At 40.0% G+C, this 144,179-nt stretch overlaps 4 protein-coding genes across 5 annotated transcripts in view; 2 read left to right on the top strand and 2 right to left on the bottom strand.

The window, feature by feature from the left end:
• ecrg4a (ECRG4 augurin precursor a) overlaps positions 1–1,330 on the top strand; it is a 5,055-nt gene extending 3,725 nt beyond the window's left edge. Inside the window, exon 4 of the mRNA XM_085248916.1 lies at positions 742–1,330. Coding sequence (XP_085105042.1) covers positions 742–891 — 150 coding nt within the window. The 3' untranslated portion in view covers positions 892–1,330. The remainder of the gene's footprint in view (positions 1–741) is intronic.
• An 84-nt stretch (positions 1,331–1,414) lies between these two features.
• uxs1 (UDP-glucuronate decarboxylase 1) lies at positions 1,415–36,161 on the bottom strand. Its single transcript, XM_085248915.1, has 15 exons — positions 35,442–36,161; positions 34,822–34,849; positions 29,588–29,636; positions 24,954–24,997; positions 22,924–22,984; positions 17,876–18,056; positions 14,586–14,690; positions 13,596–13,655; positions 12,886–13,007; positions 8,315–8,434; positions 7,816–7,859; positions 4,964–5,024; positions 4,802–4,859; positions 3,161–3,264; positions 1,415–2,135 (listed from the first exon to the last, which is right to left on the bottom strand). Exons 1-15 carry the CDS (start codon positions 35,530–35,532, stop codon positions 2,004–2,006), a joined length of 1,260 nt encoding a protein of 419 aa, XP_085105041.1. The 5' UTR covers positions 35,533–36,161; the 3' UTR covers positions 1,415–2,003.
• Positions 36,162–41,244: 5,083 nt separating this feature from the next.
• Positions 41,245–78,033, top strand: tmtops2b (teleost multiple tissue opsin 2b). The gene is made up of 4 exons (XM_085250592.1): positions 41,245–42,013; positions 64,237–64,562; positions 70,044–70,277; positions 76,159–78,033. Exons 1-4 carry the CDS (start codon positions 41,647–41,649, stop codon positions 76,372–76,374), a joined length of 1,143 nt encoding a protein of 380 aa, XP_085106718.1. The 5' UTR covers positions 41,245–41,646; the 3' UTR covers positions 76,375–78,033.
• Positions 73,440–115,964, bottom strand: st6gal2a (ST6 beta-galactosamide alpha-2,6-sialyltranferase 2a). 2 transcript variants are annotated; one of them, XM_085250591.1, is made up of 8 exons: positions 115,735–115,964; positions 92,604–92,697; positions 89,660–89,716; positions 88,516–89,589; positions 83,126–83,223; positions 82,521–82,622; positions 79,505–79,679; positions 73,440–74,461 (listed from the first exon to the last, which is right to left on the bottom strand). In XM_085250591.1, the coding sequence occupies exons 4-8, from the start codon at positions 89,543–89,545 to the stop codon at positions 74,214–74,216; spliced, it is 1,653 nt and encodes a 550-aa protein (XP_085106717.1). In that variant the 5' UTR covers positions 89,546–89,589; positions 89,660–89,716; positions 92,604–92,697; positions 115,735–115,964; the 3' UTR covers positions 73,440–74,213. The 2 variants fall into 2 exon arrangements, with proteins under 2 accessions (XP_085106717.1, XP_085106716.1); XM_085250590.1 differs by lacking the exon at positions 92,604–92,697.
• Between the last annotated feature and the right edge of the window lie 28,215 nt (positions 115,965–144,179).

Here is a 144,179-nt window from a genome sequence, read left to right as displayed (position 1 = left end):
GAGAGGTCAACTTTAAGACTAACTTTATGTTATAGTAAAATACCATTACAACTATTCAGTAATGTCGGATTAGGCGAGTAAAACCAAGAGGAACACTTAAAAATAACTGTATGAGAGTAACACAAACACATACACAGAGAGTACAAAAAGTTGAGACCTTTCATTCATCTCATTTGTTTTTAAGACAAACATTTTCGGTTAAACACTGGTCTGATGGCTGAACGATGCTTGAAACATTCCTCAAAAGGCCAAATCATGAACAGATAAGTACAGGTGCAGGGCTGAACACGCGACAACATGAATTTCCTCTCTCTCACGCACAAGCAGAAACCCACTTACAGCGCCAGATTCAGCTTTCTTCCAGGTCAGCGGCTCTCGTGTAGAACTCACCGGGGACCCTAAGGAGCGAAGGGAACGCAGAAAAAGGAGAGCCGAGTGCACAAAGTAGCTCCCCGCTGCCATTTCTGACAGCATGTGTTTCACCCCGCTACAGCAGTATTTCTCCAACAGCGCCATGTTGACACCTTGTGCTAATGCCATTTGCTGTTGCTTCCTTTAAAAGGCCAAAGCTGTCATAGCATCGGCCTTTTCAGCGTTTGCCTTTCATGCAGGTCTGTTTGCCACAGCTATGCCTGCTGACAGTCTTGGTGGTCATCTTATCAGCACCCTGTGCGTCTGCTGGCTTCAGACTTCTATTGAGTTTATTAACAAGTGACATCCGTGGTGTTTTTGTCTCACCAGAGGCTGGAGGCCGACATGGCGTACTGGAGGGACCACGCGCGTGCCAACGACCCCGGCCGTCAGCACCACTATGATGAAAACGCTCCCATTGCCCCGCGAGATCCTTCTTCTTACAGACACGGCGCTAATGTTAACTACGACTACTATTAACCACAGACACGCACACATCTGGGTGCATATCAGTCCCATCAGAGTGTGGTACATTAAGCAGCATTCATTCCCAGGAGACATACCCTCACTCCAACTTTAAATTAGGTGTACTAAAAGGAATCATTTGCATTATGAGCAGATTTATGCACTCACTGCATTGAGAATACAAGCACCAAAGGTTTTGGATCTTTCAGTTAGTCGCCTTCTATCTCTTTAGTCTCACACCTGTTCAAGTACTTCACAGGTATTCTGTCTTTTGTGTAGTGTAGCCCCTTGAAAATCATCCTTTGACCCCCTTCTTTATATATTTCTCATGATAATTTTCTCTCTTTCTACATACTAATTCTAAAATAATTTTTATTCATAGACATCCACCTGCCCGACAACTACAGCTGGTTTCCTCTCTGCCTTTACCTGTAAATAAAGACGTAGCTCTGTACTTCTTTGGCTCTGCCATGTTTTTTTTCTTAAATCTGACTCAACAGTAGGTGAGTGTCTTTAACCATCAACATCAAACGCAAAGTATTGGAAATATTTTATTAAAATAGCATCTTCACCCGAAATAATTAATCAACAAACACGGAAGATGTTGTGAAAAGCAAATCTGTAACAGTCTTTCTAGGTTTATCCCAGCCCTGCGGTGCGCTGCATGGACAGCCAACAGGGTGCCGGCACGCCACTGATCGAAGGACAAAACATCCAGTGAAAAAAACCAAATTCAGACAGCTTGTTTCTACAGACAAAACACAAAGTAAACACAAAGCACAGATGCACAGTGCAAGCTATTTGCAGAATTCTCATGTCGGCGATTTAAATAGCAAAAGCATAAATTCACAAAAGAAAGTAGATTGAGGCAAGTTTCTTGCCTTCAGTTTGTTGCCTCTGATTCTGGCTCGTCTGTCACACAAGCTGCAGTAAGGCGGCCTTACTGACACTAAAATCGTAGGTCCAGTGCAGGCCAACAGTCTGTAAAATACGTTTTAAGAGTAGGATGTCTCTGCTTGTCAAAAAAAAAAAAGACTCCATTTCCCAGAGTGCAGCAATCAGTGTATTTCACAAAGCTGCACTTTAAGGAGTCTTAAGATCTTTGTGTTGAGGTGGAACAGTAAGGCTCAGTTGTGTCTGGGTCTTCCTTTCTTCATGCGGGCAGCTTTAGGTTTGGGGATGTACTGGTTGTTAGCCTGGTGCTCCAGCTCTCTGCTGAAGTACTGAATTGTTTTGTTTAAGCCTTCCTCCAGGGGCACCTGTCAACACAAGACAACACATCAAACGCTGACATACTACCAGGAGGAACAGGAGGTATTCGACACCTCGGAGTCGAATACCTTCCCTTAACCGATCATTTAGCATCTCACATCACTGACAGTCCGGCTAATACAGCCCCCTGTCATATATATTCACAGCCTGCACTTCTCTTTCCGAGTTAAGGTGTTGAATTCATAGGAATAATTGTAAATATTATGAAGTCACGGTGTGACTGGCCTTTGATGTTTTGGATGAATTCATTTATTTTTCCCTCAGGAGGTTAAAGAGGTAACAGTGAGATTGATACTGGATGATATTGAATGTAGCTATCATCTATAAGCTCTTTTTTTCCTGTTTCAAACTGTGCTGCCTTTAACTTTAATATTCCCTCCCTTCACCCCCAACCGGTTGCGACAGATGGCCGCCTCTCCCTGAGCCCAATTCTGCTGGAGGTTTCTTCCCGTTAAAGAGTTTTTCCTTCCCATTGTTACCTAGGTATGTGCTCATAGGGGGTTTTCTCTGATTTTTATGTATTATTGTGGGTCTTTACCTTACAATATCAAACACCTGGAGGTAGCTGTTGTTGTGTTTTGGCGATATATAAATAAAACTGAATTGAACTGAACATGCTAACTGAGACCTGTTAACTCTAGAGTCTGAAATGTGCCAAACTGATGGGAGGAATAGCTGCTTGGCTAAGCTCATCACTGATTTTTTCCCCGTGGCATAACTCCCCAAACTTCTGCTTTTATAAAGATTAGCAGCATCCAGCTGGTATTTACCCTGCTAATTCCTATCGACACAGTACTTTGTTTTCACAGGACTGCAAAGAGTTTCTTTTACACTTAATCGCAAGTCTATGTATAACAGTCTCATGTGTAAATAAACTTTAAATTGTGTAACATTTTTAACACTCAGCTCAGTCACTATTAAAAACTTCAGGACATCAAGTATACTGATGGTGGAAGACAGCATGTGTGCACTACAAATATCTCAGAATAATCTCGGCGTGCGTCACACGTACCACCGGTTCCCAGCCAAGCATCATCTTGGCTTTGCGGATGTCGGGTCTTCTCCTCTGTGGGTCATCCTGGGCCTCAGGAAGAAACTGGATCTGGCTTTGGCTCACTGCGTGTGTGTACATGGTAGTGTTTTAAAGGACAGCAGGGAGGAGGATGTTATTATTCTTCACAGAGCCAACTGAAGGGACTGTTTTACTTTTAGGGAACTACATTCAGTGCCAGGTTTGGCCCTGGCTGTTTACTATGAAAGTAAGTCAGAGACTGCAATATGATGTCACACTATAGTGACTGGTAATGTAAGACACTATACCAGTAAAACATACCAACCAAACAAACAAACATGCATCTCTTTGCAGAGACCACAAAGACAAAAAAAGAAATTCCACCTTAAATAACCCTTGACACCCCCGAGGTTACGCCTGGTTTTGATAGTGCTGGACCAATCACAACTATTCATTCAATACAGAGTGTGTTTCACATGATGACAAACATTTCACACTGTGGTCTGTTTTTCCATCACTCAGAGATTTGGTGGCTGCAACTGAGTTTACACTTTTCCAATATCATCAAAAAACTAAAATGAAACTTCTAGACTTATTTGTTTACCACTGCAAAACAATGAAACACCTCCTTCTTGGTGTTTCTGCAGTGCAGGACTTAGATTTAAATTTAAAGTGTGTACTTAAGGAGTCATCCCTCCTCCTATGTGAGAACTCGATAACACAAGCGTCTTTTTCACTCTGCTGGGCACCACAATTTACAAAATTTAATTTAAAATCCATAAACAGTTTACTGAGGTAATAAAGCAGACATCAACACTCCTTTTCACATTTTTTTAATATATCTATTTTCAACATATAGATAGATTTTTTTGGTGCCAACAAAGGAAATGCCCCCTGTTGGTCACAGGAAAGAGTGCAGGTTTAGGGCACTTCCACCTCACTATTCAGACCCCAAAGGTTCATCTTTTATCATACACTCTGTGGGCATAAGATGCTGCCAGACTTCCCAAGACACACTTTTAAACAAACCTTCCTTGCACGTATACACACGTTTAAAAAAAGAAAAGAAATCAGCAGGTATAACTCTCATGACTTATCGTTGTCTTAGAACTGCTCTGCAGACTGGAGCCTCTACTACCACAAATAAGTAACACTGAATGTTTCTCCCACTGAAAAACGCTACGTCCAGATGAACACTGAGTAACACTGATCAACACATGATATACACAACACTGTATCATCTGACATATTGTCACTTCTTTTGGTTATTTTGTCACATGAGGTCACTTTTTGCAGCCCATTTAAAGCTTGTGAACCTTCACCTGTCACCAATCCACTGGAATACACCTTACATCCATCAACTTATCACATTCTTGGATTCTGGTTATGACCGAGCAATCTTTCATGGTTCTCTGCCTCAGGCATGTTCTCATTAGCATACTTCATGCTGAGGCCCGCTGACATCCCCATTGCAGCTGACGCTATTTTGGTTGCATTTATGGTTAGCTGTGATTTGCTCCAAACAAGAAAGTGATCCTGCTTTTAAATGTCCTGCCGACTTCCTCCCTGTGAGGGCGACCTTATACCACCAGGATAAAACGATGACGAGGCATGAGCTGGTACAGGCCGCACAAGACTTACCAACAAGACTTTTAATGAGGCGAGCAAACTCCAATATAGTGTGCTCTTCTGGGTTTCCCTGAAAAACAAATTAATCCATTACATCAGAGTCAGCAAGTGTCAGACACACAGAATCAATTTGCCTTTCAATTTATGAAACGCAGCCACATATTATGAACTCACCAGATTGACTGGACTGCTGATGTTGCTGTTCATCAGCAAGACAAGGCCATTCACCAGATCACTGGAAAACACAGACAGGAGCACGCTCTATTTTTAATATGAAGGACACTTTATGAACATGCACAGATTTCTTTAATCAGAACACCGTGTATACGCCACGTGGCATCTATGCAAGTGTATCAGCATACCCTGACTGACACTTGTTTCACTCTCACTCTCCCTAACACACACACACACACACACACACACACACACACACACACACACACACACACACACACACACACACACACACACAGAGATAAGACTGTCCAACTCTGGAAAAGTTAATTTAGAATTTAGCAGGTTAACAATCTGATATCAAAAATAAACACAGGGACAGTTAAGGGAACTTAATTGTGATTTTTGTTTCTATTACATTTAATATTATGTTATATTTAATTAACTCTGATGGAGCAGCTGTGTGATGGCCGTATTCAGGATGTACCCTGCCTCTTAAACAGCTGAGCTGGATAAGCAGTTAAGAAAATCTACGATGAAATAGACAAAGCAGCATGTTTGAACCTCACCCCAGATCTCAACTTATTCTAACGAGATACACAAAGTTTATTTGTCCACTTCCCGAACTGAGGCACAATTCATACCAACAGCCAAAGAGGAGTCCTAGACCTGCGCCGGCAGAAACTTGATGTGAACTTCTTCACACCAATGAATCTTTTAGTGCTGCTCCCCAAATTGTTCATTATTTATTACATTATTTATAAATAATTCTGCAAATTTTCTTTATAACTTCAACCATATTTATTACGGCTTTTCACCCAATGTTTCTTCCTTTGAAAAATCTAAAACTTGAGTTCATTCCTTTTCTCATCATATTACTTTATTTATTGACACAGTTACCGTTTACATAAACACTTTATGGTACATTTGCTGTTAATTTCCAAGGATTTACTTTCACTTAGAAATCCAACTATTTGTTTTCCTTTTGATCGCTCACAAAGAAACTTCAATGCAAAATTGAATGCATGAATGAATGCTGTTTGTAAATTCTGTAAAAACTTTTAATAAAACATTTTAGAACTGAAATCATGAAATTCTCCAGTGTGCATCTTTAATTGCTTGGTGTGAAAGTTTAGATCTGATTAGCTTTAGGTGTTAGTTATGAAATACATTTTTTTCTGGAGGGTCAACTTCAAGAAAAGCTACCCAAAGACTGTTTACACAACACGAAAGTCATACAGGGCATCAGGTAAATGCTACGATCAGATACGAGAGCTTCAAATGCTCTGTGCCTCTGATCCCTGTTGCTCAGTCTGACGAAATGAAACCAGTAAATACTCTTTGAACTTACACCACGCTTCTTTACTTTATATTAAAATCTACAAAAGTGTAAAACTCTACCCACAAACATATCTTTCATACAGTTTAATGCCACCATGAACAAAAGCCTCACTCTGGTTTACATTGGCATATGTGTGTGTACAGAGACTGCTTAATATTTCATATTAAAAGTTATTTGTCATTATTCGTATTTTTTTGTTATAGTATTTGAAACAGGTGACACACAATACTGTGCAAAAGTCTTGAGCCACACCTCATTTCATTTATAAAGAAATGTTCAGTAAAGAATAACCAAATATAAATGGAAATAGAGTAGATAAGGTAAAAAAACAAAAAAAACAAAACAGGGTTTTTACATTACTAACAAGTCATAATATTTGGTATTAACTAATTAATTTAACATAGTCTAAACTCTCTTTGATGGCTTTCTTTAATTTCTTTATGTAGTCTTCAGGAATAGTTCTCCAGGCAGCTTCAAGGACATTCAAAGCTCTTCTTTGAATGTTGGCTGCCTTTTGCTCTGTTCTCCGCTTCAATAATGTTGAGGTTGGATCTTTGGGGAGGCTAATCCACGACTGACAGCCTTGGGCTACCCTGGCGAGATTTGAAAACGGGGTTTTCGTCTGAAAATGCTTTTACTGCATTATCAGTGTGTTTCGAGTCATGCTGAAAAATGAAGGTGTTGCCAATCAGCAGCTTTTTAGGTGGTATGAATGGTGTCTCAAAATCTGACTGTACTTCTCAGACTTCAAACACCACTGGCTGAAATGAGTCTCCACTGTGTTTTACAGATGGCTGTACACACTCACTGTTGACCTCTTCCAAACATACACAAGATTTACAGTGGCAACGATCGTGTGTCAGGCCTCTGCTAGACTTTTTCTGGTCTCTTAAAAACTTGACTTTCAGATACTGTTCGTTTGTTGTAGATAGTTTACTTTAGGCCTGCCACTTGACATATTTCGACAAGCAGTGTATTCGTAATATATTTGAGGAAACTGAATAAGTTTTCAGCTAAAAGCTCTTGTAAAAATACTATTTTATGAATGTCAAACTATGTTATCTTTATTATTATTTTTCGTAGACTCAACTAAAGAAATGCAAATTATGTGACCATAACAAAGTGCTTCAATATGCAATTTAAAATTATTTTTCTGCTAAGACACAGGATCATCCTTTGAATCAGGTGCCTTGTTATACATGATTGATTCATAGGTCAGTGCTGAGCGTCTTACTAAATAAAGCTGAAAATACAAGAACTGGACTGAAAACAAGTGAAAAAGCAACAAATGTCTAAAAAAAAAAACTTTGTATGATCTTCAGAAAGCCTTGAGAGTTATTGCTCAAGATTACTTCAAAAAATGGAAGGAAAGTTTGGCTCTTTGGAGCGAAAATAAAAATAAAAGGGGGTGTGGCTTAAGAGTTGTTTAAGATAATGAGACAATGGAGATCGATGAGAAAAATTGTGCATTTCAGGGATGAATATAATGGGTTTAATTTAGTAAACTTACCTTACATACTGAAAGGCTCTTGTCTGGGAGCCGGTACCGTAAACCTAGAAGAAGAAATAAAATAAACAGGCTATCCTTGAGTGATGAGCAAGCTGACATTGTAAAATGTCAAAGTCAAGGCCAAGGCTAGCATGTGTTACCCTGTGTAAATACCCTCAGAAGCAGAGTCCCCTTTGGACCTCTGGATGCATGTTATTCCCCTGCTCCCATTCCTTACATTTCTCTCTACTGCATCCATATTTGTTTTCAATGTAATGCTTTTAAACCACTTTTACGATGTCAAAGAAATTATGTTAAATAGGTCAGGATCTAGATTTGAAATAATAAAACCCCATCCTTTAATTTTCAGTTAAAGAAAATTATATGTAATATGAATATTAAACCATCTTCCATGTGGGACTAATCCAATGTGCTTTAAAATGATCCCGATGTGCCTCGATACTTGCAGCACATACAAATGAGGTGAAAGCCGAGCAAGTAAAAAACTTAAAATGCATACAGTGAGAGGTTCTCCTTGAAGAGCCTGAAGGATGAAGTTACTGACAACCCGTCCGTCGTTCATGTGCATACGGGAGCCGAACGTGTTGAAGATTCTTGCCACTCTCACCTCTACACCCTCCTGTAAGCAAAGGAGAACCGAGAACTTGTTAACTCTGAGGTGTCTGAATACTTTTTAAGGATCTCAATACTCAATCCTCACATACATAATCACCTCCACTTGTCAAAAATCAGTAAATAATCGAGGCCAAGTAGAGGATAGATACTCTGCTTGATCCCAGAGTGAGAAAGTTCTTCCTTATTTTAAATCCATGGACCTTCTTAAGTCACTCTCATGCACCACCACAAACTACTTCAGATGCTACGTGGAATCGTCTTTGGTCGTGTAATATGAATAAAAACATGAAAATTATGGAAATTGCTCTCTTGAAAATGTGGAACATGAAATTCAACAGGCACATCCTGCAAATATATTCAGTGTGGTGAGGATCAAGGACACAATGAGGACAACATGATGAAGAGGTCTCGAAAGGGCTGTGCGTGTGTGCTCATGTAACCCCGTCCCGTAAATAATGGTAAACTTCTACACACTCAGCAGGGTTACTTTTCCTCCACTACTCTCAGTCCATGCACCTCACCGAAGATGTTGGTGAAAACAGTCTAAGAGGAAATTAGTACACTTACGACAATAGACAATAAATAAGAACCATGAACAGAGTTGACAGGACTCTCAGGAATATGCCATTTTTAAGAAACGGTAGCCCTGGATATCTGTGATTCTATGTTCTGATCATGAGCCAGACTGACTAAATTTAAATTACTTGCAGCTACATTACCTGTGGGATACCTTTAGGAACACCACCCATAATATAACTTCTTGGATAAAAAGAAGAAAAAAATAAATATGAATAAATAAATATGAATAAATAAATATGAATCAAAGCACAGGATGCAATTTTAAAAACATAATAATTAGAGATTTATAAATATGTACCAATACGTGCCGAATTGCAGATGAAACACTGAATACTTGCCCCGTAGGATAAATCATTAGTGCCAGGATGAGGCTGTTCCACCATTAAACAGAGTGAAAAATGACTCCAGTGTACAGACGAAGAAGACTGACAAGTTCAGACAAAATACCTGGAACCTCTAAACTCTGACGTTGAAAAACCTGCAAATTAGCATTAAGCTAATGCGGTCTTAGACACACTGTGACTGCATAACTGCAAATATTGAAAGATCACTTAACCAGTGAACACAAAAGTCTTAATGTAAGCATTGGTATGCATGTAAGCTACAACTATATACATATACATCTATATAATCACCCTCTTCTATATAAATAAAAGAGTGTGATCAAAAAGTTCTGGGAATGGGGCCTATAAAAATGAAAAACACCTGATTTTAATTTGCCTAATCTCTGCAGATGAAAGAAAACATCAACTTGGGTTTCAAACTGACCTACATTTAGTAATGGATCATGACTGGTGTTAAGAGCTGGATCTCCAAGCTAAATCAAAGACACTTGAAAAGGTCAGAGTGTTCAAACCTAAAGGCGGTTCAAGCCCAGTGTCAAGCTGTTAATGCAGAGTTTTGTTTGGCCCCCTGAGGTGTCAGAGTAAGAAAATTCACAGAACTGTGCTGAGTGCCAGTGAGCCTGGAGACTATTTTCGGCACACCAACATAATTTTCTCTCTCAACCTGGACTGATCCAGATGAGACTCCATGCAAATTTGCCCACTTCATGAAAAAAGAAAATTTGATTAAGGGATTGCCATTTTTACACACCACAGGAGACCCAGCTTCAGGGGACATAGCTACATTTTTAGAGTGAACATAAAAAATATTAAAAAAAAAAAAAAAAAATCAGACGCACTGAAAAGAGCCTGAGGTGCATGACAACATGATGCTAAACAGGAAACCCGCCAAATCTAAATTCGGCACAGTTTTCCATGTTTAAAAGGTCCATTTCCAGAACCTTTTAATCCCCCACTCCTCATGTTTCATTCATATTTCATGCTGAACATTTTCTACAGGTTGTACACACTGCTTAGCCAGTCATACAAAACTGGCAGGTTTCTACCTTCAAAAATATTTCAAGTGAAGCTCCAGCTGAATAATTTTATTCACTTTCATATGTTGAAGCATAAATCTGATAATATTGGGGAGGAGGACATATTGCACTCCATCATTTCTAACAGTCTCCAACTTTTCAGCATGATTTCAGATACTAATGAAGAAACAGGAAGTTGTGCTCCACTACAGGCTGTACAGTAGTATACAGTACTGTGCAAAAGTCTTGAGTCACACCTCATTTCTTTATATTTTGCTTCCAGGAAGTCAGAGTTTTGTTTCATTTTTTTTTTTTTAATTGGTCTTGAGGTTTTGCAAAGTTTTTCTTTGGACACTGGCTGCTTTTTCACTCAATTTCAGTCCAGTTCTTGCACCTGACCATTTTCAGAGGAATTTCATCTGTTAACCCTTAACCAAGGCATGAAGCAGTGTTGTCTATACACAACAGAGTACTCAGCAAAGAAAAAAATCAAATTGTATGTTTAGCCACTTTGTTACTAACAGCATGTTGCCTAAACCACACAAGGTGTTTCCTAAAAAACTATTAGCTGAAAACTTATCTCAACATGGTGTGCAGTGTGCCCTTAAAAATTTGATGAAACTGGACAAATTGAGGACAAAAGAAGAAGTGACACGCCCCAAATATAGCTGCAACGGATTAAAAGAAATTCATGTCCTAATAAACTGGGGAAAAATTTGCATCTGTCCCTTCAGTTAATCTGTAAAGCTGTAAAGACACCAAGGATAACTGAGAGAAAATGCTGAGATTACACAAGAACTGGACTAAAAATCTGTGTTTCTGTGACAAATCCAGATTTTTAGGTTTTTATTCAAATCACTGTCAATATGTACCAGAGGTCGTGAGGAGCGAGGTACAACAGTGACACTTCCTTAGACTTCCAACAGTGAGTATCTAACATGGTGGAGACTCTGTCATTCTGCAATTCATCCAGTGGAGTTTAAGTTTTTATCACACCTGATGGAAGTATGAACGCAGGAAAGTTTGGATTTTAATCCAATATCATCTGGAAAGCTTCTGATTGGCTGGGGTTGTTTTTTTAAGCATCACAACGATCCCAAACACCCTGCTGCTGGAGTAAAAACATAGTTGGATAGAAAAATCAGCCAGTGGAGCACAATCATAGTCTGACCTCCCCAGAACCCAGACTCCAACATTACTGAAGTAGTGTGGGATCATTTTGGCAGAGAACTGAACCAAAGCCAGCCAACATCCAAAAAAGAGTGTTGAATGTCCTTAAAAAAAACTATTCTTCTAGAACATTCGAACTATTCCTGAAGACTACTTAAAGAAATTATCAGAAAATCTGCCTAAGAGAGTGTGTTAAAGAATAAATGTGGTCACACCAAATATTGACTTCCAAGTTTGTACAACTGTAAAAACTCTGTTTTTGCCCCATATATTTCCATGTATGGCTGCACGTTTCAATAAACTATTTCCCAATTTTCCTGACAAAAAACAAAGAAATGAGAAGTAGTTCAAGACTTGCACAGTACTGTCTTTATGTAAAACACATCAGGCACTTCCCATAAGGAAGTGGCTGTCTGTGCTTAATTTAAGAAACGTGTACTCCCTGCTGTTGAAAATCTGTGATGACACTTTAGCTTCTTTTTCTCCTCACAGGTATTACAATGTAACACAGTTATGCATATGATCATTAATATAACAACCAAGTAAAGAGACATTTTAAGCATAATTTCATATTGTCCAATCAAATAACTTGATTGGAAAAAACTGTTCTGTAATTTTTGTACACACGCACCCTTTAATATTTCTTTATGGCGACAGGCAGGTAAGACATGCCTTTTCATCTGCTGCATAACCCACATTCATCACTTTTTAAATGTTAATGAGTTTTGATTACATGACCGGGCAACAGATGTTATGTGCGATATTCTCGTCCCGCAGCATAAACAGCTGACATTTGATTCTGAAAGCCAGCCGTTTCCAAGAATTCTCTCAGTAAGTGCGAAAAAAAAAAAATGAGGCTCTGAGGGGGGCGCGGGTGACGAGGCAGATAAATAAATAACACCTGCCTGAAGGAAAGGCAAGAGAAGTCAATCATATCTGATCATCAAAGGCTGTTGTCAATCAAGTCAATACCAATCTGTCTTAACATAACTGAAATCATGAAGAGCTTTGCTGAATTTTTCATCATAAAACACAAGTCTCAACACAAGGTCGACATGCCTGATGGGAAGCTATCGCCTTAAAAACAGCCTCATAGCAAGACATGAAAAAAATATATTGCTAGAAACCTGTTTATCTTAGAAACCCTTTCACCACTTGCATGGATAGTTATTTCTAGTCCTCTCATCCAGAAAGTATTAAGTGTCTGTTTAAGTAGAAACATTCAATTATTGTACAGATTTTCATTTGTATTTAAATGTTTTTTAGACAATTGTAGGGTTTATTTTATAATAATTATCAAGAATAGATAATGTTATTGCACAGTAAATGTTAAATGATGAGGATACCTGCTTCATGTAGGCATAACACATAGTTTCCGCTACACGCTTCCCTTCATCGTAGCACGCTCGAGGACCGATCGGGTTCACGTGACCCCAGTAATCCTCATTTTGGGGGTGTACCTCTGGATCTGAAACAAAATTATTTCAGGAACAGATCAAGCAGTTTTCACATAATTTCAGCTCAGCTTTCTCCACACAGAAAAATTGCTTGTTCACTAGTGCACACACAGACACGTCCATGTCTGCCTAGAAGATACAGCTGCATTTTACCACTTAGATGATAAGATGAAACATTTGCAATAAATAATTAAGGCCTGTAAGAACAGGCTGAATGACATACCTTCATTAGCATTCAGGGTAAAGCTCTCATTTGCCATTTCTGAATCTCACAGTAAACATGGTACAATACTTCAGCCTCACAATAAGCACAAATTTTAAGAAATCATTTGGATTTTTTAAACCTCTTCATCAATTATGACTCTCAAAATCTGATTAACTGTAGTTGCCGTGTGTGAATGAATATAACAGCGCACACATACACATAAGCTAACACCCAGGTTTGTTCAATCTTGAGCTCTTGCTGTGATTGAAACCCAAACTGCGTTTTAGTGAAAGATGCAGGATGGATCATAGGAATGAGCAGTAAATAACATCAGGTGTGCGAAAGGCTCACAATGGCAGTGGAAAACAAAACCGGCTTCAGAAATCTTTCTTACCTCCATAAACCTCAGAGGTAGAAGCCAGCAGGAGTCTTGCGCCCACACGCTTGGCCAGGCCTAGGACACAAACAAAACAGTGTTATGGTAGGTTGAGCAGGTAACACTCTGAACCTCTGGGCAACCACTTTAGATCGTGAGGTGGCTGCACAAGTGATCTGGTGGGAGGCAACCTGTCTTCAAACAATGACAATACAACTGGAGAGTGTCTGGAATCATTCTCATAGAGCAGTACATTGGTCCTTTTTGTTATATTGGTATCCACGTATCATTTAATTTTCTGAGTTTGGGGATGACAAAGTTTCTTAGCCTTTTTAAAAATAATAATAATAGAATAGATTTCCATAACAATAACAAAGAGGACTCTTGACTTGTTCAACAATGGTTTCTATTATATAAATGTTTCATGGTGGCTCCTTCAAAAATGACAGGACTATTAAGGATATACCTGCTATTCTGACTCAGTATTTATTATCTGACCAGCAGGAAAATGAAAAGGAAAAGTTATTTGGTTCTCTCAGAGCTGTACCACTGATGGAGTTTCAAAATGCATTTTACATCTGAAAGCTTAATCACTATTGTTAGCACACACAAAAAGCCTCACCAGACTTCTCATGAAGGATCGAATAGGTCGCAGAATCATATATCCTTAAGTAATGAACCTAAGTTTGAATATTCTGACAGCACCCAGACAAAATAATATGACAGGCATTTTTTTCTGGAGCAGCTGGATAAAAAGCTGACAATTTAATGAGTGAGACTAATGGATCCTATTTCTTTCCCTTTACTTCTTCAGTCTGACTTGACAACAAAGACATTTTTTATACAGGTTTAACTGAAGACTGAAGAATATTTTACAATATTTTATTGTTAAACGGATGGAGAAATAAAAGAAAAAAAGGCTGCATCAATTCTGATTTACAGGCGATGCAATTAGTGAATCTTTTTAACCCTATCCTTGAGTTATCCTTGAGTACTGAGTTTACTTACCAAGCATGTTAAGTGTGCCAATGGTGTTGGTCTTCAGTGTTTTGATGGGATTGTACATGTAGTTAGGAGGAGAGGCTGGAGATGCCAGGTGATAGATCTGGTCCACTGTGAAGAGCAGGGGAAACAATAATCAATAAATCAATCCTGTTTTCATAAAATCTGTATATGAGGATTTTTTCCTTACTTTTAAAGCCTTTATTGATAATCAATTTAGGAAGCTTAGGCTTTAAAAGAGCAGGAGAGGAGACTAAACTCAAAAAGCAAAAAACTCCTACATCACTTTGTCCTTGAGTTATCGCATTCACAAACTTGGGTGTCTGTGGGTGACTACAATAGCCCTTTAACCTTTTACGGCTGAGAGGTAAAAAGCTGTAATAATGCAGCAGATTCAAGCTGAAGGGCTTAAGAGTAACAGATATATGTGCTATATCATATTAGAACAATGGACTACAAACAACTATCTATACTTTGGGAGCTGCAGGTAAGTCTGAACTCCAAATACAACAAGTTTTAGCTCTGAAGAAATGCTTGGTTTAAAACAGTACTACTGCAAACCAGAACAGTTGTTCTTTGAGGCTTTCAAGGTTGAGTTGCAAATCTATATGTGTCAAACATTTTAAATGGAAGAAAACTGATTTTTAAAAGCGTTTAGAACAATATAAATAACATACGTAATCAGAAATTAGTAGGTCATGTTATTTGAGTTATTTCTATTATTTTTACCCCAAACTGCAAACGGCCAATGGGTAAACCAATATGTGGGATACTTCCATATTCACTGAGTCCCCCATGGCTTTCCCGGGAATCTTTGATTATACAAAGGCTTTGAGAATAAACCCCAGAGTCAGAGTCCTAAAAGCTGCACATTGGTTTTAAATGGAAACTCCTGGCACCAAACTGTAGCAACCTTTTCCTCCTTTGGATCCATCATTTGTGTGGAGAGAACACCTTGTTCTCCATATCCTTTCTTTAACTACACTAATTCAAATGTGTCAAATTAAAACTTTTCATAAAATGACAATGATCCTCAAAGTTATTTAATAAGCAATAAAAAAAAAAAACTTGAAATGCATTATGTGTACTTAGTCTGATCTTTGTGGTTATCCTTGTAAGTAGTCCTTACTACCCTATAAGTCTTGAACAGGTACTTATCTGTCTCGTTCCCAGTCTCTAGCACTCCACAGCATTTTCCTGTTTTGTAGGCCACTCAAATCATTTCTTTTCAAGGCAAAGCCTATCAGCCACTGAAAGCGTGACCTCCTCTTCCATGCCTTACTTTCAAAGCTTATTCCATCCCATCACTCAGTATTTTTAAGTCCATTGCAGTACCTTGTGTTCCTCTCAAAATTCCAAAGACACTGACGTCAGATCAGACTATTGCAAGCAACAGGAGATCTCTTTTGCTGTGCACATTTATTTTTAGAATACATTTTCAAGACTGTATATTAGCAATAACATTAAATGTCAATCAGACACGTTTGGTTGATCTCTTCCATATGAAATGTGTTCATCATTAGCACTCTCCATGCGTATGGTACTTTAATGGGGAAATTTTTTCACACCAAACTGCAGTGATGTCTTTAAGACATTATCAGGCAGAAAAACCAATTGCTATGCTGGAACAAAATACTAAGTATGTCCTTTCTGCAGCAGACACGTTGGCTGCTATTACCTCAGCCGTCAATCCTCCCTGCCGTTAACAATCCCACCTCTGCCCATTCTCGTCCACCTATGTAGACATCAAGTCTAACAGAGTGTTAGGCTGCTTTTTACAGATGGTATACCAAAGCAAACAAACGATGTCAACACACTTGGATTGACTGAGAATATCAAGGCACTCAGCACCCTGGAACAATTCTAAGCATGTACTGGGAATTTAAAGATAGACTGGAAGAAAAAGTGATAAATAGAGAAACTCAAATACTCTGGCATCAAAACAGAAAACCAAAGCTTTTCCATCCTGACAGGCACCTACAGATCTTGACCACTCTGAGGAGTCAGATCGTGATAGAAAGTGCATCAAACATGCCGTACCGCTACTGATCACGCCAATCCGTGCAGATAGCTTCTATTGATAACTATTGATGGACGCTTTTGTTTTTGTATCCCATTTTCAATTCACATAACCCCTAAAATGCCATTCTTAAAAATAACCACATCCAGGAAATGCTAACCTGATAGTTTGTATATTTTTGTATGACACTACAAAGCATGAATGTTTTGAGTTACATAGGTTTAATTGAGCTTCTCCAGCATTAAACTTTTAAAATGTAAATGCAGTTAGAATTACAACACTGTCGGACGACCCTGTGATAAGTCATCACCGTGGACACCAAAGTACTGTATGTTTCTTAAAATTACTCTTTTTTTTTTTTTATCCTTTTGGGTGTTGGAGTGGTGTAACCTCTACTCAGAACAGCATTAAAGATGACCTATTTTTGTAGCTTCCAGCTCTACATTCTTATTCTGGGACTCCGGTAGAGTAGTTTTGCATGTCAACTGTTATACTGGCCCTCTGTGCAACACCATCAGTTTATGCTCCATCTGAAACAAGCCCTTTTAGCCCCCCTGTCTCTTTTGCCCTCCTCCATGCAAGCTGACTTTCTTATTTCTGGCTCGCTCAGGTTGGACTTCAGCCACCACCTAACTAAAAAACGAATTTAAAAACAACATGTTCCTCATTCTAAAGCTTCACATTTTGAGGCAAACACAGCCACTTCAATACTCTTTCCAACTGCAGGTAGAACCCGAACTTTTAGCATTTCTTAAAAAATAAACAACTTTACTGTCTAACAGAAAAAGCATTTTGTGATCAACCAGCAAAGCGTGCAGAGTTTTAATAAGCATGCTCATGATGTCCACGTCAAAGTGGGCATGAGCAGGTGGATGACTGTGTTAAAATCATGTTAAAATCCTAGCTTTTAGCTCAGGATGAAGTCTGAGTTTTTAACTTAGAGTGTAGATAAGCCTGCATCATCATTTGAATGCCTGGCTTCATCAAGCACTGTGCTACTTTATGCTGAAGACATAGAGCACTTATATCTCAGTGAGCTGTTCACAAGGCAGTGATGTAATATTCGTTTTCTAAGGGGTGTTATTCAATACGGCTTTAGTAAACAGAGCGTATTTTCTTATTTCAGATATACTGAGTGGAATCAAACACATTTGACTAAATGGAAAATAACTTGAGATAGCAGCATTGTGGATTATACCTCTTGTTTCAACCAACAGGCAGACAGTAGAAATAAGTAGAAAAGGTCATTACCTACCACTTTCACTTTTTCACTCACCTTCAATGTAGAGAGGCTCTACCACATCGTGATTGATGAGTTCAAAGTTTTCATGACCAATCCAGTGCTCCACGTTCCTCTTTCTTCCTGTGAAAAAGTTGTCCACCACAGTCACCTCATGGCCATCCATCATCAATTTGTCAGTCAGATGGGAACCCACAAAACCAGCTCCTCCAGTTATCTAATAGCAAACACACAGTGGTGGATATGTTTGCAATGTCAGGGTATGCGGAGTCTTCTTAAGTGTATATTACGTTACAAAGCAATGAAATGCAGCCTGTGAGCAAACAGTACCTTCAACATAGCATGCATGCAAATCCACAGCTGTATTACACTAGCTACAAGTGCTCCACCGTTTTAAAATACAATTAAACATGCTACGCAAGCCAGCAGGATTCATTATCTCCCATTAAATGAATATTGCCAGTCTTACACAAATCTGTGGAGAGGTTTTGTGCCATTGTTTCACAGATTATTGTGATATTGTATCATAATATAATAGGCTAATATTTTGTTGCTTTACTTTCTACTATTACCTCTTAACATCCACCAAACAAACAACTTAGGGGTTAGGGTTACTAGAAGACACTACAGGGAGTGCAGAATTATTAGGCAAATGAGTATTTTGTCCACATCATCCTCTTCATGCATGTTGTCTTACTCCAAGCTGTATAGGCTCGAAAGCCAACTACCAATGAAGCATATTAGGTGATGTGCATCTCTGTAATGAGAAGGGGTGTGGTCTAATGACATCAACACCCTATATCAGGTGTGCATAATTATTAGGCAACGTCCTTTCCTTTGGCAAAATGGGTCAAAAGAAGGACTTGACAGGCTCAGAAAAGTCAAAAATAATGAGATATCTTGCAGAGGGATGCAGCAGTCTCAAAATTGCAAAGCTTCTGAAGCGTGATCATCGAACAATCAAGCGTTTCATTCAAAATAGTCAACAGGGTCGCAAGAAGCGTGTGGAAAAACCAAGGCGCAAAATAACTGCCCATGAACTGAGAAAAGTCAAGCGTGCAGCTGCCAAGATGCCACTTGCCACCAGTTTGGCCATATTTCAGAGCTGCAACATCACTGGAGTGCCCAAAAGCACAAGGTGTGCAATACTCAGAGACATGGCCAAGGTAAGAAAGGCTGAAAGACGACCACCACTGAACAAGACACACAAGCTGAAACGTCAAGACTGGGCCAAGAAACATCTCAAGACTGATTTTTCTAAGGTTTTATGGACTGATGAAATGAGAGTGAGTCTTGATGGGCCAGATGGATGGGCCCGTGGCTGGATTGGTAAAGGGCAGAGAGCTCCAGTCTGACTCAGACGCCAGCAAGGTGGAGGTGGAGTACTGGTTTGGGCTGGTATCATCAAAGATGAGCTTGTGGGGCCTTTTCGGGTTGAGGATGGAGTCAAGCTCAACTCCCAGTCCTACTGCCAGTTTCTGGAAGACACCTTCTTCAAGTAGTGGTACAGGAAGAAGTCTGCATCCTTCCAGAAAAACATGATTTTCATGCAGGACAATGCTCCATCACACGCGTCCAAGTACTCCACAGCGTGGCTGGCAAGAAAGGGTATAAAAGAAGAAAAACTAATGACATGGCCACCTTGTTCACCTGATCTGAACCCCATTGAGAACCTGTGGTCCATCATCAAATGTGAGATTTACAAGGAGGGAAAACAGTACACCTCTCTGAACAGTGTCTGGGAGGCTGTGGTTGCTGCTGCATGCAATGTTGATGGTGAACAGATCAAAACACTGACAGAATCCATGGATGGCAGGCTTTTGAGTGTCCTTGCAAAGAAAGGTGGCTATATTGGTCGCTGATTTGTTTTTGTTTTGTTTTTGAATGTCAGAAATGTATATTTGTGAATGTGGAGATGTTATATTGGTTTCACTGGTAAAAATCAATAATTGAAATGGGTATATATTTGTTTTTTGTTAAGTTGCCTAATAATTATGCACAGTAATAGTCACCTGCACACACAGATATCCCCCTAAAATAGCTAAAACTAAAAACAAACTAAAAACTACTTCCAAAAACATTCAGCTTTGATATTAATGAGTTTTTTGGGTTCATTGAGAACATGGTTGTTGTTCAATAATAAAATTATTCCTCAAAAATACAACTTGCCTAATAATTCTGCACTCCCTGTAGAAGAAAAAACTAGAAGACGTTAACTTTAAAACCAAGTCGTTTGCATGCATTCCTGTGCAATCAATCAATAGTTGCGTATACAAACTTGAATATATATATATATAGTGCCATCCATAAATGTCACTCGTCACCCATATCCAGCTTTAATATAAAGGCACCCACCTCCATGTTTCACGGCCAACACTTTGCAGTTGCTGGTGTCCCCAAGCTGTTTAATCTCTTTCACTTTTTCCTTCTTACTCATAATACATAGAGGCTGATATCTTTCAGTGTGTTTCACACCTTGTATGCAGTCACTAAAGTAACTGCCGCACAGTTAATACTCGTGCGAAGTCAGACACACGATCATCCATTTTCCAACAGTACGCCTCTTAATCAATGCAGCATTTGTGTTTCAACTCATGTTCATTGCACTACTTATACTCTTGTGACCTCTTCAATCTTTATGAAAGCTTACTTTCTGTTTTTTATGCTTGCAGTGTCTTTCTAACCTTTCTAACACTTTATCTGCTAAATCATTAATGATTCTACTACACTGAATAAAATACTAAAGGGTTAACTTATTGATTCTTTACTCCACTCCAAGTATGGTCGTTTACTGCTGCTGCTGTCTATTATATCACACAAACAGTAATAGTATATAATTTTTACTTAGGAGTGGATCAGAATGGGAAGCCTCGGCTCCATCATTGATAGCTTTATGATTCCACTCTGCCCATAAACACTCAAGAGTTTCCACCTCAGGATAAGTGGGCTCAGAGTTAAGGGTTACATTCAGAGCTGGTCATTCATTTATAATGAAGACTATATTGTTGTTATCTACCTCACATTTTTATCAGATTGCACAGGGATATTCTCAGCAGGTTAACTGAATGCATGACCTGAATTATTGCCCGTTGTTGGAATAAGATGCATGTTGTGTTTCATTTTCTCATTACCAGTAGGCTCACATAATCCCTTAAAATGTTTATTTTGCACTGATGATATGTACATTTTTTAATTTGAAGTAACTATGCCATGTAGCCATGGCAGTAGACAATGCTTTGTATTCGTACATATTCATTTAGAAAATTAATGAAATTAAACTAATCTCAAATTTGGCCTCAATCTTGAGAAACTGGTTTTAGAACAACTGCTAGCGGTATTTAGTTACAACAGCAAGCTACACAGCACCAAAACTGCTTTTCTAAAGGTTACAAATAACTTATTCATGTCTTCAGACTTCAGACCAGGACAGACACATCTACGTCCTGGTGCTGCTTGACCTCAGTGCAGCTCCGACCAATATGGATTCAGTTGAACTGTTGATCACAATATAAACACATTTTTTTTATTTTAGTTTTGTGAAATCGTTTTTTGTCTGACTCACTTATTTTTATGTGTGTATGTCCAATCCAAGTATTTTGAGGCCACTGTTGTTAACATCTTTTATGTACAGTTACTAAAGTTACCAAATGGTTTTCATTGACCGTAAGAAAATAACAGAACTCTTCACTAACCCCCCCCCCCAACAAAAAAAAAACTGTGCCCACGTCACAACTTCCTGTTTGTTCCACTGCAGGATGGTGAGTAATTCAGAAGGTCCTTGGTTGCTACATTACTGCTCACAGTCTGACTCAAAGGAGGGCTAAAGAGCTAGATAATTAAGTACAGACTTCTTTTGAGAATATCTCGAGATGTTTCTGTGGTACACTGCCAACATTAATACTAGAGCTTATCCTTTTTTATCATATAAAGAATATAAAATTAAGCATAACGTAAAAATGAAAACTATGAATTAGCTTAAAGTTAATTTTTCATAATTGCTTGTGTGGTATCTGTATGTTTCAATGGTTTTCTGTCTGATGTTGTGTAGTTATAAATAAGCTGTATTTAGTTCGCACCATGTCACACAACACTACTGACCTTCTACTTCAGCACTAGGTCCAGCTCCACCCATTTGGCCCAATAGTGAGCACCACTTCAAGAATTAGGGTGGGCTATAGCTGCTGTAAAACTGCTATAAAGCAAGTGTTTTATAGGAAGCACTGATGGCCTTCGATCCAGGTCTGCTCTCTCAGACAGCACCTTAAGATTAGGGATGGGTACCGGTTCTGACATAAACGGTAGTAACCAGACTGAAAAGCAGCGCACATTTCGGTGCTTTTTTTTTTTTTTTTTTCCTGAGATGTCATACACTTTGGATTCTAGCCAATCATTTTACTTTTCCAAGGATAGTAGGCGGGCCCAGGTACACATGTTCTTTTAGAGCAGAGCTACAGATTAAAAGTGCCCAAGGCAAAGCGGTGAAAAGTCTGGCTGTACTTCACAGCAAAAGATGCAAACTCAGCAGCCTGCAACAAGTACTTTAAGGTGATACTGTCAAAGGAGGTAACACCTCGAATCTGATGAAACACCTGGCGACACATAGCGTTTTTTTAAAAGCCGAGAAATGCACCGTATTTGATAGCTTGCTGCAAGACCTCACACCAAGCACATCTACTGGGTGTGGTAGATCTCCATTAGCAAGTTAGCACAGATCGCCTCGTGCGTGGGGCTGGACGGTGCTTATCATTTTGCAGAAAAAAAGAGACTGCTAAAAATAAAAACATAAGAGGTTTTTGGACAAAGTTTGTGTTCTCCATTCTTTAAGCACCAGTAGAGCACCGTTTAAGCACCGGCACCATTTCAAAAGTACCGATTTGGCACCGGTATCGGATAAAACTTGAACGATACCCATCCCTACTTAAGATACACATTTCTGCAAGTTCTACTTCCCTCAGTTTGCTGTTAACATGGAGATAAGTCAGGCTTTGAGGAAAGCTTGTGCTTCTGTTGGCCGTTGCTTATGAAAGCTCAGGGTTATGTCATGGTTACTGAAAATACGATTTGCACTTGGATGTGTTACATACCAAAATTCTTTTACGATCCTTTTCTGACAGGAATTTCACCGGTGGGTATTTCTGAGAAAAACTGTAAGAGAGAACACAAAAACCTTTTGTAGAGAACATCTGGAGAAACAATCACATAAGCCCAAAGCAAAACAGAACAATCTAGGATCTTACTCTCAATCCAGGTCCTGTAATCTTATTAATAAACATCAATAAACTATATTTTATGGTTACCTTTGGTGTAGCTACAATTAAAAACAAAGATATAAGCTGGTTAATCATTTAGAGAAGTGTATTTATTTCAAGACTGCTTATGGGAATACAACACTGTTTCAAAAATAACCTCAACTTGATTATTAAAACTGGCCTTTAAATAACCACAACGCTGCACCACTAAGCCTGTGCTGTATGCATGATGAAACAAACGAACATTTTTCACAGAACATTCACATTTTTTGTGGAGGAATTATGCCCCACTCTTCTCCTTCAACAATGCTAAAGTTCATTGAGATTCGCTGGCATTCATTAATGCTCAACTCTTTGAAGGTCGCAGCAAAACATTTCAGTCAGGTTGAGTAAAGGACTTTGACCGGGCCATTGCAGCACCTTGATTCTTCTATTTTTTCATTTTAGCCTTTCTGTTGTAGATTTGCTGCTGTGCTCGGGATCACTTTAGTATCTCTGTAAATACAAGTCTGCGCATAAATTGTGTGTACGAACGTTTCACGCAAAATTCAGTGTTTAATCAATAATTTCACGTGTTTTACAAACACATTTTGTAGCACCTCTGACCAAACATATGAACAAATGAAGGCCTGGCTGTCGTAGGAAATTTTAAAATGAATGCGCTGCTACTACTCATAATAATTTTTACTATTGCCTTTTGGTTATTTATGGTTTTCCAAAACATCATGAACCAAAGAATATTTAGAATTACCATAAAAATCAAAAAGTATTCAATATTCCTTATCTATGACATCTTAAACAATCATATATTTCATTACAAAATTAGCTCACTCAAGGGGAAACAATATTCAGTACCTCCATTATTTTAGCTCAAGCTTTTATTCATTGATTTATTTAATTACTTTCTTTTAATACTGTTCACTCACAAGGAAACACTGTGAAAAGCAGCCCCTTTTTTTGGCTTGACAGCTAGTGTAAAGTGTTTGTGCTGATGTGCTGTGTTTGGGTTTTGTCAAACCTTACAGGCAAACATCTCCACTTTGAATTTACCAGAACGTCCACTCTTAGGAACACTGCAGCCTTTTAGTAACACACACCTGAATGCTCCATACCAGCAAACCCTGAGATCTTCTACTTTATAGAGGTGCTCACAGTTGCTGATGATCAAATAACTAAGGCCATTTGATTGGTGACACCTAATTGATATTTCCCCTCTTAAATCCTGTTAAAGCAGTAAGGGAGAACTGTTTTTCACAGGGCTTAGCTTTCAATGATCCACAGTCGCTCTTCAGGAGCACAAGGTAGATATAAAATGTGCTCCATTTAGAGGTTCTTGTTGCCCTCACACATGTTAAACTAGGGATAACGGGCTCATTTAAACACGTACCTTTGTATGTCAGTGTTATTAGCATTAAAGGTACTAAAGACAAATATGTATAATTAACACCTTCAAGCTGGATTACTGTACCCAGAGATGCTACCATAAAAACAATGCAAAATTAGGTTAATTAATTGATAGCCTGTGATGTAGAAATCTTCTTATCACAAGTAACAAATACCACCAGATGCAATTAATTAGCTGCTGTTGCATTCATTCTGTCTTCAACGTCTGTTAAAGAGAGATAAACCTTTTGAATAAGCACAGAATGTTAATCCATGTGCAAGTTATTCAGATGCAGCATTCTCAGTCTATAAGTGCCCTTTCAAATGAAAATTCAACAGTTTAAAGTAGGAAATGAAGGCATATATAACGCTGACCCTTAAACCTACTTATTAGTCCATTAAGCTTTCCTTCACACCGAGCTATGAGCAAATATTTTAAGATCTCAATGGAAACAAAAACAACAAAAAAACCAGATACAAACCTTTGTTCCAGGTCACGAATCTTTTCTTTGAGAGGAGCCACAACCTAAAGTGAGATAAAAAAGGGAGAAATGCATGAGCTGAATTAGCAATGCCCTTAAGTAAATAATAAATTAATCCTCCAGTGGTTCAATTTTACCACCGCAGCATGCTAATGTAAGTTTATCACTAAGTTCATGTTATTTTCATAACATTGATTTAGTCAAGAGATGAAATCATGTGTATTCCTTGCAAAACGTGCAAATTTTTATGTTTACTGAATATTCCTGTCCTTTAGACCCAAACTAGTCCTATACAATACAAACAATTCAAAAAGCATAGTGATCCCTATGGACATTTGAAAATATTTTTCCTTTGGTACAGACAATTCAAAAAAGAAATTACACAAATACAAAAAATGATTAGTGCACAAACTTACACTTTAGAGAATTACAGATTAAAGCAGCAAGAAATGATAGATATTCCCAGAGAGAATTGAGTCAGGGCTGATGGAAACATTTCACTGTAGTTGAAGAGAAATGTGAGTCGAATTTCAAGATTAAAAGGATGGAAAAAGGATGAACTTCACAGACAGCAACTTTGTCAAATGTATCGTATATCCAATGATTTATAATAACCAAATGCTATAAACACGCTCGCTGCGGATTGTTTTAATATAATTGCCTATTTCACTGCAGGATTCTTCTCAAAAAACCTGACCTGTCGAATGTCAGAAATAGATTTTTTTTATTTTAGTTTATATCTAACAATTTTAAAGGACAGAAAACCAACATGACTATATTAACACTGCCTGTTTTGTCTGACCAACACTCTGAACCAGCAATTACAACTTCACTGTATGCACTGAACTCGAGAGAAACCAGAACAAAACTAATTTATAGTACCGTTGCATTAAAAATAACTATTCAATGAAGTCTTTGCCTATTACTCAAAACTCCCTGCAGCTACCTGCAGTGACAGTGTTTTCTACAGGTATAACTATATGACTGAACTAGAATCTACCCCTTGCATTTCTATGCCAACCACTCAACCTGTGGTTTGCATCCATTTGTGTGTTTAAATAAATACATGGAGTAAAGACTTTCAAAGTATTTAATAGTTGGGAACCACAGACCTTTTAAAAGGTCAAAAGATATTTTTGGGGCATTTACCAATTGGAAGGTCAGTGGTTCAATTCCCAGCCCTTCCAGGCAGCACGTTAAAGTGTCCCTGAGCAAAATACTAAACCCTAAACTGTCCCTGATGAATCACAGAAGCTTGTGTGTGACAGTTAGAATCTGCTTAAAAGGCACAGAACAGAGTATGTGTGCTTATGTGGTCAGGTGAAATGGCATGTAGTCTAAAATGCAACAGCCCATATTATAAAATACCCTCACCTTATTGTTTTATCCCATTAACACTGGTTTGTAATATTACCATAAGAGCAAATAAATCCTCAAGTCATCAACAAAACCACGTGTTGTGTGATCACAGTGACCTTGGCCAATGGCAAAAAAAGAAATCTAATCAGCCGCACCAAATGTAATCAATTTCCCTCCATATGTTCCTGCAATATCATTCCCACGAATGGGCCAAACATGAGCTCACAGTGACATCTGATCGTCAAATAAAAAGTATTCACTTTTGACTTCAACTATGAAAAAAAAATCCCCTGCTTTCAAGAGCAGTCATGTTAATGAGAGTGTGACGGTTGGACGAAGGTACAGACGGACAAGCCAAAAAAAAAAAAAAAACGCAGCACCTCTGGGCACAGCTGTCGTGGCACTGAGGCATAAACAGGACTGAAGAGGTTTCAGGATGCACAAAGTGCAACAATCCTATTTTTAGCTAACAGGAGTAAAATCTCCTCACAATCTTTTATTGAATTCATTTAAGTGCTTTATGGCAGCAAGTCATTTCCCAGGTTCAGTGTATAAATAACAAGTCTGCTTGCACCTCATGTTATAATCACAGTGTGGATTTATACTTCAAACTTCAAACTGATTAAAAGGTTACCAGTAATATGATGGCTTTCACGGGATCGAAAACTCTAAGGTCAACATCATAACAGACTGCAATTATTTCAGTGACCATCTGCAATCTGTGAAAAGCACTCCCTTTTAGTCAGTGTTAAGGGAATTATAATTGCTTTTACGAAGCTGGCTTTAAACAGTGTGTGTCCTCGTGTGCATCAAATTCAGTTTCGATTCAATTTGCTGGATGGAGCCAACAAAAATGAACTCCAAATAACTGTTTTCCTGAATAAAAACACAGATTTACATTCAAAAACTCTGAGTGATACACAGCAACTGAAAATTTCAATGCATGCAATGCTACACCAGCTTTATCATGTGACTCTATGATTAGTTCATTACCAGCCCCCTGGAGAACTTCAGGACATGTTGAGGAGGTAATTTAGCCATTTGAATCAGCTGTGTTTGATCAAGGACACATCTAAAACCTGCAGGACACCAGCACTCGAGGCCTGGAGTTGCTCCCCCCTGGATTAATGTAAATCGACAAATCTTCATTAACGGATATGTTACAGCAGATTTGCAGACTATCAACCAAACAACAATTATTTTACCTCTAATAATCTTGCCCTGATCTAAGTAACTATTGTGTACCAGACTGTGTCACAAAGTGAATACTCACATTAAACCTTAATGTAAAAGTAACAAAAAAATAACAAAAACAACTTTTTTCTAAGAGTCAAAACTCAGGAAATGTTTCATTACTTTAACAAGAAACAAAGAGCATCTATCTAGCTTTTTTATACTGAAATAGTAAAGAAAACTCTATACACATACTGCACGCAATAACCACCAAGTTGAAATGGTAAGCGTTTAATTATTATTTTGACGGGGGGTTATAAGTTAGTGCAGTATATTTAAGACCAAAGTCAAAACCAACAACTCAACCATTAAAAAAAAAACCTTAAAAAAGCTTCTAGTCTTTATTTAACATTTTTTTCAGACCTGTCACAGAATGATGAGGCGTAGACAAATGTAAACAGCAAAAATTAGCTGGTGAGTGTTTTTTTGTTTTGGTCTGCAGACCTGACTCCACGCATCTACGATCCTATTTGTCACCACTTGTACAAATATTTAAATCCATTTTCACTTTATGAAAAATCCCCTGCAGTTGGTCACACTTAACTATCCACCTGTGCTGCCTGTTCTAAATCCTAGAATTAGGAGTCAGCTCACAATTTGTCGCTCGCCTGAGAATAATAATTTCCCTCGGCTACAGAGCTTATTGCGCAGTAACTGCTGCAGCTGTTACTGATGACGACACTGTTAATTCACTCAACAAGAAGCAACCCTGCTGTGCACTATTTGTAGATCTGTCCAAGGCTTTTGATACTGTCAGCAACAGTCTTGTCACAGAATTTGCTCTTTGTGGGTTTTGATGTTTAATGCCTTAACAGATTTGAAATATATCTCCCAGGATTACGTCTAACAATAGTTTCACCCAAGTCACAAGAGGGCAGATAAAGATGTGCATGCAGATTTACTACTATTTACTCTTTACCAAAATTCAATACTTCAGAAAATAATTTATGATTAATGTTTCCAGTCTTATGCATGTACTAAATTACATTCAACAAAAACTGCAGTTACATGCTCTTCTCCACATCATTTACATTGCTTGGGCGACCCTTCCAGCCTTATAGAAAAACTGTCCTCGAAAGATAACACTGAATATTTTAACTGTGGCTATCTGCAAAAGTGCTGCTGGACGAGATCATTATAGCACTTTTTATGGAGTTATATTGAAAGCTTTGATGATCCTTGCTGACAGAAGGCACCCTCATTTATATAACTTTATCACTTGCTCTAATAATAAAAAAAATAAATAAATAAAATTTAAAAAAAACAGGTCACAGAAAAACTAGAGCAAGAAACATAAACAATACAATCGTTGAACTAGGAACAGCTGGTTTCCAATAGCAATTTCCTGACAATAATTTGACAGCAAGCAGTACAAAAAGGCTGGAAAGTATGTGTCAATATATTATTCAGTCAACAGTTGTTCAGTTTTTAGCAGAGTATTGATAAGCTTCAAACAAAGAAATGTCATCCTAGAGGTTAAAAAACAAACAAACAAACAAAGAAAAAACCAACCATCCACTTTACTCTTAAATTCATGGTAATCTGTGAGTCAAGAAAAAAAAAGTGAGTCAAAAAACAAATAAAATTCTAAAGACTACGTTGAAAAGAAACTAACTGTGTTATAGGTCTTCCAAACTAAATAAAAAAATTCTAAACTTACAGTTTGGTAACAGAAAAAACTACAATACATGGTCAATGAAAAGTATATAAACAAATAATAAGAAAAGTGACTCCAACCATATGAAAAGCAGATTATTGAACAATTTTGACAAAAAGGTGACCTAATTTGGGGTGGTGGGTGTGTTTTTCAACAAAAAAACAAAACAAATCTCGGTCAGATTAATAAGGAAAGAAGTAAAAGCATGGATTGTCCCAACACGTACACCTTTGTGAGGGCGTATTCTAGTAAATTATTAATACAAATGTCAAATATGTCTGTGAAAAAGTGAAACAGTAGCTGATAACACAGAGCAGAGCTCCTTGGACCTGTGAATATAAAACAGATCAGTGTGGTGAGAACTGCTTTTTTGTTTCAAACTCACGTCTTCAATTTGTTGCTTGATCTTCATTTCTCCGATTTCTTGTATTGATCTATGAAGAGAGAGAGATACAAAGAAAAGGCCAAAGGACTTAATCAAGGACAAGGATATAACTACAAGTTTAAGCATGCTGTGACCTATAGGCAGCAACACACAACACATCACCTGTCTGTTCATTCAACCCTCTACATTCATTGTTTCTGCTTACTGTTAACTGATAGTGAAGCAGAACAGGGATGAGTGTTTCCGGCTAGCTCAAGAAGGTAATCAATTATAATAATGATTAAAAGGCAAGGGAAAAGTCCAGCTAAATGCAACTGATTAATACAATACAGAAATGTCTTACATGCTTTACCCAAATCACAGTAAATATTTTGTATAGCTTTATTTCATTACATGCACCTAAGTAGCTTAATGTTTTTATCAATTACCTTCTAAACTTAATTTGAATTTATTTGCATGTCTAGTAGTGACATGGCTTGTTTAACCCTTCATATTTACAGATCGACACAACAAACATTCAAATATTGATTTCAAATATTGCGATCAAATATATCGATGCATAAATAATCCCAGTGAGCCAAAAGCTCCGGCTTGAGACTGCTCTAAAAGCTCAGTTTCCAACATTTTTTCTACTTTTGCGTTGTGCTGATGTCAACTGAAGGGAAGTAGTATGCAAGTATTTTCTGTTTTGGTTGACACCACAACAACAGCCAAAAGGCAAAATGTTTGTTCTCACAACATCACAGATGACTAAACAACACAGCCCAATTTGAAGCCGGATTTTGGGCTAGGCTAATGCTCTCAGAGGGGGGAGTCCCATCTGTAAATTACACTGCTGAAGAGCCAGAACCGCTAGATGTAAATAACATTATATCAATGAAATGTTTGTCTTGTATGGATAATCAGATCAAACAGCTTATGACTATAGTCTGCTAGTAAGATTACAGAGAGCAGCTTTATAAGTCGTTTAAGCTGTTTTACAACAGCTAAAAAAAATGTATGTAGAAAAGCAGTTAAAAGCAACAATGAGAGAGATGCAACACAGTCACTATTTTATGCACTTCTATATTTCCTGAGTGCAGAAGGCTTCCACTTCTGTTTGCATTTCAGACCATTTCTCTCAGGTATCTTTTAACAGGAATACAAATATTTTTTTCTGAACAGCAAGCACAATCCAGGAATAAAATACAGAGCTGGAAGCGAGCATAGCTGACTTCAAAGTCAGCCAGCATACCCACCATCTTTGAACAGGATTAACACATCTTACTACGCGCTGCTTTTTCACCATCGCTACCACACTGCAGCTGTTTCATTACAATTCAATCTACTCCTGACAGCTAAGTCTCCTCAGAACGCCAGGAGTAGAATGCCTTTTTTATATTACTCCTTTTATTTCATATCATACAAGGCGGTAGATTCATAACCGTAAATTCCTGTTGTTGTGCAGCAATAAGCATCTGTCATTATGGAGTAATGACACATTGTAGACTGATCTCCACAGACACTTGTCAGGACTGGTTAATTAAACAGATAAAACAGCACAAAACAGAAGAGCAGAATGGTCGTCTTCATGAGACGCCCTACTTCTGGCAAAAAATGAGACATTATAGAGATGAGTAAACATTATGCCAGCATTCGGGAATGCTATCAATTCTGATTAGTGTTAAGTGCATCGTTGGAGACTTACATCGGCTATATTTTTTCCCACCCATTTGAAGTACAACAATTTGGCCACAACTACTAATACAAAAGCTTCCTCGGCATGTTTACAATTTGAAACAGAAAAAAGCTGGTATTTATGTTTATGAGTTTATTAAACACATCTACATAAATGTCTTGATGTCTCGCAGATTTTCTGCATTTTATGCTTCAAGCCCTTCATAGGGCTTGTTGAAATCAATCACATCTGTCAATAGCCTAATCACATTTAAAGTGTTGATAAAATTCTGGTGTGGCAAACCATGCAAAACATTGTACAGATAATCAAGTTAATGTGCCGAGTGAGGCTAATGTTAACAGTGCTACTGACAGCAGTCTTCTATCACTGAAGGTTAATTTTCACACAGCTGTGCAGCATGTGTTTACACATCAGTCCCATCGAGTGGTTACATGCCAGTTTACTCTGACTCAGTTTACATTCACCCATTCATTTTCTAAAACAACACAAAAGAAGGCTAGCTATACAACTTCCCATAACTGAGGGAGCACTGCTGACATCAGCGGAGACAAGGAAAAAAATCTAATTGTGTCTAAATGTGAATTCTCCTCACTTTAATTTGATCCAAATGGAAGAAAAGTATTAGTATTGAGTAGGGCTGCAACAAACGATTATTTTGATAGCTTACAGCTTGAAGTGTTTAAGGTATTTGCTAACTAAAAATAAAGACAAGATGATTGTTTATTAAACTTTTAATGAAATTTGCAGATGTCTCAGTGGAGTTTAATAAACTTGGCCGTCTGTTCTATGTAAAATATAACAGGACACTGGAGTAAATTCTCTACCATTTCACACTTCTGTTTAATCAGTTCTGTTTGACATTTATTCAGCTGTGTAAAAACGATAACTTTAATCTCAGCCAAACCAATTTACTGAGGAACAAATAAAACACTGAAAAAAGCCAAACAATAACATTTTTAAATTAGCTGACTTATATATCATGTTTAACCTGAGTAACGAAAGATCACGGGGGTTTGAAAATTATAGGCTGGGAGTCCGGTGTTCTCACCAGCTCTAGTAAGCCTTGAACCCCGGCTAGCTATCGAGCTGGTGGGTAACAGACGTCTCCGAAAACATTGGAGCGCTTTTGAAAATATGTGGTGTCTTGATAAACTGAGCAGATATTTGAAGTTTACACAGCTACATTCTCGCCTGAAAATATGTTAACAGTTTATTTTGTGAACCAGAAAGAATAAGAGTAATATTAAAACTAAGTAGCTGCCGCCATTGTTGGAAACTGGAATTGGCAAGGCCGCGTCACTGTAACGTAATTGGCCTACAAATGCGGCCTCCGAAGGATGGAGGTCACTGCTTCTTCTTATTCTTCGGGGGTTTAACGGCAGCTGGCATCCCTGGACATGCAGTGCTACCATCTTCTGATTCAGCCCGTTATTACACTCTTAAATCCTACTACTTATTCCTGCGTCTTTCGGGATCTTACAAAGCTTCAAACAACGCGTCGACTATTAAATTAGTCGTCGACGATTTTAATAGTCGACGTAATCGTGACTATTAGACTAATCGTGGCTGCCCTAGTATTGAGCTTTTCCCCACAGTAGCTACTCAAACTGAAAGAGTGTGTGTGTGTGTGTGTGTGTGTGTGTGTGTGTGTGTGTGTGTGTGTGTGTGTGTGTGTGTGTGTGTGTGTTTTTAAACACATTCATAGAGTACTTCATGCTGTGAACTTGAATGCTTTATATTCATTGGATCCACAACTACAACCATTTCAGAATCACTAATGTCTCTGGACTGCGGGTGGAAGTTAAGGCACCCACAAGGAGAACATGCAAACTCCACAGAAAGGCCTTGGCCAACAAGAAGAGTCAATCCAGACCATTTTTCCTGTAAGGCGACAGTGCTAACCACTGTACCGCCCAAGTATGGCAATTAACTAAGACCAAGCATAACTTTTATGAATGTTTATCATACTTTTCCGTTCTCATTCATTTTCTGTTTGCTAAACCGTGTATGCAGTATAAAATCCCCACTGACTGCTCTTAAACAGCTATTAATTTAATCTAAAACATTGCAATGATGACATTAACAAGCAAAATGCCAATCACTGCAGTGACTGTTGTGCACTTTTTCAGAGTCAGTAATAAACTATGGTGTAAAACAAAGGTTTCAATTAATAAAGCAGTTCTGCTTTATTAAGACAAAACATAAGGCTCCTATGGCTGTGTGAATATGGGAGAACAACAAGTTTCAATTTTACTTGGCTGATGTTTTTTGCTCTAATAACTATAATTAACAGTACACAAGTATTTTTTTTTATCTTTTCATTAATGGAAATTTCATTTTGTATATGTATAATAAAACACTGACCTTTTAATGGCTCTACACCTGCTGCAACAGGTTACAGATACTATTGTTCACTTTACCTCAAGTCTCAATGTAAATGCTTAAAGTTATTGTACTTTTGTACAAATATAATCAAACTAAAAATGAAAAGCAGTATGTTATAATTCATCTTGTGTTTTACATGTTTGTGACACTGTAGTGACACATCCAAAACCATTTTAGATGGCAATAATGCTACTGTATCTGTCTCAGGTTCTTTGAGCACTTTAAATAATGCTGACAGCTGAGTGGGTCATGTTGGAGCTAATGAGGACTGAACAACAGTTCAGTATCTCAGTATAGTTTCTCTCTGAAATTACATAAATGCACGAATAAAGGAAAAAGCAGATTGTTACCCTCTCAGATTACCCACTACTACATTACCATTATGAGACAGACAGAGTTGTCCTGGCCAGTAAATTAGTGACGCATTAGGTACAATACTATATTCACACACAGCACACGGGCAAATTGGTCATGGGTTAATCAGCTGCCATTCCCATTATGGAGGCTTGGGACCAGCACTATGAGTAAACCAGCTTTTGATCCCCAGACGCAGAGTTTGTGTCTCCTCTCGGCCTCAAACCAGGTTTACTTGTTAGTTAAGTTGGGCAGCAGCGACTGGTGGAAAAACTTGTAATGCACCTTGCAGTTATTGAGTCGACCATGAACTCCTCTGTATGCCAAAGTATTTTAAAGTCAAATATGAGACCATCTGCCTGACAGATAAAGCCTTGCTGAAACTGGGTGAAGCAGTTGGTCCATGAACCCTAGAACAGCACCAAATCGACAGCAGAATAACTTGGACATTAGGGTGGAGCAAGGGGTGTTGTGTTCCAACCACCCAGACAAAGTCCAGACCTAAACCTGAGTGAAATGCTTTATTGCAACCTTAAGAGAGCTTTGCATAAACAAATGCTCCCAGCCGTGAATGAAGTGAAGCAATGTCATAAAGAAGAGTGGGACCACAATTCCTTCACATTGATATGAGAGACTGATAAAGTCACACAGAAAGCCATTACTTCAATTGTTGCTGTTAAAGCTGGTTTTACAAGCTACTGAATCATGGGGTGTGTAGTGTACTCAGTTCTCCCAAAGGAATGCACAGAGTTCTGTGAAAACTCTCTTTTATATGATTATACATGATTTCAAGCAGAAGATAAATGAATTACTATACCTCATGTTGGTGTATGTTCCCCAAACAGCTAAAAGAGAGAAAGAGAACACATAATAATGGCATCATCATGAATGCAATACGAATAAACAGAGCAGTGCCACATTGAGGCAGCTAGACTTTCAATGATAAACACAAAAACCGCTGAAGACAAACAAGTAATGAAAACTGATCCAATTGTTTTTTCAACTACTGCTGTACAGTTTCACAAGTGGATCTGAAATCACTGAGCAATGAACTTACTATAGCAGTTAGTGTCATTATTAGAACTGTCACATTTTGACTGTGTCCAATCTCTGAACACTTGCAACAAATGTTTATTCTCAGTATTAATTAGCCTGCTCATTACTTTGTCAATTTTTCAGATTAATTCCTAAAATATCCTTTAAATTTCCCAAAGGCATTAGAAACAATTATATGAAATCAAAAACATCCAGAGGGGGCGACTTGTAGGCAGTCTACCCTTTGAAAGGTGCACTCTGGAGGACTAGAGGACTGGGGGGCTTGGCCACCCAACAGTTGGTTGTTGTCACACGAGTACAGTTTGTCATGAGTGAAAATAAACTGTAGAGATGGCAACTTGGCGACAAGAATAAAAGATTTTTTAAAAATCGTACGCTTACAGGCAATATAGGCGATCAAAGCGAGGGCAAAAAGCAGCTTCATGATTCTTCTGTTTAAGCTTGATATCATCCAGATGATCCGCTTCATCATCCGCTCAATGCAGCAGGACCAGGAAACAAGCGAACCGCACGTTCAGGTCCAGCTATAGCATTTTGTTTTACAGCGGTTCATGTCCTCGGTGTGTCTCGGTTTTACTGGGCGGACAGGCTGGCGATGGCACCACAAATTCACAGAAAGTGTAGCCTGGCGGGGCAGGCAAGGGACAGATGCTACGTCCTGCTACGTCAACACCGAGCGGGAGCAGTTTACGTGGCTAGCAGCGCACGCACAGGTAGCACACAAAAAGGTGGCAATCTAAACCGTGGAGTGTCAACGTTCACAACTACGCCTAAACTTATTCGCTGACCCCATTTATACCCACACGGAGAAGGCGGTCATATTAGCTGCAGTACATGGCTACTTCTTTCGTACGCGGATGTGACTATCACACAGCTTCAAACTACTGTAACGCATTGATAACACTACGGACAGTTAGCCGTTAGCTTCACATTAAGCTACGCCTGTATAACAAGATTCTAAACTAAATATAACTGTCATTGAAACAATAGCAGAAATAAGCCGTGGCTAACGTTCATATTCGAATAAGCACCGCGAGAATAAATAAGTCGCTAATTTTAACCCCACTGAAATGTCGAAGTTTGCTCCTCTCGCCTGGGCCAAGGAATAACAGATGAGCGACTGCTCGGTGCTCGATTAAGCAGCCTGATTTTCTTGCAGCCTCTGTGACGTTCGTGAAATGTTGTGTGTGTACATATATACAATTTTATTTTTTAATTTTAGACATATCTTCCCCAAATTGTTGTTATTTGTAGTATTTTTTTTAATTCCATTCTTTAAGAAGGCGTAGCTTTCAAGTTCCAAACTCATTTCTTTTCATAACACACAATGGCTCATTCATTGCGCTACTTTCCAGTCTGAAGTGAACCTTGTTGAGTTTCCCATTTAAACCACTGTATCCCATTTTCCGCTTACTTGTTCTTGTTTATATACTACTGGGCGTAGTGTACCTGGAATCGAGTATTTTAACCGATGCATGAAACCACACATTTATAGACATAGGTTTTAACGGCTGCCGTTTTCTTTGTGAGTAGTCATCTTCAAGTCAAGTCATCTTTATTTATATAGCACATTTAAAAGACATCAAGTGTCGGCCAAAGTGCTGAACAAAGGGAGAATATAATGAAAGAATGAAAGTAGAAAGAAAACATTTTAAAAAAGAATTGTAAGACATGTAAGAGTATATAGCATATAATGTACATGCAAATATGCACATACATATACAAAACTGTACACATTCACGCACAACTACACATATGTGAACATAACATATATGCACATACAACATCATCCAATAAGATAAGAGACCAAATAGACAGAATAAAAAAGGATATCAAAGAGACCCGAAAGCCTTGGAAAATAGGTAGGTCTTGAGATTCGATTTAAAGACTTCCAAGGATGAAGAGGATTTTATGAAGGGGAGAAGACTATTCCAGAGTCTCGGGGCAGCAATGGAGAAAGCCCTGTCACCTCTAGATTTGAGCTGGGAGCGTGGAACTGATAAAACCATCTGACTGGAGGAGCGCAGAGATCAAGTGGGTAAGTGCAGGCTAAGAAGATCTGAAATGGAACCTGGAGCCATTTATTACACAGCGTGCTGCGGGATAAGCCTGTTCTAACGTTTGAGTCTAAGGTTTATTTTTTAGCACCTGAGGCTCTTTTTTGCTTTTCTTCCGTAAATACTCTGCGTCTTCCACGTGATTCAGTTTATTTTGAAAAGTCTCAACAGGATCTTGAGCTTTATTGTGAAAGGTTGATGTGGAAAATAAACGAGCGGACACGCGGTGATTTTACCGTCGTTGTGATTAGGTGCCTGTCCATCTGTAGTGTGGTAATATTAAATATAAGAGAAAGGGAGAACTTTAAGAAATTAATATAGCCACTACAGTGACCATCAAAACGATGAAAAAATATTGCCATAAACAGTTTATTTTGCGACACCACGGAACAAACGATAATGTAAAATGAAACATAGACGTTTTTCGCAGCCCTAATACATACATATATATATATATATATATATATATATATATATATATATATATATATATATATATATATATATATATATATATATATATATATAAACACCCAGCACGCCCCTGCGGGCGGTTTATCCTTCAAGCTCGGGTCCTCTACCAGAGGCCTGGGAGCTTGAGGGTCCTGCGCAGTATCTTAGCTGTTCCCAGGACTGCGCTCTTCTGGACAGAGATCTCCGATGTTGTTCCCGGGATCTGCTGGAGCCACTCGCCTAGCTTGGGAGTCACCGCACCTAGTGTTCCGATCACGGGGACCACCGTTACCTTCACATATATATATATATATATATATATATATATATATATGGCATAAATTGTCTAGTCTGTGATATATCTTCATATCCCAACAGTTATTATTTTGATTTCCATTACCACTACAAAGAAGCTGACATTTGCTGTTTCAGATTAAATGTCTCATTATGAACAACAAAACACTGTCATTACTTATTTAATGAAAATTAAGCCAAAATGCTCCCCGTGCAGCTTTTTCGGTGTGGTTTCATCGGTCTCTCACATGATGAATTTTGTCTCACTCTTCTTTCCAGTGTTCCCTCAATTCTTTGTGGTTTGTGGGATTTCGTTTATCTACAGCTCTCCCAGCACAGCATTTCAGTCAAGTGGAAGTCTGGACTTTGGCTGGGTTATGGCAACATTGTAACATTGCTGCTGTTCTTGGGTTCATTGTCCTGATGCATGAAGAAGTTTCAACAAAACTTTAGCTGTCAGACAGATGGCTTCACATTTGACTCTAGAATACTATGTATACTGGTATGGAGAGGAGTTTATGGTCGACTCAAAGAGTACAAGGTGCCCAGGTCCTGTGGCTGCACACAAACCCAAATCAACCCCCCTCTACCACTGTGCTTCACATAAGATGTTTGTGATGATATGCTGTATATGGTTTTCTCCAAATGTGGTGCTGTGCTTTGTGTCCAGCTTCACTTTGGCCTTGTTTATCCAACAGACATTGTTCCAAAAATCTTGTGGTTTGCTCTTGTCTTGATTGTGCTTTCATGAGTCTCAGACCTATAGCTTTTGAGTTTTTTGCAGTTTCTCTGAATATTGCATGGTCTGACCTTAGGGTAAATTTGCTGAAAGGTCCAATCATAGCGTGATTGTGACATTGTCTTGAACATTTTCCTCTTGTTAATTCTCTTAAAAATTGTCTTCAAATTGTTTGGAAGCAACCTTATAACCTTTCCCATACTGATGAGGAAAAAAACAGTTGCGAGAAGGATTACTCTAAGATTACTGCTCCTTCCTTGGCATTGTGTTCACGAACACCTGAATGCTCCAGACCTGCAAACTGTCAAAACTTATGCTTTCATACAGGTAAATCAAGTGCATTTTGTTAGCAATATCTTGCTGCTACTTAACCTCTTAATTCATATGGAAACAGCAAGGGTAATACCTCAATTTCTTACATGCATTTTGGCTGAAGTTTTGTCAAATAAATGACCAGATCTTTTTTCTTTTCTTTTTTTTATCATGTCCTTAAAACTTTAGAGGATTTACTTTACTCTTATTCATTTGATTTGCAGGCAAATTTTCAACAGTGACATCAAAATAACACACTTCATCCCGCTTGATGGCTGATTTAACTATATATTAACTCATGGGCAATCTAGATCCACTTATGAAGGCTGGGTGTAGGGCTTGCTGGAGGAGGAAGCTATGATAAATATAGACTGAGACAGTTCATATCCTGGTCGTGCTTGAATACTGGGTAGAATATGAGCCCTCAGCTTAGGATAATCTGTCTGCCCAGGTCCTGAAGTGAACACCTCATTGACCATTGTCTACCAACCCACTTGAAAGTCTTATGGGGAAAACACTGGATGAAAAATAAAATTTTCCTGTTGGCCTTTTCGAGTGTGTGTCCCTTTTACATTCTAAGCACACACAAAAAACAACAACAAAGATGCTTTTCTTTCTACCTTTGATGTTTTTTTCCCCCTTTTTGTTGTTGTCGTTGTTGTTTCAGACAGCCATGAATTAATAATTCTGAGAGTTCCACATGAGCAAAGATGGAGATGGAAGTCTAACTTTCAGTGGGGGGGAACAGCTTTTTTAAAACCTTATTCTGGGTCCAAATCAGCAAATCTTCAATCTATGCAAAGGATTCTGTAGAAAGTGAGTTACAGCATTTAGCTTCTAGCTCTCATATTGATCATCAGCACATTATCCTGGGATTAAACACTGTACATAGGCTTACAGGAATATTATTATTAATGTTTAATGTTATTGTTTGTTATTGTATTATTATGTGTTGTAATTGTATGTATTTGTTGTTTGGACTACATTGTTGTACATTGTGTGCTAAATTGCTTATTTATCATTTTTGTCTGACCTGTCACGGGCTTCAGATGAAAAGTAGCCTTCTGGCTAAATCTAGCATATTTACATTGAGACATAGCTCTGTCCCCTTTAAATACATGTATTCAAGTTCCAAAATACAGATGTTCATCACCCGAACTGCTGCCTGACTCTGTGCATTTCATTCTGTGAGATACTGTGAGAACCAAACAGAAAATTTTGCTTCATTTTTTCTTTTCTTTGTCAGCACAACCTTCAAATGCCCCTCATAAAATCAAACGCAAACATTTAGAGCACTTCCCTTGGCAGTGGTCTCAGGCTTAGCTACAAAAACTGGATCCCTAAACTATGTCCTCCCTTAAATAGCCTGCTGCCCTAATTATGAAGGGCAACATCTTAGTTGTTGTCCATCCAAAGATGAGATTTAATTGTAAAATAAAATAAAATGTAAAAAAATTCCCTAGATCAGGGGTCTCAAACAGGTCCCATGTCCTACTGATTAACCCTTCCCCCACAGTTGTTCATAGTATAGTAATAAAGTCAAAGATAAACAATTAAATGGCAGAGTGGTTCCTGTCCCCCCCCCCCCCCCCCCCCCACTATCTACTATATAAATGTGTGTTTTTCTGTTTATAAAATGTCCAGGATAAAAATAAATTAAAAACGTAATAAATAAAAAGGGGGATTTTTCATGAATTAACACAAACTTTCCACTTTATAACTACAGTGTAAGCAATGAACCACTAAATCTTTTTCTGTAAGTTTACACATTTCTTATCATTTAAACCCAAAGAATCACACCGACAGCTGTAGCTCATTTACTACAGCAAAATCTTTATGATGTAGGAAAACTGAGATGTAATGTTGAAATTGCTCTTCTTATATTGAGATATCTCAGGGGTAAAATGTGCAGCTAGGGGTCTTCCACAAGCCAGGGCCACTTAAGATAGGGGGCTGTATGTGGCCCACGATGTAAAATGAGTTTGACATCCCTGCCCAAGACCCTTGCCCTCAACGTGACCATCACAGACATAAATAAAAGCCTTATACTACCCCCAGACCTAATTTCAACATTAAGCCCCACAGCGGAAAAGCAGCAGCTGCGTTAAATTTCCGCACACCCTATTTAAACTTAAATAGGTCCTCAGAAAGATATATGTACAAACGGACACGCATATAAAGCCCCCCTCACCCCCCACCACCACCTGTGGATCCAAGCATCCCACTACCCTGTGATGTAAGACTCGCCCTGCCTTTAAAAGTCCTGGCGCAGAGCCCAAATCGCATAACACCACTGGTGGCACAAGAGTCTCCGCTACGAGCGCGGATTACAGCCAGTCTAAAAGTGGTAACTTGAAGACGAGAGAAATAAACTGCTGTGGAAAGTAACTTGATAACTGGGATGAATTTTGTTAGATTGCCCAAATTATATGTAATAGCGCGTACTGTCAAACTGGTTCGCGGAGAGACGCGGTGAAAGCGGAGGAGGCGTTGTGTTAAAGTCACGTTAAGGTGACACTTTTTGGTTACAATGTATTTTTTAACATTCCTGCCAGTTCTCTAAGAGTCGGCAGCCAGGTGATCGCTCTCAGGATCAGCGGAGGAATACGCGTTTGTTGCACATGAGCATGGAGTAAGATGGAAGCTACACGCGCAAACTTTACAGATGCGCGATGTGACCAGCGCTGCCGAGTGAAGCAAGCTCCAGAGTGAAGAGAAACTGATGGACTGAATGGACGGCGGCATGTTTTCTGGTCAGGTTGGTCTGAATTACAGCTTCAACCTGAGCGATGACCGAGATTTGCTGGACGCGCCGGCGGGCTCGGCGAAGCTCTCCCCGGCGGGCTTTGTGGTGCTGTCCGTGGTGCTGGGCTTCATCATGACTTTCGGCTTCCTGAACAACTTCATTGTGTTGCTGCTGTTTTGCAAATTCAAAAAGCTGCGGACACCGGTGAACATGCTGCTGCTGAACATCAGCGTGAGCGACATGCTGGTGTGTTTGTTCGGCACCACTCTCAGCTTCGCCTCCAGCATCCGCGGAAAGTGGCTGCTGGGGCGCAGCGGCTGCAGCTGGTACGGCTTCATCAACTCTTGCTTTGGTAAGTTCTGCTTTTTTGAACAGCTCAAAGTTTGGGATGTTGTGGTATTTGTCAACTCATGCACCGTTTTACATTTCTGGAAATAAAACTGTGCGAAATATCTGCTGTTTTTGCAAAATGTATTATAATAAGTCACTGAGACACTGAAGTTAAAGTTGTGGCAAATATGCTTTATTTCACATCGTCAAATTTAATTAGTTATTAGTTCGCTCTGTTGTGTTTGTCTGCGTAAGAGTCATCGGGGCTGATGGGGATGGATTAATAATATTTTCAGTAGACCATGATACTCCCTCTTTAAATTACTGCGCTTTAATAAAGCCATTGGTATTCATTAACTTGGATTGTTTGCACAATGGTTAGTTTCTGTCATTATTCCAAGCAGCTTTCACAATAATAATGCATAATAATAAGAATCTGTACATATAATGATAGCTGAGCCTGATAGATAATCAAACAAGCGCTCTTTGGATGGATCCAGATTCTTCTTCTTTTTTTTTTTTTTTATCAAAGAATTGTGACCCAAAGTCTGTCCACTGCACAAAGAGAAGTACATTTGACGGTTGATGTCTTTCGGTAAACAAATTATGTAACGGTGACACTGGTTCTGACCTCAGACCTGCGGGTTTCATGTCTGTACAGCCCATCGCGTTTCTTTTTAAGTCTGCTTATCGACAGACACTGCCCGGAGCGTATCTCCAATCACACTGGCCAGTTGGTCCAGCGCTGCACTCTGACCTTCTCTTCCTCTGTCTCCAGAGGGAACGGGGATTGCAGTCAGATTTGAGTATTATTGTACTACATTGTTCATGAGCCCTCCATCCCCTCTCGTATTAAACTAAAACATCATGAGCTTTCCAGCGTTTCTTAACATCTGGCTGGTTTGAGCTCAAGGAAGAGTGAAAAAACGAGTTTGTATTTTACAGTTTGTCACACAATGCATTGCATACTGATTTATTTAATGACGTTTAAGTCCGTGCCCCCACACGGACTTATTTTTTATTTTTTGCACTTTTACTGTGTAGTTCATCCACCAGGAGGTGGTAGTGTCACAACCTGGATGCACTGACCCTCATCGCATTTATCAGAGGATATGAACTCTGGAACTGTAGCCATTTGTATTTATTTCTGTCTGACAGATTTAGGGCAATCTCGTGTTTTCATGTTAGGAGGGGAAACGTTTTTCCTACATTTGGCTTGCCCAGTGTTGATTGCTTTTTGGGGTCAGGCTCATGTCTTTGCCACAGTTTGGTAAGGAAAGTTAATTCTGACACAATTGCTGGAACGTAACTCACCCACTTTAGTCTTTTACAGTGTGGTTAATAAACTCAAATCAAAGTGCAAACTGCTTGTGCTATGCTAATAAGCATGATCCATTGTATGTGATTCGTTTCCTGTTTATCACAATGGAAACACAAAGCCTATAAATGTCACTGGACTCTCATGCTACTATAGCTGTGTGTAGGAAAAAGGAAATGATCATTTATGAGACTCCTATAACTCAGGTTGAGTTATAGGAGTCTCATAAATGATCAGACTTCAGTACACACTCAGTAGCTGCCGAGACCTTGTACAGTGTAGGTCTCATTTTCATTCTTGTTGTGGCTTTTTAGATGATCTAGTGCTTTTATGCGTTTACTTTATGCTTGTTGATATTCAAACCACAAGCTGAAACGCGTTGATCAATTATTAAAGTTGTTCATCTTCCCTCAAGTGTTGACTTCCTGCTTTGTGATTTCATTACACATTCACAGTTGAATTAATAAAATTATATACACCGAGTTGTTCTCATGCTAGTAAAATTACTTTTCATTTCAGTTGCATTTTTTTTATTATACTTTTACAGATTTTCATCTGACCTCACAAATGATATTTAGACTCTTATCATGAATACAGAAATATGTATTATTTTAACTTATCTCTGTTTCCATATCCTCTGACGGTGGTGTTTTCCTTCTGCCGGTGCTTGTGTGCTGGTTTACATCTGTTCATTTACCTTCTGTGTATTGTAAAACCGGATATGTCAGCAGGATATGTTGAGGCGGTGAATTTTCATTTGTCTTCACGCTATGTTTTAAAGTCAGCAGCGTGCTTTGACTTTATTCTCCCCTGGGCTTCTGCATTTTTAAAACTTGAACCAGCATGGTAACAGCTCACTGCTTATTTTACTGGTGTCAAGAGAGAAGATGCTGGAAAGCTGACAGAAGTCGGTAGATACAAAATATTTGCCACATAAAGTTTGCCAATATGAATGCAAAGAGCAGCCATACTGTTAGTCAAACTCCCAGCACCCCCCACCCCACCCCACCTACCCACCCACTCACTTCTACACAGACACATGCATGCATGCAAGCACGCACAGATAGAGGAATTACAATTTTGTAAACACATTTTAACACGGGGAGCATAGAGAAAGTTGGTTTAAATGACTTTAAACATGGCGTGGTTGTTTGTTCGAGATGACTCGGAGTATTTCTGATCTACTGGGAGTTTCCCACAAAACCATTTCTATGCAGAGATGAACTGAGACAAAGAAGATGTCCAGTGAAAACACGCGTCTCACTCCTGTCAGCTAAGAACAGGAAACTGAGGCTACAGTTCACATGGATTCAGCAAAAGGGGGCAATAGATGATTGAAAAACACTGCCTGTTCTAAGCATTTCTGCTGCAGCGTTCGGATAGTGGGGCCAAAAATTTGTATAAACAATATCAAAGCATGGATCCATCCTGACTTCTATCAGTGGTTCAGCCTGGTAGGGTAATGCTATTTTCTTAGCACACTTGGGTCCCTTAATACCAACTGATGGTTTAAACCCCACAGTCTGCCTGAGCATTGTTGCTGACCGTGGTCATCCCTTTATGACTAAAGTGTATCCATCTTCTGATGGCTGCTTCCAGCAGGTTAATGCACCATGTCACAAAGTTCAAGTTATCTCCAACAGGTTTCTTGAACATAACAGCGAGTTCACTATACTCAAATGGCCTCCACAGTCATCAGATCCCAATCCAATAGAGCCCCTCTGGGATGAGGTGTAACAGAAGATTCATATCATGAAGGTGCAGCTAGCAAATCTGCAGCAACTGTGTGATGCAGTCATGTCACAATGAACCAACATCTCAGGAATGTTTCCAACACCTTGTTAAAATCTATGCCACAAATAAATAGGGTAGTTGTGAAGGCAAAATTAGGTCCAACCTGGTACAAGTTGTACCTAATAAAGTCTCTGATGTGGGTCTTATGCTTCTTTGTTAAACATTTCTTAATATGTTGTTGTAAGAAATCGTATTCACAAGCAACCTGTATGCTCTTTCACACCATACATTGTTCCTATACTTATATGACATGTGTGCCGGATGTTAATATGTTTGTACCAATGATCAAACACTCTTACCTCGTCCAGTACATCCTGTTCTCCCAAGTCGCTGTTTTGTTAAAAGACCATTACCGTCAGTGTCACATAGTGTGCGCTTGAAGATGGCAGAACGCTTTGAGTGTCAGCAACCATAATACACTGATTGTTCATTTCTCTCTTTCTATATATATCGTTGCCATTATCATCTCCCTGTTATTCCTTCATCATATGAGGCAGCATAAGGGCTGATTCAATATATATAACTGCCAGAGAGTCGCACAACATAACAGATCACAGTTTTTCTTGGCCCGAGGCTAGTTTCAAACACGGGTAAAATTAAAAACAGGGCTAGGCAAACCATCATATACAGATAGAGAAAGCAATCAAGACATAGACAGTCATGCTGTCTTTTTGTACAGAAAGTATAAAGAAAACAGAAATGTTGAAATAATACATTTTATTATTTTTTCCAAAGCATCATTATGACCACATTACAAGAACTTACAGTATTCCTAAAGACTTTTGAAGTATAGTTGTTTCGGTGTTCTGACTCCTGTCTTGTACTTACGCTACACGAGTGGGAAGGTGGGTGACAACAAAGAGCAGGAAGAATGTTTTACTTTTAAAAGTCCGGTGATCTGCACACACTCAAGTAAACAGCTGATAAGAAGAAAGGACAATACACAGGGTGTAGTCTGTTTATTGTTCAAGGGCCTGACATTCACTTAACCTGACTTCTTAAAGCTTTTAAGCGACCCTACAAATCACTGGCTTACACCACTTGAGTAAGAACCTTGTAAGAATAATGATGTTACTGATGCTTTTGTTGCAAGCTGTAAGTGCTGTATATCATGATTAGGTATATGCTGCATGTGTGTGTGTGTGTGTGTGTGCAAATGCATCACATGGGAGTGAATGAGGCAGTGTGTTTAAGAAAACAATGGCTGTAATGAAGATCAACGATCTACATCCCAGAATGAAGATAAAGCAACTTGTGTCAAGAGACACCCAAACATAAAGATTTTGATAGTCAAAGTCAAATTTATTTCTATGGCACATTTAAAGACAAGCTCTATATATAAAATAATCAAATGACACAAAAATGTAGAACAAAATGACAGAATTTAATGAAGGAAAAAAAAAAGAGAAAACCCGAAGAAGAAGTAGCACTAAGAAAAATAGTCAAAACTAATTTGGATTTAAAAGCCAGAGAATAAAAGTTTTATTCTGAGTTTTAGAGTTAAATCAAGAGTTAAAGGAGTTTTGCTTTTCGTAATCATTGTTTTCTTTTTAGCTTAAAAGCAGTAAGTGGGGATTGATGTTTCCTTCTCTCTACACATTGTAAAGTAGCTAACAAAGTCATATAACTTACTAACAGTTTTACCTCAAAACTACTGCATTTTCTTTGATTTTAATCACATGTGAACAGAATTTTCCGGAAAAATAAATACATTTATGACAGAAAACAGCATGTTTGGGAGGATCATTAATGAATTATTAACTGGGATTTACATATTGGTTTATCAAGTGAAAGATCTCTGCTCTGATATAAAGAGGAGACACAAATCCCTTTCGGGAAGAGCATCCAGTGTACAAATCTGCCAAATTAAACATGTGGTGACCTGCCGTCAATAAGAGAGCAGCTGAAAGTAGCTCTATTAATTTCATGACCTTTCTTTCATGACTAATGAAAGGAAGATTCTTTTTTTAAACAAGACTATTATCTCAAAAACCTGGTGGTAGATATCCTTGTAGATGCCAGGGAGGGAACAGAAATAGGAAAAAACAGAAATGGGAAAAACAACAACGGAAATAGGAAAAAAGACAACAGAAATATGAAGAAACAGATTTCCTAAAGCACAAGGAAAGTGTTTCTGGGGAGACAATAACCTGACGGACCAGTTGCAGGAACCCAAAACATGGTAGGTGTGTTTTTATCATGATTCATATAATACTGATGATGGATTTTAAGGATAATAGTTAGACTAACACACTTCTCATCTTTTCTTTCCTCACAAAACCGATAAATCCTACACTTTTAAGTGTCTTTTAAGTGCAATTCTTAGCATATTTTGGTTTCTGCAACTGGTCCGTCGGGTTATTGTCTCCTCAGAAACACTTCCCTTGTGCTTTTGGAAATCTGTTTTTTCCCATTTCTGTTTTTGTTTTTCCTATTTCCGTTGTGTTTTGTGTGCTTTTGCAGCGTTTTTCTTATTGCTGGTGTTTTCTTAAGTTGCAGTCTGTTTGGCTTCTCAGGGCCACCGTACTAATCACGGTAAACACATAAAAGTTAGCTGAACTTAAAAGTTCATTAGAACTTTAATATTCTGATTATATTTGACATTTAACTTTTTCCTACAATAAAAACCAACATGTCTGATACTTAAATAAAAACATTCTCTGTTACTTTCCAATTATGTCTTTCTTGGGAATAAACTGATATAACTTACAACAAAATCACATTTTCAGTTTAGCAAAACTCACAATTTATCGTTTACCTTTGTAATCCTTTTTAATTAAACAAAAGCCAACAACTGGAATTTATGAAATTCCATACTTGAGAAAGTTATGCCTCACTTGCATTCTCTAATGAAATATTTAACAGCTTAAGTACATTTTTTCAGTTTAAAAGTGTTTTCTTGGATTCCAGCAATAACACATTGCACTGTTAATATTCATGAAATACTAAAAAGAATTCATTTTAAAATAAATGTTAATACCTAAGGGCAATATGTACTTTTGAATATCTGAATATCAGATTTGATTAATTATCCTGCAAACTGTTGAAACTCTAAAATGCTAAAATGTGCAAACACTGTACCACTGATTGGATTCTATTAGTTTTTCTGTATATGTTTGGTTAACATTCACATTGAAAACAGTGACTGGCAGGAACTAAGTTGACATATGTTACGGAAATTTTAACAGTAACCTGCAACACAGCCAGTGAGCGTTTTGAAACGGTTTAATAACATATTGCAATATGGAGAGAAACCTCCCAGCCAAAACACTAGCATCATCTCTGAAATTTGACGTCTTATATACACCATCACAGACACTCTCAACCAAAGAACATTCCACAGCACATCACGTCTCCCTATAGCTTCAGTCCAGCTCAACCTGGACCCTTTCCCACCCTAAGAAAAGTTACGACCACCCATCACCTCCCTTAAAGCAAGATGTCTGGAGATCTTCCAGTCTACAATGGGTCCTCTGTGAAGGTGCAATAAAACTTGGGGCCTTGTGATAACATTCTACATGCATGCAAACTGTCGACAGTACTCTTACTATACTAAAGAGAGAAAGTGATATTACTATTACTATGTGATATGATTAAAATATGTGATTAATACATGAGAAAAGAAATCTGCCACCACACATGATTTTTATTCCAAAAAGAATCAAATAAACCTGAAATATTAATCATTAAATATGGTATTTATTTTTTGCAACCATCTACTATGCCTAAAGGAGACACTTAACCACCGCAGCGCTGTCTTTCTGTGTTACTTTTGTGGATGTTAGCAAGTTTTACAGGGACTGACACTGACCCAAACATTATTTGATGTCCTTATAACAGAAGGGGCTATGGCTGTCTTATACTTTATAGTAGCTAAAGCCTGTAAGCTGCAGAACCTTAATAACAGAAGATATCAGTGAGGATGAGGTCAGAACAACAGATTGATTGCATGTCTGTTGTATTTCTTTTTTACTTAGCCTTAGCAAGAGTGACACAAAAAGGCAGGGAAAAAAGCCACAGTTGGAGGGTGGCAGTGCATCTGTTATATTTGGGTTTTTCATCTGAAGGTGATGGTTCAGCCACAAAAAAAGCTAAAAACAACACGATAGAATGAGGGGTTGCTTAATGGATGTCTTAACGTTGTTTTAATTGCACTGGCAATTGAAAATATTTGTATTTTCCCAGGAAAATGAGACATCCAAATATACATGGAATACAGTATATAAGGCAGAAAGAGTGCAACTGTATTATTGTAGGGTCAGTACCTTATGCGCCTTGAGGCAACTCTAATTGTGATTTGGCACTATGTTAATCAAATTGAATTCAATTGTACAAGCTTGGATGTCAATATTTGATATGACACTTATTCTTCAACACAGCCTGAAACCTCTTAGGCAAGCTGACTGATTTCGTCTTCTTCTTCGTAGCCTTCAGAGAGACTTTATCCAAGGACAAATCTCAAAGCTGTTCTTTAGATTTTGACTGCCTTTTGTTCTGTTTTCTGCCAAGATGATCTGACTTCACTGAGGTGTGGGGAGGTGAGTCTATGACAGATAATTGCAGGTCTCTCTGGGAAATGAGATTTAAATCTCAATAGATGAATAAAGGATAATAATCAAAATCTTACAGTACTTTTCTGTGTTTACAATTCCCTTAATTTTGACAAGATCCCAAACGTCACTGGCTGAAATGACGTCCCAAATCATGAAGAGCCTCCACCGTTTTTTACTGATGTCTATACATGTTCACTGTTCCTCCAAACACACTAATGGTTTGGATTCATCATTCCACAAGACCCCTTGCCACTGAATTTCAGTGCAATTCTTGTGTAATTTGCCATAAATCAGGCTGTTTCCCTTCCTTAATAATGGCATCTTGACATCCATCTTTCTACCAGAACATATCTGTTGAGGCTTCAGTGGATAATTGAAAAGCCATATGCATCCCCCAGGTCCTATGTCAGGTCTTTGCTAGTTGTTTTCCTGTTTAAGGACAGGACTTTCAGATATTGTTCAACAGCTATAGATTCATAGTCCTTACACTTCTTTTGTCCTCCACTTGTTCACTTTTGCCAGTTTTTGAACGATACGCTGCACAAAATGCTGAGCTATACTCCTTTGGGAATCGCCTTGTTGTTGCAGAAATGCTATTTTATGCCTTTCAAGCCGTGTTATCTTTGCCATTTTTTCATATATTCAGGTAAAGAAAGTGGAACTAATTGTGTTTCTGTGCAAGCAATGTAAAGTCCTATCCCATTTCTTTAATATGAGATTACAGAAGCTCATTTTGTCAGTCTGGTACTAATAAGTGGAGCAGGACTTCATTGGTTTTTAAGCATAAGGTCTGGCAAGGATCTTATCCCCTTACCTAATGGCAGTAAGGGTGTCGTTGCCTAGCCTGTAGAGGACCATCCATGGATATGCCTCCATGGTTTGCCACTAAACATGTTGAATGCTGTTAGAGGCAGCATAATGTTCTCCACGGTTCTTCTAGACCAGGGCTGCCCAATCCCAGTCCTCAAGAGCTACTATCCTGCAGCTTTTAGATGCATCCCTATCCAACACAGCTGAATCAAATGGTTTGATTACCTCTTCAGCATGCCATCATGTTTGGCAAAGGGCTGATAACAAGCCATTCATTTGATTCGGGTGTGTGGGAACAAGGATGCATCTAAAAGCTGCATGACGGTAGCTCTCGAGGACCGGGATTGGGCACCCCTGTTCTAGACCATAGGTGTCAAACTCTGGCCCCTTGTTCCATATTCAGTTTTTCAGCAAAACTTGTTTGAGTTCATAAGAAAAGATTCATTCTTATATATAGAGGAAAAAATTTTTTTTCAATAAATATTAGCGTTAGCCCGCGACTTTGTTCCAGTTTTGAATTTTGGCCCACTGTGTATTTGAGTTTGACACCCCTGTTCTAGACCCTTTGACATCTTTCACATGTGCTCTTTCACAATTGCAAAAACTGGTGAAAAAAAAAACAGTCAGAAAAGCATTTCCCATGTCACCGACTTGCAAGTGTTGCAATTGCATAAGTATAAATTTGGATGTGTTAGGATTAAAATACAGTGTACTGAAAATATATCACATGCATTTAATATGGGTTTATAAGTGTAATTACAGAAAATAGTTTGCCCAGGCAGAGGATGAGATGACATCTCCTAATTTGTTCAGTTTTTGGGGGCTCGATTAAGTGTTAATATTAAGTGTCATGTTCAATATACAAGTAAGAGGCTGACATGAATTCTAATTACACCAGACACTTATAATTACATTATCTCTGACATGACATAAACACAGCCTTGGGGTGAATGTTGGAGACTTCAGTAGCAGTCCTGTAACTTGCAGCTTCATAATGGTTTAAGCATTAAAGGACTGATATGAATAGAAGATATTAACATATTGTACTTTAAAAAGGAATTTCCACAAACGTGCCACTCTATAATTTTTGGCACACACAATAGTAGAAGGTACTGAGATAAAGTGGCAGTTGAGAAACTCAAGAAAATCATTATATGTGATAACCAAATCTGCCAGACTGAAGCTTTGTTGACCACGTTTAAATCTGTAATGGTAGATTGATAAGCATCTGCACCATTTATTCAAAAATGGAATGGTTTGACTGAAAAAAAGGTTTCAAATATTTGATTTATCAGCTGGTATGTCTTTCTGGTTTCAGTGCTGCATATTTTGCATCTCTGGAATTTCAAGAGAAAATGTCTCCTAACAGTTCATTTCTTAAATGCCAGGTTTGTTTGAGCAATGAGGTCTTGCATGGTAGCTTTATTCAGCTAGCTACATAAACTTTATTAAGTGGATGTAGTTGCGTTACTTCCCTGATGTTGCTTGCTTTTAAAATTCAACCAAAATGTGTTTATGTATTTGTAGAGCACTATACAAATACATAAGCCGAAGCTATGCAGAGGGATAGAAAGATGGAGAGAGATAGAACATGTAAAACATATGAATACATATCATTGTGTATGGCATTTACACATAATTATTATGGAAATGGAACAAACAACAATTAGAAGCAAAAAACAAACAAGAGAAGAGTTGTTTCCCATGTTCACAGCTGTGTTGTTACATACAGTGGCTTGCAAAAGTATTCGACCCCCTTGAACTGGCAAGCTTTAATTGCAGCAAAGTATTGACTCAGGGGGCTGAATAATTGCAAAAGTATTCGACCCCCTTGAACTGGCAAGCTTTAATTGCAGCAAAGTATTGACTCAGGGGGCTGAATAATTACGCACACCCCACTTTTTAGTTATTTATTTGTAAAAAATGTTTGGAAACATGTATGATTTTCGTTCCACTTCTCACGTGTACACCACTTTGTGTTGGTCTTTCACGTGAAATTCCAATAAAATTGATTCATGGACCAGACTTTGTCAAAACAGAGGTAAAACTGTGGGAGTGAACTCTTTTATTCTGTTCTGCAATGACTAATCTTTAGACAATATGTTAAACCAGGGAACAACCCACTTGAAATATAAATAAACAAAAGGTTAAGAGGATCCTGCAGACATTGTTTGTTGATAATAAAAAGTTTTAGGTGTTGCAGCTTTAAGGCAGGGATGACTCCTGGAGTTGCTTTCTCACTGTATATGCTTTATTTCACAATCCGATCATAACAAAAACATACAGCAGCTCCTCTCCGACTCCTAGCCCTTTTCTGCGGTGGAAAAAGAACCACTCCAAAACCCCTTCAAGGAACATATGTACAAAAGAGTTTTCCTAACACACCAATGGGGCGTTCAATGCCATCTGGTTAATATGAGTACTCTGGCAGAATAACAGTTCAAATGAAAAATATACCAGAACAAACAAGCAACCAAAAAAGAAGTGTGGGGTACCTTTGAACCAATGAACAAAGTATAACCATTTATACTTTTTAACATAACCCGGCCCCGTCGATATGTGTATCTCTCACACTCTCCCCCACTCGAGAAATGTCGTCCCGACATAAATGTACCTTATAATCGACAATCCATAGAGAACAATAGAATGGCATGGACTATGTACCAGGTTACATTACACCCTTTTTTTTTTTTTTAAGTTACCCAAACTACCGTGCACTGTAGTTGTGTATACTCCTGATATAATCAGTTCAGCTTTTTTTTTTTTTTTGTCCACAATTCAATCTATCAAATTACCATGCTATTTGTACTCTCCTGTAAAGGCATTAACTTTGTCCACATCTCATCTGAACACTAAGCATCTTCCCTTTACTCATACACATGTTCGGCCTGCAATCCATGTGTCACAATATTTCAATCAACATAGGTACATTTGTTACAATCTGAAATAGGGGTACCAAGTGTAAACATTATATCTTCCCCTTTTACCAAGGTCGCCAGTAACCTTGAATATTCACACATTTGGTGGCCACTATTCTTTCTTCAAGACTTGGTTGTCCAAGTTTACTATAGGTCAAAGTCTGTGGTCTCCTCCTTTCTCTCTTTGGGTATGGACTTGGCTGGTCTGTTTCCAAAGCCTCTTCGACATCAGAGCTGCTGTCCACCTCCCCTGCCCCCACAATAGCCACATCCTCTGGTTCCCTATTGTCCATTTTCTCCTCATCAGCTTGGCTGGGGTCCCCCTGGCCATCTCCTGACATGTGAGGAAGCTCATCTGGCTCACCCCCGTCCCTTAGTGGCATAAACTCTGCCGCTGTGGGGTCCAATGTAGGTGAACACTGAGGCTCAGGATAAGGCCAGGTGAAAACCGCATCAAAAACTCATCTGTGTCCTCCTCCTCCTCACTCCCCACTTGTGTCGGAGTCATGCATGTTTGTTTCCGTTTGTTATATTGTCTTTTCCTTGTTTTAGTACTAGTTACAGTTGCCTCCTTATCTGCTGGGAGCGGAAGAAAATCGCAAGGCAACAACATATTCCTGTGCAAAATCCTTGTCCTGCCTTTACCATTCTCTGGCTCTAACTCAAACACAGGACTGTCCTCTCCCTTTTGTCTTTTAATGATGTAGATGTTGTCTTCCCAATAGGAGCGGATTTTACCTGGCCCACCCCTCTCCACAACATTTCTAACAAGGACACGACTCCCTATTTGAAGTGGTGGACCATGCACACTTTTGTTGTACTGCCTTTTACCTCGGTCAGCTGACTTAGCTGCATTTTTGGAGGCGACAGTGTAAGCTTCAGCCATTCTCCTTCTCCATCTGTCCACATAGTCCTGGTAGGAGCCTGAACTGTCCTCCTGCTCAATGCCAAAGAGAAGGTCAACTGGTAACCGTGGTGACCTACCAAACATTAGGAGAAAAGGAGGGTAGCCAGTGGCCTCATTAACAGTACAATTGTAGGCATGTACAACTTTATGGAGGTGGCTTTTCCAGTCTCTTTTCTGTTCCTCTGTTAGTGTTCTTAACATCGAGAGCAAGGTCCTGTTGAATCTTTCGGTCTGCCCATTTCCTTGTGGGTGATAAGGAGTAGTGTGTGACCCTTTAACACCAGCCAGTTCTTTTAAATGGTGCAATAGTCTATTCTCAAACTCTCGCCCCAAATCGTGGTGTAGTTTTTCTGGAAAACCAAACCTGAGACAATAATCATTGAATAGTTTTTCTGCTACAGTCTTAGCTGTCTTATTTGTAGTTGCGTAGGCCTGAGCGAAGCGGGTGTAGTGGTCCATAACTACAAGTATGTATTCACACCCCCCCTTGCATTGCTCCAGGTGCAAAAAGTCAACTGAAACCAACTGAAATGGTTGAGTGGTCTCTATGCTCAACATAGGTGCCCGTGCCTGTCTGTTTGGCTTCCTCTGTTTGAGACACTCACAAACATTACTGACAAAGTGTTCAATGTCTCTTTGCATCTTAGGCCAGAAGAAACGATCCCTAATTAAATTTAGGGTCCTTTCTGATCCCAAGTGGCCCATCTGTTGGTGTAGTTCTTTGAGCACTAGTGGGTGGTAAACTGAGGGGAGAACTAGTTGTTTTTTGTGTCGAGTCTCTCTGAACATAGTTCCATCCTCTCTGATTTTCAGTTTGCTCCACTCTCTAGCCAATGCTTTAAACTCAGTGCTCTCAGTCTTAATTTCCTGTGTGGTGGGCCTTTTGTTTTGCACTACAGACTCGTACATTTTACCTATCACGGGGTCTTGCCGCTGTGCTGCACAGATTTCCTCTCTCGGTATTGGCTGAATCATGTCCAGCAGTTCCTCTGCTTGTGTTTGATGCTGAAGGGTGTGGAAGGAGACAGCGTTAAACATTAGAGCTTCTGTTTGCTGCACTAATATGCCCTGCTGTGAGGCTACAACCACGTCCTGGCTAACCGTCTGTGTACAGCAGTTCATATAGTCCTCAAAATCGAGGGGCATCCTGGATAAAAAATCTGCATCTGCATTTGTTTTTCCTGGCCTGTATTTTATCGTAAAGTTGAAATCTGCGAGCTCAGCCACCCAACGCTGACCTGATGCATTCAACTTTGCTGTCGTTAACACATAGGTGAGTGGATTATTATCTGTATAAACCACAAACGATGGCGCATGCAGCAAATAATCTCTGAAGCGCTCACAGACAGCCCATTTGAGAGCTAAAAACTCCAGTTTGCCAGCATGCATATGGTAATTTTTTTCTGGCGGCGTTAACGTTCTAGATCCATAAGCTATGACTCTTAACTTGCCATTACTGCGCTGGTAGAGCACTGCTCCTAACCCTGCTTGAGAAGCATCAGTATGAAGCACAAATGGTTGGTCTAGATCAGGGTAGCCTAGGATCGAAGGACTGGCCAGTTTATTGACTAAGTAAGACAAAACCTGATGGTGTGACTCTGTCCATTTCACAGGGGCTGATGAAGGCAACTGTCCTTTAGCCTGTTTGTTTTTCTCCTTCCTTCTCTTGTTCTGTGTTTTTAAGTCCTGTGGGCTACTTTTAGCATTTGTTTGGGCTGCTAGCAGTTCATACAAAGGTTTGGCGATACGTGAAAAGTCCTGTATATAGGCTCTATAATAAGATAGGAAGCCCAAAATCTGTCTCACTTCCCCCACTGTACTAGGGTGTTTCTCTTTAAGTGACATCACGGAGGCGACTTCTGCTGGATCCATACTATGGCCATCTTTTGACACCACTCTACCCAAAAACCTGACCTTAGGCTTGAACAGTTCACATTTCTTAGCAGTAAGTTTGACCCCATGTCTCTGATACCTTTGTAGCACGGCTCTTACATGCTCAACATGGTCCTCAAAAGATTTACTGTGGACCAAATTGTCATCAAGGTACGGTAGACAGATATCATCACGCAGACCCCAAAGACACTCCTCCATGCTCCTCTGGAACTCTGCTGGGGCGGAGCTGAGTCCAAATGGGATTCTAACCCACTGGTATAAACCCCAGGGGGTGATGAATGCAGTGAGTGGCTGACTGTCTTCGTCTAGGAATCCTTGATGATAAGCCTTTCCCTGGTCTAGTACTGTAAACCAGGAGCTACCAGTAAGGCTGTCCAACATGTCCTGTATCCTGGGAATAGGATGTCTGTCAGGCACTGATTTGCGATTAAGTTCTCGATAATCCACACAAAGTCTGAGGTCACCGGACTTTTTCCTAACACAGACTATCGGTGACGAATAAGGCGACTTGGATTTTGTAACCCACCCCCTATTGATCAAGTCTTGCAGGTAAGCTTTTACTTCCTGATGCAGAGGTTTAGGCACACTATTGTAAGTCTTTTGAACTGGTGTTTGGTCGTTGAGGGTAATGTGCATCCGAAGGCTAGGAATGCAGTCTACATCATTTTCGTCTTTTGCAAAAGCTTTGCATTCCTCCCTAAGCATCATCCTCACCGCCGACTGTTGGCCACTCGTTAGATGGTCTAGAACTACAGGGGGATCCCAAACACCACTTGTCTCACCTGTGGGGGCTAATGGGACTTCGACACCTGCATCGTCTGCTGTTTTAGTTGTTGGAGTTTCTACAGGTTTTAGGGCAGCTGGGTATATTGCTTTTACGCCCTCAATGTGCCCCAGGACCACACGCGGATCTACAGTAATATTATGGCATGTGGTATTTGTGACAGATACTGGGACCATGGCTGAGTTGCCCCTTTTTACTTTAAACAATACTTCCTGCAAATGAAGCCCCTCAGGCAGGCTGGGGTTCAGAACAGGACAAAATAACATTACAGTGTCCTCGTCAGCCTGTATGCGTGTGCGACAGCGAATGGTAGTAGCTTCACTAGGGCCTAAAACAACTTTACTCCGCCCTGTCTTGACTTGGATCTCTTCCGCAGCTGTTCGATGTGTCTCTATCAACTGGATAAAAGTCTTAGCAGATCCGACGTCAATACCAAAAGCACTACTCACAATATTTGCAGCACAGTCACTGTTTTTAACACCCTGTTGTTTAAGTTGCTCGTTGATGATTTCTTCTATAACATTGTATCCAATAATGGGATCCTGAGCTACATTTGGGTCACTAGAGACCAATACGGGCACTAGGAGACTCGAGCTGGTCGTCTCCACCCCCGTCAGTCTAAACTCTACAGGGACCCACCCCATAAATGGTATCTCTGTCTGATTAGCTGCGAGCCCATTTAATGGTTCTGAACCTAAGAGTTCATCTATCCCCCTGATAGTGGTGTGAGGTAAGTGCTCGACTCTCCAGTTCTCATTTATTACGGTAGCCTGTGCACCCGTGTCCCACAATGCGGTGACTGGTACATTGTCAAAGGTGCATCTCACCATTTTTCGTCTACCAATCAGCTTCACTAATTTTTGTCCTTGCTTATCTGATAGAAGGTCAGAATATCCCATGTATGACAACCACCCCTTTTTCTCTCTTTCCCTCAAATGTTGTTCAACTAGCCTCACCGCTTTACATACATGTTTGTGATGGTGCCAGTGTTGTCCCTGACAGGCTTTAGAACAGTAACTGACAGATGAGCAGCCTGCACACCTCTGGAGTGGGGTGCTGACCGACTCTCTCTGGTGGCAGCAACCACAGCAGCGGGACTCCTGATGTGGCGGTGGGGTCACTGCTGGTCCCGTGGCAGTGGCCCTCTGGCGTTTCCCTGCAGCTGAAGTGGAGCTCGGCATCCTCTGGAGATGTGGCCAGGCTGGCCACACTTAAAGCAGTGGGTACAGTTGTCTCCCTCTCCGTTGCTCTGGCAGGTCCTGCAGCCTTTCTTCCTCCAGGTACCCGCGGCAGCATCTGATGTCCTCTTTGTAGTCTGCGACTTGCCAGCGTTCAGGGAAGCAAGAACCATCTGCCTCACCTCTGCAACCTCGTTCCTCAGCTCTTTCACCAGGTCGTGCATTTCGGGTGGAGGATGATTTTTCTTGTCTTCCTTGGTGGCGGGGATCTGTGAGCTGCTGCGTGGTTCATCCCTAGTATGTAGCTCATTGATTCTTGGTGGTTTTGTATTGTTCCTCTTTAACTTGTTCAGTCTTTCTGTCTCGAGATTGGCAGCTTCATTTAGTTTCTCAATCAGCATTTCATCAGTCACATCTGGGTTGTCAAGAAGGGCTTTAATCTGGAACTTTATGTTGTCATTTTGCAGCCCAGTACCCACTGATCTCAAAAACTTCCTTTTTACCAGGTCCCGACTGTAGTGTTCTGCTTCTTTGTCCTTGGATGCGTACAGGAGGCGATCTTTAAGCTCAATGGCTCTGAATAAAAAGTCTTGAGCTGACTCTTTTGGATCTTGGGAAATATTTATCAGTTTTTGGTACAAATCAGATGTGTCATCTTCTCGGTAATGTCCTTTTAATATTGTCTTTAACTGTGTGAGTGTCAAATCAGTCTTTATTTCAAGCATATCACGCAGTTTGAGACCTGGATTGATGGCTCTTATCACTGCTTCAATAACTTCTGACTCACTGTGGCCTTTGCGGAGTCCATTTTCCATCTGATGCAGCAGGTTGGTATAGGACAGCCGATCGCGCTGCCCTCCCTCACCTATTTGGCCACAGATGCGAAACTCCCTGCGAATTGTCACCTCTGGTACTTTAGAAGACAGCAGGTTCGGGGCAGCGTCCGCCATCTTGAGTTTCTGCCCTATCGCTCTAATTTCTTCCTGCAGCTCGTCATACTTGTCTCTTGCGTCTGAAGGGCGGGAAAAATCACTCTCGGCCGTATTGTCTTTAGCTTTATATTCGCCCAAAAACGATAAAAGTTCTTTCACAAACTGTACAGCATCGTCTGGTGTATAACTGTTTTCCACCTCGTCCAGTTTATGTTCTATAACTTTCATCAGTTGGCGTCTGGAAGTGTCTTTTGTAGGCTCATTTAGCGGTGTAGCAAAGCCTTTCACCTTATAACCCACTTCTATGAGCTGATCACGACTTAGCTGGCAGAGTGTGGCGGTGATCTTATCTCGTCGGGCTTCTATCTCCATTGTGGGTACTCACAAGCTTGTCTTTAGTCCGTCAGATTTCAGGTCCGGTGCTTGGAGAAAGGTTTTTCTTCAGCCGTGCGGTAGCGCTAACGTTAGCCGCTAATGGCGCTAACCAGGCTTCTGCTTCACTCTCGTGCGGGAAGTTCTTCAAACCTTCCTCCTGGCTGGCTCGCCATGATATGTTGCAGCTTTAAGGCAGGGATGACTCCTGGAGTTGCTTTCTCACTGTATATGCTTTATTTCACAATCCGATCATAACAAAAACATACAGCAGCTCCTCTCCGACTCCTAGCCCTTTTCTGCGGTGGAAAAAGAACCACTCCAAAACCCCTTCAAGGAACATATGTACAAAAGAGTTTTCCTAACACACCAATGGGGCGTTCAATGCCATCTGGTTAATATGAGTACTCTGGCAGAATAACAGTTCAAATGAAAAATATACCAGAACAAACAAGCAACCAAAAAAGAAGTGTGGGGTACCTTTGAACCAATGAACAAAGTATAACCATTTATACTTTTTAACATAACCCGGCCCCGTCGATATGTGTATCTCTCACATAGCCACTGTAATTTAAAGGAAATAACAGATGTGTCTCATCTTGGCACAGCTGTCCAGGAAGCTTGTTCCACAGGTGAGTACCATAAAAACTGCTTCACTTTTGTTTCGTTCTAAATATGGGAATGTACATAAATGGTACGTTCCCTTTAACCTGAGCGTTCTGGGTGTTTTGTGAGGCACGAGTAGATTAAATGCTTCGTAAACTTGTACCAGTATTTTTAGGATCTGTCCTTTGACACACAAAAAAACCAGTGCAGAGATTTGAAAATAGAGTAAGGTGCTCAAGATCAATAAAGATACTCTTATAATATTCTCATCTGTATCTACTTCAAACATGCATCCATTTTTAAAAAATATTTTTTAATTTTTTTTATCTAGCTGTGAAAATCTAGGCCATAGTCCAGAATTATGCTAAGATTTCTGGTCTGGATTTAAGACTTAAGCATCTTTTATAGACAGGCTTTTATAGACTTTCGTTCTTTTTTTTTTTTTTTTCAATAAAAACAATTTCAGTCTTTTCTGAGTTCATTTTCAGGAATTTTTGGCATATCTACTCAATAATTTGTTTACTGCAACTTTTGTGAAAGTGTAGGGGACCATAGTCCTGAGGTAGCACCGATAGTTGTGTGTCATTGGGTATTAGGACTTTTTGACCTGTCACTATTTAGATGAATATTGTTTATTACTTTAAAGACATCTAAACTGAACATACTGCACAAAGTGACATCGGAATGATGTGTTGTTGTTGGGGTGTCGTTTTTCCGGTGTACAATTTTGGTCCAATGAAGAGGTTGTTTTGTAACGCCAGGTTACGTCTTTTTCTGACGTCTGCTTAACATCTAGTGTTGATATCCGTCCCTCTGTGTACAGGCTATTTATAGTCCAAATGCGGTCGTTGTCGATGTCTTTTCAATGTCAAACCTACTAATTTTTGACATCAATTTAATACTGCTTCTGGAGGCTCTGTAGTCCCATTTTTTAAGAGGCTGGAGGGCATGTTTTCTGTACAGTAACAGTAATGCACGAGGGAATGCTGAGTGATCAGTGGATGTCCCCAGCTTCTCACAGCTAATTTGCAAAATGTGTGCATCAACAAAGACTGTCAAGCAGGTAGTCCAGTTCATACATGCATACTTGTACAAACTATTCGTACTTTCTGTTGCAACTTCTCTCTCAGTCCAGCTACCGATCACAACCACATTTATTTGCTCTTACAATCAGCTCTTCATAATAAAACAGGATACTTACAAAATGAACCATATATAATGCAAATGCTCTTTGAATCTTATTAAACACGTTGTAGTATGAATTCCAAAATTTATAATATTACATATATTAATCATATAAATTTCCTGTAGCTGTCATAGACGTCTACATGTCGACATTCAAACTAGGTCCACAATTTGGATGCCCAACCATGAATGTCGAATAGATGTCCAGAATAGCTCCTGGACCGACAGACCCAATATAGACATGAGCTGCATGTCTATCAGATGCCCAGTGTTTATTGGGAAAGGTATTAAAAAGAGTGTTACCCATTAAAAAATGGGTAGACAAAAATGGGTAGACAATGTAATGTAATTTTTTATTAAGAAAGCACCTTCTGATTCTACTGTCCGCAGAGATGGTCAAAAAAGACACCCTATTGTCAAAGAGAGCAGTATCGACCACAGGCCTTTGGAAATAACTAGGTGTAGGATATGATACGAGTCTGAAATGATCCAGAATACACAAAAGTTCTTTGGTAATGCTATTGCTGTGTTGATCAATATGCATATTAAAAACACCAACTTAACAATGTTAAAGTCATGCCTAATGGCAATCTAGTCAATCCTTTGCACTTTATTTTGAGGGTCTATAAAACTGAAATTTGGAGGGGCTGTTTCAATAATAACCATTGTTTTTGTTTTACGAGGTTTTATTTAGGAACATAAAATCAAGATAATTTTTGGAAATAAAATCATTAAACAGGATGAGCTTGCCAGCCAGACTGGACCTTTAATAAAGCTAAATTTAGTTTAATAGAAGCATTACCTAACACAGTCTGTGGCTGGCATATAATAGGAGTTATTAGATTAGATGTATTAGCTGTGTGCTTTGAGTACACTTGGTTTCTTCTATTGTTGTGTTTTTGCCATCAGCTATCTAGGTTCACCAGTATGTTTAGAGAAATAACATGGGAAATCTCATCAATGATACACTTCTGACTGCTGCCACGTGATGTATCTTTAATTTGGCATGTGTTAATAACATAGTAACACTGTGCAAACTGTGTAAATGAGAAAGGTAATAAACTGCAGAGAAAAAAATGAGACAATTTGATGGTCAGAGCAGTTTGAAGCAAATAGATGCTCTGCAAAATGCAGTAACATTCACTTAATCTAACTACTTTGTAATTTACAAACACATCAAACATCCCATGCAAATATCTATTTCTTTCATGTCTGATGCTTCATGTGTGCACTGTGTGTAAAGCAGTGAAGTGCAGTATGTGGGATGGTAGGGCGATCAGGGCGATTGTGGCTCAAGAGTTAGCAGTTCGTCTTGTAATTGGAAAGAGCCCCGGCTCCGACAGTCTTGGTCGTTGCGTCCTTGGGCAAGACACTTCACCCGTTGCCTACTGGTGGTGGTCAGAGGGCGTGGTGGCGCCAGTGTCCAGCAGCCTCGCCTCTGTCAGTGCGCCCCAGGGTGGCTGTGGCTACAATGTAGCTTGCCATCACCAGTGTGTGAATGTGTGTGTGAATGGGTGGATGACTGGATGTGCACTTTGGGGTCCTTAGGCACTGGTAAAGCGCTATACAAACACAGGCCATTTACCAGGGTAAATCCAATCAGCCATAGTTCAAGGAGGTAGATGCATTAGTTTAGAGGAAAAATGCTGCACCACAAAAAGCACTGACAGATTGAGCTGAAATGAATAGTTATGGGATGGTGACTTTGCTAGACAGAAAAAAAACATCATGATGCTGGAAAGCATTACACTGTATACAGAGGGTGATCCCTCTGTATACAGTGTAATGCTTGGCTTTTTGGGAAAGACACCAATTTTACCACCAAGCTCTACATGAAATATTTTTTCCTCTGTGGCTGCAGACAGCTTTGGATCCTCTTGTGTTCTCGGTTATGCGTTTTTCTCATAAAGGTCAAATTAAATGACCTGGTAGCATTTCCGATGGATTCTTGAGGGTTTTTCTTTCTTGTGTCTTGGAAGCACTGGGTGCTGGTCATGCGTAGGGCAGAGATAGGACTTGTACACAGTATAGTCATAGCCTCAGGCTACTCTCTCCTTCTGGTACAACCATTCTAAGCAGATAATACATAGGAAACAAAAGTTATTTAGTAATTAAGCATTGATTATACTGTGCTGTACACACGGACAGATGAAGACTCAATGGCCAAGCAGTCACTTCTTAAAATTCCGTTGTCTCTACAGACAAGTCTGTGTCGTCACAAAAAATATTATAATTATTAAGATTATTATAAAATGGCAAGGTTTATAAGAACACAAAGCTTTATATTTGACAGTGATTATCCAAATGTAATTAATTTCTTCGTGAATGATATTAAATGAAGATGTGCACAGTCTTTGGTACACCTCAAAGAAATGTTTTTAATTAATTAGCACAATGAAGGTGGCTGTTTGTTGAATCACTTGTTGTGACAATCCATTAGCACAGTGTCTAAATCCTAACTGACTGCAGGTAAGATCAGACACAATGAGTCATTGTGATTGAGATTCATTCTCACAGATATTTCAGTTTGACTGAGGTGCATTTTGAAGCTAAGGTGAACAAGTGTTTCTCACTGATTGTAGTGAACATTTTGTTTGTTTTTAATTAAATCTTCCAATCTTTATTTCTTTTATACACCAGCTCAATATTTTGTAAAGACCTGACCCAAAATCGATTAAAGCTATTGATTTGGTACTCTCGTGAATTTCCCACGAGTACCATGCTGTTGGCTTTTGTGATTCTGGTGGAAGTTTATTGGCTCAAAACTTCATGTACCTTGCAATCACCTTTAAGATTTCCTCACTTTTAAGTGAGTGTTTTTTCAAGAACAATCAGCATTAAAGACTAAGATCATATAATATTGTTTTCTGTACTTTTATGACTGCCCGTTGTTGCAATTTATTGTATTATAAACTGTATAAATGTTTATTGCCCTCTTGAGCCAGTTACATCCTACCCCCACTGCCTCACGCCTCCACATCTCTGTCTTTCTCAGGTATAGTTTCGCTGATCTCTCTGGTGATCCTCTCCTACGACCGCTACAGCACCCTTACTGTTTACAACAAGCGTGGGCCAGACTACCGTAAGCCCCTAATAGCCGTTGGGGGCTCTTGGCTGTACTCCTTGTTCTGGACAGTGCCCCCCCTACTGGGCTGGAGCAGCTATGGCATAGAGGGGGCAGGAACAAGCTGTTCTGTGTCCTGGACTGCTAACAGTGCCCAATCGCACGCCTACATCATCTGCCTCTTCATTTTCTGCTTGGGTCTGCCTGTCATAGTGATGATCTACTGCTACAGCAGATTGCTTTGGGCAGTCAAACAGGTACACACACTAGCTGTCAGACACTGACACTTAGTCACACATTAACTGCATACATGTGAATGTCTATGCTGTATTTTCTTTTAGGAATAAGGTGTCAAAAATAAAGCTACAAGTTGCTTAGAGTGATTTTGCACCTTTGAACACCAAACACTGCAGATGTCAAACATGGCCGAAAAGAGCTTTTTTGCTTTTTAATAACTGACAAAGGTGACAAAGCTTCAGAGCTTCATATGAACAGATCTCTGCTAAGATAAAACTAACATGTAAGACAGAGGAAGGGGTAGGTTTTGTGCACTGGACAACTGGATAGATTTTGAACTTTTAGCTTTTGACTGTATTATCATAAGTCTTTGTAGGGTTATCAACTTTTCTCCGAGGACCCACTGGGTCATCTAATCTGTCGTGTCCCAGCAGGGCTATTTTCAGAAATAAATGTCCCCAGCGTGAAATGCATGTAAGGTCAATAAAGTTGTTGTAATCAACCATCAAATATTCAGATCTGCCCATTCTTTTATTTTTGCTGACTTAAAGAAAGAAAAATAAAAGCTAGCTGATGTATTTACCCGTCAACAAAACTGTTTAGTTTTTCTGAACAGTATAAATTTCTAGTAAATTTAAAATAGAGCAGCACTGCAAACAAAAGTCTTCTGATTTTTACTGCACACTGATCTATTTGCATGAAACTTGCTGAAAATCTAGAATACACCTGAAAACATTTAGCCTTTCCCATTTGTTCTGTTCATGTGGTATCACATTGGAAAGGTAAACGTTTTTCTGTCAGTCCTATTTAAAATCCTGACATGTTCCACATCCATCTGAGATATCTCTCAGACAGAAGTTATAAAATCTGACAGATGACATAATCTGACATCAATGAGATTTTCTGCAAAGCTACAATGAAGTTTGATTGAAGAAGTTTCTGGCTAAATACATCAACAGTACATGTCAGATTTGGTTGACAGTCTATAAATCAAGGCGATATCTATCCCATCAAAGTTAAAGCTACGTACTCCACTCAGCTAATGGAACAGAGCAGTGCTGCTAGAAGATACGTTCCCACCACAGTCATATTCATAGAACACAGATGTTTATGATGAGTTTACTGATGAATTGCAATATATTCATGCCTTCTGCTCATTTACATAAAAATAAAAGCAAAGAAACGTAACACGGTTTGCGGGGAATCAGTCAACCAATCACAGTTTCTTTGGTGATTGGTTCATGGGTATTTTTTTTTCTATTTTTAAGTGAGTGACTTCACTTGTCTTGGGTAAATAAATAAAAGATGTTCCACTCCCGTTGCTTTAGATTTATTCCTGAGAGCAACAGGAGGGTAGCAGAGGATTATCACAGCATTATGACTCAGACAAAGCCTAAGCTACTCAACCATCTTCTTGGGTTTGTTTTAGGTTGCTTTAATATAGTGGATTTAAAGCACTTCAGGAACTCAGACTGACCCCCTGGTATCAATAAGCAGCTTTTTTTCAAATCCCCTCCAAGTATAATTATCTATGTTTGGATCATATGAGATAAACTGGTTTTATTTCAGTTTCATTACTTTTGTTTAACTTTAAATAAGCTGTTAAGTTCATAACATTTTACACACTGACCTTCCTTTGTCAGGACACCAGTTTCCAGCCTAATAAGTTCAGGTTGCATTAAATCAAAGAGTGCATCTAACTTTATACAGTTTGGCTGATGCTTTATTGCTGAACTAAACCAGGCAACTCTGTGTTGGTGCTGATAAGGTGATGCACTGGGATCTCCATGCATACGGTTTAAAAAGAAAATTATCTAGTTTTACAATACATACTCATAAAAAGTTGTGACATGTAACATATCCATCCATTAATTTTCTGCCACTTATCTGAGTTTGTGTAAAGAGAACAGCAGTCTAAGAAGAGATGCCCAGACCTCCCCTCTGTCTATCCATCTAAGCTAAGAGATGTAAACTTGTTTCTGTCTTACAGCTTGTGGTAATAGGTGAAGGTAGGGATGTAGATTTACAGGTAAATCAATAGTGATCTCATTCCAGCCACTTCACACTGCAAAGTAGCCCAGCGCAAGCTGTAGGTCCCCACTCAGTAAAGCTAATAGAACTACATCATTTGCAAAAAGCAGAGACGAGATCCTGAAACCAACCTGACACCCCAAGTCCCTTGACTGCACCTGGAAATTCTGTACATAAATACAGATAAAATCTATGAAAAAGTCAAACACCCACAGACAGCAATTTTGACTTCTAACCACCTGTGCAAGCCAAGCTCAGAGTACAGATGAACAGGGATTGGATGGCCCACAGCATTGTCTGATACCCCATACTCACAAAGCACTCCCACGAGACTTGATCAAATGAGTTCCCCAAGTTCAGAAAACACAGTTAGCCAGTGTTTATGTGTTCGAGACAAATCTCCAATGCTCCTCTTGGAGTGAGGTTTGATGACTGGACATACTCTCCTCCCTAGCAGTAGTATGATCAGCTGATTTCAGTTTGTATGCCAGAGTAGAAACAGTGCCGCAGTCTGCAGTGTGGATATGGACATTTTATTTATATTTTATTGAACAAAGCATGAAAGCGCAAAGGTAAAGTGGAAACCGCATTGAAGACAGGCAAGCACAGACAGCACGCTAAGCTAGCCAATAGCGCAGAGTGACATTAAAGTTGTGTGAGCTGTGTCAGTCCAGTGACCAGACTGTGAACTTCAACAGGTAACAAACTGAGGAGCAGTTAGGCTGCAGCCTCCATCTCAGGATTATATTGTTAAATGGTAATTATGAGACACTCTTTTTCAGGTCATTTTACAGACAAAAGTAATGCAATGAGTAGTATAACTATTAACTATAGCATATTACTTTCTCCTAGCAGTAACTAACTGCATTAAAAAGTAAAACATACATCATTACTTTATGAAAAATATTCTGTGTAACATGTGTAACAAATTACTTTTTTGGAGTAATGACCCAACACTGATCACAACAAAGATGTGATCAGTGCATGTTGAAAAACCTCCAACATGCACAAATATTTGACTACAGAGCATGCAGTTCATTTGCACAAAAGTAATGTTTTAAAGTGGAGCCAATGAGAACTCACTGAGAATTGACAAGGAATCTAATCCATAAGTGATATTGATAATGGAATTGGAATCTCTAAATTCTTTTCAAGGCTCACGAAGACTTCAGAAATCTATCGTCACTGAACATAGTTCAACACAAATGAAAGCTTTGCCATGCAAAGAAAAAAACAAACAAACAAAAAACAAAGCCCATTTAGTGAAGCTGTAGTCAGATGAATTAAAATGTGATTTTTTTTTTATGGAAAAACATCAATACTCATCAATAGTGTTATCAAAAAAGGAGGTCGGGTACTGTCATGAAACTTACTCCTCCAGGCTTTTATTGTCCTTATGTCCTGCCAAAGTTTCAAGATGTTGAAAAGTCTATGTTGTTTTTTTGTGTTGTTGTGCATATTAAAGATTTCATGCAAAAAACACAAGGCTAAAATGACACATATTGGACAAAGGAATCAGTTAAAAGCTGAAACATACTGAGGGGAAAGCAGGTGGGCATCAGGCGGAAGCACAAGACACTCTAGCTCCTTGTTGATATAATTTCCTAATCGCATCCAGAAGACAGATGTTAACATTGGATCAGTCAAACTAGACAGACCCCAGAGCTGTTTCACTATATAAGAGGAAAAAAATCACAAACATATACTAAATGTTCCTAACTAGTAGTCATCATATGGTGTACAGTGGGGTGGCCAAGCAGTTTGGCAATACCAACTATAGTTTCTTCTAAAGTTGCTGCTCAGTAGTACACAATTTCCTCACTGTGTTAACTGTTTGGTATGCAATCCTCACAGCAGGTTTCTGGCAGAGGTAGAAAGCTAGCTAACACTTTGATATTTCAATAAAACTATAAGTCCTTGATTACTTTGAAACTTTACAATGTTTAATGAAGAATTACCACAAAAATAAAACTGAATACAGAAAAAAAAACACATATTACTATATGTACACTGTAATAGAATGTTAATGATACTAATAAAAACTTGTGAGTGCTCTACTTTTTCAGTAACAGTTAACAGGCTAGCTTACCAAGGATAGCACCTTCAAATTAGCTTTGTTAAATTAGACAAAAATAAAAACATCAGAAAACTGCCAAACACTATAAAATACACTCAAAACTAGACAGAAATAATAAATGAACTACTTACTGAAATATGTGTCCAAGTCACAAGTGTTAAAAAAACACCATGTGCATCACTCCCTTTGCTCTAGCTAACTTCCTGCAAAGAGAAGCTACATTTCAGCACATATAAATCTAGTCACATAATCACGAATTCAAATTAGAATATGTTTCATTACACCTTTAACAATCGACCAGCAGCGTTGGAGTGATAAGGAGATATATGGCTTTTTCACTTACACAGTGCTTGTGCCAGTGCCCAATCTAGACTTCCGTGCATTTCCACTAAAAAACGACTGGCAGACAGCTAAATAATCCTCAGTTGTCAAACCTGTCAAAGTTTGCATGGTTCTCACCACTCAATAAGGAGGAACTAGGTCCACACCAGTACTGACATTGTGTTGGTGGAAAAGAGGTATATGAGTACTCACCCTTGCTATTAATTTTAATCAGTGGGCTCTCATGGGATTGAAAATTAAATGGTTGCACCCAGAAAACTATAATTATAAAAGAGACATTTTCAAATACTTGCCAATATATCTAAAAATATGTCAGGATAATTCACCAGTCTATCACATAGAGACAAACAACCATTTGCACTCACATTCACAGGTAATTTAGAATCACCAATTAACCTAACTAAACTCTAATGACTGCATGACTTTTAACTGTGGGAGGGAGAATACCCAGATTGTGGATTTGAACCCAGGACCTTCTTGCTGTGAGGTAACAGCACTAATCACCATGCCACCAATCCAAGGCTAACAAAACTAGGAAAGCTATGATTTCTAAGGCTTGATGCAGAATTTTTTGTATGTTTTTGTCCATGACAGGTTAAACCACAATAAATAGCAAAAGTATACACGTGGGTGTGTGTGTAGTTGTCTGCCTCTTATAACTCCAGTGATTTTCATACAGATCCACGATTTAATTACGTTCAAGATAGAAACATGAAATTTTTGTGTTCAAATTACAAGGTAGACTTTATTAATGTAACAACCACCCAATTTACTTTTTTCGGTATACCGAGCATGAGGCAATTGTGTTAAATACACGCAAGATGTTTACATAAACCCAAGAGATGGCCAGTCACTTTTTTTCAGTGTAAGATTTGTGATGACTCATGAGCCAGGTGAGCTACTGCTGCATTTTGTTTGTGATTACTACATGAGAGCAGTGAAAAAGAAGTAATTTTAACGTTTCTTAGATATAAGACACACTTCAGGAAATTCAAATCAAAATTTTCCAGAAATATTTTTTTTCCTCTCTCTCCTGTTCCGTTATTCGCAGGTGGGTAAGATCCGAAAGACTGCAGCCCGGAGGAGAGAGTACCACATTCTGTTCATGGTGCTGACCACTGCAGCCTGCTACCTGCTGTGCTGGATGCCTTATGGTGTCGTGGCAATGATGGCAACATTTGGCCCACCCAACATCATTAGCCCCGTGGCCAGTGTAGTTCCCTCACTGCTCGCCAAGAGCAGTACCGTCATCAACCCCCTCATCTATATACTTATGAACAAACAGGTAAGTCGCTATTATGTGCATGTGCGTGTCTTACCTAAAATCAAGAGTTATAATTCTGAAAAACAGATTTGAACATGTACAACAGCTTTATTTACACAGTAGAAAAAGACAAACAACAGCTGAAATCATAGAACTGCTTGATTTAAATATCAATTCAAGTGTAATATCAAGAGATTTCACTGACCAAAGAGAAATAAAAAAAAAATCAAGAACAATGCCCTAAGGCTCTTAAAAGGGAAACAGAACAATCACTCTCATTACTCACTCCTTTCCTCTTCCTCATCTAAAGAATACTGCAAAAAGGTAGTTATAGAAAGAACAAATGTTAAACAATTCTTCAGAGGCAGTGTGGTACAGAAATCCCCACAACACTTGTTAAAAACTCGACATGAAAAATAGGCCTCGAGAGTAAAGAGCAGACAGAAAGAGGCTCGAAGTGGTAAATGTTACACGCATGTCTTCAAACATATTTTTCAACTCACTACTTCACAACCAAAGAACGTTAATGTCAAGTTTGACTACAATGTCCCATCTTAAAAAGAATACAAAATTCAGTTAAGCTCGACCTTTGCAGAAAGAAGCACCTAAGAAGTCCTACTGTTACTCTGAGTCCTCATCCCATGAATAACCCACCCAAACTGGAACACAATTAAAGATGGGATTTGGCACAATATTAAAGATGCAAAGATGAAGTAGCCAGAAGGCATTGCACCTGATCAAGCACTTCCATGGAGCGGCTGATAGCCGCACTGCAGATGAATGTGATCCACAAGCATGCAATAAAATCTGCAAAACATCACTTCAGTAAAAGAAAACCTTGCAAGCACGAATGCCTTTCACAACATTAAAGACAATGGTGCCTACTTGCATCACAGTACAGCACAGACAGTTTAAGACCTAGCCCTGCTCCTGAATTGCATGCTCTGTGCATTGGAAAGTAACCTGTTACTACAATGCACACGTACAATACGTTCAGGGCTTTCACACCTTCAGTGTGCTACAATCACAAGCACATTTTATCGTTTATCGCAATTATAAGACGTACAGCAGAGCGAAAAAACCTGCATTGTTTAAAATGAATCATAAGTCCTTTATTAAGCATCTAAACTACCTCCTCTATACATTAAAATCTCTGTTACAGTCAAGATTGGGTGTACTGCAGAGTACAAAGTTATGCGTTACTGCAATCGCATTACATTTGTCACTATTGCTGTAATGTTTGGCATTACTGAGCTAATTCAGTAATAACATTACAAATAAAACAACAAGTTGTTAATCACATTACAAACGTTCTTCATTTTTTTGAGCAAATAGGGGGAAAAACCCAACAAAAACGACAAAAATGCCTTTTCACGTGTGCTCATGTGTGGGAACAAAAACGGCAGAGTGTAGAGGTGTGCGCAGATTTCCCAAATTATTGCACAAAGGGACATGGATGTGATGGTGAAGGGCAAACTGTGGCCAGGCTAGAGACCGATATCCACTGCTGCAAACACGGAATCAAACCCCAACAAGCACCTGCAAAGGCAAACATGCTAACACAAAGATAACAGTGAACGGTGCTTCCGGAGTGTAAACGGCAACCTGGACGGAGCAACTAAGACTCGATTTCTAGCAGGCACAGATGAACACACTCGTAGCATCGCACAAAGAAATGTTGCTTGTTTCTACAGAACAATCACTGGCGCCTCATTTATTTGTGCTCGGTTGATATTCACCAACTCTGTCAGCTTCGGAGCTCTAAGAGAAAGATCACGTCCTCCATATAGTAATCACGTGTAGTTGTTAGGTATGTGGGCGTAAGATTTTATGTTACATTGTTAACTAGAAATTAGGGGGATATTGTGCATCAACTCAAAATTAAAGTGGGAGATTTGAAAAAAATAAAATACATAACATTTTTGCAAAATGATCCAAATATTTGTCATACACCTGCTACAGCTACTAATTTAATTAATTGAAAAGTCAAATGACTTGTCTGGACAAAAAGCAAGTACTTATGGGGGTTTGGAAAAGAAATGTGTCCACAGCAAAACTTCAAAATATTTTTATAAAACTTCAACTGAGTCAGCTACACGAGTGCAAGAAAAAGCTCTTGTGAGAATGAGCAAATTCTTGATTTTTTGATTTCCCTTTATGTGAAGCAGTACGTTTGTCATCCATGTAATTTACTGAATTGCCATCTGATTATTAAATCTGGTAAACATAAATGCATAATATCAAAATTTACAGTACATAAATACTTTAATAAAAAAAAAAAAATACCAGTGGTAGTAACTGGTCTTAAACATGGTTAAAATAAGGATCCATGTTCATGTCTTTAGCTGTCTAAGTCGTAAATGTTTTTTTCAGGAGGGGGTTAAAAAAAGCTTATGTCCTTTGGTAAATACTGACAAATTCCAGATATTATCCAGCTCCTGTTAACACCAGCTATTATCTAAATGATACTATGCTCTAGTGTTTCTACTGAAGAGCGACATCATTCTATTTAAAGCAACATTTCTATTGTGTTTTCATATCTTTCAACAAACCACAACGAATGGCACAAGATCAATCTGTTACAAAGAAAAAAAGATGCTCTCATTCCCACAGACCGAATACCTCGAGCTCGCTGAAGACACGGCACTCTGTAAACATAAAATCCCCCCTACCTTGGAGACAAAGTAAATCCGAGGTTAGTACAGGTCCAAATTCCTTTTTCATAATTGTCTCTACTCTGAGCTGCGGGTAGGCACAGACTAATACCAGAGGATTCAGAAAATATGAGACATTTATAGTTGTAGGGAATGCACTTCATGCTGTTACGCAATAAAGAAATAACCCCACAGAGATGAGCTCCAGCAAGGGTTTGGCCACAACACGCAGTGTTAAAATTACATTCAATAGAGAGTGAACTGACCGTCACAAACAGGGGCTGGTGATTGCTGAGGCAGAGCGGAGGATCCCCTGATGTTCATCACTTCGGAAAGTCTACTGCTCCACACATCGAACTGATTGGTACTGCAGTCCTGCTAGAGTGTGTACTGCATGTGTCTGAACAGTCACAAGGCAACCCGAGGAAAGTGTTCAGCTGACTGCTAGGCACAGGGTCACGGCTGTTCTGAGTACCTGTTTGTTCTGTTTTGGCCCCGTTCACTCTGATTTAAGTACACAAATGCCCCCCCCCCCAAACAAAACGTGACAAACTGGTGGTTATCAGTCAGCGTGCACAGAACAATAATTCAGTAATAAGCTCAGTAGTATGAAATCAACCCCTCATTATGATGATTTTGCAGGAATATGTACAGTAACGTGATAGCTTTGACAGCTCCTCTCATCTTTCTTTTAGTTTGCATTCTTCTGCATGTACTTTTGTGTCGAGTTTGTGTACCTATGACATTCAACATGGATGATTTGTTTATTCACAACCCTTTGGACCAGTATATATATATATATATATATATAAAAAATAATTATACAATTCGCTGTTATAAAGAGTGACAGTTCCTTAAAGTGGAAAACCATCCATAGTACTGAGAAACACAGATTTTACATCACTGGAAACACACCCAGTTATTAAAAACGCACTTGCCTACCTAAAACAAGATCAGTTGCTACCCTAGTCAGCTCCACAGCTAACGTGGCTCAGCTAAAGCAGAGAGAAATTTGATATTATATTTTATTTTTTTCAGCTCCACCCTGGAGACTCTAATTTCCAGCCTCTGGTCAAGTATACCATCGTAATAAAGACAAGGTCTTTCAGAAACCTCTATGTTTATCCGTCCCTGGAGGGCTATGGCTTATGCTCTTCACGGGTTTTATTTGAAACTTGCAAGCTTCAACCTCCTTGTCCATAGGGGCATTATTGCACCTCTCCCATGGTCAGCCTGAAAAGGCCAGAAGTGTGTGCGTGTTCGTGTGTGTGACGTCCGGGCTCATGAGGCCAGGCTTCATATATCAGATGTCACAGTTCACGGTGCTGAAGCCTGGAAGAGTGACGCGTCCTTTCCTCTCGAGGTCACTCACGGGGCCCATGTTGATTCGCTGGATCAGGCTTTTCTCATAGAGGAGAGGATGGTAGGCACCCAGTGTGCACGCAGCGTCATAGTAGGTCTCGTGGTAGTGGCACAGGTCCGTCTGCCTCATGGAGGGAATGTACTCGTACACGTGCACCTGCTCGCACAGCGCCATCATCAGGAGGATACCTGCAATGTCAGCATACAGGAGAAAATAAATATTTTCACACAACACTTGCCAACTAAATTAGAGTTCAACTTTTTAGCCAAACATTTGAGGTCCAAACATTACAAAATTATTAGAACATAAAAACAACACATATACTTATAAAATACAACGCTAAAACCTTCTGTTCCTGTCTTTTATTCTCTCTTTTTTTTCAAGGCAATAGTCCCCCAGGACCACTGTCAAAACACACATTCACACCTGGAAGCAATCTGGTAAAACCAAAATCTAAACTTATGGCCAAAGAGAAGTTAATGACATCCATTTTATTTTATCTGCTCCGGGGATCAAAGTAGAGACGTTACAAACCCGTCGTGACATTCACAAAACGGGAACTCTTAAAGCCGGGAGATAAGGTAAATCCTTTCAGTTTTCGTAAAGGTCGCTATCAGCGTGGGCCGATAATAAATACACGGCCTGGTGGGAAACATCTGATTATCAAAGGTGTGCGAGCCTTTCGGGCATTCGATACGTCTTCGGAAAAGGAATTTAGCACAAACTTGACAAATTTCTATTAGATCTGAAAATGTGCAAAGAGACTAAATGTGAAGCTCAACTGTGCTGAAAGAGGGGAGGAGAAAACTATAACACTGTGAATAATATATGAAGACTTCGACTTTGCCTGCTTCAGCAAGTTCTGGATTTTTCTGTGAAATGCAACTAAAACAAAAAACAGTGACCTCACACATATATTTTAACAAGGACTCTTCAGTCAGAGAGAATAATTATCCCTTCCACAGTAATTATATTTGTTGGTATGGCTGATGATATGTTCTGAGACCTCTCCACTCCCCCATTGTGCAAAACCTGAAGTGGGGAGAGCTGCAGCAAGACCTCCAACAGTAAGGTACCAACAGATGAGCTGCCACCATGACTGAGGGCTAAGTTTGACTCCGTGGTCTGTGGCATTATTAGAATTCTATATTCCCCCTAACAACTGTATTCCACTAATATGAAGGCAAAGCTGAAAAACACGAGTTACTGATGACAGATTTGTAATTTGGATGGATGAGTCACTTCCACAAGATCCTAAGGATGTCATAAGACCCTAACAAGTTCTGTGCTATAGACCTCCAAAGAAATGAAGCGCCAAGTGCTGGAGGTAACCTGCTTTACCACGACAACAGATCCTTTTCTTTTCCCAAGCATCACTTCGTTTTCAATTTGGGAACATTAAAGGAATTATTTACAGTTAGATTACACATAGAGTTTATGTAAAGGCATATTTGTGCAGCAAAAAAAGAAGGAGAATGCTTGGAGAAAATTTGGCAACATCATAAATGAGTTCTCAATCATACTGAAGTTCTCCTTCTAGTGGCTCTCTGGTATAGTGTTTTAGAAAAAGTCCAAAGGGGGTTACAACTAGTGTACTCCTGCTGTCAGTCCCCAGCCTGGATAAATAAGGCGGTTGTTGTCAGGAAGAGTATGAAAGGATATAAAATCTTTGCCAAATCAAAATATGCAGATCCAGTCGCCATGGAGATTCTTTGGGAAATAAGAGAGCAGCTAAAAGTGCCTTCTTCTATTTGCAGTTTTGCTTCTGGTGTTGGCTAAAAAATATTTGCGGTTTCCAAAAAGCAAACCAACAGTTTCGGTGAGTCTGAACACACCATTAGGCCATTTTCATGCAGTGATTCCACTATTTTCCTCTCCCTCTCAGTTTTACAGGTGTTTCCTGATTCTGTTTCACTGCGATTGCTGGTCATCGGAGAAAGGCGACACCTCGATGCCGTCCAAGACTACGGTAATCCACCTTAACCGGCGCGTCTACAGCAACACGGTGGCCTGCACCGCCCAGATCTCCACCGAAGCTCTCAACCAGTGCTACAGCACCGCAGACACCAAGCACACAAACCCTCCAGAGCTCACCCCCTGAACATGAGCATTAATCAGACAGGAATCACCGCCATCACAATGAAGCACGAATAACCCAGAATGTGAACTCCGGTGGACTGTGGACAAGAGCTTTCAGAAAGTAGATGTGCTTTTTCGTGTTATGTGTAAACTTGTATTTGTAGACCATAAATGTGCCCTTTTAAACCTTTTTTTCTTTTACTATACATAACACAAAAGTGCTAAACGACCACAGAAATGCATGTAAAGTATGCAAATGCATACATACATGTACACCCATGTGTGATGCAACCAGACATGTTGGTATCAATCAGTTTTATCATCCACCACGCACCTTCTCCTGTTCAGTACATGCAAAAAAAAAAAGGTAAGAACTTCATTCAAACTTATTTCTACGTTTTTGCGTCTATTAAAAATATGTATTTTTTAATAAAGGGCACCGTCACTGTGGTGGGTTCAAGGTTTTAGTCTGTTTCCGAACTGATGTGTATGCATTACATTCATTTCAGTATATATTATATATATTTCAGTATATTACATATTCTTAGTTTTCATCCTACAGTTTAAAAAGGCCAAATTTATTTTTTGAACTACAGGATCTTTTTTTAAATTTACATTTTAAACAAAGAGTTAAAAAAAAAACCCAGTAAAACAGCGCCTGTTCCTTGCTGCTTTTCAGTCGCTGTGTCACTGTAAATGGGGAGGTCACTGCGCAGACTTGTGATTTGATCAGCAAGGATCATTTAAAGCATCATTTAACTCTGCTTTTCCTCTTTCCCTCCTGCTGCTTTGGCTTTAAATGTTGAAGAATTCGAAAGGTTAAGCCCCCAGAACCTTTATCATGCGTGTACTTCAGTTTTGTTCTGCATGGAGGCGTTTATTTGAATTGTGTTCGTTTTTGTGTTTGTGCTGTGCTTTCTTTGGTTATGATTTAGTTGGTCTTACAAAGTTGTTTCTTTGCAGGAGTTTTTGCAGGTATGATTTCATCTTCTTTCCGGAATAAAAGGGCCAGTGTTTCAAAATGATTATCCAGTACGGCCAGCCACAGAAAAAGGATTCCAGTCTGATGACTGATGGACATTACGGGCATATCTGGGAAACACAATGCACAAATTTAGGGAAACTGATTACATTTAGCTGGCCTTACTTAAATGACAACTGCAAGACATAAAGCAGATATCAGTATTTTACTGCTTTTGTAGATCTAGAACTATAATGGACCAGGACCTGCTCAAGATTAAGGGAGTTATAAGTGAGGTCAGAGTGCTCAGACCTCAACCCACTGACATAGAGTTGCAGAAAATATTGATGAGTCATTTTCCTCCTCACTTTTGTGCGGTGCCATTCAGGACCTTCAGAAAATGTGTGATTGAGGTTGGTGCTTCTTCAAGAGGCTGCAAGCAAAAAAATAAGCCACAACAAAAGCTTTGCTTACTCTTTCCAGTCTGCGATGCAGCTGACTGCTCAGTGTATTCAATAAAAACAAGAAAAGCACTGTGTTATTAGTTAAGTCAAATTGTGTTTGTAATTGTGACTCGGATGAAATTAATTTTAAGAGTAGTCTGTTCAGAAATGCTGGGTATTACAAATAACATTATCGTCACCAGTTTAATTGTATTTTATTGCTGGATTCAAATGATTTAATAAAAATGTCTGCTGCTGAAAAAGGAACGTATCATGCATCGTAAATTAGGTTGGAGGATGGTGTGACATTGTGAATATTATAAAAAGCAAAAGGAACCTTTTCTTGTATTTCCTAAATGAAAGAGGTGCAAATGAGGACAAAACAGAAAATAATACGTTTTTCTTAATCACTTTTGACAAAACGCCAATGTCTAAAACCAAAAAGAATGGAAACACATCCTGTAACAGCAACAGATGGGTGACGGCTTTTCATTTTCCCCTGAAGGTCAAAATCTCAGCTGAGTGGAAAACAGTCTAATTTAAAGTAACATGACAAATATAAACAACAGAGTCCTCCAAGGAACATTGTGACATTTTAAATACAGGCAGTCATGCCTAACACTTCAGCAGGGTTTTGTTTCTCCAGTGTAAAGCTCTTTTGCCTTCCATTTAAGCTGTGTAATCAGCGACTGATTCACAGATTATCAAGTGCAGTCACAATGAAAACCAGCTGTAACGTGGGTCGCCCGATGCACGGCAAACCAAAGCGCAGATTCCTGGGTTGTGATGCAGCAGAGCTGCTGGATTAAGCTAAAAGAAAAGTGTAATTAGATTAAAGAGTGACCAGTTTCTCCTCTGCGCTCATGTGCAACCCTCTGCAGTCCGCTGAATTTGAATTGACTTATTTTTTTTAATATGCTGTTTAGATATTTTATAGCTGATGCTTTATTTATGCTTTTGCAAGTTTTTCCCTTTGTACACCAAATATCTGCTCACTAGCGTGAATGCTACTTAGATTTCGTGTTCTTGTGGAGTCTTTGTTGCTTTCCTGTTTCAAAAAATGTGGGTTTTTTTTCTCTAGCAGAATCTTTTCAGACGAATCTGGAAAATGCCAGTTTGACAAGCATAATATAGTATGTTTCCCACTAAGGTGATTCTCAAAGAGCTTTTAGCTGAAAAATAGCCATATCTCAGCATGGTGTGCGGTGTTTCCTTGAGATATTTGAGGAAACTTGATAGGTGGAGGACAAAACAAGAATTGGCAGGCCTAAAAAAATACAACATCCAAAAAAGAGCTTTGAAAATCTTTCAAGAAGCCTGGACAACAATTCAATGAAGACTACTTAAAGAAATTTCAGGAAAGTTTTCCCTAGCAAGTTCAGGATGTGTGCAGCTTTTCAAGAATAAGACAACCGAACCAATTTCCCGTTTTCCTAGCATCATGTATAAGAATGCACAGTGCAACAGGACAGGAAGGTAAAGTGCATATCTTCATTCCTGTCTGTTTAAATATATTGGTTTCGAGTGTGTTGGTATTTTGCATAATCCTGCCACTTGCTGATGGTGTCACTGTGCATTCAGTGACACCATCAGCAAACAAGCGTGCGTGTGTTTGTGTGCATATATATCTGCTATAGGAGCGGGCAACAATCTGCAAAGATAACAACAAAGAAGCAGCTGAAGGGACAGACGTGCATCACATGTGCAACCACTGCACGCATGCAAGACATGCGTGAGTGTGCACTCACCTATGAAGCCAGATGATGGGGGGTTGGGTTGGATGTCCTCCTCTGTGTTGCCCTGAATCACGTCCCAGAGCTGCCACACATAGCTAGGGTGAAGGATGTAGAAGGGCTGGTCAGGATGCAGCTTGCGGTGCTCCATGTATGGACCGAACAGGTTGTAGTCCGGACTAGTGTACCACTGACGAGAGATAACACAGCAGACAGATTTAATCTCAAATCATGAGTCAGATAAGAATAAGACAACGTGATTTTTTTTCCAATAATTAAAAATGTTTCTGATATTTAGAGGATTTTCTACTATTCAAAACAATGAAGACTGCAGTCAATACAAAAATAGCAACAGTAGTATCGCTCACTGGGTTGAGCAGGTGGCCCAAATGCCATAAGGCTATTGCAGAGGCCTGAGTTTGAATCGACTCATGGCTGTGTGTTTCCTGTCTTCTTTCCACCACCCTATCTCAAAGGCTAAAAAAGCCCCCCTTAAGCAAAAGATAAGAAGGAAAAGATGTTTAAAGATAGAGTGCAGCCCTTTGCAAACATCTGTCAGTCTCTAACGTTTGGACAAAAACTCCTCTGAATGGATGCTGAAGTTTAGTCAAATGTATCTTCAGACTGCGAACATTGCAAAAAAAACACAAAACGCCCATACAGATAAACGTCCGTCACTGCTGTTTTATGCTGTATCATGTTGAGTGGCTCTGGAATACATTTGAATTGTATTTATGCTTTCTTTCACAGTTTAGATGATTATGTTTTATTCATGTGAGGTTTGTGTTGTTACCCAGGGACATAAATAATGTATGGCTTACAGGGTATGCATTTAACAAAATAGAACTAAAGTTGTTAAGTGTCGTAGACGAACGGTGCAGCACAGCTGTGTAGAGAACAATACTGTGATTGAAGACAGCAAGTGCACTGTAGGGATACATCACAGTTGGACAAATGAAATCATAAGAAAACTGATGTAATCGGTGTGCCAAGTACTCATAATGGATTCGTGGGAGTGTGCATGTCCATTTTCATCAGTTGTACCATCTCCAGTTTGACCGCAGAAATAAAGGAGAGCATGAAATCATTGTTCATAATTTGTAGTTTATCATTAAAAGCCAAATTAAATAACAGTTGTTCCACTAATTCATGAGAGCTGAATATTATGAATTAATGGCTTTTAATGTAAATCTTTGTAAGGGCTTTGAAATAAAGACCCGACTACTGGGAATGTATATTTTGAGAAACTATATAACACTCAATGCAAGTTACTGCATCCATGCATTGGATAATAATTAGTAACTGCACTTATAATATGTATGTGTGTGTATATATATATATATATATATATATATATATATATATGCATGCTGTTTTTTGGTATACTATCAGGGGAGCCTCCAGATTTTTTTCATAGGGGTGGCCATATGGGGGCCACTAAAATATCGGGGTGGCACACCAAAAACAGAATGTCCAGGTTTATTATGCTCTTGTGAACTGCAGGTTAGTTGAAAAATAAGGGGGAAAGGAGAAAGAAAATAATTATATGCCTAGTTAATTTCCTGCTATATCACTGAAAATATATATCACCACTAGCACCCCTAATGAACTCACTGTAACATTCACAAAACCAGATGTAATCCATCTGGGCAAGGCTTGACATGTTGTGTGTTCTTCTGCATACCTTGATTATAAACAGTCTCTATTTGAAGGCATTTTCACCCAGAGAACTGCCAAACTGGATATTTGCTCTTTTCCTGACCATTCTCTGCAAACCCTAGAGATGGTTGTTGGTTGTGTCGGAAATCCCAGTAGCTCAGCAATTTCTGAAATAGTCAGACCAGACCATCTGCCACCAACAACCACATATTCAAAACCCCAGCTTTCTTCTTCATTTTTACACTATGTTTGAACTTCAAGTAGGTCGTGTTGATCATGTCTACATGCATAAATGCACTGACCTGCTGCCATGTGATTGGCTGGTTAGATATTTGCATTAACAAGCAGTTTACTTATATCTAAGTTAAATAAAGTTAAGAAATGTAACACATTTAATCATTTGGCGAGTGTCATGGGATACAAAGTAAAAATAAACTGAACAAACTTATATACGAGAAGGAAAGCTACATGACAGACACACTGCGAGGTGCTAAAAGCTACAAGAAACTGGACAACAGCAACAACACCTTCCAGTATTTCCAAAGGTTAACTACTGACAATGAGCGAGGATAGAATTGAAAACACGGATGTAGAGACAAAGGTCAAGTGTCAGTGGAGCATCGTGTTCTTTATTAAAACCCCATCAGTCCACATCCAGTAATCCTGTTCTTTACCGTGCTGTCTACTGGCTATGTGAGCAGTTGGGTGAGCAGTATGGCAAATACTGTAGCTATATAACAATGCACTGCACGCACGCTTGAACTCTATTTGCATGGATAGTAATAAACTAACAAATCAGCCATTTTTTAAATCTTTACTTAATCTGATATATTCTGACGTAAGGACCTAATCTAGCAGCACAACACTGATTAAAAGGATTAAAGGTTAATGCAGGAATATAAATGATCTTGTTTGTTTTGGTGATGTCCTTCAGAAAATTAATTAAAGCGTTAAAAAAAATAAATAATAATAATAATAATGATGATGAAAAAAAGAAATTTCATGTAATTCACCAGATAAATGAAATCACTGAAAGCAGAGGCTGCATGCAAATATAATTTAACCTCAAACAATCAGGCCATTCACCGAATAACAATTAACGGGAAGCACGGAGAGGAGGATAAGGGGAAAGGAGCCTCGGAATAAAATCTTGTTTTGGACACATTTGCTAACATGAACCAAACCTTTTAAAGGTCAGGTGGAAGTCAGAGATAGACGAGATGACATCATGGCAACAAGCTTCTTTTCCTACATGTGTTTGTGGCTACATACACAACAATAACTGTGTTTACTTTCCTAAGACGACCCGCTTTAATATTCCTATACTCCTGAAAATGATCTGCTGAAACTGCTAAAGTGAAAACACATATACCTTGTGTAAGTTGACAGCATAAGGTGCGGGGTCCCAGGCCACCAGAGTTATATTCTTGTAGATAGAGCTCGTATTGAACCGATGCCTAGGATTTGCCAAAATCTGTAACACAGCACATGAAATGTAAGTCTTACTTTCAAATGTAAAGCACAATCATTCAGATGCATGGTCACTATTTTGCCAAAATACAAATAAAAACACAGAGAGAACCTCTTTATGTGCCTACTATAAATTAGACTAGGAGGCAGATGCCAACATAAAGCCTGTCCAGTAAATATGATTACACAAATATGTTTTTTTGGCCAGGCAAAGCAAACGTTTAAACATCTCCAGACAGACTACACAAAACAAAGACTAAAGAAGCTGTTGGTGTTTTTTTTCCAAAGAACTAATCTATCTGCTAATGACAGTTCATACCATTGAGTTCAGATTATTTAAGTACAATGAACTCATCGTCATTTGGATGAAACACTTGACCATTTATACACTTCTAAAGGCATTACTTTGCTACATAAATAGTGAGTTGAAAATATAAATGACTGTATTTTTTTTAAATCTGTTTCTTTTAAGGATTCACTGTCATTTAAGGCCTCATCCTAACTCACCTGCGAGTTGATGATGCGGATAGTGGTTTTGTTTCCCACGTCTCTCTCGTAGCCTTCTGTAGGTGCAGCATTGAAACGTAAAACTGCATCATGAGCGTCTGAAAGGGAAACCATGGAGTCTTTCAAAGCAAGGTAACAAACTGGCCTTGAGTTGCATCTGTTATCATGGAAATATACAGACAATTTCCCTCCATAAAAAGTCTTCTTCATAGCGATATAAAAAAAAACTTAAAGGGTGAAGCCAGGCTTTGAAGATGTACAAACAAATATCAGATGTCTCTTCCAAATATTACCAGCTCATGTTTTCAAGGTCTTAAAGCAATTACCATCATCTTTCAGAATTTCTACTTAGTCCAAATTTATTTAGAGGAGAAAACACAGGCAAACATCTCAATAACCAAGCACCTCAACCAAAGTCAGTGACGACACACTGACTACAGGGATGAAAATCACACTTGCACTAATTGTTGACAACAATATCCGACAGGCTCGGGGATGTAACCGGTGGTTGGCTCAGGTAAACAAAGAGCCATGGCTCACATAAGGAGTTTACTGGTTTTTTTTGTTCACATGTCCTTCACGGTCCTCAACAACTTGAAATCCTCACCTTGATGGATGGCTGCTGTAACAATTACAAATTAATTCCTGCCTGTCTGCTGATCGATCTGTCAGTTTCAGGCGTCCTCCTCCTGCATTGAACTAACACCAAAATGGATGATCCCTCAGCTTGTGATCTGATACCCCTTCATCACTGCCACCAGCAGGTTTACAACTCAGAGCAGCTTCACAACAGCAAACAAGGCTCTAATAAAACACAGTAAACATGTCCATTCTCTACAGAGCTCAAGCTGAAGGATGGCTTTAAAGAAGAGTCCTTCAAGCAGCGATCAGCCTCTGTCTTGATGGAGGCCAAACGCCTATTTAACACCTTAGTAAAGGCGTAGCACATAATAATAAAATTAATGAGAGCAGAACTGAGTCTAACTGAGTGGTGCGGCCCAGTTTCTCATGGGGTTCCTGGAAAAAATTCATTGCTCACTCCTGACTCACTCAGAATTCTTAGAAAAAATCTTCTTCTTCTGAGAAAAAAGTCAGAATTCTGAGATTAAAGTACTAGTAGTACTGTAGTAGTAGAAGAAAAAGAAGTTTTTTGCCATAACTATTCACTAAAGTAAAATGGAGTTACATGAATAACTGCTTATTATTTTGTCTCTTGTTACTATCATGGCCAATATCCCCCTTACACAAACAGGGACAGGTATATATGACTTGGTTCAAGTTTAAAAAACTGTCTGTATTATTCTGGAAAAACAAGTTCAGGAAAAACGCCTTGCATTTCAGTAACATATTTAATACTGCCATTGGACGGTACCAATCCAGACTTCCCCAAAAGTTGATTCTGTTCATCTGGACGTAGCGTTTTCAGTGGGAGTGACTTCTTCTGTTGCAGCTGACTGCAGGTTTCCCCAATCTTTTAAAAAGTCCATTTGCATAATGACTGACTCCAGCCCCACTGAAAGAACAACGGGCTGGAGTCAGTTCCTTGATCCTTAATATGCAAATTCTCATAACTCTTATTTCTCTCTCATAATTCACCTGGATAATAGAGCATGCATCAAGACAATCCATACTTAAGAGTTGCAAGGAAAATGAGACAGTTTCTAGAGAGCACTGATATTCAAGCATATTTACTTATCTCGCATGATAAATTTGAAACATAAATAACACTAGAGTTGTGTCTAAACACTGATAAATAAAACAAACCTCTGAATTGAGTGTTTTACTGCAGCATCAAACTGAATAACCCTGCCAAAGACGAATCTTCTCCATACCGTGTTTGGAATGAGGATGCAGTTTGCCGTGTTCACCACATGATGGCAGGCACACATCACCACACTTACTATGAACCAAGTCCTGACCAACAAACTCTCACAGCATGGCCTCAGTGGTGTATAGACACTTAGGAACATTACAATCCAAAAGTCAGTCAACCTGCCTCTGGTATTCTCAAAATTTAGAGCGATCGTCATATTCAAGTCCGGACAGGTTAACTGAATGAATGAATGACTCACTGTTCATACCTGCAAAATACAGGTTCTGGCACAGAGAAGCCTTTCAGGGGGTACAACAGGGTGAGAATGAGTAGACAGAGTGAGATCAATGCCATCTGATTTCCTGCTGAAGCTAAGCCTGAGAATTAATGTAGCAAATACATGCTGTTTCTTTTAAAGCACTGTGACGCTGTTCAATAAATAATCAGCTTCATAACAACGGTCCCATTTATCAAGACACTACAGCACATCAGTTAAACATCTCTTAACTGAATACGTAGATGATTACACACTGAATGGGTATCCTGCAGCTGTTTTTACACTGAGATGTGGGTGACCTCAGAAATCATCAACAGCAGCTTTCTATAAGAAGGTTTGTGTGTAATCATACCAACTCAGGATACTGTTTAGAACAGCTCTTTATTTAATTCGTGACTAAAGTACCGTATAACACTGGTAGAATTTATTATTATTATTTTTTGTATGCGAGCACATGCATATGGGACACATGACTGGCCAGGCATCAAAATCAAACACGGGAGATGATGATACAGAAAGATTTCGATTTGGTGCCTGAAACTGAAAACTCATTCCCATCTCAGTCACCTGTTTCTCGTATACCAAGTCACGTGTTCATGCACTAACAATGGGAGGTGGCTTGTATGTTTTTCAAATTGTAGGAAATGATGTTGCTGCTGATTTCCAAGTAGCACACAACAGAGTAGCGCGCTAAAGACTGAAGGCTTGTGGCATCGATGTTTTCACTGATAACCAAAGGGTCACCTGCAGAAGTCTGTTTCCATTGCCCGCATGTACCCATTTCTCTGTGTGGTGTACTTTCTTGTCTTTCTTGTAAAACGTGTTCTGTAGGGCTGAACGATATATCGCATTTGCGATAATATCGCGACATGATCAAGTGCAATTTTCTAACCGCAAAGGCTGCGATTATACTCTGGACATGTCCAAATTCATGGGCTGCATCCTCCTGAGGCCGCATTTGTAGACCGATTACGTCACAGCGACGCGCCGAAGGCTGTCCAAATTACTACCATATCCCAGAATTCATAGCGCGGCCCAGCCAAACTCCAGTTTCCAGCAATGGCGGCCGCTACTAAGTTTTAAAATTACTCATACTAATCTTTCAGGGTCACAAAATAAACTTTTAACATATTTTCAGGCGAGAAAGTAGTTGTGTAAACATCAAATATCTGCTCGGTTTATCAAGATATCCCATATTTGCAAAAGTGCTTCGACGTTTTCAGAGGCGTCTGCTACCCACCAGCTCGACAGCTAGCCGGGAGCTCGAGGGTTACTGATGCGGCCGAGAACGGCACAACTCCCGGCACGTCATTTTCAGATCACCGCGGAGTTTCGCTGCTCGGGTTAAACGTAATATATATAAGTCACTTAGACAACCTAAAAATGTTATTGTTGGGCTTTTTTCAGTGTTTTGTTTGTTCGTGAGTAAATCGGTTTGGCTGAGATTAAAGTTATTAGATTAGATAAAATAAAACTTTATTAATCCCCCGGGTGGGTTCCTCCTTGGTTTTCACACAGCTGACTAAACGTCAAACAGAAAACTTATTAAACAGAAGTATGAGACAGTCGAGAATTTACACCAGTGTCTGGTTATATTTTAGATAGCAAGAAGCAGACGGCCGAGTTTATTAAACTCCACCGAGACAGCGGTGACGCTAATCAGAAGGCTAGACCGTCCAATTTCACGCCTTTAAATTTTAAAGGCGTGTTTGTGTGTGTGTTTATACAATTGCTATTATGTTTGCACTTTATGTGTAATGTTACTGACTGCAGAGATCAGTAAGATGTGTGTATTTTTTATTTATTAGTTTTATTTATTTAATATTATTTTTTAATTGAATGACTGTCTAGTAGTTCACAGATGTCGAAAAACTGAGTGTGGTAAAGCCACTGATTTTTTTTATGTATATTTCTGCAATCTGCACATTGTACTGACTTTCATTTTAATGTTTACACCAGGGTTCCTTGCCAGCACTTTATGCTCAGATGTTTGTAAGCTAAAAATAAACTATTGTGTATGTTCAAATATACTGTTGTGATTGAAGAAGTTAAATAAAAATGTCAGTCATCAATTCATGCATCACCTCATGTCATCATAACAGAGGTCTGTCTTCCAGGAAAGAACAGTTTAAAATTAATGTAATATAGTATTGGCCATACTATATGATGTATTGCTTGTCTTTGTTTAATAATACAGAAGACAAATACCTTAAAAAATAATCGCATATCGCATCGCAATCGCAATATTGGGGCAAAAAATCGCAATTAGATTATTTTCCATAATCGTTCAGCCCTAGTGTTCTGTGGCAGTGACATCTGTATACCCGTATCAGTCTATAGAGATGTAAAAAAAAAAAATTCAAGCCACAAAGCTGAAGACCTTCTTATTAATTCTAGCGCTTGCCCTGAACAGCTGAATTCAGAGAGAAATGCAAGGAAGGTATATGTGATGTGAAGAGGCCTGATTGGTTACCAGAGGGGGTTCTGTTTTTTCTGCGGAGCCATCTGTCACTGAATTCACACTCTCCCCACTTACCGGAGAGCTGCCAAAAGTCTCTAAACCAAGAACGCACACATTCAAATGCAAAGATATCTAGCTTACTAGGCACGCACTCAACGCTGCGCACAATCAGCTTGACAAGTTAATCAGCAAAAGCCACACAAAAACCTGAGCAAATGCTAATCTCTGCAGGCACAAAGTGGAAATGTGCTGACCTTCAGACTACCACTCCTGAGTGGGACACTTAGAGAACAGGCGAGTCTTTTGTGCAGCAATCAAACAATCTAATGAATCATTTAATGGTAATTTATTATGAGGTACAGGGGACACCTTTATTTGGCAGCAGTAACATGTCCAACCTGTTATTGTTCCTACTTAATTCCGAGTATTGCTGTTTCTCCATAAAACACTTCAGTGAAATTCTACATCCTGTGACTTGATGCTAGTTTCAGTCAGCTGCACTCACCTGCAGTCAACTGAGACCAAGACTGAGACTAAGACTAAGACTTCTTCACAGACTAATTTCTGTGAAATTTACTACTGTTGAATAGGATTGAATTCCACTTTAGCCTTTACTGTCAGAGACACACAAAGCCTTCTAATTGCAGCACCGGCCCCACTTTGTCTCATAATTTGTTATAAAGAATTTCATGGAAATTATTTAGATTATATAATTATTATAGTGCTGTATTTAAGACATTCGGGGAAAAGTATCTGTAATTGCACAAGTTTCAACAGAATACACGTTTGCAGTAGACTTTTTCTGGAAAATGCCAGAAAGTGACTTATTTGGTGCTTACCAATCTCTTTGCCTAATCGTGAGCGAAGGATGGCCCCAGCAGAGGTGACCACAGCACAGGTCTTGAAGCTTCTCCTGTTCTCCTTTTTGTACAGCTGCTCCAGGGGAAGGGATGGCACCAGACGAGCCCAGCCAAGTGAAGAGAAGGGTTGCTCCAACCCGTCTACTGTCCTCAGCCGGGCCTGATTCTTCAATTCACAAAGCAGCTCCTTGGCACTCTGAGCGGGCTTGCGATTCCCCTTGTAGGAAACATGGTGTTTGTTGGAGTTGACGTATTCCTTCATGGCACGCTGCAGTCGAAGACTCAGCATGCCTGCCGACACTCGACCCTTCCAGAGCCGCTTTATTAGCGAGATGGATTTGGAGAAATAGAATTCCTCCAGATCAGAGAAGTCATCGCCGGCCATACTGTGTACTCTGTTCTTCCTTCTGTTTCCCAGATCTTCATTTTCTTTTTCATCACCTTCCTCCCTGCCACCTTGGTATTGAGTGTTGCTGAAGTGGTTCTGATAGTCTGCAGTCTGTGACTGTCGCTCACGACTCTGGACTACAGGATCTGAGTGAGAACCCACATTTTCTGTACCAAAGGAAGACCAGGCTGCCAGGCTCTGTGGGTCAAGATAGTCCTGGCGACTTACTTCCTGGCTGCCATAAACAGCGTAAGGAAGATTGTTTGGGTTCTGGCTCATCTCCAGGCTGGTCTCTGGGGTCCCGGACTTGACAAGAGGCTCCAGCTCCGGTTTATCTCTGGGATACGTTGTAGTTAATGGTAAAGTCAGCTTTACCACGGCATGCTGTTGATGGGAGGCCTGTATGGAGGCCAGACGGCGTGTGTCTGGGTGCTGGGAGAGTAAAGCACCAGCAGAAGTAAGGGGCTCATCCACACGAGCATCCAGGAAATATGACAGGAGGGCGAGAAAGAAGAGAGCCCAGGCCAGTATTCCCACCAGCATCAGCCTCCGCCAGTGCCTCATACTGGACTTCATTGCCTCTTTCTCACATGCACGCCAGCTCTGTGGGCCCACCAACATCAAGTCCCACAGCTAGGACTTACCCCAGAGGTCAGGTGGAGGGCCTGTAAAGGAAGTACAGTTAAAAACCGATAGGAAGCCCAAAAGAGGCAGCGAGAGGTTTGAAATACTCACCTGAACTGACGGTTTTATTTCTCCATGTCCATGTGTTTGCCAGGATATAACAGGACCCTGCGAAAAAGAGAGGTACTAATTAGTTGAGGCAGCGTGCACATGCATGCATGAGGGGATGTGAGCGTGAAACCATACGGCTCACACAGGAAACCACTGTCTGCGCACAAGAACTTGGCCTCTTTCCATTTGCAACTAAAGAGAATTTTTAAAGACTGGCCCCATTTATTAGTTGTAATCAAACTTCCCTCATGTAAGACTGAAAGCTCCAGACGCAACTTTAAAACTAAAGCTGCTCCGGCTGTGTTTAAACGCAACATCAGACAAAGATGAAATACAATTTGGATCATTGGATGAATTCCCCAATTTAATAAACAAAAACAACCCAAGTTTTCCCATGGAAGCTTGTTAACGTGAGGTTTGAAGGTTTTGAAGGAAACTTTAAGCCTCCACACAAAAGCTTCAAAGGAAGCCTTTCACGTGGAAGCTTTGTTTAAATAGTAGCTTTCAAAATGACTTTAACGGCAACCGCAATGTTGTGGGGGTTTTCTGTTGCTGTGTCACAGAACGGCAGTTGAATATCGTGATTTTGTCTTTAAAGTACTTTCCCCAAGATGTACACAGTGATGAACCAAATGGCTGATCAATTAGTAATGCTTTACATCACTGCTACCTGCTGCTAAATGAACATTTAATTGATTCATGAGATGATATAACCCATAAGGAGGCATGAGGACATTAAAAGTTTATGACTCTGCCTCTAAAGAAGTTTGCATCTGTTTCATATTATGATGGCTTTTACTCTTTATGTGTATTCATAAAGAAACATGTAGCAACTTACTGACACATTTTTAGAAGTGGAATAGATTAATACCTTATTGTGCACAAGTCCTGAGTGACTTTTGCATTTTTTCTAAAGTGGTCTTGAGCAGGGTTTTTGAATTTCTTTGAAATTTGTCTTTGTGCATTGGCTATTTTTTCATTCCTTATTAAGTCCAGTTCTTGTACCTGAACATTGATGAAACAATGGTTCCTATAATCAAGAATCTGCCATTATCCTACTATTTACTCAAAATGATAGTTAAATTTTGATTAATTTCCTTCTTTTTTACTTTTCAAAAAAAGAAAAATTGCGGTATAGTCTTGTTTTTTTATGACACACCCACACACTTTTTTTTTCTTAGTGAGGACATCTAATTGATATAATGCTTTCCCTAGCCACTTACCCCAACAATCACAAATGAATATCTAACTCTCAGCCTAAAACGTAACCATAACCTCATCCTAACCCTGATACTACAATCACATTTTGAGCCGCAAAAATGCCTTCAAACTCGTGGGGTCGGGCAATTTGCCCCTATAAGTGACTGTTGGTCCTCACAACTATAGTGGCGTGCAAATTGTCTGTCCACACACACACACACACACACACCTTAAGTCAGTGGTTCAAAACTTTTTTGCTGGGCCCCCTTTGTTTTACAAGAAAAATGTTCGCCCCCCGTGCGTGCACGCGCACAGGCACACGCACAAACACATCCTCCAACCACACACACCCATACTTTGCTCTGTTGTGGTTTATTTCACACCTCAAACATTTAGTAAACAATTAAGCAAATACAAGTAATCTGCAATAAATTACAGATAGTAAGAAAATAAACTACCAACTCTTTTACGCTATGTCTGCACCTACACGGGTATTTTTGAAAACGCAGCTGTTTCCTCTACACGTAAACGGCGTTTCGAATCACCGAAAACTGTGATTTTTTTAAACCTCCTTTTTTGGATTTTCCTGTGGACGAGGAATACAGAGTTCCTCACGCAATGTCAAAGGGATGTGCCTTTTTCACGTCACGCTGTGCGCCACGTTGTTTACATGAGATGAATTGCAGAATGGCAGATAGAGACGAAATACTGTTAATCTGACTGGCAGGTATTACACGCAGTTACTGTTCCTCCATTTACAAAGGCAAAGGCATCACGGTGTAATTCTTTTACTTGTAGTTGGTTTTTTTGGGGGGTTTTTCCTGTGTGATAATATTCAACAATAATATTCAAAAGCATTCGTTGTTACATTACTTTGCAAATCTGACAACATAACACCTTTGTTTACTTCACTTTTTTGCACGCCCCCCCCTACAGCTTTGATAATACTCTGGTGTACAAAACGTTGGGCTCACTGATGGATTAAGGCATGAAATATACAGCAATGAAGGTGAATAAATGAAGCATTAAATTGCCTCACATCAGAGGATTACAATCACATGTAATTGCGAGTTTTGGTCTCCTAATGTGGAAGCATTTCTCTCTCTAGAGAGAGAAAGAGAGCAAGAATGGAAGACTGGCAGGAAGGGAAAAAAATGGCTCTGAGTATTAAGCCTCTTCTAGTCCTAATTACAGCTTCCTGTCTCTGCAGCTGCTGGGTCCTGCAGAGTACAGCACAACTGATCTCGGGTGCCCCTGTGGCCTTCCGCCCCTATGCGTTCACGCAGCTTCCAAGCTGTTCGCTCAGGGGCCACACAGGAGGTCAAAGCTCATCTGCTGACCCCAGTCAAGCAGGAGGAAAGCAGCAGGGAGAAACTAGGCTAGAGGGAGCAGAAACGGCATGAGAGAAAGAAAATACACTGTGGAAACACACATCTGATTCCTCTGAGAACATTTAAAACCACAGTCAGGTGGGATTTTCCTTCTAGGAGTTTTGACATGTCTACCACACTGGAGGTCAAATGTTCCTAAATGGAAAATGCGCCATTTAACACCTGAAAACAACAGCTGCAGTATGCCCGACACACAAAAAGCAAAGACAAAGTGCAAAACACAAACCTAGCCAGTGGCAATGTTATCACCAAGCAAATGTCATCTAAATGCACCACTGAACCACTGCAGACTGTATGTGTGTGCTCCAACGCATGTCATGCAAGCATGTGTGTGCATTTGTAGTTTGCCTCACCTGGTAGCAATCAGGATGTGTGCTTCAGTAACTGTGAAACAACACAAGTGTGTGGCACAGATGGAGAGGCGGGGGCGGAGTAGAGAGCTATCTTCTGAGGGATACACAAAGAAACAACAAAACGGGAAACATGTAAGAGAGACGTTGCCAGACAGCAAAAGAAGACAAAATGACTTGGCAGGAGGCTGTGATGGACAAAGGAGGCAAACAGAATATAAAGCGCGGATCTTGTAAAGAATAAGACCGAAATCGAAAGTGGGTGTATGAAAGTGAAGCAGCTGAAGCTTGTGCAGCAGGAAAGAGGAGAGTGGTTAGCTGCTTGAATGTTATGGAATGCAAATAACAAAGCAAACATGTTCAGAAACGGGAAAACACCTGCACGTCTCTAAGAGATCTAACACAGTCAAATATGAAAATAACAAACAAACAAGCAACACAGACAACAGCAGGAAAGAGTTCTCCCAAGGGATGCTGAAAAGGGCTTGTCACTGTTGCTACAGTTTGACTTAAGTTAACCGAGTCACGTTGCTGTCAAACAGCCATTGAATGAGCTAAAATATGTTTTTAGTTATTTAGCATTCTGTGGTTTATATATTATTGCAGATATGTGCGATGTTTCTGTTTAGCCATGGCCTTTTCCTCAATGTGTTTTTAATTTCCTCTGAAAGTCCACTGAACCTTCAGAATTACTGGACATTTGGCCTGAGAACCACATAGCATCAGTCTAAAAGTCTTACAATGCTTTGTTCTAACTTATTCTGACCTTAAGCTCGAAGTCAAGGTCACTGAGATTTGAACGTGTGCCAAGATATTTAGTGGACAACCTGTTGTACCAATTTTAAAATCCCACTTTGTCTCATTCTTAAAACTTGCGTGTCCACACCACCCTATAGGTAGCTGTCAAAAGCTGGTCTCCTTATTTCCCAGATATTTACAGACTCTTATTTAAAGAAGAGGGGATGACACACAGAGGTAAGCATGACCCTGTCCTGACTTTTTAAAAATGTGTTGCTGCCATCACTCTCAGAATGACATTTTTGCCCTTCTTAAAATGTTACGTTTTCTTGATTTAAATATTTGATTTGTGTGCTTTGCTCTACTGCGAATACAAAATGAGTTTATGACATTTGCAAATCATCACATCCTATTTTCAGTTTCAGTGTTATACACAGCTTCCCAGTTAGCGATATCGCCTGTAGTTATAAACAGTTCTAAATGCAATAACGCAAAAACGAATCAAACATTTCTTATTTTTTTTACTTTATTTTGTTCTACCCATGTACCCCCCGAGATTTTCTGAAGCACGGCTGGATGAAAGATGAGCTCAAAAGCTGATGTGCTCAGCTTTTGCAGGTACCTCATAAGGGAGTAAAAAAGTATTTTTGTAGCTTGTCTGCCGGTCCTCTGCCAGGCGTTCGTGTTTAAATTTTCTGGGAGGAGTGATTGATTGTCCTAAAGCAGTCAGAGAACGCCCTTGTGTTGCTTCCTCCTTAGTTCACAAAATCATTTATCCTTTCTCTCTTTATCTTCCATTAGCTTGAACTTCAGTTACTTATCAGATTAAGATGTGCAACAGTGAGTGTAAATGCAGGTAACCACCATCACATAACTGCAGTCAAACTGGCCTGTTGACTTGATAGCTATAGTAAAATATTATTTACCTGTGTTAGAGAGTTTGAGTGAAAAACAATGACCGAACAAGAACAAGTAAGTGCCATATTCACGTGAAACATTCACATTTGTGACATCTAACAACAGGATATTACATGCATATGTCAACACTTTGGTATCAAGTCCCAACACTTCCACAACAACCAAGAGTAAACACTCCATCTTCTCTTACTCATAACCTAACTATGGACAACTATTCACAAAAATCACAACTGAATATTTCACTTTATTACCAGTGCGATCTTCTTCTCTTATCTTTTCAATGTTTTGTTTAACATTTTAAAATCAAAATAATATGATGGAAGTAAGTCGCTGTACCTACCTTGGCTCTATAATCTTAGTTATAGATTTTTTTTTAATGCCTTTTTCGTTGCCATCCAAACTCACATTTTTGTACATCTGAGCATCCTGGTATAGGGGACACATGAGGACCAGGACCTGGATCTTATTCTGAAATTTTATGTGGCGTTTTCTAAATATTCTGTATTCCACTAGAGTCTTCTTTACTTTGCATGCCAGGTGAGGCTTTATTTTCCAAAAGGTCACTTATTCTGAACCTGCTTTCCTGAATGCCGTACACGTTCAGACGCCCAGCATCCACGTCTATCATTCTAGTCTTCTTGACAGAGAATATCACAAAAATATATATAGCATTTTTATTAAAACTACTACTCTGCACACAGTGGTTCAACAACCAATATAAAAACTGCAAAACCAAAATAAACTGTATATCATCTATGATAAGGAAAAGAAGATGGCAACTGACGTTTAGCAGGGTGTCCAGATAGTTACCTTTGGGCCATCTTTCCTTGTTTTGTTTTTTGAGGCAAAATACCATAAAATAATAACATCAGGATAAGAAGGTTATTTTTTTTAGTATTCACTTATGTTGTGATAGTGTTTAGTTGGGCATTTAACATTAATATCAGCTGTCTTCAAGATATTATGTAAAAGGTTAACGTTTCATTTGTACTACACGTTATTATATAACGTTTATAAAGTTTATGACATGCTCTATGACACTGAAAAGCAACAAAGTGCACAAATCCTGCATAAACTAACAGACTTTTAAGAAGTCCCTCCTAAAATTAGCTGAACTGTGAGAAAATTAGTGTTCAAGAAGGCACTTGTATGACTAACGTTGTGGTTCAGACAAAGCGTTATAGGTGTAATTGTTCCTGAAGAGACAGAAATTTGCTGATAGTGTTATAAAAGCTGCGCACACCCATGGTTATGTTTTACAATTATTTTTTTTTAATTCACACTGATTGCCTTAAAAAAAACGACTATGCTACAACTGTGTGATTAGCATAATGCAGCACTGTTAGGCCCCCTAACGTCTCCCTTGACAAAGAGTTCCTGGTTTGTGGTCTCGTGCACGTAGGTGGAAACTCTGATAAGAATCACTGGGCTGCTTTTCATACACCAATCTTTTATCTTCACTTAGTTAAAAAAAACAAAATCAGGATGACTTTTCAAACAGCGGGGCCGACGTCATTTCCTCCTGCATGAATTGCATTTAAACCTGCTGAGATCAATATGATGTAGTTGCTCTGGGACTCTACAGCAGTTTAAATGTCTGTATATGGTCCGATGATGGTGTCGATTTGTGTAGCTCTTCGCCAAATTAGATATGATTATGGAAATTCTGCCTACAGGGAGACTATAGTAGCATGTATACCTCCAGCAAGCCAGGAGCACATTGCTTACACATGCACCATATTTTTTCCAAGGCAGGGGCAAAGCATGAACAACAGTAGCAGACATGTCCAGTTGTTATACATATTATTAAAACTGTCACCTGGGTAGTTAAAGACAGCTCTGCAAAGCTCTGCATAGCACCAACACTGAACCACAGTCGAGCCATAAAACTGCAATGTGACTCCACAAGAGAGGCAAGAAAGAGTACAATATAGAGAATATATTTATAGTTACATTTCTTTTCCATTTCTTTTACATAACCACATTCCTTGAGCATGCCTTGCAGCTCCCTGCTGTAATATTTTCAGCACGCTGAACTCCAGCCAGTATCTGGCTGCCAGGTAAGAAGAGCCCTCGGGGGATCCAGCTGCACACCATCTCAGAGAATCCACTTTACAGCACCCTGCTGAGGAACTGGTGAGGGGCAGCCACGATACGAATACTTTTATCATGGACGCCTTGAAAAATTTCTCCTGCAAGTTAACATAAGTCTCTGAAGAGGTTCTGGCTTTGGCTTATGAAGCAAGAGCCACATAACATTTACAGAAAATAAAAATGGAAATTCTGAAGATGGATCATAGGAACATGTTTGTGAGGCTCGCTGAATTTAAGAGTTATTCAGTGAGTGGGCCGACAAAGATTAATATTCGATGTTTAACACATCATCAGAAAACAAAAGACAAGCAATAAAAGAGTCCTATAAAAGATACGGTTGAACCGAAAGCACACAGAGTAATTATCGCAGGCTTGCTCTGAAGCAGTGCTTTCTTTCGGTCCCAATTTTTCCGCACGGCATTACAATAGACGGCTGCACATTTTCTGAACTACTACACGAACCAAAGGACTTGTTCCTAATAAAATATTGAGCACTCAAGAGCGGAGTTCTTTTCCATGTGAAAGAGTTTTTAAAAAATACATAACGCTGAATTTCTTTAATATTTGCCTCGCAATGGTTCGAACTGCCTCTAGTAGCTGTAAACTAATACATCACCGCGAGGTAAAAAGAAAAAAACAAAAAGGAAAAGGCAACAAGATGAGGTTCACTAAGAATTTGTGGACCAACAAATCGAAGAGTGAACCGTGTGGTCAGCTATTGTAGATACTCGAATTCATTTATGAACAGGTTAGAATTTTCCAAGCCAAGTCTCCCAGGATTATGGGAAGAGAGCATAGTGTAGTATAAATGCAAATGCAGTATGTGCTCCACATAGTGTGGGAAATAGATTTTCCAGTGATGTATTACATGAGGGAGACTGTTAGAAATAGGCTGAAGCAGGAGGGGCTGCTGGATGGGTGAATGCACCCTCACTGCTGGGACCCAGAGTTATTTATGAACTTGAACTTAAAGAGTGTATTTTGGGTTTTTTGGAGAAGTTTTCACACCCAAATTGTATTTTGATCTCAAGCATGCTTTGGATTTATGCTCCATCCAAAATTTATTTTAGCTGGCCCCAAGGCTGCTCACCCCACATCTGATGCCAACACCAACCATAATCTTTTAAAATAGATCTGACATTCACACCCACTTGACCATGTGAATGGCCGGCCCTCCGCAGGTGAGCGAGCAGAGAGGTATTGTACTCCTCTCCTGTGGACCTTTTCACATTCACAAGCTTGTGTAAGATGATGGGATGCATTCCAATCCGAGTGTGGCCGATGGGGATGGCTATGAACGCATTTGAAGTCTGACTTGGTTGGACAGCATATCTGAAGAGCTAGTTCAGAGAAACTACGCACTGGCCCCTAACACTGAAGTGCCTGTCAGCGTGCATGGGAGCTTCCAAAGTCTGCCCCATATACTCATTTTCCAGAGTTCAAAAACTGTGCATTTGGAACTGCCATTTATTATAAATAAATAGAGTTTATTCATAATAAATGGCAGCTTGTCTTATCCCAGGAATTTGTGTCTATTGGGATGTGACCGAATGTCTTTCTGGAGGCAGATGAGAGCTGCATGAAGTGGCGTGCAAGAACGGAGGGTGTTTTAATCTGCCTTCAGCTTAGACTATTCTAACGGGTACAAACATCTTTAGACACATCCAGCTACTACGACGCTCAACCACAATAAAGCCTTAATAGCTGCGTAATGTGCAGCAGCGTGAGGCGAAACAGAGACTGGTGAAGACCCTGCCGGTGCCCCAGACCCCGTTTCAGAAGCCAGGTTTTAATTCATGCTGCAAACTCTGAGTTTCTCTCCAACTCGTTTCTTCTGACAGCATCTGAATCAGTTCTTCTTTCACTCAATTTAACTTCTTCAATCATACAAAGTGGAGCGAATTAGGTTCCAGGAGTTTATGTTTCTACAAACACTGAAATTACAGTTAGACATTAGTTCATTTTTTTAGTAACATGACTGCTTTGACATGATTGCAATTGCTGTTTAAATATAATTGATCTGCATAAAGCTTTAGACACACAACACATCAACAATCAATCATTTGTCACGTTGCAGTCAGTCACACTGAAGAAAAAGCTGGCTGTGACATTTGAGAAGCTGAAGATGAAGCGAGTAATACCAATAAAGATTAGCCTGAGATGACTAAATGTTTAAACTACGTTTTTAAAAGCTAGTTGGAGACAGTGGGACATTTTCAAATATGTTGACATGCCTAACTATATTTACAGTTGGGGCTTGGCAATAAAAAGACAAAGACATGGTCACATAAAGTCAATAAAACTAAAAGGGAGACGACACAAAAGCACAGCGTCGAACCAAATATCATGGTGAGTTAGAGTCATGTCAGATTAGGTAAATGCACACAGCATAGAAGCAGCGGCTGGCAGCAGCAACACGTGCTGAATTAGAACGTGCAATACTGCAGATTTTGGTATAGAGTCGATACGAAATAAATACAGGGTCTGTTCTGTATATACAGATACACATAAAGCTTATATAGGGCAGAGCAGCGTGTCATGATTTATGAGGTAAATCATCATCAATATGCAAATTCTGAATACATTTTAATGACCAATAAATCACTTTTACTTTTCACAGTAGTGATTTAATATGATCAAACACGCCTTTTGGCTTTTCCATTTTGAAACTGGGGTTTTTGGAGACCTGGAGTGTAAACGTGCCCGTCTCTAAAGCTCTTTGGGTCAACTTCTGTTGTTTAAATGTGCAATAGGCTATAAATAAAACATCGTGACAGTCAAACACAAAAAGGTTCAGACATTTGTCACGGTGCATGTTACAGGAAAAAAATTAATAAAATTGAAAATAAAATTTATTTAACACAATTCAGTGGGTTACACACAGAAGCGGACAGAAACAAAGCATTGCTAATGTGCTGGTATCAACCTAATGCAAATACCAGCATTGGTAATTATACTATCAATATTTGCCCATATCTGCCCACCTCTAGTGCTAATGTACCTATACACACAAGTTTATTAGGAGTGTGAGTGAGACAAAAAGACAATGGAAAATGTTAACAAGCCTTCAGAACAAGACCTCCCAATGAACACTGATGAAAAGAAGGGTTTGTTATATACAGGTGATGCTGCGATGTTTGGGGCGAAGACACAATTCTTGTAGTTTTGCCTTTTGCACACCACCATAGTGGATCGCAAATCAAGCAATCTAAGTTTGATTGAAGTGCAGACTTTCCGCTTTCATTCAAGGGATTTTACAAAAACTGAATGAACTTTGCATCAAAATGTCAGATTTTAAGTGGCTGATTCTTGTTTTTTTTTTTTTAAGCAGACAATAAGAACTGAGTGGTTTTGTTTATGTTCTCCTTTTTTGTTCATCTTCCTCTTTTCTTGAATTCCATATACAGTGGGGCAAAAAAGTATTTAGTCAGCCACCGATTGTGCAAGTTCCCCCACTTAAAATGATGACAGAGGTCAGTAATTTGCACCAGAGGTACACTTCAACTGTGAGAGACAGAATGTGAAAAAAAAATCCATGAATCCACATGGTAGGATTTGTAAAGAATTTTTTCGTAAATCAGGGTGGAAAATAAGTATTTGGTCACCTCAAACAAGGAAAATCTCTGGCTCTCACAGACCTGTAACGTCTTCTGTAAGAAGCTTTTCTGTCCCCCACTCGTTACCTGTATGAATGGCACCTGTTTGAACTCATCATCTGTATAAAAGACACCTGTCCACAGCCTCAAACAGTCAGACTCCAAACTCCGCCATGGCCAAGACCAAAGAGCTTTCGAAGGACACCGGGAAAAGTATTGTAGACCTGCACCAGACTGGGAAGAGTGAATCTACAATAGGCAAGCAGCTTGGTGTGAAAAAATCAACTGTGGGAGCAATCATCAGAAAATGGAAGACATACAAGACCACTGATAATCTCCCTCGATCTGGGGCTCCACGCAAGATCTCATCCCGTGGGGTCAAAATGATCATGAGAACGGTGAGCAAAGATCCCAGAACCACACGGGGGGACCTGGTGAATGACCTGCAGAGAGCTGGGACCAAAGTAACAAAGGTCACCATCAGTAACACACTACAACGGCAGGGAATCAAATCCCGCAGTGCCAGACGTGTTCCGCTGCTGAAGCCAGTGCATGTCCAGGCCCGTCTGAAGTTTGCCAGAGAGCACATGGATGATACAGCAGAGGATTGGGAGAATGTCATGTGGTCAGATGAAACCAAAGTAGAACTTTTTGGTATAAACTCAACTCGTCGTGTTTGGAGGAAGAAGAATACTGAGTTGCATCCCAAGAACACCATACCTACTGTGAAGCATGGGGGTGGAAACATCATGCTATGGGGCTGTTTTTGTGCCAAGGGGACAGGACGACTGATCCGTGTTAAGGACAGAATGAATGGGGCCATGTATCGTGAGATTTTGAGCCAAAACCTCCTTCCATCAGTGAGAACTTTGAAGATGAAACGAGGCTGGGTCTTCCAACATGACAATCATCCAAAACACACCGCCCGGGCAACAAAGGAGTGGCTCCGTAAGAAGCATTTGAAGGTCCTGGAGTGGCCTAGCCAGTCTCCAGACCTCAACCCCATAGAAAATCTGTGGCGGGAGTTGAAAGTCCGTGTTGCTCGGCGACAGCCCCAAAACATCACTGCTCTCGAGAAGATCTGCATGGAGGAATGGGCCAAAATACCAGCTACTGTGTGTGCAAACCTGGTAAAGACCTATAGTAAACGTTTGACCTCTGTTATTGCCAACAAAGGATCTTTACAAATCCTACCATGTGGATTCATGGATTTTTTTTTTCACATTCTGTCTCTCACAGTTGAAGTGTACCTCTGGTGCAAATTACTGACCTCTGTCGTCATTTTCGGTGGGGGAACTTGCACAATCGGTGGCTGACTAAATACTTTTTTGCACCACTGTACATGTTTTTGTTGTTTAACACTTTAAGTCTATACAGAAGAACTGATATAATTTGAGATTATATTTTGTATTATTGTGGACATTATTTATTTGGAACTGACTAATGAATTAACTTTTCCATTTTGTTTGTGTTATTCTGTAGGACTAGTAGCTTTTGACTGATTAGATTTAGGATTTTCTACACCTTTGTTATTTATTTAAAACACATTTTTATAAGCTTCTGACAGAAAAGAAATATTTCAACCCAACTTATCTCTTCACTTTGGAATAAATATTAACCTTTAAGCTTGACAGCAATATGTATGTATGTATGTAAACCACCTGAATCAGTCACATGACAGAGGATGTGGATTCTACCTGTTGAAAATTCAAACTAGGTAAAAGAAATTAGCCATGTTAGCACATAGCAAAAGATAAAAAAGACACTACAAAAAAATGATATCCTCTTTTTAAAAATGTAACAGTGTTTATTATGCCGATAGCGTGGTTCAAGCTAACTAAACTGACTCTGTTCTGTTCTTTGAGATCAACCTCATGGTCCACGGTGACACACATTCATATTCCTCGGTCAACTGGACTCAAATGGAAACTTTGCTCTTTATTTACCGGTTGCCATGGTGCATCCCGAAGCTCTGCTGATGATCGCTTTTTCCCCCTCTACTCATGCACACACTTAACTCGGGGTGAACGCACTCAGAGCAGACTGAACTTATTCTGATCAGCCTTCACGGAACTAAAAGCTACGAGTTGAACATCTCTGAGTTAATCTGCTCTGATATGTTTATGGCTAAAGTCAGAGCTTGTTGGAACAGAGCCCTTTCCTATTCATTGCTTATTCACATCACCTAGTTCAAAGTCAAGGAGAATGTTGTTTTGGTGCAATTCCACCAACTAATCTGCATTTCAGATTTCACGCTTCACTCCCCTTCACATGAGCAGAACTTTTCCAGAAGAAGAGATTAAATAAATTACTCCAAAAGGCAAAAGAATAAAGTGTAAAAGTGATGAAACAGCTACACAGCCTTTGATCTCACCAATTAAACTGCTCTATATGAGACAGAGATGGAAATTACCCATGTTAGCAACATACCAAATACAGACTCTGGAAATCAGAATCAATGCGTCCAACGTTTTTGCTCTGCAGACATGATTCAAGCTGTAAGTGTCATTGAGACAGACACACTTCCAGAGCCGGGGCCATCACTGGAACGGCTTCTTTTTTCTTTTTCTTTTTTTTAAATAACAGGGTTGGGCGGTGCATTTGTCCAATCGTCCAAAGTTAATGGATATCATTCAAACTTAGCCCGTCCAGTGCATAACATTTCACTGTACTGTACATGCTGCACGTTCTCATCTAATCTGGGGAAACTTGGGTGGTTCTGGATCTGACAAGGAACAAATGAGACACCGAAAATGAGAAGCAAGACATCAGAGGTCACTTGAATACGTGAGCTGAAGTGAGAAATTGAACATAAAGATGAAGCGCATGCAAAGATTAAATGAGGAGAGTCTCTCCTTCCTCGCTTCATAAGTGCCCTGCTGCAAAGTCCAGCGTACTTTTAGCCTCAGGAGGCGATGGAGTTATTACCATGTGGTACAGAACACTTCATCCTGTGTAATTACACTGGCAGTATCTGAGCTCTCCAAAGGGCCTGCTACAGTTCATCACATCTTCCAACTTCAAAGAGCAGCTGATAAGAATAGCAAATAGACTGAAGCCCACATAAATGAGAAAGTGGAGACAGGATAATGTCAAAGCTGAAATGTTTTCTTGTGCTGGGAAAAAAACCTCCAAAAAAAGAGCAAAACAAGTGAGCAGAAGTCATTTATCTAATGCAGGTAGTTGTTTTCTGACCCTGTCAGAGAGGAACAAGACGGGCCTGCTGACATATTGCATCTTTGTTTTTGCGGACATGTAGAAGAATTATTACTTTAATTCTTAAAACCTCCCTGTACATCCTATTCTAGTCCTGTCACTGAAACTCCAACACAATGACATAATGAAGGGCTTCCTCTTCCCTTCACTTCCACTTCCAATGCCCACCCCCACCACCACTACCACTGCCTTCATCTGTGACCTACATTCAGTTGTGGTGCTGTGCATGCAGATGTAAGCGCAGACACCGCTTGGCTGGCTGTGATCACATCTGCGTGGCTTTGCTCTGACGTCGGTCATTTTAATATTGTACTGTACACATACAGAGAACTGACTGAATATTCCTCGTTGCTTGCTTGTAGTTATTGTAATCTTGTTTTGACTGTCAGTCTTTTTGTGGAAATGTGAATTTGTACTGGCATTAGAGAAACCGGCTCCGCACAAATGACACCTTTCACATGCACAATACAGCTAGTTCCAGCCAATCAACTGCCTGCCAGTCACATACGCTAATAATCACATGACTGCAGCTAAGCACGGTTTTAAAAAAACATTTCCAACAGCTACACAAACAATGAAATTATTTAAATCTCAGAAGCTAAATAAGGACTCTACAACAAAAAGGGTGGAAAAAATATGTAAACAGATACACAGAAGGCTAACTACAAGAGTAACTACAAGAGTAACTGCAAGAGTATCAGCAAGAGTATTGTTTTGACACTAGAGTCCAAGTCCTCTTTGTTTTCACTCCGAGTTGTGTCCATTTCTTCTTGGTATTTTTTAGTCAGCACAATAACCGATAATAAAACAGCAAATGAAATTCAGATTCTCAAATGCTGATTGGTTTTTGGTCTTCTTTTTCTTCCTAGTAATTAAAAAGTGAACAGCTTTGGATTTTGGACTGACAAAAATCAAGAGACCCCAATTGAGAATCACTGCTTTAATGTCAGCCATTCATTAAGAAAGTAAACACCAGAGTCATTAATCCTTACTTATTAGTTATGGTGCACTACTTGAATTGCATTGCTCAGCCCTTTATGTATACAGAGGGCTAGTTTATGCAAGAACAACGATAGTGAAACAGCACAGACAGCCCCCCGCCTAGTAGTCTTTATTTTTTAAATGCACACAATTAATTTTAAAAAACTCAAATAACTTTTCAAAAACTATGACCCAAAACTGGTCAACACATGTTAAAAAAAAAAAAAAAAAAAAAGACAGTTTCTAAATACTTTTAGACTTAATTTCCTAAAAACATGCAAATCTTCAAATAATTGGTCAGTTGAGGCAAGTTCCAAAAACTACTGGATCATAAAAGGGCCTCTCACGATAATGTCCCACCAGACTTTTGTATCATTAGTTCACAGACTGTTCAACATTTCCATTCACCTCCTGAAGTACACATCTGTCTCAACGCAAACAAATATCTGTCTGTAACATCTAGGCCTTCAAACCAAACTGTGGCTTAGGGATGAACCAAAACACTACAATTAATTTCCATAAAAACAAAACAGCAAAGTGAACGATGCAACACACACCTACTAAACAACACTGACAAGATCTAAATTATGGGTGAATGTTAGCACCATGTGACTAGTTAATAGACTTATTGGTTTAACCAGAACAACAGTGTGTCTCGTTTTGTTTTCCTGTGATGCCTGGCACCACCACTTTCCTGTAAAAAGAAAACGTAATCATGAGTTACGTGTAAAAACGCGTCCGTTTTTGTGTTGATACAATGACACAACCCACAGAACAAAGAAGTTACAGACAGGCTCATCAATTATAGGAAATACCGAGAAAGAGACGTCGTTCATCTGGATTCCCACTTGGTGGTAACAGGATCAGACTCATGAGAGATGGCTTCATGCTGCTGTAATATCAGGTCCAGCAAGGTCAGAGCAAAAAGCACCAACTCCATTAAAGACCGATCCCACTGAGGGAGATTAGGTCTGTCCTGTCCCCTTCTATCCTCCTTCAACTACAGCGCTGATTACATCACTTGAGCAAAAATGTCTATTTTTGCAAAGGCATGCTCAGAAACTCATTAATCTTGCTTCGAAGAAGCAGCTACACCTAATAATGGCTAAGAGGTGCAGGGGAGCGGAAGTCTCTCACACACAAAACACACACACAGACACAAGCACACCTGTCACAGTCCATCTGTTACAGAAAACCCACAACTGATTTTTAGCACAGAGGAAACAACAGAGTCTTCACTCTGCAGAAAGGAGAGAAAAAACCATAATAGTGAGACAACACCTGGACACACACATATGTGGACAAGGTCACTGCACTGCCAATTAGCCCCTTTCTATCAGAACTCTGGGAGAGCTGTTTGTGCACCTTGTAATTACCAGAGGAGAGGACGTGTTTTATTTGAGACTAGTGCTACTGACACAGCCAATGGGAAAAAACAAACCTGTGACTTATTCAAAGCAGACATCGGTCAAGAGAAAATTATTATTCATCACCCACCCCACTGGCTGTTTAGAGTCTAAATAGGTGGAAGACTTAAAAAGTCTAAAATGACACTATACTTAGAGGACTTGGCAATTCATGGTTCCAAAAAAGTGGGGGGAAGAGAAATGAAACTAGTGCTTAGTTTACAAAGTTCTCTTCACCAGAAGAAAATGGCAAATCTGATGAAATTATATGGCTGGAAAGGGTTGACTCATTGTGACCTTCCAACCACATCCCCTTCTGATAAATCACACAGAGCAGTGCTTCTTGATGACAGGCTTTCACGGTGCATAGCGCTCGCTTGAATACAGTCTGCCAGCGGCAAGGTCCTATGAAGGAAATGCAGTTCCACACCTCACATTATGGCCCATAAATACAGCCGGGAGTGTTGACGCCCACAGCGGGCGGCCGTTTGACGTGGGGAAAAAAAGTAGAGAAAGTCCACTTAAAGCCTCTTTCGCTGTCTGTTGCCCTTCTTGTGTAGGCTGAAAGTACATGGCGATGTTTGTAGTACCAGACCGTGTCACCTCGCACGCTTACTGATGACGGTGAGTAGGAAACGAGACAAACAGGCTTAGAAAACTGCTGCCAGTATCGATATTTCTCTGGTCCACACACAGAAAAGGGATCCAGTCTTTAAGTGATGACATGACAAATCTTGCTTCCGGGCCCAAACTACCCTGCGTTTAATAAGGCTTTTATGTTTTTAACATGCTTTGCGAGAGACCGGTGACCAGCATCGCGGAGCATGACGTCCGAGCGGCACTGAGGAGAGTGAACACAAGGAAAGCGGCGGGGCCAGACGGCATCACCGGCCGTCTGCTGCGCTGCTGTGCTGACCAGCTAGCAGGTGTGTTCACTTACATCTTCAACGAGTCCCTGGCGAAGTCTGTGGTCCCCACATGCTTCAAAAGATCCACCATCATCCCTGTGCCCAAGAACAGCAAACCCTCATCCCTGAACGATTACCGGCCAGTTGCACTGACCTCGGTCGTAATGAAGGTGTTTGAGAGGCTGCTGAAGAACATCATCTCCTTCTCCATCCCAGACACCACAGATCCGCTGCAGTTCGCCTACAGATCCAACAGATCCACAGAGGATGCCATCGCCCACGTCCTACACACCACTCTCAGCCATGTGGACAAGAAACAGGGTAACTATGTGCGAATGCTGTTTGTTGATTACAGTTCAGCGTTTAACACAATAGTGCCCTGCAGACTGTTCACAAAGCTGAGGGATCTGGGACTTAACAGCCATCTGTGTGCATGGGTGTTGGACTTCCTCACTGGCAGAACTCAGGTGGTGAGGGTGGGCAGGTGCTTCTCCAACAGCATCACCATCAACACAGGAGCACCTCAGGGATGTGTCCTCTCGCCACTGCTCTACTCCCTCTATACTTCAGACTGTGTGGCCACCCATGGCTCCAACACCATTGTGAAGTTTGCTGACGACACAGTGGTGTTGGGTGCCATCTCCAACAATGATGAGACAGCCTATATGGATGAAGTGAAGAATCTGGCATCATGGTGCCAGGACAATCACCTCCAGCTGAACGTCAGCAAGACCAAGGAGCTGGTGGTGGACTTCAGAAGGGGTCAGCACAGAGACTACAAGCCCATTATCATCAATGGAGCTCCAGTGGAGAGGGTGCAGTCCTTCAAGTATCTTGGTGTCCACATCTCCTCAGACCTGACATGGGCTGCCCACATTCAGGTCCAGACCAAAAAGGCTAGGCAGCGCCTGTATCACCTACGACAACTGAGGAAGTTCAGGGTCTCTCCAAAGATCCTCAGGATTTTCTATACAGGCGCTGTGGAGAGCATCCTCACACAGAACATGACATCGTGGTTTGGGAACAGCTGTGTGAAGGACTAAAAAGCTCTCCAGAGAGTGGTCCGTACAGCAGAACGCTGCTGCAGGATTGCTCTCCCCCCGCTTCAGGACACCTACACCAGGAGATGCCGGACTAGAGCAGCGCAGATACTGAAGGACCCGTCCCATCCTGGCAACAAACTGTTCCAACTTCTGCAATCTGGTAGAAGGTTCTGCATCATCCGGGCAAGGACAGAGAGACTCAAGAGGAGCTTCTATCCCCAAGCCATCCGGGCCCTAAACACACACACGTCCTCTCACATCATCTATAATTGACTGAGACAGGACTCTTCCAGACACTAAACCAAGGCACAATGTACATTTCAATTCCTTTAATTTTAAATATGTTTATATTGTCTATCCTGTAAAATAGTCAGATGTCTATTCATATTAATGTACAGAATTCAGCTGCTTGCTGCTACTACTGCACATGCACAATGTATATATATATTAGGGGTGCAACGATATTTGTATCGATATTGAACCGTTCGATACAGTGCTTTCGGTTCGGTACGCATATGTATCGAACAATACAACATTTGTAATTTATTTTATCAACTTTCCTTCTGACGATGCTGTCTGTGTTGAGCGCTCAGTGAATCTGCGTTCGACTACTCCGCCTAGGCTGCACTGTCGAGCGCAGATCCACTGAGCGCTCAACACAGACAGCATAGTCAGAAGGAAGAGAGCAGGGCAAGCTAGCAAGACAGAAGTTAAGCTCTCCTTGCAACATGGACCTCCCCCACCCTCATTCAGATCTGGCGTTTGGAATTATTTTGGTTTTCATGTGACGTATGACCCTGAAGGTAAGCGAGTCATGGACTAAAGTAAAACAGTATGTTGGATGTGCCATGCAATGCTCAATTACATGGGTGGGAACTAGTGTGTTAGCGCAGTTAGCTCGTTAACGTGTTGGCCGTCTAGCCCCATGCACGGGGCGATCGGCGGTAGCTCGTTAACGGAGATTTGCCGTGTTGTGGCGTTAAGGTCATTTCAACGAGATTAACCTGAAAGCACTAGTGGGAACACAACGAATATGACTGCACATTTACGCCGACATCATCCTAGTGCAAAGACAAAAACAACAAGCATGCTACTAACTTTAGCCGAGTCATTTAGACAGCTGTTAGCACATGATTCTCCTTATGCTGCTGAGAATATAGCCCAGAAGAAGCGGATAGTATAGCTTTTATTTTGGAAAGAGACATTTCTCTGTAATAAACTCTCTTTTCCAAAGATGAGTGATTCCTCAATCAGATACAGGGCTCGCAATATCGCTAGCCCGACGTCCTGGGGATAGCGATTTTTTCAGTCGGGCTACCAAAATCTATCTCTGCCCTGCCCGTAGGGCTATTGTAGGAAGGAAAAATATATGTCAATGCTTTTGCATTCTTTCAGAAATGTAGCTGGGTAATTATGTCATTGGCATCGGTGAGCCACTGTCAATATGTGACATATTGAAATCGCGTTTGAATTTGCGCTTGTTTTTTTGCTTTCACTTTGCAATCGTGCGAACTGTGTATAGAGAGCGACAGCACTGATCTGTGAGTGATGATAATTTGTGCACCAATTCCTCTGACATCGTCTTATTAATCGTTAGCTTACTATGCAAACATGACAAGTGAAATCTCCCGCCACAAGCTTAAACATGTGAGAGGTTGATCGCGCAGAGAATCCCTGAGCTTATGTGAGTGCGTGTGTAAAAGCAGCAGGATATATATTTTAGTTCTGCTGAGCCAAATAAGACAGGTCAGGGTGAAGAAGTGACAGCCAAAGAAAAGCTTACCACAAAACGGAGAAGTTATGACAAATCAGACTAAGGCAAAAAGAAAGTGCAGCTTTATGGTTTCATGGACAAAAGAATTTCTGTGGCTGCAATATGACGAGCTAAATAACCAGGGCTGCACATAAGTGGTCCGCAGGTGCGCATTCGCTGTCAAAATAAAAAACACGCACAAGGGTTAGGGTTAAATTTAAAAACTGTACTTTTGAGTTAAAATATATATTTATAATTTTAATAAATGACAAATTAAAAAGGCATGAACATTTTTTTTGTATCGAAAAAATATCGAACTGTGACACCAAAGTATCGAACCGAACCGAACCGTGAATTTTGTGTATCGTTGCACCCCTAATATATATATATATATATATATATATATATATATATATATATATGTTCTTCCTCTACACCCCCCCCCCCCCATTTTTTTTTTTGCACATGTCGAGGAGTGTGTCAGCCTACATTTCACTGTGTGTTATACTTGTATAACTATGCATGTGACAAATTAAGAACCTTGAACCTTGTATCTTGTTCTATTTAATCTCAAAAAGCCCCTAAAAACAGTCATTGATCACTGTCGGCCTCTTTCGGTTTTTATTACCGCTAATCATTTTAAGGATCAGTTTTTAAAACCTTACGATGTAACTACAGCCCAGCCCATGCATCAGTATATTAATGACTAACCTCGTATTGTGGATGGATTATCTCACTGGGTGTAAAGTTCAAACTATAGGGTGGTTGGGAGATGAAGTTCCAACCAAAGAGAGCGACAGTTTTAAGGGCGACGTGTGGACGCGCTGTGTCACGGAGAATGCTTACGCACAGTGCACGCAGTGTGCAACTGTATTTTGGGACTGAAAGGTGGTATTGTTGGTTGACTTTCTGCCTGTCAATCAATCTGTCAATCAATGTTGACAGGTAGCGTGAAACACTGCATTTTAGAATCGGAGAAGAGGAATGCTGAGCAAGGCCGTAAGCATTCTCCACGTCACCGCGCCTCCACGATCACTGTTTTTCTTTTAAAAACCAGCTGAAAACTACTTTTTTTAGACAGATATTTGGATGATGTTCTTTCGTATTATGTTGTTTTTGTGCGATATATTTTTAAATTCCCTGTAAAGTACTTTGTAATAGATTCTTTGCTTAAAAAGTTCTAAATAAATATTATTTACTTAACTGTGCAGAGACCAACCCCACTAAACTACAGCTCAAGAACCATTTACAGAAAGCTAACCTTTTTATAATCTGTCTGAACTCTGGACACTTGCCTCCCCTCACAAACTGAGATTAGAGACTTAAGAGTAAAAATAAGAATGTGACGCCATAATAAGCTGCTTGAATATCCTGTGTCCCTTTTTAAGAAGACACACCATAAGGACTACAGCATCGCACATTGAGATGCACACGAGCTAAGTTTGAATAACGCCTCCTCAGGAATTTTACAATCCTGTGAAGACAGCTAATTACCAAAGATGCCGCTGTGTTCAGAGGGGTCATCCTCCGAGTCCTCACGCACTACAGCCAGGAGTGAGGGACACAGCTGGGCTTGATGACTCCAGCTCTCTTGCTTTTGAAGCCTGAGCTCAGATAACTGCTGGTCTGGTCGGTTAGTGGGCATCTGAAATTACACCTCCACCTTCCCGGAGTGGCCTGCCCGTCAAGTCCCTCCACTCCTTTGCACTGTATCTCAACATTTACAGTCTGGTGCGGATAAAATTGAAACCCTACCTCTAGCCATCGCCGACAGTAAAATTGCAAGCATGTTAGGAATAATTACAAAGGAGCTCGGGTATCGACTCAAAGCAAAGCTTGGAGAATTATTACCTGACTCTGCAGCTCCCCTCAGCTTTGCAGGGCTTTTCGGCCAGTGACATTACTGTTGTGGTTGCTTTTACTCACAAAAAAGAAGAAAAAAAAGCTTTCAAAAGTCACCTTCGAAAACCTATTGAACACCGCACAGCAGATGGACACAATCAGAGACTAAAGGCCTCTTTACACTGTTTCATTTTGGACACCTTTGGGAAAGGGCAAAAATCTGTGGCCGTCTCTCAAATGCACCAATCAAAGACAGCTGCCCTGTGGCAAAATTCACACCTTCACTAATTTATAACCAGGTTCTGACTGTGTGACTCACGCTCCCACCAACATCCAAAAAAACCAAACAAAAAACAAAAAATGATGCCGATTCCCCTTTGAGGTGACTCCATAAGTGGACCATCACATGCAAAAGCAACAGAAAGCAACATAAAAGAAAAAATATATATTTCAAAACAAGTTTTGCGTACTTTTATGTAATTTCCACAGATAAGAGCAGCACAAACCAGATGACGCAAGCAGATGATTTATCTCTGCCCTCATATTCATCAGCTTTATGATGTTCTTTAATCACACAATCTGAAGCCGAGACCTGTCTCACGTTGTGTGACATGAGTCTTACAAAAGTTGTTTTTACAGTCTAGTACTAGGGCTGCCACGATTAGTCGACTAGTCACGATTACGTCGACTATCAAAATCGTCGACGACTGATTTAATAGTCGACGCGTCGTTTGAAGCTTTGTAAGATCACAAAAGACGCAGGAATAACTAGTTGCACAGTCTTAACTTCTTCCTTTCATTGTTGACAAACTGTGATAAATCTAACAGCTAGATAGAAACACAAGTGCAAATTAAAGATACATACAAAGGCTGGCATGTCAAGTTAAAAAGTTTGGGTTACTTGTTTTCACTTGGGGCATGTGCTGCTCAGCGAGATTAATGGCTTAGTGAGCTTCTTTGAGCTTAAAGTACCCTAAATCCCCATGGTAACAGGTTATATGTTAAGCATATAACCTGAGGACAGATTTAAAGTTTTGGTTTAAAATCTAAAATCTGATTTAAATCTATCATTTACAGCACGTTTAAAGTGCTAATCTTTTAAAATCTCTGCTGGGAAAATATGTTTTATATGTGAAACACCTGTTTACTCAGTAACATTAATTTGAGTTAATCTGCCAATAAACCTTTAATGTTCAATAAATCCGGTTTAAAGTTTCAGGGCTTCTAATCTGCAGCTGTTACCTTAGAAAAAAACCTGAGCGCAGAAAGTACACTCAGCATAACTTGAATTAATATATTTATTTTACCGCTCGGCGCATTAAATCACCAGATTATTAATTTTCTGCAGCATTAATTTTGTCTTATTTGCAACTGTGTTGCATTTTACTCAGATACTTTTTCTGTTCTTTGGAGAATTTTAATCACTATTTATTATCACCATCTGATAACGTCTCTGGCTAGACTAGGTGGCACTCACAGGGATCATTTTTTGGTGGAGGAAGTGTCACATTACCTACAAAAATGCCCATTTTTATGTGAGTGTGCAGAGCTTGAGGCAGAAAGCCCAACTTGACAGAAAAAACTGATAAACACTGTCATGATGCCCATTACCTCCAACTCAGGCTAACGCAAAGAAAGCCTGGCTCTGTTGAACTTTGTTCATAGCACAGCCCTCAGGTGATGAAAAACATGCTACTGCAGGTTTAATGCAATAAAAAAATGAAATCAATATGAACTGGTTTTGGAAAAAAAAAGCATTCTGAAAACCTCAATATCAGCAGTACCATCTTATACTTTAATCAATGCAACTATTCCGAGCACCTTCGAGGCTGCAGCGGTGCAATATCCACTTCACGGCCCTGCTCGTGAACAGATCGACTCCTGCACATCTATCTCTTTACAGCCTAATCCAGACTAAAGCTGGTATGAATCACTTCCCCTCTCAGACGTCCTCTCATCTGATGCTAATAAGAACAGTCAGTCTTTGACTCCAACACTGTTACTGGGTCATAGCCGACTTCAATTATGCATTTCATCTGTTAGCATTTTTTTCACCTCCTAGTATTTTTAGAGTCATATTCATGAATGCACACACACACACACACAACACTCCCTCTCTTTTACATGTGTGCGTGTGTGTGTGTGCGCGTGTGTGTGTAATTAACCTCCCAAACCTTCCTTTCAACCTAATGTGTTTCTTTGCAGTGTAAATTCTCACTAGTTTTACAGAACCTCTACACCCTTATCATTTTACATGTTTACTACCTTCATGGCAGAATGCAACTTTGGGTCACATGACCAGAAAGGTTGAAAAGGAAAGAGATCGTGAGAATCGTGAACACACGATACTGACCCACATGCTTACTATGCTGCAGTTTCAGCGACTTGCTGATTTATATTTACACACATTTTTCCAATGACGACTTTGAGCTGCACTCAGCGTGTCAAAGAACTACATGCTGGTCAATATCTATCAGTTTGATAAAGAAATAAAGACTCTGTGTGTAAAAATGGCTTGATGTATTTGCTGTGGTGGAATAAATGTGGTGTGTTAGTGTTAGTGTGTGCAAAGAAAGGAGCTCTCCTTAACACCTTTGCCTTGTCTGCACACACAGAGGGAGGGAGCCCCATTGGAGACAATAAACATCCAGCTGCAGACACAAAGAGGTGCCAGCCAACGTGTGGATGCGATTAGCTAGTTGTGTGTAATAGCAGTAATACAGAAGTTGTGTGACAGTCACAACGCTTTCACACAGCGCGGGTGTAAATCTGTGTGTATCAAGCATTCATTTGCACATTTATAATGCACTGTGAGAGGGGGTAAGAACATCTATGGTTTGAGAAGTAGAACACAAAGCGATCCTGCGTTTTTGCTCTGGTTTATTTTATCACATATAAATGAATAACTTAACAAAAATAACTTTACCTCTACAGTTTAAACAGTGACCATTAAATTAAACTTTTGTCCTTGTCCTTGTAAACTCCGTGAAGCCTTGAAAACCACAGCGCACATAAATATTCAGCAGCTCTACACACGCGCACACGTAATAACACTTTTCTGATGCAATGTCACTATAACCTGGAGAGGAGCTTTGAATTTCCTTCCCTGAGCTGTTTATGATGCACAGAGAAAGAAAATACAAAAGAACAGGCCGGTGCCTTTGATTCCGGTGGACTACGGAGAACAGTGCGGTTGTGCGCGTGTTCTCACTGTAATGAGTTTCAGTCGACTCCCAAACTCCACCGCGGTTCTTGAAGGCTGTGTGCGTTTCTTTGGCAGGTTTAATGTGTTACGGTGACATTCAGCTAAAAGTGGCGACAGCTCAGTGATAAGACTTCCTGTTGCTGATATCAAGACAACTCGCACTACTTCAAAAGGCATCACGTTCCAAACCCTCCGCATGCACAAAAAATAAAAGGCTTAATTGCTCTTGACACCAGTGTGTGTCTGTGTGTTGTTGGTCCTGTTGTTGTTGTTTTCACTGCTTTCAATCACCTGGTGTTAGTCTGGGAGTGAATGTAAAGTAGAATAGGTTAGCTTCTAATTTTAAAAACAAACGGCTACAACTGTGTCACAATGTGTTTAAACACCACTTGCATTTAATCATTAGTCATTATTCATCTCTGGCTCTCTTCAACAGTGTGTATTCTGTCCTCTTTTCCTCCCATCACCCCCAGTAGGTCTTGGCAGATGTCTCCCCCCTCTCTGAGCCTGTTCTGCAGTTTCTTCCTGTTACGAGGGAGTTCTTCCTCCCCACTTTCCCCAAGCGCTTCCTCATAGGTGGTTGTCTGATTAATGGGAATTCTTTTTGTTTTATTGTAAGCTCTTTACCTTACAATAACGAACCTTGAGGCAACTGTTGTTGTGTTTTGGTGCTACATAAATAAAACTGAATTGAAGTGAACTGAGTTGAGTCTGAAGGGAAGCAGCAAATGTAACTTTTGGTATACAAAGCAGGTTATTTCCACCTTAACTAAAGTGGCACTGATTTCTGTTTGCGTCAAAGCGCTATTAATGTAATACTATACAACTGTTTTTAATTTAATTTAACCTGGAGCTCCTTAGTTGGCCTTGGTTTGCTGTTTTGTGTGGAGCTGCTCCAGCATGTGCATCAATAACTGAGCGCTAAGGCAGCGAGAAACCTCCGCATGTTCTTCCCAAGTTGTAGAGCGGAGTGGGGCACTGGCTTCACAGTGAGATGTGAATGAAATCAATCCATTGTGGGGCGAAGCAGAAAAAAACAGAAAAACACTAAACAGCGCCGGGTAACAGGATCGCGTCAGAAACGGTGAACTCTGCTGCCTGTGTCAACAATGCCTCTGTTTTTACTTAACAATCTAACCAATAAAAATGGTTAGAAAAAATGAGCCGCTGTTAAAATGAGCTTCCTGTGATGGTTATGCTGCTCCGGAGAAGTAACGAAGACAAAGCGCTGTCGGCTACATTCTCATCCGCATGTTTTTTCTTTTTATTTAGGGTTTTTTTTTCCATTTCAAATTCTCGGTATTGCAGCGCTTTAAGCAAACATCGTGCGAACACATCCTCCCCTTGTTCCGCTCCGCGTTCGTGCACAAAGCGCTCTTAATCAGAAAATGCAGAACTGTATCGAAATCCTAGGGAGAGCAAACAAAGCCTTACCCAAATACTGTTACGGGTCCTCAATGGATGCTGCTGCTGCGGCTTTCCGGTGGTTCATTTTGCTCCCGTCCCCCTTGTTGCACAGCGAGCATGCGGCTCGCTTTGGCTCGCCTCTGCTCTCTGGTCACTGTGAAGATATCCACTACTACGCTGAGAGAGCAGAGCGGCTGTGTTGTCTATCACATTGTTGCTGGCCCTTTTTTTTCCCCCTTCTTTTTTTTTTTGCGTTTTTAAAGGGGGCGGGGCCAGCGAGTTGGGGGTTTTTTTCTTCCCTTTGTTAGTGCGCCACGGATAAGGCTTGCTGGCCAGAAGGAAGGAAAGAAGGGATAAAGGAAGGAAACTGATATTAAAATTAAGTTTGATTTTGACTGTGAGTTGGATGAGGGGTCATGGTGTGCAAAAATGGCAATAAGGCAATAAGGCTAATATTGATACAGTGATTCCAAACCTATGCAGTCAGGTTAGCCCTTCATACTGAGACTTGGAAATTCAAAATTTCAACAACAGACTGTTACTGGAAAATATGAAGTTCTTTTCATTGTTATGTTGCAAGTTCATTGCCTGAAGAAGGCTTAATTCTTTGTGGTGCTGGAAACATTACTCAGAGATTTTGGTCCATATTGACATGATAGCATCACAGAGTTGATACAAAATACCGGCTGCACATCCATGATGCCAATCTCCCATTCCACCATATCCCAACTTTCTCAACCCCGGATTGAGATCCAATGATTGTGTCAGCCAGATGAATACAAAGAACTCAATGTCGTGTTCAAGAAACCAGTTTGACATCATTAGATGTGTAGACTGTGCTCACAACAGGATGAGCATGGTTAACAGCAATAATGTGTCTGTGGGGTCAGTTGGTGCAATGGCGCCCAAAGTGCGGCAAGAAAAGAAGTAGTTGTCCCCTACCACCACCACCACCAGCCTAAACCACTGATAAAAGGCAGGATGGGCCCATGCTTTGAGGTCGTATGATGCCAAATTCTACCCTTATCATCAGAATGTCACAGCAGAAATCTAGACTTTTGAGACAAGGCAATATTTATCCAGTCTTCTGTTATCAAACGTTTGTGAGCCAGTACAACTTGTAGTCTTGGTTTCTTAACCCACAGGAGTGACACACACATTAGTTTGCAGCTGCAGTCTGATGCTCAGTTTGAACTTCAGCAGGCCTTCTTGGCCATATCCGTGTGCCTAAGTGCACTGATTTGTTCCCATGTGATTTGATGCCTTGTGATTTGCATTAATCTGCAGTTGAAGAGGTATGCCTAATGATGTGGCTGGCAAGTGCGTATGTTTTTTCTTCATGTAGGCTGTGGCATTTAAACAATGCTCAGCTGGAACTATCCTACAGACAGTACTATGGGGCCCAACATGCAAAGAAAATATCTCCCACATCAATACACCCCCACCAGTCTGAATTGTTGTAAAGATTTTGGTGATCCTGTGTGAATGGTAGCCTGAGTTTCCTGTTTTCACCTGATGGGAATGGCACCAGGTGTGATTTTCTCTTTCAAGGATCAGCAGGCTTTGTGCTCAGAGATGCTCTTCTGTATACCTTGGCTGTAACATGCCAACTTGTCTTCCTATCACCTTGAAGCAACCTGGCCATTCTCCTCTGATCTCTGGCCCTCCTCATTTCAGGACATTTTCTCTTTTTCACACCATTCTCTGTTAAAGCCGAAAGCTGGTTGTGTGGGAAAATCCCAGCAGATCAGTAGTTTCTGAAATACATAGAGCAGCCCATCTGTCACAACAACCATGCCACATTCAAAGTCACCTAAATTACATTTTTCTTCCCCAATTCTGATGTTTGAACCTTGTATTTCAGAAAATCCATATCTACATGCCTAAATGCATTGATCTGATCACATGTGATTTGCAGTAACCAGCAAATGAACAGGTATACCTATTGATGTGGCCAAGAAGTGTGTGATTTTGTCTTTGGGTAGGATGTGGCTGCCATATGATTGACTAATTAGATATTTGTGTTAAAGAGAAATTGAACAGATGTACCTAATAAAGCAATAATTGAGTTTATGGCCATATGATCATCAAATTCGATTCGATTAGACACTCCCTCTACTTTTAAGATTTTTTAAGTTAGGAATGGATCATGTGACCCTGAATCCACCCTGCAATAGGTAGGGCTGCTGGGGGATACCCGTGACGCATTGAGTATTTCTTCTTCAGTCACCTTTCTCAACCACTATGTGTTAATAGACCTCTCTGCACTGAATCACACTTGTTATTAATCTCTGGCTCTCTTACACAGCATGTCCTTTGTCCCAACTTCCTCCTCTCACCACAGCTGCTTCAGGGGGAGGTTTCTTCCTGTTGAAAGGGAGTTTTTCTTTCCACTGTCACCAAAGTGCTTCCTCATAGGGGGTCATATGATTGTTGGGATTTTCTCTGTATGTATTATCATCAGAGATGAGCGTTACTGTAATCCGATTACCTTTTTTCAAGTAATGAGTAAAGTAAGGGATTAGTATTGCAAAAAAGGTCATTAGATTACCGTTACTTTCCCGTAAGCACGCTGCGTTACTGCGTTACTAAAACGGTGATTTTTTTGCGAGAGTGTCTCATGACAATTACGTAAGCGAGTGCGACGTTCGTGGGAACAGCTGTGTGCAGATCAACAATGGATAATATAAAGAGTGCGGCAGAGAGTATGACCGTGCAGCGTTTAAAGAGTGGAAGTACTGACCTTACTTTGAATTTGATTCCGTAAAAAGTGATAAAAACATTAGTGTCCACTTTTCACTGCGTGGGAAGAAAACTTCTTTTTACAGCGAAAAAACCCATAAACTTCTAAGCAAGCACCGACAGTACGCTGCCACGGGAATCCTTCCACTGACCGCTACGACACACCTGCACCAGGGCAAACCTCTGCCTGCCCCACTCCTGCTATACAGGTGAAAATAGAGCAACAGGACCGCTGAGTCTTTGATTTTATTTATTTTCTGCTGTGTTTTACTTGCATTTATTTGAAAGAGTGAGTGTAAACACAAAAAACCTAATTTATTTTATGTGCTGGAATATGAAGAAAATAGGTTTAAATGTTAAACAAATTTCTTCCAGTCAGAGAATGTTGCATATAATTTAATGTTTATTTCATGCGTAAAGTTAAAAAATTAAAACTAATAAAACTAGTTTCAAAAAGAGACTTTTCCATTTGATTACATTTTGTATGATGGATTAGGCAGAAAAAATAGAATTGGGCTGAAAACCTATTCAGGTTGTAAATCCTTTTTTAAAAAAGTAAGTAACAAATTACTTTTGAAAATAAGCCATCAGTAAAGTAATGGGATTACTTTTGGGGGGAAGTAATCAGTAATTAGTTACTGATTACTTTTTTCAAGTAACATGACCAACACTAATTATCATAGGGTCTACGATACGATATAAACCACCTTGAGTTGACTGTTGCGCTTTATAGATGAAACTGAATTGAACTGAATTGAATTCAAACAGTGATTCTCCCATTTCACTCAGTGCTAGGTGTATCCGGGGAGGAACCAAAGACAAAATCATTACATTTCTTCCTGTATGTTTGTTTATACGTGTATAAATACGCATATAAAGTCTGTTGTTTTACAATAAAGTCAGTAATCCTTTTGAGGGAATCTTTTATTTCTTCTTTGGCAAGAGCTTTTGCTTTAAACAATGACTACTTCCCCAGACTCTACTGATGAACAAAAATAGAGTCTGAAGCATTACTCACAAAACACCCACTGTCACACTCCCAACATGAATGCAATTAAACCAAATTAATGCAAATCTGGTGCTAGATGTGTTTTTAGTGTTGTTTCTGACATCAGTGAGATGACTTCACTGAACAATAAACAGATGGAGTGTATTGCATAACAGTTCCACAGAATCTAGTTTAAAACCAAACCATGCATCACCACACAGTGATCCAGTTTCAGAGGATCTCAGGACTCTTGCAGCGTCACATGAAAGCAGAAAAACTGCAAATTTCTTTGATAGTGGGCTCTCTAACTGAGAGAACAGCAAGGTAATATGGTGGCTGTGCTGTGGTTAAATGTTGTTTTAAACCACATGATCTGCCAGAAAAAAATACTTTCCCCTGCCCCCTTATTCAGAAAGGGTTGCTTCAGCATGTACAGTTCTCTACATGTTTGATTACAGATCGTTCACACTACATATTGTTCCTCATGCAACCTCAAAAGAGATTGGATCTTGGCCTGGGACCAAACTGTGAACATTTCACTTGTTAGGCAAACATGTAAGCCACTACGCTGCTGAGCTACTATTTATCAGCCAGAACATTTATTAGTTAGACATATGGAATAATGTGTGTGCATAGCCTCAATTTCCTAAAAATGCCCTAATATGATTTACAAATGGGCATTTATTTTGAAGAGCAGCTTATTTTGTAGCTACAGCATCTTATGTTTTTAATAACTAATCCTACTGAGTAATGTGATTTTACACCAAACCTAGAAAAACGTAACTAAACATTTTCAGCAGCAAACCTTTACAACCTCTTTTTTTATACCCTAGATAGAAGCTGACAAAACAAGGCCTCTCACACTGGTCTTAGAGGCTTATTAGAGGAGTGAATTGACTTTGAGGTGTTTAAGTCAGGGATTTGTTTTATTGTGATCAGAACATTTTAAATTGAAACACAAGAAATTTCATGACAATTGACTAAACAAGGTGAATTCAGTAGCTCTGAAACATTTGTTTAGCAAAGCTTTGTGTGACTGTGTTAATATTGTTAACTATTTGGTATTGTATTGACCCTACAATATTGTATTACTGTAGGGTCTTTATAAAAAAGCACTTCGCGGTGACTGTTGTTGTGATTTGGCGCTATATAAATAAAACTAAACTGAGTTAAACTGAACTGAACTGAACTCAAGGGGACTAGCATCAACCCATCTAAAGATCATTGGTGTGGGTCTTTAAGACAAAATGACAAAGTTTAGAGAAAAGAGATCAAAATACTGACGTTCTCTTCACCCATCTATCCACCCCTACCTCCACAATATATTGTTTTAAGCCACTCACTGACTCTCTCTTCTTGAGAGAGCAGTCTTGTTGTTGATATTTTTAGATTGCACTATGGTAACATGGTGGTTAGCACTGTTGCCTCACAGCAAGAAGGTCCTGAGTTCAATTTCACCATCAGTCGTTCTGTGTGGAGTTTGCATGTTCTCCCAGTGTTTGGGTGGGTACTTTCTTCCCACAGTCCAAAGATATGAGGTTAGTGTGGCTAAGTCAATTGGAAAGTCTAAATTGCCCGTGAGTGCGAATGGTTGTCTGTGTCTATATGTTAGCCCTGCAACAGACTGGTGACCTGTCCAGGGTGGATCCTGCCTCTCACCCTATGAGGGCTGGGATAGGATCCAGCGACCCTGAAAAGGATAAGCGCAAGTGAATAGATGGATGAGGCTTTAATATATTTGTGAATTGTAGCTTTGTGTGTGCAACTGAGCGGTAAGACAAGGTAGGGCAAAATATGCTAGATACAGTGCAGCTCATTTGAGTAGCCTTTTGTTGACGAGCTGCCACTCTGTACTGTTTGATTAAACACTTCATTGGTCTTCGGCTTCAGCAGAGAAACTGTCTAACAGATATTCGCCAAAGTGTGAATGATTTTCTGTTGTATGTGTGTGAGAAAAAGAGAGACAGTTTGTATTTGGCACCCTTGTGCAGCACTGGGATGAGCTAGTGTAATGCAGGTTGTGCTTTTGTGTGCTGCTCTGTTAATTGCCTCATCAGTAAATGCCAAACGTTCAAATGGCTCTACCATCTAGATTTATTTATTCATTTGTGTCCCATCAGATGCAGGCGCTCCGGCTGCATGCTGCAATTATTGCTGCATGGCCAAATGTGCCGATGAATAATAAATCACAGCACAAAGAAATCTAACTAGCTGCCGGTGAACCGTAACACTAACTGGAAAGTAAACACAGTAGTAGATGGTGTTTATGCTCCTCTATCCTCTTAACAATGAAAGGGTGCTGCGATGGCTTCTTGTAAAATAGAGGAGGGACACATAAAGTGGTGTAAAAGGTGTTAAATGTTCCCTGCAAACAACGACAAATACACGTACACAAAGAATCAGAAACACATGCCTACGTATGCATCAGGGAATGAACACAGATATGCAAAATGTCTTTACAATTTTCAGCCAAAGGTAATAGCCGCATTGCACATGTGCGGTTCTGTTCAAAGTGAAGCTCAATAACAGGCTATTTGGAGGCAGATGACTCACATGAACTTACTGGTGTACTCAGAGTCTGCAAAACACGGAGAATGTGAGGGGGTTGTGGGAAGTGTGTTTATGGCCCGGAGCAATATGTTAAGATCCCTGCGCTGAAATGGCTCCTACAGATCGGCTGAACTGTGTGACGCTTCCATAAGTCTCCACGGAGGATTTAGGCTGTCAGGCTGTCATCTGCTGAGGCCGGCTGAGGCTAAGAGGTAACAACAAAAGGTAACAATTTTACCGCCGTCGTTTAGCCGCTCCGGTTATGAGTGCCACGACCCTTTGTCCTTTCGCCTGTCGGGACCGGGACGGCCCCCGGTTCTGGTCGGTCCAGCTGCCTGCGGTCTCCGTTTTTGGCCGCGGAGCCGGTGTTCTGACCAACCATCCTACTTTGGCAAAACGTCCTAGTAGTAGGAGTTTATGGACATTTCTGCAGTCACAGAGTAATTCCAGCACAAATTTATTATTAACAAAGGTAGGATGATTTGCCACTTAATTTTAGCCGTTAAAGTATGCTTCTGGCTCATATTCACAAAGGTAGGATGGTTCCCCATTGAATTTTAGCTGTTGAAGTATGCTTCTAGCTCAGATTAACAAAGGTAGGACAATTTTCCACTAAATTTAGCTTTTAAAGTATGGTTGTAGGTCACATTCACAAAGGTAGGATGGTTCGCCACTTAATTTCGTGTTGTGCGCATGCGCAGAAACAACAGGTAGGCTGGTTTGTCAGGTAGGATGGATTCCCAGAACACCGGCCCTGCTGCTGGCGCTACTGACGAATAGCTGTGGCGTTCATGGGTGCGCGTGGGAGACAGCGAGGAGGCCGCACACGGAATCAAGGATCAGAGGATGGCCCTCTGCTCGGACGAGGCTTTTCAGGAACTATTACAAAGAATCCACGACATGGAAATGAAAATCCGACGCCTTGAGGAGAACGCCAAAAGCAAAAGCAATAAAACTCTGCCGGTGGCTTACGGCAAGCAACAACCGGGTGGATCAATAACATCAACACAGAGTTAGACCCCTCCAAGTGGAGGACGTTTTTTTCGGGAGGAACTCCCCATTCATCAGACCTTTTGCCCCCACTTAGATGGGAGACTCCCAAGAAGATAAAGGAACATCGAAAGACACTCCAACAAGAAACAACTTCGATTATTCCTCTAAAAACTAGATTTGCGCCTCTCAGCTCATCACCGTCCAGCCCGCAAAGACTGTCAGCTGCAGAGCGAGGTCACCGGAATGTAAATAAAGATAAAACAAGCCGCACGAAGAGAACAGAGAACAGCAAGCGAGAGCACTTGCTATTATTCATGATGGATCAATCAAAGGAATTGAACAGCTATGCATCAATACTAGTGTCTTTAATTGTCCACAAATGACAGTTGTTGTTCATGCTGGAGATGCTGACATCCTTTTGAAAAAATCCGAAATTTTAAAGAAAGACTTTCTGGATTTACTTCAGAACTTTGACAACCACAAGGTGCCACTCCACGTATCTGGACCGATTCCAGCAACGCCCTACGATGAAGAATATAGCAGGATGAAATCGTCCAGCAGGTTTGTTAAAACTGTCTGTGCTGAAAGGTCAATTCGATATCTAAATAATTTAAGATTTTTTGTGGAAGGAAGCGCCTGTTTACAAGAAATTAACGTAACATTAATAAGAAAGGGGTCAAAGGAGCTTGCAAAGAAAAGCGTCTGGACTTCTTTAAGTTGCTTGAAGACGTTTCACCTCTCATCCGAGAAGCTTCTTCAGTTCTAAGGTCAAATGGTGGAGAGTCCCAGATATAAACCTAGTGGGAGTATCCCCCCCACAGAGGGACAAAAGGACCCCCTGAGGATCCTCTAATCGCCTGAGCCAAGGTGGGAAACTGGGCGTGGGTCCCAATCAGCCAGAGTTTCGGGTGTGTTCATTGTGAAACCTGGCCCCACCTTATCATGCGAATTCCTGAGGTCAGATGGCCCAGGATGTGAGTGGGCGTTAAGGCGTCTGGGAAGGGAACTCAAAACTGGATTATAGATGGCAGAGAGTTGGTGTCGTAAACCCCCGCCTCTGTTCAAAGATGGTCGCTCACAGTGGACATAGATGGCTTCTTTCACTCCTCTTTCAAACCATCTGTCCTCTCTGTCCAAAATGTGAACATTGGCATCCTCGAAAGAGTGTCCTTTATCCTTAAGATGCAGATGGACTGCTGAGTCTTGTCCTGTGGAGGTGGCTTTCTTTGCAAGCTCCTTTGACTACGATGACCTGGATGACTGAGAACCTTCACAGACATTAATAAGAAAGGTCAGAGGCTTTATCTTCTGAACTTGTTGTCTCACGTGAACTCATCGCCCTGTTCTCAAATTGAGATAAAGACGTCAGTATCAGCTGAGACACACAGTGGACGCCAACCAGCTGTATCACACAGAGACCATGACGTACTTGCACCTTTCAGTGATAAGCCTGCCAGAGACGTATCAGCCGACCCAAAAACAACGGCACCTGACGACTCTCAAAAGAAACACAGACTTTCAGCAACGCTGTGCAGAAACACATCAGTTGGCATAGCTCAAACAGCTGAGTTACTATGCCAGCCCCCAACAACTTCACTTCCAGCAGAGATTACAGCGACTCCAGCCAAATATGCAGGTTCAACTCTGTGCAGAAACTCACCAGCTGATGCCTGTACACCTTCATCATCCTCATCCTCATCAGTGATCATATCACCATTTCAGTCGTTTCCCAAACCCCTTCAAACCCAAATAAACAGAGGGATTCATCTGACACCAAAAGTGGGACCACACCCACCTACTAATTATAAACAATATGGTTCTCCACTCCACCTAACCGAGTCTGATATCTGATACCGACCGGACGCCGTTACCAGATTGCATCATTCCCACCAAAATGTGTCCGGTCACTCTCATTCATATACTGAAAGCAAAATACCACTTATTATAGGCAACAGATCCTTACACACTAAAAGTACTTATAATCGAACAGTACAGAATCTGAATATAATACTGTGCAAAAATAATCTCTCAATCACTGAAAGAAATATTAAAGCAGCTGCACTAAATATTAGATGTCTATCAGGGAAGTCTCTCCTAATCAATGATTACATCATTTCACATGATATACATGTTCTCTTTCTTTCAGAAACTTGGTTAGATGGAAATTGAGAACAAGCTGTATTAATAGAGACTTGCCCAACTGATTATCACTTCATTAGTGAGACCAGAAAAAAACAAAAGAGGTGGTGGTCTTGCTGTAATCTTTGACCAATCACTAAACTTTAAAAAGGTATCGCTAGGTGAGTTCAGCACCTTTGAATATTTAGCTACTGAAATAAATGAACCAAACAAAGTTTTATTTCTAAACATATATAGACCACCAAAATCTAATACAAACTTTTTTAATGATTTCAATGACCTTTGCTCTGCAATATGTCTAGACCAGGGGTGTCAAACTCAAATACACAGTGGGCCAAAATTCAAAGCTGGAACAAGGTCGCGGGCAAACATTAATATTTATTGAAAAAAAAAAATCTTCCTCCAGATTTAAGAATGAATCTTTTCTTAAGGACTCAAACGAGTTTTGCTGAAAAACTGAATATGGAACAAGCAAAGCTTAATACTAAACAATATATATATTAGCTGTGTAATACCAGTAGGCCAGCTCTAATAATAATTTGGTATGGCTTCGCCAAATTTGGCCCGAGGGCCAGAGTTTGACACCTATGGTCTAGACTATGACCAGATAGCAATTGTGGGAGATTTTAACATTCATACTGACAAGCCTCAAGATAGCGGAACAAAAGCATTAAATGATGTCCTCCACAACTTTGATCTAATCCAGCACATTAGTGAGCCAACGCATAATCGAGGACACACTCTGGACCTACGTATTAGCAAAGATCTATATATCTCTAACATTGCCGTTACAGATATTGCATTACCTGATCATTTCTGCATTTCATTTGATAGCAACATCTTAGCCAATATACCTAATCAGAGTAAGATCACTGTTAAAAAACGATTCCTTAAAGAAAACTCAGCTGAATATTTTAAACTGATGTACACTTCCACCTTGTTTAAATCACCAACATCCACCAACACACATTCAGTAAAAAAACTGACAGATGATTTTCTATCCAAAATCTTAGACATGATGGATAAGATTGCACCATTCAAGGTTAAAACTGTCTCTAGTAAAAAGAAGTCTCCGTGGAGAAGTGATCCACTGGTATGTAATGAAAAAAGAGAGTGCCGGCGTGCTGAGAGAAAATGGCGGAAAACTCGACTGCAGGTTCACTGATATATAAAGAGAGGCTGAATAAGTATCAACTAGCCCTGAAGGATGCAAGGGAGTCATTTTTTTCTGAGATTATTCATAGAAACAACAATAATGCTAGGACATTATTTGCTACAGTGGAGAGATTAACTACTCCTCCAATGGCAATAGCCCCTGAACTAAGCTCCACCAGGGCCTGCAATGAACTTGCCAGCTTCTTTATTGAAAAGATCTTGAAAATCAGAAGATCGATTGGCACATTAGTTTCAACCCCAATACGAACGTTAAGCCCAATTAGCACTTATGCAGAGAAAATGACTCAATTTCAAACAATAAATCAATCAAGCCTCGATAAAATTATTGAGAATCTAAGCTCTGCCACCTGCTGCTTGGATATATTACCGACAGGTTTTCTTAAAAAGGTCCTCCCAGCCATCAGGGAGGATCTGATCCAAATAGTTAACACATTCCTCCTATCAGGTGTCTTTCCCAAAGCCTTAAAAACAGCAGTTATCAAACCAATATTAAAGAAAAAGAAAAATCTCTAATCTTCCATTTATCGGTAAAATTATTGAAAAAGCTGTTTTCCAGCAGTTAAACAGCTTTCTCACAATGAACAACCGCTTTGATATTTATCAGTCTGGTTTTCGTAGGCACCACAGCACCGAGACAGTCCTTGTCAAAGTGTTTAATGACATCCGTATAAATACTGACCATGGGAAATTCACAGTATTGGTACTATTGGACCTTAGCGGGACGTTTGACACCGTTGATCATATTACTGGAACGTCTAGAGAGCTGGGCCGGACTCTCTGGTACAGCACTCGACTGGTTCAAGTCCTACCTTAAGAACAGGAACTTCTATGTGTCAATTAGCCAATTTTCATCACAAAATATAGAAATCACATGCGGGGTCCCCCAGGGTTCCATCCTAGGGCCCCTCTTATTTAGCATTTACATGCTCCCGTTAAGCCAGATTATAACTGTCATGGTCCTGCAGCCGTGACAATAACCACCAATAATATTAACTACCACAATTATACAGACGATACTCAACTTTATATCTCAATGTCACCAGGTGATGTTGAACCAATCCAAACTCTTAATAAATGCATTGAGCAAATTAATAATTGGATGTCTCATAATTTCCTTCAACTGAACAATAACAAAACTGAAGTACTTATCTTTGGACCCAAAAAAAGAAATTTAGGTGTATTAATGGACTCAGACCTGAACCTCCAGGGCCACATAAAAGTTATAACAAAGTCAGCCTTCTATCACCTGAGGAACATTTCTAGGATTAAAGGACTGATGACACAAGGAGACCTAGAAAAACTCATCCATGCATTTATCTCTTGATTACTGTAACAGTATCTTCACAGGTTTACCCCAAAAAATCAATTAGACAACTGCAGCTGATTCAGAGCGCTGCTGCTCGTGTTCTCACTAGAACCAAGAAAATAGAGCACATTACTCCAGTTCTAAAGTCATTACACTGGCTCCCTGTAGCTCAGAGAATAGACTTTAAAGTGCTGTTATTAGTTTATAAATCTTTGAATGGGTTAGCACCAGAGTACATTAGGGATCTGCTATCAAGGTACAAACCATCTAGATCAGTCAGGTCCTCCAGCTCTCGTTTATTGACCGTCCCTAGAACCAGAACTAAACATGGAGAAGCAGCTTTTAGTTTCTATGCTCCTCACATCTGGAACACACTATCGGGAGAATGCAAAGCTGCAGAGACACTGAACTCTTTTAAGTCTAAAATTAAAACTTACTTATTTAGACTTGCTTATGTGTAACTGATCCTATTATGGCTACCTGTTTGTTTTAATTTTTTCATAGAAATTATTGTCTTGATTCTTGTTTTATTGTAAATGCTTTCTTTTATTTTACTTTTATAGTGTTGAAATTGCCTTGCCTTGCCTTACAGTCATCTCAACAGTTCCGCAGCCAGTAAGCAGCTCTTTGTTGGAAACCTGACTCAGGTGCTTATCATGTTCCTCCAGGTGTGTGTCAGTCAGCAACAGTTCATAACACCACAGTCTTTGTAGTGGCGAACCAGAGAGGAATGAGTGAGGGATGCGAGTAACCAGCTGGGATGGTATTTGCGTCATGACCGAAGAAGCATGACTGTTTATTTAGTTTATTTTCTGCACAGCTGCAAAGTCAGCATCACCACTAGTTGAAAAGTTCTGTAGAATTTGTGTAAATAACTGGGACTAGAAAAAGTACCCAGTCTGCCACAGTGTGAAAACAAAAAGTTAAGATTATAAGTTTAAAGGAGAACCTTGCTTAACAGCCAATCATCAGCCTCAGGGGCTAAAAATAGATAAATAAATAAAGCCAACCCAGAAGTGCTGAAAACACAGATTCCCTCCTGTTAAAACTGCTAACATGGCATCAGAAACAATTCTCTATGCAGTCTACTACAAAACATGGTTGTGGCCTCTATAGCTAATTTTCTCAGGGGTGAAAACTGAAATTCCTGGTAGAGGTTCACACCTGAAATACTTTATTATACACTTACCAGCAACTTCCCAAGTTCATAATACTTGTCTTCACCAAGGTGCTAGAAACACTCCTCATAAACTTTAGTCCATATTGACATGATAACATCTGACAGCTGATGCAAAATACTGGCTGTACATTCATGATGCAAATTTCCCATTCCACCGCATTGGAAAGGTGCTCTACTAAACTGAGATCTGTTCACAGTGAAAACCATTTGAGTGCACTGTTCAAGAAACCAGTTTGAGATAATTTGAGATTATCTCAAACAAATCAGATTATCTTAAACAAATCAGATTATCTCAAACAAATTTCCTCGACAGCATTACACCATGATCAACACCCTGAATCATTGCAAAAGTAGCCCACAGACTGGATGTACTTCTGGATTGTCAATGCAATACTAGTGCTAGTTAGCAAACTTTGACTAAATATAAAATTCTGATAAAGTTTAACAGATTGTTAGTAGCGGGGCAGTAGTTTAAATGTAATGTCTGTATAGGTTCCTATAGTCATCCAGGTCATTATAGTCTAAGGAGCTTGGAAATAAAGAAGCTGTACATGTTTAGGTTTGTGGAGACTTTTCACCTCTCACCCAAGAGGGTTCTTCAGGTCTGAAACCAAATGGTGGAGAGTCCGAGGTATTTACCAAAACCCCCACTAAGGTTTAAATACCTGGGACTTTCCACCCTCGCATGAAAAGGCATGAAAAGTCTTCATGAAACTTAAAAAGCTTCTTTCCAAGATGCTTATCTAAAGCTAATGTGATGCACTGAATATGTTTGCAGTCCATTGATGCTGGTTATAATCACCTTTGCAGCATATGAGTTACAACTGATGATCTTTTGACATAACCACTAAACCGCCAAATTAAGGAAAAGAGCTACTAAGATTCTTCAAGGTTAGTATTGTAAGTTGCAATCTAGTTAATCGAAGCTTATTTTAATACTAGATAAACAGTCCTTTAATTCATTATACTGTTGATTGTGTTTAAAAGGACAATCAACAGACTAACAAAGACATGGTATTATCTCTTCAATCTAATGTTTCAGGTTAAAACACTAAAATACATGCATGAAGTCGGGTAGAGTGAGCACTGCCATCTCTTCAGCTTTCGTCTCTGTGCATGCATTTGCCACCAGCACCAGGCTTATCTTCGCTACCTGCGTAATCATCGCCGAGACTCATAACTGTGATTAAGATGAATCAGAGTGCAGTCAAAGCTTCCTGCCACTGCTAAATTCATATCTGAACATCTGCCCATCTCTCTAATCTAACGCACTTTGTGGTCCCTTTCAACTAATTATGGACATTAGGAACCTGCAAGAGCGTGACGGTTTCCATGGTGATACACTGATGTGCTAGGGTGTTTCAAGCCTGCCATATCCTGGTCATTTCACGCCATCTGTTTCTCCTGATCGAAATATCTCAACTGATTTGGAAATTATGTGCGTCACAAAATCATGAAAGCCTTTATGGGCTCGCTTGAATCGACGAACTGCTGCCTGTTAGTGTTTGATGAGAGGTTCAAACGTGTCGATGTCTTGCTGCTTAACAGTCAGTAGAGAAAGGCTGTATTGATTCCCTTGTTAATTTCTGATCATCTTTGTCCATAAGAACAAAATGCCAAAGCTGCAATTCCTAAAATACAGTTTCACCTTTCCAAATAAAATAGCTTGCCACGCTATGCTTACCTGATAGGTCCTCATGCTACTCAGTGTTACAAATATAGCGAAGTGGGGAAAATTGCCAGAGTTGAAGCTTTGAAGCAGGAGTCCACAAGCTGGTGGGTGAACTCAAGATGGGTACATCCATATTTTATATGCAGTCTGTGGTCTGACCACTATGTAGACTCAGCAGAAAAAAAGTTGTTTGTTATTCCGGTGTTCAAGAGCTCCACTGAGTCTGATGTCACTGTATTGCAGAAATTTTAGAAAAACATTTCAGAACTCATGAAATGAATTGATCAGCCCAAGGCATACTGTGGAAAAGTTTCACTTTCCAAAGAGGCAGACTTGAGCAATAGTGTTCCAGACTTTCTCGATACCTATCAAAGTCGTGCTTTGGACATTTGTGTTCTTTTGTTCAGTTTTCACTATAGGCCTTGTACCTGAGCATTTTCAGAGAAATGTTCTCTTTGTTTGTTTGTGAAGCAACCTAACACTGGCCTATGAATTACTCATACATAAAAAGACGCTTAACTTAAGAGATTAACCAGTGTTGTGTCTACATCTTATCAAAGAACCAATTTTAAATGGTTTCTATGGCCACTTTGTTCTCATTTCTTTTGTTCAATCTATGAAAAATGCCAAAGACAACACTATTTGACATGCAGAAAATCACATTTTTGAACCAAAAAGATGATTCCCATAATGTATGTATGTACAGACCATGGATGGTATCTGAAAGTCATCCACTTAAGAAACATGGAATGAGTCAAGCAAACACCTGACACAGGTCCTAAAAGGCGCATCTGTGCCTCAGTTGATCCATCTGCTGTTCTCTGAAGCCTCGTCAGAAATGGTCTCAGTGAGAGTGTGGCTGTCAAGAAGCTATTCCTAAGGAAGGGAAACTGGGAGAAATGGCCGTATATGCCAAATTACACAAAACCTGGACTACAAATCAATGGCAACAGGTCTTATGGAGTGATGAATCCAAATGTGAGCTTTTTGGATTCTCGTCAATATATGTGGAACAGGTCATGCAGGAGAGAATTACAACAGTGACTGCCTACAGCCATCTGTAAAACATGGCAAAGGTTCTGCATTTCAGCCTGTGGTGTGAGGAATCTTGTCAAATTTGATGGAATTATGAACATCAGATTAACCATGCAATACCATCTGGTAAATTTCTGATTGGCATCATTTTTCAAGCCCAAGCACACAGCCAATGCAGTAAAAGCATACATGGATAGAAAAAAACACAATGGACTGATAGTGATTGGACTTCAACATTAAAACTGGTATTGCAATTATTGAAGCCGTGTGGGATCATCTTGACAGAAACAGAACAAAAAGCAGCCAACATCCAAAGAAGAGCTTTGAATGTCCTTGAAGATCCCTGGAGAACTATTCCCGAACACTCCACTCCTTGAATAAATTACAAGACGGCTTACTTGAGAGTTCAGGATTTGTTGAAGAACAAACACCCTTAAACACACCCTTAAAGTTAATATTTGGTATGACCTCACCAAATATTAACTTTAAGGGTTGTTAGAATTGTGCAAACTCTGTTTTACCTAATATTCTGTGTTTCCATGTGAACTATATTGCCAAATGTATTTGCTCATCTGCCTTCACACGCATATAGTAAGTAAGTAAGTAAACTTTATTTATTAAGCGCTTTTCACAGACAGGCAATCACAAAGCGCTGTACACAAATATTAAAATAAACAATAAAATCAATAGACATTATATACAATGTAAAAGATCAAATGTAAATAATGTAAAAAATATATAAAATATGTAGATCAACAAAAGGCTTGTTTGAACAGAAGAGTTTTTAACTGTTTTTTAAAAGAATCCACAGAGTCAAGCAAACGTAATTGTAGTGGTAAACTGTTCCACAGCCTTGGTGCAACAGACTGAAAGGCTCTGTCCCCTTTTGTCTTCAATCATGTACGGGGAACAACTAAGAGACTCTGAGTCTGTGAGCGGAGATGACGAGCAGCAGTGTATTTTAAAAGAAGCTTGGATAAGTAATCTGGAGCCTGGCCATTTAGTGCTCTGTATGTTAAAACAAGAATTTTAAAGCGAATTCTAAACTCTATTGGGAGCCAATGTAAAGAATATAAGATGGGAGTGATGTGAACACGCTTGGTAGGGCGAGTTAGTAGTCTGGCTGCTGCGTTTTGTATTGTCTGGAGGCGAGAGAGAGATGATTTATCCAAGCTAGTAAACAAGGAATTACAGTAATCTAAGCGTGATGACACAAATGCATGAATGAGTTTTTCCAGTTCAGCTGAAGAAACCATATGTCGCAGTTTAGATATGTTTCTTAAATGATAGAAACAGGAACGACACAAAGATTTTACATGAGAGTCAAGGCCCAGGAAAGAGTAAAATATTACTCCAAGATTTCGAATATTTGACTTGACAGACGGACAGAAAGAGGCAAGAACCTGACTGATTTTAGAATGTAGCTCAGGAGGAGCTATGATCATGGTCTCGGTCTTGTTAGTATTTAGAACAAGGTAGTTGCTTGAAAGCCAATCAGAAACCTGGGTTAAGCACTGGACTAGGGTGGACAGCCTATCCAGCTGATGAGGCTTAAAGGACATATGGAGCTGAATGTCATCAGCATAAAAATGATAAGACAGGTTGCTAAAAGATTGAATGATACCAGCTAAAGGAAGCATATAAAAAGAAAATAGTAATGGACCTAAAACTGAGCCCTGTGGGACACCACAGGTCAGGGCAGCAGTGTTAGAGGAGAACCTATCAGTCCTAACAGAGAATGCACTGGAGTGACATCCTTTTCTTAATCCTTACTTCCTGTGACCACAGAAAGAATAGCTACTGCATTACTGCAACTAATGCGGCACACTCCACAGGTTTAGGGGTGTTTATGGACAGTTTTAATCATTCGAAGCCCATCTGTGAGCTCAGACACTGATGTTGAACAAAAAGGCCTGGCTCACAGTCCTGAGTCTAATTCATCCCAAACATGGTCTGTCTGGTTGAGGTCATGACTCTGTGCAGGCCAGTCGAACTCTTCCACACTAACTTTGCTCATCTATGTCTTTATGGACCTTGCAGATGAACAGGAATGGGCCATCTCCAAACTGTTCCTGTATAGTGCTCTTGTTGTTCCTATAGTTGGGAGCATGAAATTTGTCATATTGTCTTAGTAAGAATCTCTTTTACTGTGGCTAAGGGGCTAAGCCCAACTCCTGACAAACAACCCCACACCATAATCCTACGGATACACCACAGCATCCAACATTTTGCATCATGCTTGCTGATGCAAGACTTGGATATAGCTGCTCACCATTGGAAATGCATTCTGTGAAGCTCTCTTTTCCCACTTTGTTATAATACCACTAACAGTGGAATATTTAGGTACGATGAAATTTCATTACTGGACTCGTTGCACAGGTAGCATCCTATCATGGTACCACACTGGAATGAATAAATTATTATGAATTAATGACTGATTCATACAGTCAATACATGAGGGGTGACTCAAGACTTTTGCACAATACTGCAGCTTCTGGTGGAGGGGGCAATTTTAAAATCAATTAGAGCTAATCTGGAATCTGGAACTAATTTATAACTCCCATTTCTAATCTGATGGTGACAAGAAAGATAGAAAGAAACGTGTAGAAGCTCTCATTTAACAGGTCGTGTAGTTATAGGTGGACGCACAGCCAGAATAGCAAATGTTTCTCCAGCATATGAGGCTGTAAAAGTTAAACCGGGAGTGGAGAGTTATCAGTGTTACATAACACAAGTATGGAATTATTTATTTAGCAAAAGACTTCTTCTTAGAACTTTTGAATAATAAACTGTCAGACAGTAGTGACAACAAGTAATGTGATGGGTTTTTATTATTAATTCTCTCATTTGCTTCCATCGTTTGGGGAATAGTGAACTCTGTGTAATTAGTCTAGTCATAAAATGCATTTAGTTAGTGGGACGAGTTTGCTGATAGTTCAGCATTTGCCCAGAGAATCAATTTAGACCTTTTTTTTGCTGTTTTCTTGTGTAATTAGCTTAGAAAACTAGAAACAAATTTGGGCCATAAAGGGGAGATATTTTTTTATCCCCCTTTGATCATTCCCCACACACATTTTTATTTATTTGCTTTTATTTTTTTATTTTATTTCTGCCCAACTCTATTAAGGCTATCCATTTTACAGAAGACCACCAACACCACCAAACATATGACTGGTACAAGCCCTATTTGAGAAAGAGGGATTATAAGATCACCAGAAATTTTACTACTTTAAAAACAACTGTAAATTGCAAAATTATTTTATTTAATTTTTATTTATTTTAATCTGAATTTGTAAAATGACATTATATTGGTGTAAGAGTCATAATTACAAGCTACTGGAATGGGCTTACAAATTTAAGTTTCATGAACACAAAGCTTGGAAAGATCTTTGTGAACAAGGGCACGCCTTTCTAGAGCAAGTGCAAAATAACACAAGTGATATTTTACAGTAGCTCCTTTTTACTGGTCCGGACGGGATTCCCGGCCGCGTCCTCAAGTCATGCGCGCACATCTTCAACCTTTCCCTCTCTCTGTCTGTAGTCCCAGCCTGCTTCAAAATGGCCACCATCATCCCTGTACCCAAATCCTCCACCATCTCCTCATTGAACGACTGGCGACCTGTAGCCCTGACCCCCATCGTAAGCAAATGCTTCGAGAAGCTGGTCAGGGACTTCATCTGCTCTGCACTACCCGACTCACTGGACCCTCTACAGTTCGCATACCGCCACAACAGGTCCACTGATGATGCCATAGCCCTGACACTACACACTGCCCTGTCACACCTGGAGAAGAGAGACACGTATGTGAGGATGCTGTTTGTAGATTACAGCTCAGCATTCAATACCATCGTTCCCTCGAAGCTGGACAGGAAACTGCAGGATCTAGGACTGAGCAGCTCCCTCTGCAGCTGGATCCTTAGCTTCCTGTCTGACAGACGCCAAGTGGTCAGACTGGGCAGCATCATCTCATCCCCCATCACACTGAACACTGGTGCTCCACAGGGGTGTGTACTGAGCCCTCTCCTGTACTCACTCTACACCTACGACTGCACAGCCACTAACAACTCCAACATCATTGTGAAGTTTGCGGACGACACTACAGTGGTGGGTCTTATCACCAACAGTGATGAGACAGCTTACAGGGAGGAGGTCAGCGCCCTGACCCACTGGTCTCAAGACAACCATCTCACCCTCAACGTCGTAAAGACAAAGGAGTTGATAGTGGACTTCCGGAGGTGCAGAGAAGTACACACCCCCATCACCATCAACGGCGCTGCTGTGGAGAGAGTGAGCAGCTTCCGGTTCCTTGGTGTACATCTGGCTGAGGATCTTACGTGGTCAGTACACACAAACAAAACAGTGAAGAAGGCGCAGCAGCGCCTCTTCTTTCTCAGGAGACTGAAAAGATTCGGCATGAGCCCCCGCATCCTCAGGACCTTCTATCACTGTGCCATTGAGAGCATCTTCACTGGATGCATCACCACCTGGTATGGCAACAGCACCGCCTACAACTGCAAAGCTCTCCAGCGAGTAGTGCGGTGCTCTGAACGGATAATTGGAGGTGAGCTTCCCTCCCTCCAAGACATCTACAGGAAGCGCTGCCTGAGGAAAGCGGGGAGGATCATCAAGGACTCCAGTCACCCCAGCCATAAACTGTTCAGACTGCTTCCATCAGGAAGGAGGTTCTGCAGCATCCGGTCCCGTACCAGCAGACTGAGAGACAGCTTTTTCCATCAGGCCATCAGACTGCTGAACACGTCATACCTCCACACACCTCACCTCCACAACTGGAACTTTAACATTATGCACTCCATACTGTACAGTAATGCCACTGTTTTGCACATGTCTCAACTCTGTATATTTTTATATATTTTATTTATTGTTGACTCTATTTAATTTGTAAAATATGTGTACACACACACACACACACACACACACACACACACACACACGCACACACACACACACACACGTAGAAAAATATTTAGTATACACATCCAGAAATGCATATACTATTATATATTGTACATATATTTATTAGTTTCAGATGTAGCCATTCTTGTATTTTGCTTGTTTACATTATTGTATTTTGCACAACTCTGTTGCTTGTGAAGCTCGCACACAAGAATTTCACTCACATGTGCTGTACCAATGTACCTGCACATGTGATGTGACAATAAAAGTGATTTGATTTGATTTGATTTTTTGATCTCTTTCCAAAACTATTGCTCAAGACAAACAGAAAAGAAAGCTGAGCTGCAGAAGCACTGTAGATGGTGAATCAAAGAATCACAAAACAGAGGGATATAACGGTCAAACGAGTCCACAGGAACCACTTAAAGTGCCCCAAACTCCACAAAGACATTCAACAGTGTTGGAAAATGAAGTAAGCAAAATCCTAGGGCTGAAAAATCCATGAGGAGCCAAGCATAGCTGAAAGACACTGCACTAAATTACCCCCAAAAAGTCGAAAAACCAACAAAAGAAAATCTGTCATTTGCTGCAGTTTATGATTGCATTCTCCTTTTATTTTCTATTTTCAGAAATTTTTCACAGAAGATTAACCTAACATGTCACTGTAGGAGTACAGTTATGTGCTAAAGCTCTTGCCACTAACAAACATGCAGGAGCAAACAAAGACAAACTGCATTTTTTTTTAAATAGTTCAAACCAAAGGTGAGGTTTGCAAGTAGCTTTCTGCCCCTCTTTTCTTCCTTTAGCTTGCTTCATTCCCCCATCTACTTTGTTCCACCTAAATATTACATGTGCATTAGGGAGACTAGCAGATGATGGATGTGTGGTAATAGTTCCACCTGTTTTTTTCCACATTTTCTCCAGTGCTCAACATCTACAGCATGAACTCAACAACCGAAGACGGGGAAATGTAGAAACAGCACCTCATCGTAACAGAAACCGTTGATGTCTTCGTGACCTCCATCTGTGGAGGAAGACAGACATCCAATGTGTCCTTCAGTATACACAGTCCTCTACACCAGCACTATGATAATGAAATAGTAAAAACATTTTTTTCATCATCAGTTGACGAAAAACAACAAGTCTCTCAGGTAACCTTCACGTTTACATTTACGCTGTATTTTATTAGTTGATACTTTTTACTTCTTGTCTTTTTATTGTGTGTAAATTGGTTTGTGGCTTGTTGTGACTATGTAGTTCCTCTCAGTTATGTGACTACATCACAATAAAAGTTGTGGTAATGGCTATTTTCACACTTTTACTTCGCCTTACAATAGTTTATTGTGTGAAAGCATGAGCAGAAATAACACTAATATAACACATTTTAACAAATCAGAGAGGTGCTGGGATGCAATGCTTAAAGTATAACCGTGTTTTAGATAGAAAAATATCTAGCCAAACCTACTTGGTGTTATGTAAAAAAAGTACTTACCTCCATGTCACTGGTTAAAACATTAATTAGATGTGATTAATCACATTTATTTTCAAAAGCTCAATTTCACTTGCCACACTCAGGCCTGATTACTGCTAGACCTACTTAATCAAGAAATCACTTAAACAGAACCTTTCTGACAAAGTGAAAAGATCTCAAAAAGCAGCACCTCATGCCATGATCTAAAGAAACTCAAGAACAGATGAGAAAGAGTCACTAACATGTATCAGCCTGGAAAGGCTTACAAAGCCATTTCTAGGGCTTTGGGACTCCAGCAAACCATTATCTTAATCCCACTGGCCCAAGAGAGGCATTTAAGGTGGTGATTGGAGCATATCGTGCAACCGGTCATGTACACTGGGAATGCACATGCTGCAAAAAAACAAAACAGCACTGGCAAAAAATAGAAGACGTAATGTATTTGCTCTGACAAACACAAGTTGGGACTTTAATCATAAAATATGAGATGAGGTGTTCATATGAGGTGTTGGTAGAAAATAGACTGGGAGTTGCTGTAGTGTGGGGCTTTTCTGGAAAAGGGTCATGTAAGACGTGGAGATGCTGGGAAGGCTGAATAGAGACTGACTCAGCCCAGTCAGGAAGCATGTGAGTAATAGGCTCAGTCTCTGCCCAGCCACACTAAAACAAACTCTGAGTTTTCAAGTTAAAACTAAGGAACATTTCCAAAATGCTGGACTGGAGTATGATGATATCCTCAAGCCACTGTCTTACTGCACACCTGAGAAAGTGCTGCAAAGTAATGATAAGTCGCAACAGGCTTTCATAATTATACTTTATATCCAGGCGCCTTTAGAGTCAGCTTGGCAGTTGGTTTTGTACTTTATGACACATCAATTGAAGTCTGCTCTCTTCATCACATTTGCCCCAGTAACACACTTCACACTCACATTTTCAGCACCCCATGGCTGAGAGGACAAAGTGCGAACAGCTTCCTAAATGGCTGATCACATGATTGTGAATCAATCTAGTCAGTGGTGAACCTTCCCAGGATTGGGCGGCCTACCAAAATTACTCCAACAGTGAATCAATGACTCATCAGGAGGTCACAAAAAAACCCAGAACAACATTTAAAGACGTGGAGGCCTCACTTGACTCAGTTAAGGTCAGAGTTCATGATTCAACAATAAGAAACAGACTGGGGAAAAATGGCATTCATGGGAGAGTTCGAGGAGAAAACCGTGCAAAGATCTCTGTCTTAATAAATAAATAAATATGGGTAAATTCCCAGATGATTAAACATGACACTATTTTGCTGGTAATACCTGAAATGAGGGGTTGTATTTGTAGGGTTGGAGCGGGGCGAGTGGGGGGTCCATAACCCCCCTAACCCCACTGGATATTACACCCCTGCTTCTGTCCATTATTAAAATTTGTTTCATGACCTGAAACATGTAAGTGTAACAAAAGGATTGTAATAGGTATGCAAAAACCTTAGAAAGCAGGAGGGGTGAAAATACTTTTGGTTGTCACCTCAGAGCACATTTATGCAAACAGGTCTACATTTGAAAAAACAAAGCACTTTTTTTGGCACTTCCTGGTAAAGTTCTGTATTTTTACTCCAAGAAAAAAAAGAAGCTTTCAGAGAAAAAGGATGTTTGCGTGAAAAGACAGCACTTCCCACAACGCAGGCATTATTGCAAACTTTCCTCGTACAGCACAGGTTATCAGGACAAAACAGGAGAGAACAACCTGACACGCCTGTTGAGTCTGGCAGACAGCTGTTAACCACACATGGCCAAGATGTTCTTAAGGTGGTCTGAAAATAGCAGTATAACCATCTGTAATTGCATGTGAGCAGGCCAAACTCCATCAGCTGAAAGGGACCATGTGATGAAAAAAAGCTTAGGAGCAGCTACCAGAGACTGCTCACGTCGAGAATTCATTTTCAGTCTTTATAGCTGTGGTGCTGAGAAATAGTGCAAAAGAGACAAGCAGAAGAAAGAATCTAATGCCAGTAAAGTTTTTCCCCCGTGTGTCATGAAACATTAAGCAATTAGCAAGATTTATGTTTTCTAATTGATCGCTTCAGTTAAGCAGATGTTTTCTGTTGTTCACATGTTTCCATACTGGTATAGATCCTTACAGGTGGTGCCTGAAAATATGGACACCCATCATTTAAATGTCATTTTCAAAGTTGCTTGACTTTTCCACAGAGATTTAAACATGCCAGTGTGATGGCAACAACTCTGCCTGTAAACCTATGTTTTTATTGCAGTGGATCCACAGAGTATTTGGATCTTCCCACTTCCTCTCACTTGCTGCTATATTCATTTGCACTGCTGTTTTCACAGTACTGTTGGTCCCCATGAGGCTTCTCTGAGATCTCTTCACACTGTACCTGTCACTTCCTTGGAGATGTCAGCCCTGCTCCCACAGCCTAAGCATAAGGCAATAGCAGACTGCTTCACTTCACCTTTTGTCACTTTTAATACTCTTTGTGTCTCCGGGGCTTCAGGACCGTGTTCTGCTATTTATTTCTTCCTCACAGTATTTCCTGCACAGGCTTCACACATTTGGAAATAGCAATTAGTCGTCTTTTTGCACGTCTTACAGGGGAGAGCTCGCACTCATCTCTTTGCTGATGAGATTTTAGTTTGATGTCACATCCCTGCAATTCCTCACAAGCTCCGCCATCATCCCATGACATCCTAAACATTTTTAACAGCCGCTATTTCTGTCTCTGACTTTCTTACTTTTTCTCCTGTCCTACATCTGATTCTCCTGGCTCTGCTTGCAATCTGTTATTTGACTCGCATAAGCTGGGTGTAATTGTCATTATCACATGTTGTTGTTGTTGCTGCTGTTATTAAGATATTGTTGATATGATAAGTCTTCTTGAGCTTTATGAAATGATTGTGTAATCCTTTCTAAGCCTTCTCCAGAGAAACGGTCAGGTGCCTTTGGCCTAAGTATGAATTTCAGTAATTAAAAAAGAAAAAAACAAACAGCCACATACAGAGCTACAGTGTTTTTGCAGCTGAGCATCCATCAGCTTGTTTTCTAGTTGTGTATATTTTGGGTACACAGGCAGATACTGTGTCATACTCTCTCTCTCTCTCGCTCCCCCAGTTCCATTCTGTCTAACTGGAAAAGACAAGGATGAGGGTGGTCGCTTTTAAAGAGACACATCCTCTGGCAGGCACTGCTCTGTATGGTCTTCCGTTATGTTGCAGCACCCGCCTTGCGCTACTTTGGAACTAGGTTGTTTCCATGACGACCAAGTATGTGATGGACAGGTCTGTGTATGATGGCCGGTCTGCTGTGTGAGCTTCCACCCTCTGCTGTCTTCCAAACTGGATGCTAAGGTTTTGGCATGTCTACTTGTTAATGTATTCGGTGCATAACACAAAGTCTACATATAAGGATTCGATATATTTGGTTATATATCTGTGTGTGTGTTTGTGTACAGTGATGCATTCACTGTCAGCCAGCTGTAGGAATCAAATGGTTGCCTTCACACCCTGCACTCAGCAAGTCTACTTTTAGGAACAAACGCCCACATCATATTTTCTTACTGCCAGTTTTTTCCCACCCACTGTACAGTACATACAGACACAAAAGAATTTGAGTGCCCAACATGTGAAATTTGGTTTCTGTACCGACTTAGTGTTGCTTGATCACACAGAAAACAATAAACAAAACAAAGATTTCAGATTCAAACGCTGCATCCTTTTATCTCTCCTCCTACATTATGCTTTTGCATGACGTTAAATGCTTTTAATATGTGGTGACATAACTACTAACTTACTAGCTGTGCAGAGTGGTTGAATGTAGCTAGAAAAAAAGTACATGTACTCAGGTACTGTACTGCAGTGCAGATTTTTTTTATACTTGTAATTCCATTTATAAATCAAAGCTATATGTTAGTCTGTATGTTTTATGTGAACAGGCCAATCTCCATAAGCTGAAATGGACTGTGTGATATTAGGAAAAGCTTAAAAGCAGCTACTGGAGAGTGCTCATGTCATGACAACCTGCTGAAACTCAAACATCAAAATGAGGAAGGAAGCTGATTTAAGTGACTTGAGTGTGGTAGGTTGAGTATTTATGAAAACACAACCGTCTCTAGGGTTGAACAAGGAACTATTCAGTGACCGGCAGTTCTCTGGGGGAAAATGCCTTGATGATTTCAAATAAGCACAAACAAAATATGCAGTAGGTTAGAATACTGTAGAAGAGTATCTCTGGATGCACAGCATACTGAACCTTGAAACAGATGGGCTACAGCAGTGGAAGACCACACTGGGGAACTGAGGCTACAGTTCACACAAGCTTCCAAACTGGACAACAGAAGAGTGGAAAAATATTGCTTGGCCTGATGAGCTTCAGCTACTGCTGCAACATCCAGATGGTAGGGTCAAAGTTTCGTGTAAGCAGCAACCCCAATATTGAATCTCTGTTATGATGACTTACGATATGTCTGAAAACAAAAAGGGTCCAACCCAGAACAACTGACAAACGTGTCAAACGTGTGCCTTTTAAAGTGACTGTGTACCTTTTAAAGTGACTGTGTACCTTTTAAAGTGACTGTATATATATATATATATATATATATATATATATATATATATATATATATATATATATATATATATATATATATATATATATATATATTAGGGGTGCAACGATATTCGTATCGATATTGAACCGTTCGATACAGTGCTTTCGGTTCGGTACGCATATGTATCGAACAATACAACATTTGTAATTTATTTTATCAATTTTCCTTCTGACGATGCTGTCTGTGTTGAGCGCTCAGTGAATCTGCGTTCGACTACTCCGCCTAGGCTCGACAGTGCAGCCTGGGCGGAGTAGTCGAACGCAGATTCACTGAGCGCTCAACACAGACAGCATCGTCAGAAGGAAGAGCGCAGGGCAAGCTAGCGAGACAGACGTTAAGCTCTCCTTGTAACATGGACCTCCCCCACCCTCATTCAGATCTGGCGTTTGGAATTATTTTGGTTTTCATGTGACGTATGACCCTGAAGGTAAGCGAGTCATGGACTAAAGTAAAACAGTATGTTGGATGTGCCACGCAATGCTCAATTACATGGGTGGGAACTAGTGTGTTAGCGCAGTTAGCTCGTTAACGTGTTGGCCGTCTAGCCCCATGCACGGGGCGATCGGCGGTAGCTCGTTAACAGAGATTTGCCGTGTTGTGGCGTTAAGGTCATTTCAACGAGATTAACCTGAAAGCACTAGTGGGAACACAACGAATATGACTGCACATTTACGCTGACATCATCCTAGTGCAAAGACAAGTGGAAGCAGAAAAAAAACAAGCAAGCATGCTACTAACTTTAGCTGAGTCATTTAGACAGCTGTTAGCACATGATTCTCCTTATATGTTTAATATGCTGCTGAGAATATAGCCCAGAAGAAGCGGATAGTATAGCTTTTATTTTGGAAAGAGACATTTCTCTGTAATAAACTCTCTTTTCCAAAGATGAGTGATTCCTCAATCAGATACAGGGCTCGCAAAATCGCTAGCCCGACGTCCCGGGGCTAGCGATTTTTTTCAGTCGGTTTACCAAAATCTATCTCTGCCCTGCCCGTCGGGCTATTGTAGGAAGGAAAAATATATGTCAATGCTTTTACATTCTTTCAGAAATGTAGCTGGGTAATTATGTCATTGGCATCGGTGAGCCACTGTCAATATGTGACATATTGCAATCGCGTTTGAATTTGCGCTTGTTTTTTTGCTTTCACTTTGCAATCGCGCGAACTGTGTATAGAGAGCAACAGCACTGATCTGTGAGTGATGATAATTTGTGCACCAATTCCTCTGACATCGTCTTATTAATTGTTAGCTTACTATGCAAACATGACAAGTGAAATCTCCCGCAGCAAGCTTAAACATGTGAGAGGTTGATCGCGCAGAGAATCGCTGAGCTTATGTGAGTACGTGTGTAAAAGCAGCAGGATATATATTTGACTACGATGACCTGGATGACTGAGAACCTTCACAGACAGATATATATTTTAGTTCTGCTGAGCCAAATAAGACAGGTCAGGGTGAAGAAGTGACAGCCAAAGAAAAGCGTACCACAAAACGGAGAAGTTATGACAAATCAGACTATAAGGCAAAAAGAAAGTGCAGCTTTATGGTTTCATGGACAAAAGAATTTCTGTGGCTGCAATATGACGAGCTAAATAACCAGGGCTGCACATAAGTGGTCCGCAGGTGCGCATTCGCTGTCAAAATAAAAAACACGCACAAGGGTTAGGGTTAAATTTAAAAACTGTACTTTTGAGTTAAAA

Source organism: Mchenga conophoros, linkage group LG16, assembly GCF_057382185.1.
Source record: "Mchenga conophoros isolate Kocher_MC1m ecotype Shallow Benthic linkage group LG16, M_conophoros_male_GT1.1, whole genome shotgun sequence".
Lineage (NCBI taxonomy): Eukaryota > Metazoa > Chordata > Actinopteri > Cichliformes > Cichlidae > Mchenga > Mchenga conophoros.
This window is presented reverse-complemented; position numbering and strand designations above follow the sequence as displayed.

Coding starts and splice junctions, on each gene's coding strand:
- uxs1 (XM_085248915.1), bottom strand. CDS start 35,532: ATGATGAAGCGGATCATCTGGATGATATCAAGCTTAAACAGAAGAATC. Junction 29,637..34,821: donor GGAACATACACCAACATGAG/GTATAGTAATTC, acceptor CTCTCTTCATAG/ATCAATACAAGAAATCGGAG. Junction 13,656..14,585: donor TGGCACACTTAACATGCTTG/GTAAGTAAACTC, acceptor TTTGTGTCCTAG/GCCTGGCCAAGCGTGTGGGC.
- tmtops2b (XM_085250592.1), top strand. CDS start 41,647: ATGGACGGCGGCATGTTTTCTGGTCAGGTTGGTCTGAATTACAGCTTC. Junction 64,563..70,043: donor TGCTTTGGGCAGTCAAACAG/GTACACACACTA, acceptor CGTTATTCGCAG/GTGGGTAAGATCCGAAAGAC. Junction 70,278..76,158: donor ATATACTTATGAACAAACAG/GTAAGTCGCTAT, acceptor TCTCCCTCTCAG/TTTTACAGGTGTTTCCTGAT.
- st6gal2a (XM_085250591.1), bottom strand. CDS start 89,545: ATGTTGGTGGGCCCACAGAGCTGGCGTGCATGTGAGAAAGAGGCAATG. Junction 83,224..88,515: donor ACGATTAGGCAAAGAGATTG/GTAAGCACCAAA, acceptor TTTCCCTTTCAG/ACGCTCATGATGCAGTTTTA. Junction 82,623..83,125: donor TCCGCATCATCAACTCGCAG/GTGAGTTAGGAT, acceptor GCTGTGTTACAG/ATTTTGGCAAATCCTAGGCA.